Below are 144,179 nucleotides of genomic sequence, written 5' to 3' on the forward strand. Positions count from 1 at the left end.
ATACAGAGCGTGGATGGATATATTTCTATAGCCTTTAAGATAGGTCTAGGGGTCATGTCACAGTGCAGGACTACTGTGCATGGGGTGTCAGTGTGATGACCTTGCCTTTGCTAATAAGGAGATCTTCTCAGGATCTCCTTAGAGATTCACTACTCCTGTCACTTCCAATAGTCTGACTTGCTGATGGATTAGCACAACCATGCCAACAAGAACCAGATGAATTACTGGATTCCTGTGCTACCTTGCGACGGACAAAACTGCACAATGCTCTAGTTTTTTTAAAGCTCTAGTAAGGACAGAGAGGAGTTTATTATAGGGCCGTATCCATATCCTGTTTCTGGCCCCTGGTCTAAATTAAGGGCTTTGTTCTCTTTTAAAATGCTCCTTATCTTGAGTGGCTGACTGATCTGCAAACAGAACAGCACCATTACGGCAGTTTAGGCAGTATGACCCCCTAAGAGACTTTGATCTTCATGAATAATACGTAGCTTTTTAATGCTGCAGTGAACTATAGTTTAGCAGATCTAACCAAGAGAAACACACTTTGTAATGATATAAAGTATAAATAATGATTACATTATAGCTTTCTCATGATCTCAGTACATGCGTGACTGTGTATGTTTGTGAGAATGTGTGGGTGTGTGTATGTGTGTGTGTGTGCTTTATGCATGATTTGCAGACTCTATTCTATAAAGCTGACTTAGTCCCCTGATCCAGAACCCCTGTGTACATTTGGGAGATTTGCCCCCTTTTAACTCAAACAATGCCAATGTCTACCCATTCTGGAACAGTAGGGGAGGCAGCTCAAATGACCATGTAAATTCTATTCCCTAATGAGATTTTTTGGAACGCAGGGGTCATTTCCCCCAGCTGTGTTCTGAAAAATATTTTACCTGATGAAATATGTTACTTGAACAGAAAAACAATGAAGAGTTAGAGGCAATGCATTTGCTCTGGTGCATACAATGTAATATCAGTGTAATGGAGCGCTCTGAAAATAAAGATCTCTTTAGGAAACGCATGTCTTGAAAAAAGTCTCAATTGAACTTTGGTAACCACTAACAAGTTTTATGTTGACATAAAAATGATTTCATGGTTTACTGACCTCTGTCTCTCTTTTTTTAAATTCACTGTAATTGCTGTAAACACCAGACTCAACCACATTAGCACGATTCCCCATGTGAAAGTCATAAATCACTGTGTTGTTTACTCACAAGTCATGCCTCAAAGATTACTTTTATTTGATAGCTTTTTCTTAGCTTTTTTCTTAGTTTCTAGTGGCGTATGTTTGAAGTGAATATTTTTATTATTCATTTTACCCTGTTTTAAGAACAGCAAAGCAGAACAAAAAGTGTTTTTATACCAAACAAGAACCATTTATATTCATACCTATTGCAGAGCACCCTCCTTTACACATTCAAGAGCATTTTAGAGATTGTATTGCTCACTCAAAATTTTAAAATGTCCAGAGCACCTCAAGTTTCAATCTTAAACCTTAAACTTTATTATGACCCACACTTTCATTAACACTGAAAATGGCAATTATCATTGGCATTCTGTCAAATATGTAAGACCTTATATCTTAAAAAATACAACCAAAATGATCTATGTAGAACAATATACCCCCACCAGTCATATTCTGTATCAAAGACTCTTACTCCTGGGGTCTTTGGCCTGAAGGGTTGGATCTACTTTCTGACAGCTCACTACTCTGGGGTATATTAGTTTTGAAGTGACAAACAGCATATTACTGTTTGAGCAGAAGCCAAGCAGTTCATTCCCCATAGCACGGAATTGCCTGGCTCAGGATGATGCTCAACACAGTGGCTGTGGGCTGATGGAGTGCATGAAATGTTTGCTCTATAACTTGGCTTTTTTTTTTTTCATTTTCCCCTTGTTTTTTGTTTCTTCTGGCAGATGATGGGGGGCTTGTCATGCCAAAATAAAAGGGTGGAAAGTTTAAGAGGGAGCCAGACAGGATGCGCTGGTTTTCCGTTCAGGCCATGGATACCCGGCAGCTGGCCAGATGAAGAGTGAGAAGCTGACGAGAACAATTCTGGGGAGCAATTTATTATCACGGTGGATACTGTCATCCAGAATGCAGCATTTTCCTTTGTAATTATAAGGTGCAGTAACACAGAAACCTGATGGTAGATGACCTTTTGCAAAATATTTATATATTTATAATTAATAAAATGACAACTGCTATTTATAAAAAAAAAGTCTCCCAAACGTCAGCATCTCTTGGTGCCTTTTTTTATGACTCTGAAATGTCCTGGTGTATAGATCCCTGTCCCATAAATCTCCATGGCCCCTATCTATGATGAACAGATCATTACTAAAAGTGCTTGACCTGCATCATGTGTACCCTTGCCTCTGAATCATTCTCTTCTTTTCTTATAGTACGCTGATCAGTACTCTGAAATACAAAGGCAATATGGAGCTCTAGAAAGCACATGGCCATCAATTTGCGCCACATTCAACACCACCCTCACCCACCTCCACCCACCCCCTGGACTGAGGACAGGTGGGCTGCATGGATGCAATGAGGTAAAGAGATAGACTTTCACCTCAATGGCCCAGGCTTGTAAATAACAGACAGACTGCAGTGACTCAAGGGTGGAGGGCTTGTCACTCTGGCCACATAAATCACAGCTACGCTATTTTAGAGGGAAGTTACTGTAAAAGGCTGGGAATTGATCTAGGTGTATGACACATATATAACACGCACAGTTAGATTTAATTGACCTTAAAAAAAGACTGATCATAAAACATTTTTTGGAGGAGTGCTTGATGTTTGAGACAACTTTAACTTGGAGAGAGTCTGTACTAGAGTGATTTCTTTCCCTGTTTTATAGCATGTGACAATGTTTTGGTGACATTTTAATGACAGGACAGCATGATTGATAATTGGTACAGTGCTAGTTATATGCTTTGCAACCTGGAATGGTCACATCACGCCTTTAAATTTATTGTTGCCATGTGGGACGTGCTGCAGTAAATGTGTCATTTACTCAGCTACCACAGAGACACTGAAAAGCTCAGTTTACCTGTTTGGCAGTTAAATGTTATTTTTATCTTTAAGTCTCGGATGATCAATAGCAGCTAAAATACATTTAATATGGAGTGAATGTAGGAGGATGGGCTCCTTCTTGAGTCTTGGTCCTCTCAAGATTTCTTACTTAATTCTGCCCAGGGAGTTTTTCCTTGTCACTGTTGCCACTGGCTTGCTCATTAGATATCTGGACCCAAACATTTGGACCCCTACTTATAAAAAGTACTGTATAAATAAATGTCACTTGACTAATTAGCAGTAACCCAAATTTACAGTCTGGTAAATGTAATAAAGAGGTACAATTTTGGGACTATTGCAATAGCAGGCTGAGTCTGCTAATAAAAAAGAGGCTCATTATAATAGAAATATAGGGAGATTTCAATCAATTAAACTCTTCTTTTGGCAGAATGGTAAGCCAGGTATGAAACTGAACTGAAAGATCTGAATTCCACATACCGGTCATGTGCCTAATTTTTGGAATTTGCTGTTCCGAAGACATCAGAAGTTGGAATGATTTCTCAAAGAGATGCTAAGTTTAGCCAGTCTCAAGCCTCATGTCACCATTTCAAGTCTACATGATTTAAGCCCAGCTGCTGACCTGATTGTTCTTGGGTATCCTTTCTAATGCAATTTGCGATATCACATAAGTTCTGTCATTAACCCCATCATAATGTAGAGTTGTACAATGCCACACACTTAAAAACTGGTATGTTTTTACTGAAGGAATAATACAACTACCAGCCTATCCAACAAAGCGACTGCCAAGGAACATTTACACCAACCCATATTTTTGAATGAAGTTGCCAAACAACAATATTGCAAGACAAGTTTTAAAGATGTTCACAAGGATTTATCAAAGTCTAAAGTGACACGCTAGTTCTCTTTAAAACATGCAAATAGAAGAGAGAGAACAGGTCTAACATGCTTAGAGCCAACCCCTGCCCCATGACCAGACCCCATGACCAGACAAAAACCTATGTCTGAGTGCTGACTTTTTGGGGAATTAAGTCATGTATACCCGCTATCAGAATAATGCAAATTTCCATGACTTTTTACCATAAGTACAAATAGCACTGTAGATTTAGTCTAAAAAGCAAGCAACCAACAAACAAAGTTTCAGCAATAAAAGCAACCCTTTTATTGTTGCTTTCAGCATCCCTTGATATAGCCAGTGTTTTCTTGCTGGACAGGAATGTGCCAACATTGGTGACTGGTGTGTCTGTGAATGCAACCTGCTCATCTGTGACTTGTGAGGGTGTCAGACATATTAGCACGACAGATAAGCACTGTAAAAGGCAATGTGGCATGGCACAAGATAAGAGTGCGTTCAGATACCTTGGCTACAGCCCTTATCAGGAGGAAGTGCACAGTAATTGTGTCACATGATAGAAGCACTGCAAAAGGTGGAACTAAGGATTAAATGCCTTTAACTTTAGCTTTTGGTCCACAAATAACAATGACATCATTGTAGTTGATAAGTAATAGTACCTCTTGTGAACGAAAGATAAAGATATTGTGCTGCTTAACATGGACAGGGATAACATAAACATAAACGGAAACTAAAATGGCCAAAATGATGAACTTTTGAATTGCACAAAATGTTGACCAGCTTCTTCCATTTCATCCAGCCACTGTTTTGGTAAAATAAGAGTTAAATCATATTATATATTTATATGGACAATTTAAAGATCAGTGATGTGTGAGGACAAAGTGAAAACTGGCTATAAAGACTCTACCAAAAGTTGACATAATCTTTTATACAAAGTTAAAATGTTTGTCATTACAGCCATATGGGATTTTAGTAGAAGAACTAGTTTTACATCTTTTTAAAAACACTTTTTCATGAAGGGAAATGCTTATGCAGATGACTCTTACATCCCTTTATTTGGATGACATCATCTCTCTGGGATGGGCTCTGGATCTTCCCCTTGTTCATTAATGCTAATGAACATTATGATTAGTTCTTTTCATTATACTGAGCTTTATAAGTAGTTTAGAGCAATGTGTACCATGGCCTGCAATCACTTAAAGTTCTAGTAAGCTAATTTCAAGTTGCCTTTGAGGAAAATTTGCATTTCACTACTTGACAGTCTTGATTCACACTTAAGCATCCCTGCAATCAGACTTGCCCTTGTTTGTCTGACTGCATCACTACAATGGCCATTAGTCAGTCAGCACTGAACTAAAAAACTAATCTATTCAGTCTAGAACAGTCTGATTAGCATAGCTAATATTACTATATAACCAATTATAACCAAAGTTTGTACACAGTATCTTCATAAACATGCTCATCAAAAGACTCCATTTGACTGCAAAACCCAGCTTTCAAGTGGTTTGAATCCAGCTTCTTTAACAGGTGGTATATTAAATGTCTCTAGTGACTAGGGGTTTTACTCAGGGTTCAGTAGTAGGACTCTCATTCAAATGTATGTATTATTCCATATGTACATCAGCTATCAAGTGGGATATAATTTAATTAAGGAGACAATTTAATTTAACATTTCATTTTTTTCCAACGGGGACTGTGAGAAATGTAATCCCATTCCTAATATCAATCCTATTTTTGCCTATTAGGATAAAACATAAATGCATATTAAAATTTTTATGCTGGAATTTGTGCATTAGAGCAGGGGAATGACTAAACTAGTATCTAGGAGATCTAAATACCTCTATCCCTAGATGTTTGCTTGTACAAAGTTTTGGTTATGTTAGTGACCCAATATTTCTGAAGTTTTAGGCAGAAGGTACCTTTATTATGATATAGATCATGGTCAGGCTTAATTTCTTATCTTACTTACTGAAACTGGAATATGTAGTGTAGTATAATGTCATAGGTCTCACATTTGTGAAGTTTCTTTGATGTGATAAATGTTTTATATTTCTAAGACATTTATGAAACTTTTTGGCCATCTGTTTTTAAATGCCTATCTGATCCCTTGTAGTCCTTGCTACAAACGCATCAAAATCAGTAATGTCTGATATCAGTGAAACCAGTAATACTGGACATGTTGCGAAAAGAAAAGACTAAGTGCAGGCATTTTTCACACTTGTCAAAAATGGCCCTTGAATTGGCCAAGATTTTTATTTGTTAAAGTAAATAACAATACTAAGGAAACATTAGGCTTCCAGAACATCAGTTAGACCAGACATCCCAGGGAAAAGGAGACTGCATTTAAAAAAAAAAAAAAAACCATTCCCAAAGGGTAGAAGCAGTATGCCAGATCTAATAATTTTAAACTAATGGAGGGCATGCAAGCAAAACCTAATTTCATGCTGCTCAGGAATAGAGGAACAAACATGGCTATTTCCAGCAGCCACATTTATCTGGAATAAAATACAGCCTGTCCACATGGATGTTTATTAGGGAAAAAGTTTAATTTTAGCATCAAAAGAAATAAAAAATGTGGAAATTCCTTTCGGCTATCAACAAGTTCTTGAGGATTCATGCCAAAGATTGTTGGACTAGAGCACAGGGAGAAGGAGCCAACATCTCTCAGGAAAAGTATTAGCACTCTACATTTCATGCAGTCTCTCCACAGTAATGTGAACAATGCAGTGTCACTGAGTTTCTCATCTGGAACTTATTAAAAATGCACAGATGTTACTAAGAAAGAGAAAAACATGGATAGATTAACCAATGAAAACAAATGTTTGCTGGTTCTAAAGACTTAAATTACATTTCAATTGGAGTCCTTATTTCTTTGAATGTTTGAGGAAACCTTCCAGTAAAACTAAACATGGTGAGGCTTTTTGTCTGTTACTAGTATTACTAGTTCCAGTCAATTCAATTAGTCAATGACAATTTTATAAGCTTTAAAAAAATGACTGTTTACAAATAAATTTCCTTAAATAGGTTCTGAAAAGACTTCTAGGGAATCTGATATAGGGGATCTGATGCTGACCTTTTCACAGTTATTTGCCAAATTGTAATGTGTTCATAAATGTCTCAATTTTGCACAACCATTCATGGTGTAGAGAGAATTCTACATATCAGAATAATATGTTTTTTGTCAGTTTATGGAAAAATGGTTTCACAATTTGGTCAGTTTATGGAAAAATGGTTCATGACTTCATGCTACTTGGTAAAGTGAGCATAAGAATGTCACAGCCAAAAAAACGTAACACTGTTAATCTATTATACAACCACCTATTTAAAAAATGTCGTTTCTGAAACAATTGTTGAAACAATTATAAGTAGAATTTTGAAGAGTATATTATTAAAAATACAAGTATAGGAGGACAATAGAAAAGTACTACAACACATTTAACTAGGGGAAGGGGATTTGTGCATGATATTTTACATGCTTTTCACATCCACCAGGGGCAAAATTGGAAGGATGTTAATTTGAAAGTCTTTTCCTTGGTTTAATCTAAACTCACTTCTTACTTCTGTCATCTACTGATACTCTTAAAAATCTGGTCAGAAACATTTTTCCAAGTAGAATCAAACATAACGAGCTTTCCAAGAAAACCCTTATCGTTAAAGTCACATTAAATGTTTTCATCAAACCTTTTGATATTCCACAAAAAATTGTATAAATCTGTAATTACATTCCATCTGAATTCTTATCTGCATGGTCTCCAAGGACACGGCTGTTATGTAATTTTAAGACAATGCTACAATTAAACCTAACCATCAAAAGTATGCTCAGAAGGTTCATGAATGTCATAAAAGTTAGCCTTTGTTAATGCGTCACCAGTCTTTTCCTGAAATAGACACCAGTCATTTCCTGAAATTCATTTTGGCTCCATCCAATTATGACAAAAGCTGAGCAGCACTGAAAACAATTTGACTAGCCAAGCAGCTTTTTTGGGTGCAGGTCAGGAATGTAGCCCACAGACAACAGATGGAGGGGGGGGGGGGGGTTAATTTACAGAATGTTTCATGGCCTTCAAAAATAATGTTCTGAGTGTTTATAAGAACAGGTGCTTTAGAGAAGATTCTAGAATATGATGTTTTCCAGTTACTCTGAGCCAGCAATAATGCATTGGTGTTCATTGGTGGAAACAAGTTTCACAGTACAAATATACAAGCTATTATAATAGGTAATTTGGCAAGATCTGTAACAATTTTAGGAAGAAAGATAAAAACTAATGAAAAAATACCCCCAAACACAAACTACCTGTGACATTTTAACACAAGAGTGAGATGTGAGTGGTGGAAAATATGGAAGCTCATTATTAAGAAAAACAGCATACAAAAAGGCTTAAAAAGAGTCCAAAAATAACATGGTAGTATAAAGCAGCGGCTTGACCATAGGCAGAACCATCTATAATGCAAAATGCTGGAGTTTGTGCTGCAGTCTGTGATATTTAAATAAGAGAAAATAAAGTGCAAACAGGTGAACGTTATAATTAATAAGTGGGAGAATGAAAGCGGGGACGTGGCTGAGGACAGTGATTGATTCAGGGGTGTGCGTTCCTGGCTGGGCAGCATGCAAGGCATGACACTAACAAATAGAAAGTTTAAACATGAATCATCAGTACCACATTTACAAAATAACTATTCATTTACCAGTCATAAAGCTTTAGATTATATATAATGTCATGCGGTAAGACACCGCTTAATAGATAAATATTGCTGCTGTCATGCAAATGACAAGCAGAGCATAGATACTAAACATGCAACCATTTCCCTCCACTGAAGTTACTTGGGATTTGTGGTGTGATGTTGTCTTTCAGCATCCTTTATAACCAAAAGGCATTGGAAAAGCAGATAAAATCACTATAAAGCCTCCAGTTTCCATAGCAACTTTAACACCATCTGTGGAGAGGTAGGATGAATCAGTAGCTCTTTTAAAAGCCTTTGAGCACAAACTGCCGAACTGTTCTCATAGATTTGTTTGCATGGTTACATTTTACATTCAGTATTTGAGTAGATCAGAGGAGAGAGAGAGAGAACGAGAGAGAGAAAATGGGAGAAAAAAATGGAATCATATTAAAATAAATTTGGCAGGAATGAGGATTACACTGACTGGACAAAGTCTAAGTGCCTGCAGTTAAACTCCCTGAAACAGTCCTGCAAACTGACCTCTGATCCTCTTGTTAACCTTCTGAAAAAATATATCTCATTACATATTAAAATGTGTTATTAGTCACACAAACCTATATTGTTAAGAAAATATAATGTATAATATTCCTTATTATATATTATATTTTCCAGTAAATATTACAGTTGTCAGTTGAAGTGATCAAACAAATTGTTTATTACAAATACACAATACTGTGCTAGTCATGTGGAATTATATAACTGAAAGCAGTAAATTACCAGGAGTTACTTTTAACTGTCATTAAATTAGTCCTGCCTATGAAAGCAGCAACTACACTAGATGCAGTCAAACCACAAACCAAATAAAAAATTAGTCATTTAAGTTTTAATGCACTGCTTTAAAATTTTTAAGAAACTTCTGAACATTCATTTACATGTCTGGTACCCTATAAGGTACTCTATAAAGGCCCTTCAATTCACACCTCGTCTATCCAGTAAAACACTTGTGGAATGCTGTGGGACTGCTTGACATGCCCTTAGTAACTTTTTGGCTCAACAGTGGAAAAGAGGCTTTAGCTCAACATGCCTGTATGCTGATGCATGTATAGACAAGTAAAAGCCAGAGCAGATAAAAGCAGGTAAAAGCAGGCTGGTAAATCTGCAAGATCTGGCCTTCAACAAACACTGAGGAGTGGATTGAGTTCTGAGGTACATTATAGGCTGTGGTGTCTCTGAATATGCTGTAAGTGTGTTTACAGTAACCCTGCATGTATCCACTGCAACTGTCTCTGCATTTACAATCTGTAATCCTAATCATTTAGATGACAGATTGGAGAGAATCTCTCACAGTCTTCTGGGACATAATTCTGGCACACAAATGGATGGTTATAATTGGTTCACTGAATGTCTTTAAGATGCCTAACTTCAGGAGAGTAGATTTTTGCCAGGCTAACATAACATTATGCATCCTAGCTGGTTCCATACTTTTTAAAAATTACACAACCCCCCCCCCCCCCCAAACAATAAAACAATGCATTTAGAATATCTGTTTAATGACACAAACACTGTAATCACACAAATGAATTCTAAGATTACAGTTGAAACCCAATCTTATAGAAGCTAGTCTATTTGGGAACACGAGTAAAACCACATCCACCCAGCCATCGCTGGCACTTACAGTGTGAGCGTCAGTGCAGTTAAGGATTGACTGATTGGCATGTTTGGAACATTACACTCTTTGCCTTTGAAACTTGATCATAGTATGCACGTACATCCTAAGATATCTTTATCTCCACTCATACACGCATAGGTCAGGCCACCACGTCACTCTCAATGACACTTTGCCAGCTACTTTTGGATCTACTGCACCAGTGACTCTCACCAATAAACTGTGCATCCTGCAGGGCTCACCAAGCTATATTAGAGGTGATCTACTTTGAAGAGGCAGATCGAAAAATGAATGTGCCCTTTGGTTTGGTTGTTATTCTGTGTCACTGTGCATCATGAATGAAGGATATGTTACAGAAAATTTAATTAGCCAGAACTTTGAGAATTGAACACATGATCATCTCATGATACAACTATGCTAATGTTAAACTGTTTTAACTCAGTCTAGGGTCTGAATTGCTGAAGGAATTAATAATGGGTTAATAATGGATTATACAGGAATAAATGGGATGAGTGTAGGAGCATTGAGGTAAATGTAAATAGCATATATTATCAATAAAAAGTGATTTTTACAGTTACATTTACACTTACATTTATGGTATTTGGCAGATGCTCTTATCCTGAATGACTTACAAAAGTGCTTTGTAATTTACTCATAGAATGCATTCAAGCTAGTACAGTAGGTTAGAGTCCAAGATACCCTTGAACTAGAATGCTGTTGAAATACAGGGATCAGTACTGATGCCTAGAAGTGAAAAACAAATAAGCTCTATAAAAGACAACAATAAGTGCAAAAAACAATATCCTACAAGAAGTAATAGTTTCAGTTATTCAACATAGGTGCAGGATCAGTGGTCATTAAAATATTCCACAAATAGATGGCTCTTCAGTCTGTGTTTGAAGACTGCAAGGGACTTTGTCTGGAGAGCCAGTAGAAGTTTGTTCCACCATCTGGGAGCCAGGACAGAGAGTAGTCTCAATTCTTCTGTTCCATGAGACTTGAAGCAAGGTTCAAAGTACTCAAGGTACAGCTTTGGCTTTGACCATTGACATCATGTATGGATGGGCTGGTCCATTTTTGGCTTTGTAGGCAAGCATCAAGGTTTTAAATCTGATGCAGGCAACTACTGGAAGCCAAAGAAGGGAGTGCAGCAGTGGAGTGACATGTGAACTTCAGAAGATTGGAGACCAGTTGTACTGCTACATTCTGCAGAGGTCTGATGGCTTTTTGAAGAAGACCAGCAAGTAACAAGTTGCAGTATTCTAGCTTTGAGATTACAAGAGACGGCACATGTATCTGTGCAGCTGCACAAGTACTAGTACCTTTACAATATTTACATGTGGGTCTCAACTTGATGTCCAACCAAGGCCAAAAAAAGAAGCAAAACCACAAAACCTGTTAAAAACTAACTAAACCTGATTTGCTTCAACAATCAAAAACAAACAAACAGAAAAACACACTACCACACATACACACTACCACTCCCAGACTAACACAAAAATAAACACAAATCCATTCGTAAACACCAGGCATCCAAATCCAAAAAGAAGGTGGAATTCAGAACAATTCAAAACAACTAGAAAATTAGGCAAATGAGAGTACACAATAATTTGAAATGAATCAAGAACTCCTTTATTTCAGCAACAGAAATGTGTTTGAAAAGAAGGGAGGGATACTGATGCATAGTTTGAACCGGTTCCACTTAATAACACTGTTAGAGGACTACACTTTGCTCGGAACCTGTAGTACAGCACAGGATCTGGTGTACACTATGCTCAGGACCTGGAGAACAATATGGTCAGGGCCTGGGTGTGAAATGAATCAAACAATAATAAAAAAAAAAATCTAGGTCAAAAACCTCAAAATGTGGCATTCATATGTGGCATTTCCTGTTGTGAACTGTAGTCAAGCCACCCATAACACAGAACAGAGGATTCTTTGCTGTTGAGTCTTTGTAGAGTAATTGATGAGTGATTATGTATACAGATATTAGGAGATGTAGTAGGCTGAGATTTCAAATTTGCTTACCCATGCAAAGAATTATTCAGGCACCCTCGCCCCAACTTGTGCTGTGGAAAAACACTATCGCTGTTTCTCATCTCATTTAAATTTGGTGGACAGCTCAGCATGCCACAACTAGATTTTCATACCAAATCATTGACCTTTGTGTTAAGGATTGTTTCAACAGAGAACCTCTAGAAAAAATAACTTCCCACAAACTATTGAAAATGTACAAAGTTCTTGAGATCTGACAATTTGCTTTTTTTCAGCAAAGTGGAGCTTTAGTAAAACCCTAACACTAAGAGTAAGATAACTTATTCACACTGGATGAATACAAGTGGAAAATGAAAATATAGATTACATGGAGTGAGTGAACTGTACATGTAAGTACTGTTTATGCACTTATATGATCTTGCTGCTCTTTACCTCAGCAGTATGATTGCTAGGACCCTCATAGGCCCTCAGATCTGTTGATAAAAAACACGTTGGTGTTTCCCAAAACCCCACTAAAGGGGGCTGAGGCTGCATTGTACTGCCATGGCCCCAAATTGGAACTCTTTTCCAGACAACTGAAGGGCTCTTCATGATCTAAAAACAATCAAAAAGTAAGTTAAGGTTTTTTATTCTGGAAGGCCTTTAATTAGACTGCTCTGCTTTTATTGCATCTTAACGGGACGTTAAGATGTGATGTAATGATTATATGCATTTTTAAATAATTGTGTACCCATAAAATCTCCATCTCTCTGGCTGACCATCTGAAGCATGTAAGGTACTATGAATACCACAATAACTATTCACAACTATAAACACATCTAATCTTTGGTTGAGTGGCAAAGATTCCCCTCCCATCTCTGACAATTTCTTTCTTAATTTTGAAATCAATTTGGCATCAGTAAACTGAAGTGCAGCACAGTAACCCAGATCATCTCAGGTGCCACCAAAGTTGCTTTATCTGGTCCCTGCATAACTCTGATTGCTGAGGTTGTTTGTGGATCTAGGTTCATTTAGCTAAAGCTTGGAAAAGCATTAAACAACCCCTATGAGGTGTTAAAAGGGATGAAAATGATTTTACGGTCTACAGGTTAACAGTCTGGAATCTGAAGTGTCTTATAAAGATGTAAATGCAATTTATAACATGTGTTTGTGAATGAAACTTGTTCTAGGTGATTATGATTCAGGTTCAGTTGTAGCAGATGGAAATCCACTAATGAACCCTTACAGGGGCAATCTACATTTAGTTTTAAATCACTAATGGCAACAAAAACAAGGGAACGTTTTGTCACTTGCAAATATTCATAAGTCATAAATGTACTATATGCATCCAAATCAAGCAGGCAACATTACAAATCGAACATCATTTGCATCAAATAAAATCTGCAAATAAAATCTGTACCATTCTGGAGATTGTTATGTTAAAAGATGAATGACTATAAGAGGTTCAGTCCAACCACTGGAAAAGGAAAAGGCCAGAGTAGATAAAATATTTTACTATACTTTAATGAGGAATTCTTCTTCAAGCACTCAGTGGAGACAAGACCCACAGCTATGTGAATGTCTGCTCATTAGATTCAGCGGTTGAGGGTTTACCTTAAGAAGCAAGAAACATGAAGGAAAACATGAAGAAGACATTATTCTCTTATTCTGGTTCTTCTGACATTCACACCCTGGCAGAATATACAGAAGTTAGGGAAAAAGCTTAAATATTGTTAGGTGAATGGGTCTTTGAATATCTCACTTTCTGATTGGCTGAATATCTAATAATCTTCATCTTCTGATTTTGTAATAGTAGGTCTGCACATGTACTGTGGAACTCATAACTACTACCTCCATAGAATTTCCCTATAATTTCAGATAATTATTGCATTTCTCTCCCTCTATGAAGGAAAGGTGAGGTTTGGATTGTATTTCAAAATGGCACAAAAAACACATTCCTTGAAGAAAAGGAATGTCACTGCAACTGTATCTCAATGCATGCAAAACTCCAAAGCAGAAATAATCCAGTCTGTGCTGTGCGTTTAGTGGTGGTGTGATTGGTGGTGCGATAAAAGCACATGCTTGATGGTAGAGCCATATCAAGTGTGTACTGCATATCAATAAGTCTGCTCTGATGTATTTCATTTGGCACTTTTAGCTTCCATACTAACTCACCATAGCTCACAATTTTTGAGCAACTCACTGGCAACTTGCCACACTAACAATGATCTCTAAAAGTGCTATACCATGGTTACGTCCTTCCAGATGAAAATTCAAAGACTGGCTGCATTGTTTCTAGTGAGGGTGGGGCCTGCACACTCTGTCAAATGCTGCTTACATAAATGAGTGACTCAACAATGTTTTATAAGCAAATTAAGTAGTTTGGTCATGTGTCAGATTTATGAAATGCAGTGACAGAGATAACTTTTATTTTGAAGCTTCTTGTTTTAAGAAAGAGTAAAGTTGGAACTTTTGAAATAATTTTAAAAATGAATCTGTCTTTTAATAATGTGTATAAAACAATGACCAAACCTGGTGATGTAATGATCTACCTGGATATTTTGCTAACAGTTTTTAATTGTACTATCTCAACGTATTCCTGGAATTTATCAAGGAGAGTTTAAATAATACTTTGTTATGAATTGTAGATAACAAAGTGACTTTTTAGAAATATTCATAGGGATTTATAAGTAAAAATGTTTTATGTGAAGTACACTCAAATATGGAGAGTATAGCCATGTTTCCATGTTTCCCATGGAGAGTATAGCCTTCCACTAAAAATATTTGCTTGTTTGTTTGTTTATTTATTCACATTAGAGTTTACTTTAGTGTATTTGCATGTTAGTGTTGTGAACTGTGCACACCACATAATGTGATAAGAGTTGTTAACAGCTTTCATTGAGTTGGTGTTTTTCAGGAAACCATAGTCTGAACTGTTTTTCAGAAGTTCCTGTCACATGGCTTGCTCTTTGACTGCCCTGTAAGTAGCTTCACTATTATTTGAGTGATTTGAGTTTTGTTCAAAGAAAGGCAGATTCTTGTGTAGTCGTGTCTCCAGTAGCACTTTAAAAAATCAATAGGCATTTTTTTTATAACTGAAGAAAGGGGAGTTAGGAAAACAATTCATAGGGCAAATTCTTAACTTCCTTTTTTGAGTTCCTCTTTTGCTGTGGAAAAATACTGACATGCTAAATAAAATAGAGAATCATCCAAATTATTCAGGACATGCCTTGTCTACACACCATGTGACTATTAACACACTATCATGTTTCATTTGTTGTTTGTTACTGTGCATGATGAGGCTTAGATCACATTATCATATCATATTTACAGCCAGTATTCTTTCAGCAAATCAAAAGTCAACAGCAAACCACTATGAGCTATGAGTGGTTTCTAAGTTTCCTAGAAGCAGCCAGCAAACACAGACAATAATGTCATGTTACATTTATATCTGGTGACCAGGAATTCAGGGAAGCAGGAAGAACTCCTGGAAAAAAATACTTGACAGTAGCCCAAGTCTTTCAATGTTTTCAGTTTAGACTGAAACCATTTGCCAAAAGAACTGTGAGACAGCAGAAGAAGCATAACTCTGATTATGCCTTTTAATAACTCAGCTCAGATCAGTTGGTACCTGATGAAAAAAATCAGAAGCCATATGGTGTTTTATAGTGAAATTCTCAAACATTTAAAAAGTTAAGCATTTAACAGAAATGAGCAAAGGTTTTAGGCTGTAATGATTGCGGGCCTCTCATTAAGATAGCATTAAATCAATGTCAGGTCAAGAAATGTAGGGCACAGAAATAGCCAAAAACATATGTGATTCATTATTACGTTCCTTTTATCAAGAGATGCTTATAAATGTAAATGCTTTAGTTTATAACATATGCTCTGTGATGCAGTGAGAGACTACCTGGTTGGAGGGTGTGTGTAGAAGGTCACCATATACTGCTATAGAAGAAAAAACATCCTTGAAGAACCCGTCCTTGTCTTATATCTGGCAGATCCACCGAACTGTTTGAAAATGAAACTTGAAATTGATCTAATTTGTGAACATTTACAAAGAGACCAACTTGTAGCATCCAGTGGTGGTTAGTCTGCCTATGAAACAAAGTCAATCAAGGTCAAGCTCTGCTGATAAACATTGAAGAAACACATGACAAAATGAAAGCTTGAATCCAAATAAGTATCTACTTTGTGTTTCTCTACACTTTGGGGTGATGGGGGGTGGGTGCATGTAAACATTAGTAATTTCAAGCAATTAATAGGATCTTCTATCTGATGCACATGTATGATAAATGGCAAAAGTGTATGACATATGGAATGACTGGGATCCATACAGATTTCTGTTTTCAATAATTACATGCTTGCGTGTAATTAAAGTTACTGACCCAAAGCTGGAAGCATGAAGTTTCTTGGCAATTCTTCCACTGAAATATTCAGCATCTCCTAACAAAATAGCTTTATACATTCATAGATTCAAATAATAATGGTAATGTTTTTAAACATTTGTGTGTGCATAATTTCACAGTAAGGACAATAACAGGCCAATTGAATTGTTATTCAATTGTATACAATTCAGAAACAAATCCCAAACTAATACAGTCATGATAGCCTTTCTCGCTCTGTCTCTTTCTCTCTGCTGCTTGTATAAAGTCAATGTAACAGAGCATATTACAGTGTTTCTTTCTGCTTGGTCTTATAGTTCAATTCATAGCTCAAAAGCAATGGCAAAAGTAGAGAAACATCTTTGTCTTGAAATATGCCTACCCATGGAATTTGTGTTTATGGCTTTTAAACAAGTCATTTCTCTATAGGTACAGATGACACCATCATATAAAGGTTATGTTATGGCTTTGGGCAGAATCCTGATAGCCAAAGATAATAGCCCTGGTCTAATCTTAGCAACTAAAATATATGAAAACAGGTTGGTGGATGTGTGAACATGAGTTTAATATTAGCTATGATGAGGAGTTTCTGAGGTTAATGTTTGCAATTTATTAATGTTTAGGAGAAAAGATCACTAAGGAGACATGCTCTTAGTACATGTTTGCTTTTATTTCTTGACGTTCCATATAAAGTTAGGTTATTGGTGCATGCATGTATTTTAAGATGATTCGGGTAATCAGACTTTGGCCATGAACCATGTGTTTACCTAAGATAAATGACTAATGTTTCTGGTCATAAAATATGGTTTAGTGTGTGGCCTTGTTCCATAATTACACATAATTATAATTTTAGTTCTATAGTTGCATTATTTTTAAATTCCACAATATGGATTTATATTCACACATGCTTATAAATCTAAAACATGTCACCAGCATTATTTTTTCTTTGTTGTTTATCTAACTTTCAATTACATTCAGTAATGCAACCAATTCTCGGCATCAATTGCATCATCTCACATGTTTTTTCTTCCTATAATTTTTATAATTGCTATTATAATTACTTGAATACTCGTTGTAATAAAATATTTGACCTGATAAAATAGTTTCTCTTAGTGGTTAACCTGCCACATTTGAAATTGTCAAAGGACATTCGCTATAATACCAAAATGAAATGTGATGTGAAAATGATTATGAATATGACACAATAGATAAAATAATGTTTACTTTAAAAAATAAAATGCTTTAAAACATACGTGCACTTTTTAATACGACTTCTCGGCGGATTGAGTGCAACGATTGAGCGCGTGCGCGCCAGCATGCGCGGAGAGAATGAAAGCGAAATGAAAGAAAGAAGGAACCTGCCTCTTTAAGAAGACGCTCTCTCTCCTGTTGCTGGGGAGGCAGGCCGGTGTTTTTCCACTCATGCTGATATCTAATGCGCTTCCATTTTAAGACACAAAGGTCAGAAAGAAAATCTTATAAATTAAATTTACCGGGTCAGTTTTTGTTTAACGTCCCGGCGACGCACAATAGACAAGAGACAAGACACTTCTAAAGGAGTAAAAGAAAAAAACAAAAAAACAGCTGAGGTAAGATTATACTGACAAATTTATACTTTATATATATATATATATATATATATATATATATATATATATATATATATATATATAATTTTATATAATTATATATATATATATATATATATATATATATATATATATATATATATATATATATATATATATATATATATAAGCTTTTTGTATATTCTTCATATTGATAGTTTTCTCAACTGTAAGTTTGACTTACGATTCAGGAAGCGACGTTATTTCAAGCTTGTCTGTGTTGTGTCGGTTTACATTTTTTACTTAACCCACTTTTCCGGTGTTTGGTATCATCAAAGAGCTTCACACATTTGCTTGACAATAATCAATATTCATAGTGACAGAGATATTCATTGCGTTCCTTTTTTCTTTTTCTTTTATAGGACGCCTGTTTAAGTCACATCCTTTCAGAGTCAATGAACTATGTGTATTTTAGTGTTTATCGTGTCAGGGGCATATTTTGTTTGATGCTGCCTAGAACGCTAAAGCTTTTCAGTTACTATTAATTGACGGAACAAAGTCGCAAGTACGTTTTGTGCGTGTACACGCAGTTGCGCGCTACCTGATTTCGGGTGCAAATAAGGTCATGCATTGGTTTTTATGTTAATAAACTGGAACCTACCGTTGTAAAGAGTAAACAGTAATACTGTAATTCTGGGTAACAGGCACAATATCAGGAAAGAGGCTGTTAAAAAGACCTTCAAAATGAAAAGTGACAAAATAGTGCGGCAAAGTTGAACAACGGCTACCGTTTGAACGTAAAGTACCTATTCTTATTAAAGAGGCTAGGGCGATACCATTATTCTTTATTATGACCAAGTTTACTGCGTTGTGGAAAGATGCGCACTTAACACGCTGCTAGAGCCTTTGTGCATCGTTTGAACGTTCTCCCACGGACAACTTCCTGTTTCTGTTGCTGCTGAGCGTTAAATACTAACGATGCTTACTACGCTGAGCGTTAAATACTAACGATGAACCTACTTTCTATTGATGTTTTAGCAAGTTGCCTTCAATAGCATTTTAATAGGATCTTTACGATGAAGGGAAATAAATGCATGTAACATTTTAGAAGTTTTGGCAGAAACTGGCGCGATGCACGATGTTTCTATGCCTTTTCTCTGACTCTGCGTATACCTATATTCTAAGCTACAGCACACATTCGTCTCCACATGGTTAATTAGTGAGATGCTTGGATCCGTGCCTTGTCACTGCACTTTCCGTATCCAACGGATTCGTTGGACCTGTAGCAAGACTTGTATCCCAGTCAGATGAATGTGACATTAATTTATATTGGGGATGGGTTGGGCAAGTCCTGAGCTTGTTTAGGCTGTTAACAGTAAGATTAAAAATTAAAGCCAATTCATCTTGTGTGCTTCTTTCCCAGTGCCAGAGTCACAGCAATAGGCTTTAGAATAATTATTGGCAGACACTTTATTTCTCTCAGCCTGTATGAAATAAAACTGCAGCTTACTAAAATACTGAACTTATATGTTCCTTTTTTTGTGTAAACAATAACATCTTACACATTCCAGGTTATTGCATGTGAGGAAGCATTCATAAAAGCAGAACAGCAATGTGAGAGAGTTTAAAAAGTGCTGTGTCTTGAACAGTTACATACACCTCAATAGGAGAGCTTTCAGACATCCCAGCTTTGTTTATCTTAACCGATGTCTTGAAAGACTTTCCAGTATAGCCACACAAAGGCATAGAGCTGTTTAACTAGGACTAATGTGTCTCAGAAGTCACAATGAAAATATGACTTGTATGCAGGCATAGTTAGCTTACTTCCTAAACTGTTCCACCACTCAAGCAAAGCACCCACCATGGTTGAGCCAGCTACCTCCCCCTTCCCCTCTTGAATACTTGTTTTTTCCTCCACTTGTTTTTGTATTTCTTCCTTTCTTTGGCCCGAATGAGTCAAATCCCAAAGTGTTAACTGTCTAGGTCCACTCCCCCAGATCCCCTCCTTTCTTCTGCCCTCAAAGCAATTTAAGGGTTGCCCCTCTGTCCAACTGAGTGGCAAGAACTCCACAGCAGTGCTTTTGGATGCATTCAAAGCCGGACCATCTAGCATCTTCTGACTCTTTGTCTTCCCTAGGGGATTGGGTTGACTGCGACAGGTAATTGCTGAAATTGTGTCTAGTCCTTAGGTGATGGAGGCTTGTATTACTTTTTGGAAAGTTTCTGGTTTCATCTGGTTCACCACATGTAACAATGTTCTGGCACACCAATTTTTATATTTGGTGTAATGATCAGTTCATAAGATGCATGCCTTATTGTTGCCCACAGGAAACAGGTGAGATATTACAGCCCTTTTGCTTAGGCTTGATTTTGTTGGGGGAAACAGTAGTGTTGTACCTGTGGTCTCACCATGGAAAAATACTTAATTCACATCCAGAACAAGTGAGAAGAGCAAGTGAAGTGACATGAAGTAGCTCATTTGCTATTTTGGTTATAATTTAACTGATTCCTTGTGTGTTAAAATACTCTTTCTGATTGCACAAGGCACTGTCATGCTCATGTGACTGATAAACTTAGGGGTTTATTGGCAAAGAAAGGATTCATGGAGATTGTAATTTTGGTTCACTACAATTTGCATGTGTGTACCCTTGAAGCACCTGAGTGGGCGTCTGCTGGCAAAACTACTTTATCTTTTGCTTTATATGTATTTTATAGGTGCCTTGTGTCCACTGGGTTGGGTTTAACAAATTATTAACTAGTACTACTAACCAAGTTTCTTATATTTTGTTTTTTAAAAAAATTTTGTTTGAGAAAGAAATGTAATGGGAATCCAAATATAAGAATAGAGATTCTTATACAAAGATTCTGTCTTTACTGTGACTCTGGATCATTGTCCTCTAATCCCAGAAGATTTAGTCAGTTGTCAAAATTGGTCCATTTTGTGTCATTGGCCTGTTTACATTATCATTAGCCTTTGATTTGATGGTCTAAACTGGAGCAGGGTACGGAAGCTGGACAAAGGCCACTGGACTTTACCCAAGCACATTAACTGGCCCAGATCATGCCCTTCTGCCAGGGTCCTTGTCAGATCTGCACATTGCCCAGGCTTCATTCCTCCTTAAGTGTAAACCGTGAACTTGTAGACAACGCTCAGGAGCATGCGAGTGGTGGTGTAGTGGAATGTAATGTAACGGGGGGCAGGGTGTGAAAATTGAATGTGAGCACGCTCAGGAAATGTGCACGGTTTTAGAATAGCGCTTATGCAACAAGTCCCAGAGGCTCACGTGGACATCAACCCGAGGTCTCCCTTGGTTGCTGGGCCACAGTACGACACTGGTGCACATGCCTTTTTACTGTGTGACTATGTCCTCCACGGATTAGGAAAAGCCCGAAAACAGGCAATAGGCAATGAGGCGGAGCAAAGAGGAAAAGGGGGGGCGGGGGGCTGTTGAGACTGGACACGTTAGTCGCTTCGTTGACCTACTGCATTGGAGGAGCAAATTGCTTCTAATTAGGGACTTCCTGGGGTGCCCTGCAAAGCAATATGGTGCTTCCTGCTTCCTGAAGGGGGAGCAGTACAGCAGCTTGTTGGGCAACATGTTTTGGAGGAAACCCGAGATATTTGATCAAATGACTTTGTGCAACTTGACTTCCTTGCTGGTCACACTATTTTTTAGATGTACTTTTTAAATATTTTTACAATGTCCAACAGTAGGCTACAGCACTGTGGTTGTTTTCAACAGCATGCCAGTGTTTGTGTTTCTTTTTTCTGAAGGAAGAAGCTGGCCTCGGCCATACAATGTTCTTTTTGTTACTTGCCACTGTTTGCCCTATGCAAATACACTGGTCCTTGCCAGTGCTCTGCTGCTGGACGGCTTTGCACTCACATTTATTTTGCTAGCCTTGAAACTTGTCATACTAAACCATGTCATACTAAATCTAAAATTAGCCCATATTTATGTTAATTATTTATTACAATAACTACATTTTTGTGCACTAAAATTCTCAAACATAGAAATGTATGAATGAAGCAATGGGCCATATATAGAATTCAAATCATTCAAGTGGTAGCAACACACTGTCCTTAGATTACCGTTCACAAATGCTTAGCCAAGCTGACCAGTGTTATTGGAAAGGCTATTAAAAGATGTGGGATGACAACAGGGGGCTGAAATGGATAGCGTTCCAGGGAAATGAAACAGAGGTGAGGATCACTGTCCCTGGCCGCTCCCCCGGCCCCTCCCACAGCCGCTCCTTGGCTCGGCCCTACACTCATGTTTGGCACACCCACGCCTCGGATTACCGTGAGTGGCCCCAGCCCATGGGAAAGCACGTAGTTGCATACAGCCTACTCATGCTCTTTGGGGAGTGGAAATTTACTGTCTGCCTTCGATGTCATCCCCTGTTCCAAAGCTGAACCCAATCTGCTGATTGCATGTAATTGTTTTAGCCGGTGGGTGGGGCTGGGGTTTGCATGCATGTGACAGACATTGGCTTTGCTGCCAATCTTGGCTCACTCTGAACTGCAAGGCCATTTATGCAGGCGTGCCTGAGGCATGGTGACAGCACTGAAAGCAACACATGCCAAGCTAGCAGAGGCATGAAGGAAAGTGTGTGAAGCAGGGGAACGTCCTGGGTGGTTACGTGGGAGCAAATGATTTAAGCTTTTAATATGACTTAATTTTAGATTTAATTTTATTCTGAGTTAAATTAGTGTAGTCAGAATTAATGTAAGTGCACACTGAGCTAGAATGTTAAGCGAGATAAGAATTGTGAGCAATACCTGTGTTTTTCTCATACTATAAAAAATTTCTCTCTTAAAAGAAACCTGCCAAGTAGGTTTCTCTGTCAATACAGAGTAATGAGCAAAAACATACAACACCAGAACTAAATGATTTCACTTGCTTATGTAATGTAATGTAATGTATTTGAGAGGTAATGTATTTGCTAAGCCTTTCAATTACTCCATTTGGACATTCAAGGGCATGAGTGCCTTTTAGAAGTTCAGTGCATAACATCTGTTCTGCGACTCAGTATGTGGTTAGTAACCTGTTCTGTATGCAACATGCAAAATGTTATCTTGCCATGCATATCAGAGCTCTATTTAGTAAACAGGCAGTGTTTTGTCTGATAGCAGGCTTTTTCCACTTAGATTTGACAGCTGTTTAAACGTTTAGTCCTCATTGGTGACTGGTGGAGGATATTCCTCACAATGAATGTGAAATGAAGCATTACCAGATGAAAAAGGGAGACTAACTTATACATCAAAGGAAACGGTGTCTGGTGTGCAGCTATATATCAAATTCAGCTCCCTGGCAAGGGGTCATTGTGATTCCATTCCCTGTGGCTTGTGAGGTGTTGGACGATTAAGTATGCAGGCTGGCTCTCCACATTGTCTGCCGGTATGGGGATTGACCCACCTTCCACTGTTGTATCTTTCTACTTTCACTATACTTGCTTTCTCCCCTGTCACTTTGAAGGAGATGACATAGACACCTAAAACCTACACAACCCCCCTGTCCCACAAACACACAGACAAACACACACTCTTTTTTGCATGTATCCAAGGAAAAGAATTGAAGGTCAGGCATGTTCAAACTAAGCTATAAAGTGTTTAAAAGAGCCTTCTTGCAGTGGGGCTGTAGTTTGTTCTATACAAGCCAAGTTGAAAGGGAGCCGGGCTGAGGGGCGCCAGAGTATTTCAGACATCTCTATCTGGATCCCTGGGGCTCCTGTTGAGCTGCACTGTGGCATGCTTGGCCCCCGCTCTGAAACTGGACACCCGGAGTCTGTAATAACAGTTCCCTCTTTGAATAGGGTCTTGACACACAGACGCTATGTTAATTAAAGAGACGGAGCGTTGAACACACAGCCTGAATCAGGATTCTCTCTGTTGTTGTACAATGTCTTCTCACATAGTCGCATGGAGAGAGTGAAAAACTGCAGCTGTGACTGTAACCTGGATGCGCAATCCATTCTTGATCTGGCTGCAAGATCTCAATGATGCAATCTGACGTTCATGTGTTACAAACTCAACATGTGACTTCTGCATGAGCTCAGCAGTAACCAACCTTATCAGTGTGCACCTGTATAGGCTTCCCCATTCTTCCGTCTGCACCCAGAATCTTTCACTGTGTTTGGTTCTCACCCCAACAGCATGGCCCAAAAAGAGAAGCTCCAGTGTCTGAAGGACTTCCACAAGGACACCCTGAAGCCGTCCCCAGGCAAGAGCCCTGGCACCCGACCTGAGGACGAGGCAGAGGGCAAGCACCCGCAGAGAGAGAAATGGGCAAGCAAGCTCGACTTCCTCCTGTCCGTGGCTGGCGGTTTCGTTGGTTTAGGGAATGTATGGCGCTTCCCATACCTTTGCTATAAGAATGGTGGAGGCAAGTAGACTTTCAAATATTTTGCATCAGAAGTAGGAAATCAAAGCATTTAGAACCTCAAAACAAGAAATTATTATTAAATAAATGTTTATTGTTATGCTTACAATATAGTGGCATCTGCTTTAATAGATCTTGCCACAAAGTATGGTGTTATGTTTAACCTACCTGATAAATAATTAATGGTAAATCCAAATTCAAGGTTAAATACATTTGAATCATGCAGTAGCTTTGGGGATCAGATACATTAGCACCACTTGAAAAGGCTTTATGTCAGCCATTTGAGCTCAAGCCCATATATGGACAAGCACACTTGCTTTGATTATGCAGAGAAGAAGCAAAGAAAAAGAGGATGTGAACCAATATTTCAGTTCACATGGGTAATGTTGGTTCACAGGGATTATAGTCAGTCATTGTTCATATAGTTAATGGAATTTAATAATTTGTGGAATTAAATAAAGGTATCAGGGTGTGCCTTGTTTTCTTTGTGTCTAGGTGCCTTTCTTATCCCTTACTTCATCTTTCTGTTTGGCGGAGGCCTGCCTGTGTTTTTCCTGGAGGTTGCACTGGGTCAGTTCACCTCTGAGGGGGGAATCACTTGCTGGGATAAAATTAGCCCTATCTTTAGTGGTAAGTGTCAAACATGACCGAAACTGCACTACACAAAGTTTGATTATATCTAACAGGACATGCTCTTGAACTTGTTCCTTTACAGGAAGCTTGCTTTCAGGATTGTAAATGTGACATGGAAAATTGGAAGTGAGTAAGGTCCCATCCCAACAGAAAATTTTATTACTTTTCAGATAATAACGGATTAAACAATACAATAATCATATCCTTACTTTTTCCCTCTGAAACTATGTCATGTAGGAAATATCTTTTGAACACACACACACACACACACACACACACACACACACACACACACACACACACACACACACACACACACACACACACAAAAAAAACCCCAAAAAAGAAACAGGCAAGAAATCCAAGCTCTAAATCATTTTTAATACAGAGAAAGTACCAGAGGATTCAGGCAGCACTGCAAATATGATAATCTTATCATTTTATGACATTTACAATGCTAAAATATTGCTTAGTTCCTAGTCGCACCGGTTAAAGGCCTCTGTAAGTCACATGCCCCACATGGAATGTTCTCTCATGTCTCTGCAATCACATTGTGCTGGCTTCTCTGTGTAATCTCTGCTTTAGAGAAGAATTTTGGCTCTGCAACTATAATCTGGTGAAATGTGATTTCCTAAATGCCCAAGTCCAATACTGCTGTTTCTGACCGCTTGCCTGGTCGAACACGTGCAATCAAGTCCACTCACACACCCTCTTTACCAGGCCCTGAGACATATGTGTTTAGTGTACAGAGGGTTCTATGTTGCCATGGCATCAGAGCATCAAAACATGAAAGGGATGACTAGCAATGAGGTCGAGCATGGGAAGGAGAAGCCTTTGGACCAAGAGCGCATGTGCTGAGCAGCACAAAACAGGCTGAGGCTCTGTTACTTCCTGGCTGGCACTTTTTCTTTTCCTCCTCTCTTACTGTCAGACTGTGGCATCTTACTAAGCTGTGGGCCAGAAATCCTCTTTATAAGGCAAAGCGGGTCATGGTGTGCATCGATGTCAGCAAGCTGTTAATTCTGGCCCCTCTGCTTCCCGCTTAGTGGAAGTTTCATTTTTGGTCTGCCGAGTTGCAGAAGTGTTGCTCCTTGTTTGTTTGCCCAGTGATTTTCCATGTGTATAATAGGCCAACAAAGAAGGCAATGATACAGTGTGTGAAAATGTAAAGATATATTTCCCAGCATTACACATGAAAAGATCTATTCAATTTGCATTATTTTTTGCAGTTTTTCCAATGTGATGTTCACCTTTGACACTTTTACTAACAAAATCCTAGCTTTACTACATAAGATTTTAGTCAGATATGTTTTCATCTTAGAACAAACTAGTGCACAATGCAGGGTTATAAATGATTCTTGTTCTTCATTCATATGTTTACTTTGTACCTGATACATTTTTTGTTGTTCACTGGAGCAAAACCTTTTAACTAGGGGAAGCTTTTTGCTAGAAAATTATGCACATAAAAAGGCAATGTTTTTTTTCTCAGGGAAGAGTTTTTTTGACTCCTATAAAGAACATCTGCCTCAGTTCATCACTAGCATGCCGTTAATGAATCTCTCATAAACTGCTGATGTTGCATCCCTTTCCATGCAGGTATCGGCTATGCTTCCATTGTGATCGTTTCTTTGCTGAACATCTACTACATCGTGATCCTGGCCTGGGGCTTGTACTACTTATTCCAGTGCTTTCGGCCTGAGCTTCCCTGGGCAAGCTGCAACAACCCATGGAACACTGCTAATTGCGTTGAGGACACACACCGCAAGAACAAGACCATCTGGGCAGCTATCAATGCTACCAACTTCACCTCGCCAGTCACCGAGTTCTGGGAGTACGTGTCTGAATGCTAGACTCATGTTCTTTTGTGTTTTTAACTTTTCCTTTATAGTTTTGTTTGTAGTTTTTTCAATGCTGGGAGTGGAGGAAAGCACACACCTAAAATTCAGTGCTAATTGATTACCTCATAGTTGAAAATCCTGAAACACCAAGATTTTCTTGCTATTTGTATACTGTTCTTGTATGCTGTACTACAGTGTAGAACATGATAATGCATATATCCTCACTAACCTTTGGCAACTACACATTTATAACCATGCAGTTCCTTGCCTTCACTGAGTGTCTTATAATGGCTGGGTTTGCCTGGCTGGGTCAGCAGGCTGGTTCAAGTCATCTTGTGTAAATAGATTATATGATAAAATGGTCAGAACAGGACTGGCAGGAACGGGTGCTGTGGTCATAAACTAGCCTCATCCACTCTGATCTGTCTGCCTGGTTGTTTTGATTCGTACTTAAACATCCATTCAAACATATCCTCTTCTGTGGGCCACTTGGTGGTTGTTGCTTGCATGATGTTTGTTTTATATTGAGAGAAGGCTCTCACATTCTCACATGTCCCCATCCGACCCCCACCCACAGACGCAATGTCCTCAGCATCTCTGACAGCATAGAGGATGTTGGCCCTATCAAATGGGAACTGGCTCTGTGTCTCCTCGCTGTATGGATCATCTGTTTCTTTTGCATCTGGAAAGGTGTGAAGTCCACAGGAAAGGTGAGTTTTGGCACAACTGAAGTTAGGCTAAGTTTCATCTTGTGATGGATATTTTAACAAATTACCTCTCATTCAAAGGTACATGGTGAGAAATAAGGGTTGTTTGCTAATCTGGTTCTCTAAAAAAGTAGCATGGTACTTAAGGCAACATTTAGCTTCGTTTAGCTGCTCTTACCTACTGTGGAGAGCTCTTTTACTCAAAGTTGTCAACACAAACATAAACCACACCCCATGATTAATACCTACGATAGTGACAGCGCACTTGTTTCTGGTAAATAGAGTAACCACAGAGAGACAGCACAGTCAATCTAAACCTGCTTTGTGTGGGGGCTTAAATTACTCATTATTGATTGCTGTGCTTGGGTGTGCATTTCTTCCCAAGCACAGACTTGTAAATATTGCAGAGACTCCTGCTAACAAAATGTCACCTTAATTTCCTCTCTACCCAGAACATGAAGAGGCATGTTGCTTTAAAAGTTATTGTTTGCCTAAGGATGATTTTGCCTTCTTACTCCCAGCCCTAATATACATAATATATTGTAGCATTGGCATAGAAACAGTCTGTGAATACCATTTTCAATGCAACAAATACACTTTTATTGAGCCGACATGCAACAGAAAAGACTAAAGACTAGCAGGGAGAGCGTGGTGGGTAGTTAACTAAAAAACAGACATATGAGGAGGGTGACACTCTAAAAATGCTAATTCAACTCGAGGAGACAGACTAAATTAATTAAAAAAATAATTTACAGGTTGCAGGGAGGTGCATGGCATTCTAGGAGTCCTTACCGTGCTCCTCCCTGCTCATCTTTGTGGCCTGAGATAAAGCAATATACCTGTAGCACCATGATCCACACTACGATTTGGCACTCTGGCTCTTTGAACTGCGTTATGCCCTTATTGCTGGTGGCTCTGTCTGCAGTGAACTCGCCATTCACCCCGGGAAATCACATTGCACATCGCATAGCCAGTGGAGGACAGTAAATTCATGCTCAGCTTCCTTGAACCCCTATAACCCAGTCCCCTTTACTGTTAGCCAGCGGTGCAGCTATAGTGGCAACCCCGTATATGAAACACTGGTGGTATGACGCCAAACCCATTTGGCTCAGGAACTCACAGACATCCTGCCATGGAAGCCACCACCGCACTGCGTCCACCTTGTTTGGGCTTATTTCCACTGTGGCTCCACTCATAATGTGCCCAAGGAAGCTCATGCACTGCTGAAGGAGACCGTCTTATTACCTTGAATACTTGTTCCAAGTTTGCGAGTGTTCTGTCGTAGTTGGGCACATGGACCAGCATGTTGTCTAGACAACCATTGTACTGATCTTTGGAGACACCAGTGAGCACTCTCTTCATCAAATATTCAAATGTGGCCGGCGTGTTACAAAGTCTGAAAGCCATAACTTTGAAATGCCATACTCTGATGCCAAACGTGAACACCATCTTCTCTATGGCATCTGGATTGAGTGCTACTTACCAATACCCGCTCCTCAGATGCAGTAAGCTTAACCACGCTGAGCCAATTTGATTTAGAGTGCCCCAGCGCTGCCCAGGGGCCGTTTGACGGCTCAATGAGCAGCTGCTCACTCTCTCACTTTCTGCTCTGCACCCTTTCTTTTAGCCAGTAGAAGATATTGTCAATGAAGCTGAATAGGTTCAACATTGACAGTGAGTCCAACTCGCTCTGCTACAACAGTTTTCAGCTTTCTCTGTCTCTGATACTGATGAGAGTGTTGTTATTGTGTACTGCCCATGGCCCTTGGGGATCCACCAACCAGCACTGCTGCAGAGTATTCAGCTCCTCCAGCATTGGAAGGTTTCGCCTATGAAAAACCATAGTACCTTAGATTCTACAGTGTACATCATCCCCAGAGTCCTACCAACTGACTCTGATGCTGTGTGTTGACCTCCTCTCAAGAGGCAGAAGTTTCCCCCACTGAAATTGAAGGCCACACTGTTAGGGAGCCCCTGCCCTGCCATTAGCTGCTGCAGACAGTCTCATATGCCCCATCTTTAAGCCCAGGGTTTCCTTCTTGAGCTTGAACACAGCCCTGGCTGCCACAAGAAATCTAAGCCAAACATGCACGTGTCCTGTAAAGATGCAATTCATGCACTTGACTTATATCCCCCTCCCTACACAATCAGGAGCTGTTTCTTCCCCCTTGTGTTGACACAGCTGCTGGTGACAGATTTGAGCTGGATGGTCATCACTTCTCAGCAATCCAGTGTGCCATTCGTGTCGTGAGGGAGCACACATGGCTGTAGCAGCAACACAGAGGAACCTGTGTCAATGAGGGTTGAGAACTCGCTACACTTTATCCACAGTTTGTGGCAGCAGCTGATCTTCCTGGCTGTAGCATTGATGCTGAAGGTTGTCTTTCCTGAAGGTTCCATCACCACTCGCTCAGGAGCCACTCAGCAATTCACCTATTCCCTGAGCTCCTCGATCACATAACCCAGTGTATCACTGTAGCTCCCATCTCTTCAGGAGCATCTGCTGGACTAATAGCGATGCTGGTACCTGCACAAAGCATCTCTGGAGGGCTGTGGCCAATGCTGGTAGATTGTTATACTGCTCTAGTGGCATAACCATGAGTACCTGTAGTGGTTTGCCCTCCAATGCCAGACACAACTGTGTCATGGTGACAGCTACTCTCCAGCAATGATGCTGAGCAACAGCAACTGTGCAGAGTACGTTGCATGGACTCTGTATTGCTGGATATCACATGAAACCCACTGTCTCCTTCACCAGTATTCCCAGCTAGCCACCTGGATGGATCTGTCCTGGAGGTGGCAGGCATAATGCTCAGTACCCTGTACCACGAGGTACTCATACTATCTTCTTCATCACCGCCTTCAAATTTGAAGATAACCTCAAGCTCAGTGGTGACATACCACTTCAGTGACATCATTGGTGGAGAAGAACATCAGGGGAATGCCACTGTCAATGCCATAGTCATAACAGCAACAGGAAAGACTGAAGACTAACATGGAGAGTTGGGGGTAGATAAATGAAAAGACAGACTATACGGGGATGGTTACACTAAAAATGCTTATTAAACTAAGTAGGCAGACTTAACTAAGTAAATGCATATACTCACAAATCAACATTTTTAAAAACAACATTATGCATTAATTTTACAACTACAGGCTGTGGGGAGATGTACAGCATCCTGGGAATCCTTGCTGTGCTCCTCCCCACTCTCTCATTCTCTGGTCAGTGGTTCGCCAGCACTGTATTGTTTTCCCCCTTTTAAATGAGTTGATGTAAACAGATGTAATCTGTGTAAGATTAAATTATGTGATATGTTTATGCAATATGAATTATGTGAAGTTATGTTAGGTTTTCAAATGTGGTTGGAAAGCAAATAAGTCTTACAAATTTTTATAACTGATACAGCAAAGGTATTTTATGTAATTAACCCCCTATTCCTGGCATTGTGGAGCATTTCATATCAACTGTATTTAAAGTTTGAATATTTACAAAAAATAGTATAAAACAAGACAACTGGTTACAGAATTGAACCACTGTGTTATTAGAATGTTTTTTTATAAATTCTCTGGCAGGTTTGTCACAAGCAAAAAGATTTGAATTTAATCTGTGTTTCCATCCTGTCTCCCATCAGGTTGTGTACATCACAGCAACCTTCCCATTTGTCATGCTAATTGTCCTCCTTGTCCGGGGTGTCACTCTTCCTGGAGCAGCCGAGGGCATCAAGTTCTATCTGTATCCAAATGTCACTCGCCTTGAAGATCCCGAGGTAATTCCTTATGCCTGCATGTATATATTATATATGTATAATACTTTATATTTTTTGGTCAACTTTATATACCAGTACTTTCACTATTCACTCGTGGACCACCAAGAGAATTAACTAATTCTTCAGTTTGGGGTGCTACTCACACTGGACATGTAATCGCAGTTTGCTGTCATGATCTCCTGTTGGAAACACATGAAGCTATGCATGTAACCTTTGCTAGACAGTCAACAAGCAAGTCAAGTGTTATTATGTATAATGGCACTTCAAAATTACTTCAAGAGTTTTAAAGTTCTTGCTAAAGTCCACCATTTTTGGGCACCAAAGGAGCCTACTCCCTCCCTTCAATCTCTCAGGTCTATCAACTCTCAAAAGTCCCTCCCTTAGCTTAGCAAAATGAGTGAAAAGCCAGGAAGAATCACCCCCTTTTACTGATGTTTCCAGACTGGTTAATATAACTTGTATTTACAGACTGGTTAACATAACTTACATTTACATTTACAGCATTTATCAGATGCTCCAGATCCAGTGCGCCAAAAGTGCTTTGTCATTTACACATAGAATGCATCCTAGCCAGTAGAGTAAGTTAGAGTCCAATATACCAATGATCTAGAATACTGTAGAAATACAAAGATTACTGCTGATGCAGAATGGGCCCACAAGGCCCGAGTCCTGAAGGAAATTTTAGTGATATATGACAGTAGCATGGCCTTTTAATTCCCACACCTATGAGCTAATTATGTAATATATTTTGTTCTGATACCTTTAAGAACTGTCCTATGTTGTCAAAATTTGTGAAAGGCTCCCATTTGTACTGGAATTTGATGAAGTTTTGAAAGATGATATCCACCTAATTTGGCACATATTGACCATTTGATCATTGAACAGTAAGTCATAGATTTTAAGTAAATCATAATGCTTGGAAGGCAGTAACATTTTTAACATTCTATTTGCGAAAGTGGCTTTTTAAACTCTTAATTGTGTCCACCTTGCAAACACTAAAAGCTTCATGATTTAAAAGCTGATAAAAGCAGGCCAGTCACAGTTAAAACTCAGAACGTAATCATAGTTTTGTTCCATACATGTGCCTACATTTTTATGCTGATGCAACTCATTGCTGAATTCTTTTTCTGAATTCTGTCCATTTGAAATGCAAGGCTTGTGATTGTATGCAAAGTAGATAATTGTACACCGTAGAGTCTCCTGATGGGGGAGCTGGCAGTCAACATCACTCCAGTCAACACTTGGCAGTCAACATCACTCCATCATTACATGCATGTCTGAAAATGTCTGTGCTGATGTGACCTACTTTTCCTGATTTCTGTCCATTTAAGTATTTAAACAAGGCCTGTGATTAAATGCAAAGTCGGTTTTTGTGTGCTGTAGGGCCTTTCGATGTCCCGATGTAATTGTAAAGTTATTAGGACTCCCATGAAGAATCATTTGAATCCAATGTTATGTTCCTAAGTGAAAATATAAAAGAGATACTTGATTTTCTTGAATAGCATCCCGAGTGGTCAATTGTTTTGAAACTTTACAGAACTACAGAGAATTTTTAAGGATTCATAGTATTTAAGTTTTAATGTGATAGGTCAATTTTATGCCTGTGAAATGCCTTCTGAAAGCTTGCTTATTATAGTTCGATGATGCAGAATGCAAAGTTTTAGCTTGATCTGATGTTGTGATTTTGAGCTGTATATTTCTAGCTTTTATAGCACTTTATATTTATTACTTACATTTTCCAGAATTAGCAGTCTATCTTGGAATTCTGTGTTTAAAAAATATGCAGTTTCATTTAAACTGGATGAAGCGTTCATGAATTTTAACTGTTTATGCAAAATATGCTAACTTCTTGAAGGATTCATTTGTGTATGTTGGCCATATTGTTTTAACATTTCAAGGCTTTTGATAATTATTGAGGTTCAGACTTGTGAATATTTTGACACCAAGATTGTGAGTGAAGTTGAAAAGCCTAGGACTAGTTTGAAAAGGAGGTTTTGCATATTACGCAAATTATCAAAAGATTTTTGAATTTGGGTGGAGCATAATGTTCTAAGGACATTTTTTGTTTGGTTTGAGCAAAGGAATGCACTGGAAGAGGATTTTTATCTATTTCATTATTGGCTCATCATGTGAGATGACAAGGACTTGCCCTGCATTAATTGCTGAAAAAATAATGAGCCAGTTAATGTTCAGCCTTACCATCCCTCCCTTCTGTGTAGGTTTGGATCGATGCAGGGACACAGATTTTCTTTTCCTATGCCATTTGTCTGGGTGCGATGACATCACTTGGAAGTTACAACAAGTACAAATACAACTGCTACAGGTGAGCGTCCAGGCCGGCGGGGACTGGGAGGCATGGAATTAGTCCAGTCAACAGGCAAAAAAAGTGGGGACCTAGGTTCCTTGTGTGTAAATTAACAAGCTCCATGACATATGTGTGACATAGGGACTGTTTGCTGCTGGGAGGCCTGAACAGCGCTACCAGTTTTGTGTCTGGCTTCGCAATATTTTCCGTCCTGGGCTTCATGGCACAAGAGCAAGGGGTGGACATTGCTGATGTGGCAGAGTCAGGTACGAGGGTAAAAGTAGTAGTGATGGTGGGCACTGCTACTTCAAAAACAACAAAAAACCTCAAATGAGTCAGTCAATCCTGTAGAAAACCGACGACAAAAATCGGAGACACCGTTATTAAAAATCGCCAGTACATTTTTTCATGAAAGGCAGCTTTGAAATTTGGAATTTTCAGCAATCAAACATTCCTCAACAAGACAAATACGTTACGAAATGAACCATCAGAAGATACAGGATACGTATCTAAATGGTACGTATTTAAATGGGATACGTCGTCCGGGAGCAATTTTCACTCTGGTTGGATTCATCAGAAAAACTATGGAAATATATTGAGAGAATTTGCATGGAGACACTCGGAAAACTGAGGTCTTTTGATTGGATCTTGTCCATTCTACAAATGATGAAGAGTCTACAGTTAGTCTGACACAGCTCTGTGAGAACTGCTCAAGCACGTTTCTGCAGATATCGAGGGCGAAACTTACCAAGAACATCTTGTGCCAAGTTCATAAACGCAATGAAAAAATACATTTACATTTCCAATCCTGGGCTGTTATATGCATATATTGCATTTTATTTTATTTCTCCAACAGCTTTTTGTAATCTTTGGCTGATGTTCTGGGCAGATTCTAATGGTTCTTTCCCTCTGCATCCTGTAGACCATATTGGACAATTATCAAGATCTTTAATGATCAAGATCTTCATTCCACATGCTCTCTCCATTTAAATTTACAATGCTTGTATTTCCTTCTCTGGTTGACATTTCACTAGTAGGCTATCAAGGTGAAGAACTATTTGGCGGATTGATTGAGTTTGAGCTTTTTCATTGGTCAGTTCACTGGTGATGCTGATTCTGACTTTGTTCTGAGGAGACTGGCACCAGAAAACAGTAAAATCTTTATCAGTTTGTTATGCAACATTATTTTTACTGCTCAGCAGAAGAACATGATTAATGCAATGTTTAGTCTACAAAAAGAGTTTTGTTATAGGATTGTGCTGAAAATGTAATTTAAAGAAACAAGAATGGTAAGCTGTACTCAGAGTTTGTTTTATAAGGTCTTTGTGAGATGACAAGGACTTGCCCTGCATTAACTGCAGAAACCTGACACTGAGGAAACTGTGTTTTGTACCTGGGCATGTTATGTGATTTGGCTGGCTGGTTTTTGGTGATATATTTCTTGGCTAAATGGTGCTGTGTTTTTGCTGTTCTTCTGTTTCTCAGTGGTTTTGGAATGCAAAGTTTGCAATGATTTTGCAACAATTTGTTAACAATTTTTTTTAACTGTGGCAATTTGTTAACTGTGTTTCAGGTTAATCTCTGTTGGTAGTGGTGATATCTGTGTGGAATTTCTGACTAATAGTGTTATATTGAAAGAAATACAGGTGTCTAAGAATATTTAGTGTCTTCTGAAGCAGAGGTTCTTATCTCCAGCCCTGGAGACACACATGCTAACGTTTACCAGCACACCTGATCCAGCTCATCTGCTCATGATCAAACCTGAATCATGCGTACTGGAGCACAGAAACCTCAAAACTGCAGAGTGGTGGGTCAACAGTACTGGAGTTAGGAACCTGTCTTCTGAGCTCATGAACTTGTTTATTAGGGTTTTTTCCCAAAAGAAGTGGAATAAGGTTAATGCCATTGTCATTGTCAGTCATTTGCTTGGCACATTCGCTCCAGCACCTAGGACCTGTTCGCACGATTGTTCTTTATATCTCGATTTGGTCTGTGCCGCTGTGCGCAAACTGGCAGCATGGATCAAAATGTGCATATGATGAGCTTTGCTAATTGCCCTTCCCCCACCTCCCTTCCCCCTCTCTGTTCTCTACCCTCTTAGGTCCTGGCTTGGCCTTCATTGCATACCCCAAAGCTGTGTCGATGATGCCACTGCCTACGTTTTGGGCCGTTCTCTTCTTCATTATGCTCCTGCTACTGGGTCTCGACAGTCAGGTGAGTGTGGCATTGATAGCCAGGATGCTGAACAAGGTTTTACAGGTACCATATGGGAGGAGATGATGCGTTCAGAAACTGTCTATTACTATGTACTATTACATGTGATATATTCTAGCTGGTTTACAAACACTGTCTGTACTTATAAATAATAAAGAAAATGTATTTTATTAATAGTGCTAATAAGTAAAGGCCAAATTTAAATTTGTGGTAGAAATTGAATAGGTCTGTGATTTGCTTCTGGTTTCTAATTACCAAAAATATGGTGATTAAAATGAAATTTTAAAGGACCATTTCACTTTTATGTTTGTTCAGTTATCAAAGGCCACTTTCTATCTATACCATCTCAAATAATGTGCAAACAGTAGATCACAATGAAGTAAACTGCAGTAGTCCTTCAATGACACAACAGCACAGCTTGTACTCTCCTCCCTTATGAGCTTTCTTTCTTATTAAGACTCACCAGGACTCCTGATGTAGATGATCATGAGTTGCTGCACTGAGAAAGAATTGGAGAATGACTTGGAAGTATGGTTTATAATAGCAGGGAGAATCCATGTTTTATTTAACCTCAAGTTTGGAGGGGATAAAGTTTGGGAAACCCTGGTACAATCGAGCACCAGCTTTCAGACTGCTGGGTAGGGGAGTGATGGTTTAGAAAGTAAACACAACAAGGATAGAATTGCGGTAGTTTTGATGACCACACTGGGCTGAGCAGCATGTAAGAAGCAAAATATTCTCTACATATTAGACAATAAAATATATGTAGACTCTGCCAATAAAAATATCTTTTTGTAGGGGAGGGGATATTTGGTTATCCCATAAAACACATGAAATCCAGTGATATTCATGTCATAGTCATTTTGAGATTTAGTCTATCAAAGACAATTGTTAGATCAGCAGATCTAAAAAAAGACAAGCAAGTTTGGCCACAGTTGTGGTGTGAAAATGGTCTGTAGAATCATCAGTCTTGCAGACTGATTTATTTCCAGGAGGTTTTTCTTTATTTGTAAAGGTAACTGTCTGCCCAATGCTTTGAAGGAAATGTGGAGAGGATTTCATGTTAGTGAGGCATTTACCACTGAAGAAAGGAATTGCCCAGTGTCAGTGGCAATTGTGAGCTGGATTGGATTTGAAATGTCTGAACTGCCTCAGTGAGTGTTTTGAAGCTATTAGTTCAATTAGATCGATAATTGATGGGACTGAGAGGGTGGATGGGTGCTGATTACGTAAAAGAAGAAACATAGTGAATATTTTGCAAGGGGGTAGAGAGGAATCTGGCTCCCTAGAATGGAAAGAGTTGAACTTGCAAAAATAGTTTGTTCTGTTCTGACGTTATGTTGCAAACTTTCTCATGCTGCTGTGACCGTTACTAATTAAAACATCAGAGGGTCAATGTTGTTTTAGAACATTATTGCTTGTTTCAGATTGTCTGTAGTTAGTTCCGTCTTGGGTTCCATCACTTCTGCTTTAAAAGGCCTTGAACTCATGCCAGCATGGCAGGATCACATGCACTAGAAATCCTGGAGTCAGTTATTCCCATTAGCTTTCATAAGATAATTTAATGCTAATTTTAACAAGGTCTTAAGTACATTAAGCTGTGCTGAAGCTTGACTGGTCAAAGTCAATAAATTAACACTTTCATATGACAAGTATATGATTAATTGTTTTAAGGGAGGACATCACACCACCAAAAAGAAGACATATGGGAGACAGGGATATGATACAACAACACAAAATTAAAATCATAACCTATATCAAGCTAGCTAACAGAGCGGATCAACTTCTTCTAGAAATGTATAATATATATTAATGTTTGTCTCACCAAACTTGCCACCTATTTGTAATATTTGCAGTCTGGCATAGTGTACAGAAAGCATGAAATTCATCTTTCCTGCTCTTTGAAAGGAAAGGAAGCGCTGTCCACTGAGAACTGAATTTGTTTTTCTTTTTGGTATTTTCACACTGATGCAAACAACCTGACAATCATTTAGAGTGTGGACTTTCTGTGTTTAGCTGGTAGGTGAGGTACAAGGTGTAAAATCTGTTAAACCAATGAAATCCAAGGTATTTGCTTTGACATGACTCACTGCCTCACTAAAATAATATTGATCAATGGAAAGCAAATAGCAGTTAATTCCAGAATGATGACAAATAGGTGTTCTGCTGGGCAGAGCACAGAGAGCTGAAAAACAGGACTGTCTGGCCTAAAACCAGATATCTGGCCTCTATATCCTTAGCCAGCCTAAGTGATGTAAGTGCAAACATGAAATATGTCATGCTTTGATGAAACTGGATTTACTTAGGTACTTCAGTGCCATAGAGCTACTTTAGTATTGTTTGTGCCAGCTTTGTGAGAGAAATATGAAGTATAATTTTGGAACACAAACCATTACTGTCCATTCCATCAAACATAAACAACCAAATTTACAGACATATTTGTGACATGAGAGGAAATGGAAAAAAATTACAAACACTTTGTTGGCAACTGTTCAGTTCTTGTGTCAGCTGGGGTCTTATACTATTGCATTTCACTGTCCCGGTGAAATAGTACACGGTGCTTAGTCAATGTGCTTACTAGCCCAGTGAGGCTACTGGGGAGGGCGTGGTGCTAGACTAGTAAAATTGAATCTGGCTTTCCGAAGTGGATTTAGCACATCTGCAGTGGATTGGCTCAAGCAAAGAAATCCATTTACATTGCAAAACATGTACAGTTTAACCGAATACAAAGCGAATGAAATGAAGACACTTTATTAGCTTTTGCCTGCTTTGGTTAGGTGTACAGTTCTTCAGTGTAACAAAGTCTCTTTTTTAGCATTTAAAATTCCATTAGCTGAAGTATTTTACTAGCCTCACTACTTCAGATAACATGCCAAATCTACAAACAATAACTATGAAATAACTTCACACAATGCTATTTTGATGTATGCACTCCTGCAGTTTGTTGAAGTGGAAGGACAGATCACATCGCTGGTGGATCTGTATCCATCCTTCCTACGGAAGGGTTACCATCGAGAAATCTTTATAGCTATAATATGCTTTGTGAGCTACCTGCTGGGACTTACCATGGTCACTAAGGTAAGTTATAGAATGAAAACGTTTGCACACATGTTCCTTTTTTGTGGCTCAATGTATATATATTGTTTGTGAGACAGCATTTTTGTGAGATACAACAAACCCCCCCAACACACACACACACACACGCACGCACACACACACACACACACACACACACACACACACACACACACACACACACACACACACACACACACACACAAACACCTGTGAGAGAACAATTCTGTTCACTGAATTATTCAAAAAATTCCATAAGAATAATACTGTTTTCAAATGTAAGGGGCAAGTACAGAAAAAAAACAATTTGGGTCGAATTCCCCTTTAAAATGTAGAAACTCTCCATTACCTGGGTGGTGCTCAACCCATATGGGTAAGTCAAATGGATTCATTTACATAAAATGGACCTGGTCTGCTACAAATAGACCAGTATAGCCCTACAAATAGATATTTTGCAGGCAAAAATAGCTTCAGCTCTGTGTCCTTATTTTCCCCTGACCCTCATCTCTCCCACAAAGTCTTTTTATGGCTCTGCTGTCCTGCTTTGTGTGGAGAGATTCCCAGAGAGGAGTCATGTTGCTATACTAGGAGATCCAGCTGGGACAGAGAGTGTTTCACACAACTCTGATTTTTTCCAGTCCTCCTCTAGATGACCACTGAGCCCCCAAGGCAGTGACAAACAGGACTGTGTGCTTTAGGACAACGTCATTTTTTGCCGAACTGTGGCTTATTTTTCCTCTGTGGCATTGTATCTCATATAATCACAAGCACCAAACAAAATGCAACATGATACAACAGGGTGAACTTGACATTTTGCACATGAAAAAAGTCAAGTTTCCGTGCCCTCCTTCTCTGAGATTGTAGTCTTACATTGTCTATGCTCTTGCAATTTGGAAGCCTGGACATGCATTGAAGGCCTCTGTTTTCGTTCTTTTTTCATTTCTTTTTGTTCCCCAGGGTGGCATGTATGTGTTTCAACTCTTTGACTACTATGCAGCCAGTGGCGTGTGTCTTTTGTGGGTTGCATTCTTTGAATGTATTGCTGTAGCCTGGGTTTATGGTAAGTTCAACAAGTGACAGAATATCTGTAATGTTTGCACCATTTACTTCTGTAAATGAGAATTCCTTGTTAACTTACATTAAGTTTTAATCCAGTAACAAAAAGCATTTGGTTTTGGATTAGCACATTGTTAGAAAAATATTAGTCAGTCTTTCTAGTGTTTTTTTCTCTCAGATGTTCTGTGTCAGAATGTAGCACTCCCTTTGTTGTAATTTATTGTGTTTAGATTGTGTAGTTTCATAGTGCCACATGCAGGCAGTATTATAAAGAATGTTCCTTAAAAATTACATTGATGCATGTAAAGACATGCATTATGAAATAGTTTGGGTGTCTTTACTAAATTTGCATGACTGCAACACCATAGACTACATCTGCATGCTAAATGGGCCATGTACACACTGCACAACGTTATCTCTCATTCTGAACTTTGACACTGCCAGTAGCATTCAGTTCATGTACACAGTTGCTCTGAATCATTTCATTGTGCTTCTATCCGAGTGTCACGGCAATGCCAGTTACATAATATGCCTAAACAGACCCTCTTCCTCCTTTTAGGCGCTGATAATTTCTATGATGCGATTGAGGACATGATTGGCTACAGACCAAATTTCTGGATGAAGTGGTGCTGGACTACAATCACACCTCTTCTTTGTGTGGTGGGATTTATTTATTTTTGTTCTTGCTTTTCATTACACTTAAAGAGACAGGAAATACAAGCCATCAACAAATCCTTGGTATTCCATATTAGCCCTGGAATACTTACACAATGCATAAAACAAATGACAAATGTAAATGCATCAGAATACATCTGAGGCACTTTCAGCTCTGACCATCTCCTACTCCCCTGCTCCACGCAACCACAGTGCTATTGTGGTTTTCCGCTATGGATTTGCCGCACAAATCCGACTCTGGGTTTGTGGCAGTGCTGAGCTCCAAATGGAGTCACCATCTGCCGACTTGCTGGGGTGAATGGGAGGCTGAGAAACAGCTGAGGATTAGTTTCCATGAAAGCAAGACCGAACTTCCTCCCTTTTAAAAGAATGCTATGTACAGTAAGAAAGAGCAAACCATTTGTTCATCCAAACCCCTTTCATCTTTAAAGGTCAGAATGGCCCTTTATCTGCTGTAAAGGGTAAACTGTTCTCCTCCTCCATGGCAGGCTGGTTAAGCATCTTGGAATTTGATTTTCTGGGTGGTCACTGAGTCTCTTTGGACTTTTTATGCTCTGTTTCTTGTCTCTTATATATATGTTGTGTTTCCATAATGTTCTGAGTGTTTTTAAAGATTTTCCATGGCACTCATGTGATAGTTAAGCACTTCTTGCTGACACAGAACGAGCAAGAATTGTACACATTCACATTTACACTGGTCTTGTCTAAATATCACTCAGTCAGTCAAAGAAGCATCATTTGAAAGATAACCATACTGAGTACATTGTTGATGTGACCAGTAACATATTTTGAAAACAATAACAATATAGTTTTGGCTTGGTTGGCTGAGGTTTGGTATTATGTACTTTTCTTTTCTCCAGGGGTGTTTCATCTTCTCTTTGGTGAAATACAAGCCTTTGACATACAACAAAATCTATGAGTACCCAGAATGGTCCATTGGAGTTGGGTGGACACTTGCCCTTGCTTCCATGACTTGCATACCTATGGTGATGGTGATAAAGATTATCCAGTCTGAAGGACCCCTCATTGAGGTATGTGACCATGTCATAAAGTAATACACTGGAAGCAAATACACGCAAACACAATATGTCTGTTCACCTTGTTGTCTTTTAAATCTGTGGTAAAGACAAAATATTTTGATTGCTAAGCTTTAATTATTAGCAATAGTGTTGATATAAGCTGAGCTTTGTTCTTTTAAATTGGGGAGTCTGCCTGGAATAACCATCATGATTGTGTTGTACCAAGGGTCTCAGAATTTTCATTTATCGAACAAAATCATTCCACTTTTCTGTCCATCCCATTTACCCAGGACATGTCTCTTCTCTTTCTTGCCCTTTTGACCTTTTGTTCTTACTTAAACCATCGCTATAATTTTATCGTGGGAACTTCTGACCAAACTCTCAATGCTATATCCCCAAGTACAAGCTGTAACTTTGCAAATTCTTTTCACACTTCATAAATCACTATTGTTAAGCGATTTAATCTTCTACTAACTACTAGCTGACCCCTGCCCTCACTTCCTTCCTCCAGAGGATTAAAGCAGTGGCAGCCCCAGTGCGGGGAGGGGCAAGTTCTTGCCCCCAGGAGCTCCGCCCCAAGATCTCTGACCTGGAACGTCCCCTGGACCCCAATGGGAACAATGGCTTGATGAAACCCAATCACACTGTTCTAGAAACCATCATGTGAGCACTCTCTATGAGAGATTTAAATACCTGCTTTCCATTATATATATATATATATATATATATATATATATATATATATATGAAAAACACACACACACACATTATATATATGTATATATGTATCTATATATATGTATGTATGTATGTATGTATGTATCTATCTATCTATCTATCTATCTATCTATCTATCTATCTATCTATCTATCTATCTATCTATCTATATATATATATATATATATGTATATGTGTATAGGTGTATATGTGTGTGTGTGTGTATATATATATATATATATATATATATATATATATATATATATATATATATATATATATATATATACATACATACATACACACACACACACACACACACACACACACACACACACACACACACACACTCACTCAGTAAATTTTTACATAGTCATAGTAGGACCAGGTTTACATATCTACATATCTGCACTAGGAGTTCTTTTTTTTATATACAGAGGAAGTTACTTGTTTTTTTAAACTGTCTCTGTTTGTAATATTTTTCTATCATGTTATATTATTTTTATCGATGCTGTAATTAGAGGCTTGATTTACATACACCAGTATCTCATAAATCTTTCATGTTATTTTCCCCTTTTTAATAAAAATGGAGGCATTTCAGTGACATACGTTTCTGTTGGAGTGGGTGGACAACAGGCAATAAGGGCCATGTAAATGAAAATTATATAGGTTTATAGTATTTAAAAAGTAATATGAATCTACTCAGAGAAAATGGCACTCTCTCCTCATAGTAATTATTATTATTATTATTATTATTATTATTATTAATAATATTATTGTTGGTTTGTTTGTTTTTTGACTTTGGACATGACCTTGTGTGGTAAGATTACTTCATGCACCTCTCCATATTTCTATCAGCTGCACTGACACCAAGCCCAAGCATTCAAACTAGCTGGGATTTTAAACTCAAGCATTACATCAGAGGACACTAGCACTCTCTTTTCTGTTGCAAGTTTAACACACTGAAACTGCCACAGCACTTAATGCATTGAGTCAGCATCAATGCATTTTAACAGCTGATGTTGCAAGTGACTTTCAAAGCACAAATGGTCACACTAATTCTTACCATCACTTATGCCTGATGAATTATCTAGAGGGAGTTTGAGGAACCACTATAAATTAACTTTAGGTACTAGTTAATTTAGCATTACTTTGTGACATCCAAGCTGTCCAACAAGTATTCTGTCTGCTCAAGCAGATCTGATTGCCCCGTATCTGCAGGTCAGACGATCTTTTAATGTATTTAATTAAACAGATCCAGAATCACCCACTTTTCAGCACTCCCCATATATCCATCAATCATGCACAGTCAATTCATAAGCAGCTTCATTAGGATATATTATCAACATATCAACTATTAATACATGCTTCCCTAGGCGTTAGATACTTTCTGATCCTTGAGTTTTAAAATGTAAATTCGCTCTCCTTTCAAATATAATATTATATATTTTATTTTATTTGATCAAATTTGATGTTTTCATTTCATTCTTTTTACACAGTTATTACATTTGCCTTTTGTATTAAAAATATTAAGAATGTATTTAAATTCTGTCAGCAATTATTAACATTTTTTGAATGGTCAGAATCTCACTTATGACTGTTAATCAGAAGAAAAGCTTACTGCAAGTTGTGATGTGCAATACTATGTAGACTCATATGCATTGTTCTAGTCTTTTTAAAAGATGGTACTTTAAAACAATCAAATATGGATTATTTTAATAATATAACACAAAACAGGCACATTAAGGTCCAATTTAATATAATATAACTTACCTGGATAAACTCCAAAAACATTTAAAATTTAGTGCATGTGATTACTGTGACAACTTACCTGATTTGCTATTTTTAAACTAGATGCAAAACAATCATTTCCCATCACTGTGTTGATCGAATTATTTCTGATTGTCAGACTTGACCTCAAAGTTACATAATGAAACACTTTAGGCAAATGACATGAACATTGGCTCATTAATAGTGTCAAGAGAATTCATTCAAACCTTAAAAACCCACTAGAATGATACTTCAATGTTCCTTCTTCAAAAGGCTTAATTACAAGAGAATGATACCTTCTGCAAATATTGAAGGCCTCTTTTCTTCTGCAATACCAAGGTACAGAGACTATAAAGCCAAGGGTATGAATATAAAGCAGACCCGACCCACAGGAACAGAGACTTGTATGATTTCTCGATCTTGCAATTTTATATAGCATTTTTTTGTGCCTAGAGCTTTTAATAATCACACAGGACTTACTTAAATTAAAAAAATTAGATATACTTTCAGAAATTTCTAAAATTCCTGAAAATAACATGTAAGCAAAAAATGTATTTTTGAAAAGATTATGTAGTAGCTAAAAAAACCTTTTCATTTCTTAATAAACTTCTTTTTGAAGAAGGTTTCTGCTGAATATTTCCAATGTTGTTAACCAAGGCTCAGTATGTTTCTCAAGGTGATTAAAGTGCCGTAAGCCTGCGGTACCCATGGCTGACTTGGACACTGACTATTAGGTCTCTAAAGTAACCTAACAGCTGGTTTCACGCCAGGGTAATTTTAACAGACATGGCTTTTTATAATAGGCCTCGCGACGAAACAAGCAGACCTGCCAGGTTAGGCCAGTTTGAAACTGGGCACAAACAAAATAGCCGAGGATAATGTACACACGTATATTATTGATGATTGGAAATCTGCCCAAGCAGCAGAGCAAAGACTGTTTATGCCTGGCAGCTGGGTCTTCTTGTAGGTTATTAAAAGAAGAAACAGACAGTACCCAAGGGATGGGAAATCTGGAGAGTGTGCAAGTCATCCACTAAAACATGGAAATATTCACAAAAATTCCCTGGGAACCTTTTAAAGGAACAGTGATTCCTTTCTCAGCACACACATGATTCTTGATGAGATTCCCATAGGAGATTATATACTTTCCATGCCTAATGTTGATGCTATAAATATCTTATTTGTCTAGTACAAGCCCACAGAAATGATTACTGTCCTCTTGTCCTGTACCTTTCCATAAGGCATAAAATATTCCTAAACTTGCACTGAAAATATGTTGACGATCCTCTACTAAATGTATGCATAGCCCCTATCTACTGCAGTCTAATTTAAGGCTCTATAGAGTGGGTTTAGCCTCATCATATAGCAATAATGCTTTATTGAAAACCTATATTGTAAACCTTTTGTTCTCCTCTAGGCCTAAAATGTAAAAAGTGACCTAAAACTGTATAAAAAGCTCTGTAAAGAAAACATCAGAATAGACACATTTAATATACAAAATTAAACGCATCTAATAAACAGTACTAAACTTATCAATACCCCCTAAAGTACTTTGTAATACCTTCTCAGCCTCAGATTGTATATAGCTGATCACTTCACTTGATTTATTTGGTCAGACAGTATAAGACCTGTCAATGTATCAGAACGAGTTTGATTCGTGCACAAACAGATGCATAAAATATGTGAACATAGATAGGCTTCAAAAACTCAAAATACCTACAATAGCATTCTTGGCTTCAGTGTTTGGTGAAATGAGCATAATTCTTCCTTCTCCCACACCTGTAGAAATGGACCCTTTTACAATATTTATTGTTTGTGCTTTCTTTATGTTTTCTGTAACTATTTACAATACATATTTGACTATTTATAGTGGAAACTGTATTTTAGTGAATGCTTTGTTATAATATATTTGTAATTTAGCAATTTTATGAGGTAAAAATTAATTAAAAATATAATGAAAAGATTTTATGTACAGCCTTGTTTTCAATTGATTTTCCTCCAGTGGTCTATATCTGACCCAGGCAATGTTTTTTTTAAATTAACTATGTTTACAAGGGATTACATTTAGTAACAAGATCAGATTAAAAAAAAGAAACACACTGTTTATCAGATAAAGATGACTGTTTGAACTTTGACAATGGGAAATTAGTGGAAAACAGAACACAAACAGATAATACAAAAGCCCTGCAGAAAATATGGTGAAATGTTAACTGCAACCTAGTCATTTGAACAGAAGTAACACTGACACCATGAGAGTGGTGATGAACATAAGTACCAACAGAATTATTCACTTACAATAAAGGTTTGTTTTAAACAGGTACTGCAGTGGTCAGTTTTCAAAAGTATATATTTGACAAATGTGAAATGCCATTTGAAAATGAACTTTAAGGAAAGTGGAAAATGTCTTGTTATAATGGCTGCCAGCTTGGTGTGCACACTGTTCACAGCAGGACCCTTGCTGTTCTAGCTTGACACTGCATGAGAGCACTGAATCTTGGAGTTAATACTGCAGCATGGAGTTAGCACTGAAATCTTCAGCTGCCACTGGCTTGTCCTCATTAATTTTCTTTAAAATAGAAGCTTGACGCAAATGACTTCAATGCTTCAATGCCATATACTGGCCTGCTTTGATGAACATAGTTTGTGGGGGTGGGGTGCATGTTTTCCATTTTTTGGACAAATGGACACACTGAATGTTTAATATAGAGGTCCTTAAAACAAAAATATTCCTTTGTCAAATGTGGATCATTCAGATATTTCCTGTTATGCTCAATTGTTATATCACTCTTATTAAAGATGACTGATTTTTTTTTTAAACAACTTAAAGATGAAAGCTACCAGCGGAAGTAACAGATAATAAGAAACATCAACAATGTTCATGTAATCTGTGCCAGCACCTTTCTTTGCATGCCTCATATGTCATTGATTCTGGTGAGTAGATTATTTTAGACCACCCTGTTATCCTGGAACCTTCTCACTTGGAACCTTTGTAAATGTCTTTGACATCACAGTCAGCCAAACCTTCTTGGCCAATTTGGACCTGAAAAGTATGCAGGAAAAATATATTTTTCTCCTTTTGTTGATAATTTGACTTCATAGTAAATTTTTTGGTTGGCAGACAGGAACAGTATTAGTACTGCCAGCAACATGCTTTCCCTTTTCATGTGAATATGAGGTAAAATCTTTTCCTGTTATGCAAATGGAGTATTTTTCCGCTCACCCTCATCATCAGGTCATGATCCGGGTGGGGAACTGCTCATAACAACTATGACTAGCTTTGAACAGTGAATCATACAGATAATGTAACTGTGTGATGGACAGCTTACCATCTTTCCTTGCTTTCGCCTTCCTGCGTGATGATGATTACGGAATGCACGTCACACAGTGGTTCCAAATCAGCTATTCCAAATTCAGGTGTGACACGCTCGTGATGCCATGAGCGACTGCACCTCACACGCCATCTGATTTGGCTCGGCCACGTGTTGTGGGAGGATAGAGAGCGCTAATAGATGTGACATGGCAGGGAGCAAAACAATCAGACCAGCTCACAGACATGTTCAGGCAGTCAGGACCAAATAAAAATGGGCCGTAGAGCAGTGGTGTGATACTTCCCTGTAGAATTAGATATAAGCTGGCCTTGTCCATCTCTAAGCTCCATAAAGTCATGATGAAAGAGGAAAATGCTGAAATCATCTGCGGATAGAGCTACAGATAATGTATGGGTGAGCAAATCAGCTAAATATGTACTTCAATACTTTTATGAAATGCACACTGGAACTACCTATGATCTTCAACTGTAGCACAACTCAATTGCTTTCCCTTAAGTAAGAGCTTGGATAATTCTATCACCAGCATAATTGGTGCTTAAACTACGTTCACTAAGAGATCATTAATTCCTTTAAAAAACATTGCATTGTTTACTTCCTCTTTTGAATATAGCCTTAAAATGACAGATTTCATTAGTTTCACTGAATTTCAGTTGCCAGGCATTTATACACAAGAAGGTTAGATATCAAGGTAAATAATGTTAACTGTCTAGTGAGTAGCAACACATATCTAACCATCTATCTAACTATATCTAACATATCTGTACTGTTACTAGAGATTTGGGTTAATGCACAGAACAATTTTTCCCAAATCTGATCTAACTCTAGAATTCTGCAAAGTATTAGATACAAAAAATATACATAAATGTACTGCAGTATTACAAACAGTCCTTGTAAACATGGGCTCTGACTAAAAGTATTCAAATATTTCCCACCTATTATAATCACTCAATAGTTTGTTCAAGTATTTATGCTACAAATGTTGATAATTTTAGTAAAATGAGGTGGATTAACTGGTTATTATTGAAAGATAAAATAACTCATTAATACATTTTTATACTTTATTAATTTTTTTTCCCTTTATAAAAGGGTCACCAGCACAGTCTTTCATTGATATAGAATATCAATGTAGGTGTGCAAACAAAGCAAAATAAACACAATTTTCGGCTCTTTCACTGTGCTTAGATTGCAGTCAAGGATACCATGAGGTGAGAGTGTCATATAAAAATACTATACAGAGAATAGAACTTTAATATTACACTTTAAAAATACACAATATCAATGCATACATTATTTCATGTTTAAAATGCATAGGGATGAACACAATTAGAGCTTCATAAAGCTTTTGTAAAATTTCCAAAGCCCAAACTGGGCTTGGATATTGCGTCTATAAAAGTTCAACTTTTCTTTTGTACTTTTTGTTATGTTTTGTTATATATACGGCACACTCAGTACATACATGGAATACTGTCATGAAAAGAGAGAAAAGGTCAAATCCTTGTCCATTGTCTGGATACTGTCTCAGTCTTAGCAAAAAAACTGGACTGCATGAACTGGACTTTTGACCTGATTCCCCTGCAGTGTCAACATATAGCTGAAACCTTGCTCAGTTCAAAGTACTTTACATACAAAAAAGAAGAGCCCATGCTCATTGGTCTTGATTTTGTTCCACTGACAACTTTAGTAGCCCCTTAAAGGTTATACACAAACGGGGGAAAACGGGAAATGAAAGAAGAGCGAAACAAAATTAAAAAAAAGCTTTGGGAGGGAGTTTTGGGGAGATTCCAAGTGCGACAGTTCTGAACAGAGCGGTAGATTGTTCTGGCATGAGTTCCCGAATGCTCTGAGAACAACGAGTGCTTTCTGTTTTATTACAAATGAATCTTGCTTGTGCTTTCCAACACTGGGTTTAAGACTGCGGGGCAAGGAAATAAAATCCACCTAATCCACAGATAATTATGAAGCAAGTTTTCTGGCAGGGACACAACCATACAAAAGGCCCAGAAAGTGCTCAGAGAAGCTGTGGAAGAGAGGGCGGGGCCTGAGAGCACAGGCCAATAAGCAACATCTTAAAAAAAAAACAACAACAAGAAAAAAATAAAAACAAGATGGAATAAAAAACATCACAGCTGTATTGTGGCTTACTGAATCTTATTGCCAGCAGCCAAGATGCATTGCCAGACTCCAGTAGGCTGTGCCTATTTTCAGAGATCGTTGTGCAGATTCAAGAGCTTTACCTGGTGTGATCCTACAAATGAAATGATTTTGAAATATGCATCGACTTATGTCTTATCTTGCATAAGAATTATCTTTCATATGCCTAATACTCACACATATCTCCAGGACACAAATAGAGTGAGCATATGTTTAATCACTGATATCCTTTGCCCTCATTTATTTAACGTTTCAATATCTATTTATTTAATTCTCACGATCATTGTGTCCATTGGAAAAGTGTTGTAGGAACAAGTTTGTGGTCACTACATTTCACGGTTTAATATTCTTTGCTTTAACAAACATTTAATACTTATTTACAGCTTCTTGGTTAATACTAGTCATGAGTTAAACCAATCAAACTGGAAGTCAAGATATTCCTCTTTTGCCAGAGCTGGCCCTGAGTTAAGGCCAAATGCCAGGTGTCTCTATGCTAGTAGGCTTTTCAGGAAGGTGAGCCGAAAATAACCTGAATGGAAACATTTGCAATATTTGGCGGGCTTCAGCAGCCAAATGATGGCTTGGGTGCAAAGCCTGCTGTAAAAGGGAGAAATGTGCCCTTGAGGGTCATATGCACATGAAGAGTGGTGGAGACACCATGCTGGTACAGTGTTTCACTGTTGGGAGAGAAATGATAAAAGACAGGGGCAGACAGAGCCATGACAATATGCACTGTCAAATGCCTATACAAGAGCTGTAGCATCAAGCCTAGGAGTCTGTGAGTGTGTGTGAGTGAGAGAGAGAAAGCGAGAGAGAGAGAGAGAGAGAGAGAGAGACAGCGCAAGGTTCTTATTTCTGTTTTCCTTATACCATGTCATCGCTGAGGCTATAAGAAATGAAAGTGCTTCATGCAAAGTAAGTGCATTAAAACCAGAAGAAAAGAGTACTGTATTTGTTCCTGCCATTTCACACTGCTGCTTGAGCAAGTGTGCAGGGCTGGAGCTGGGAGAAATGAATTTGTCTACTGGTGCAAACACAACACGGCTTTGTCACCTCCACCAAATAAAGGAATCGAAATTCTTTTTGATTACATTATGTGGACTTGAAAGCTTCTAAAGTCTTTGTTGAGAAATCAAACAGCAACTTTGTTACTTTTAGTTTTGGCCTGCAAGCATGAAAACAGCAGGCAGTCGTCTTGTGCATTGTTCTTGTCCACCCTTTTTTCCTGTGAATGTGAATGCGCACGTGTGTGTGTGTGTGTGCCTGTGTGCCTGTGTGTGTGTGTGTGTGTGTGTGTGTGTGTGTATGTGTGACTGAATGTCCCCACAAGATTAGTAATATCTGACATTATTTACCTTGTGGGGACCTCTCTTGTGGTCCCCATGGTACACTGAAATTGGTCGTTTCATTTGAAAAACTAAACGCCAAATGACAGAGCCAAGCTATAGTAATCATTGTCAATAGAAAGTCCCTACAAGGATAGTAAACAAGACTGTGCGTGCGTGCGTGCGTGAGAGAGAGAGAGTGTGTGTGTGTGTGTGTGTGGTGTGAGAGAGAGAGAGAGAGAGAGAGAGAGCGAGTGGGAGAGAGAAGGAGAGAGAGGGAGGGAATTGGAGAGTGTTTGTGATCAAGCATGTGTCTGCTGGTTTTAGGGTTGGGTCAGACTGTGCACTTACCCAACAATTTTTTTTCATTCTTGCCCAACCAAGCAGAGTGGAAAAATACAAGTGTTAAATGAAAACGTCATAGATACTTTGTTCTCTTTTCTGAAAGGGAACAGACATAACCAAAAAGGCAAACAAATGTCAACACCCTTCACAATGTGGTAAAAAAAAAAAAAGGATTTAAAAGGGATCTGCATCCAGGCTCTATTCTCTTGATTTACACTGCTGAACAACAGCAGCTATTTCTGTAAAAAACAGACGACTCCAGAAGTATCAGACTGGGTTAAGTTCCTTTTTCACACTTCTTCTTGTATTGTTTTTCAGTGATCAAAGCCCACCGTCCTTTGAGAATGCTGGCTCAAGTCCTTGCTTATGTTTTACTGAAAACAGAAGCCTTGTTGATTGTATTTGTTGATCACACATCGGCCACAGTCCAAGATATCGCAGTGCTCTGATGTTTTCGTGCTGTGACCTTCAGAGGTGTGGGGAAATCCTAGCTGTCATGCGTGTACTATCACAAATCCATAGTGCTGGTCATGTGTTCACGAATGTGGGTGACAGGGGTGGCGGGAGAAAAGTCACGGAGCTGACCCAAACTTGGCTGACCGGCGGTGGGCTGAGCTAACGGGTTTCTGCTAATGACAAGCTCCAGTTTGTCCCCGGCTTCAGTCAGGAGAGGCACAGCCAAACAGCAGTCAAAGTCTCGTGTCCGCACATGATTGACCTGGCAAGGCGACAGGCAAAAGTTACACATTACACAGTCATCCTCATAACACGTAACATACATCACTGTAGATAACACATCACCTAAACCAGTATAACTGACAAAGGCTACAGCTGTTGTCTTTAAGTAGAGTCATTAAAGGAATCAATGAAATAATCAGATGAGAAATTTATAATATACTGTATATGCCAGTGCCCGGCCTGTGGTCTGCTGAGCACAACCTATTAATTTGTGAAAAAAAAAAAAAAAAGCTTACACAAATATCCTAGTTTTGACTGAATGTCTACTATGGGACTGATTTTACTAAGTGTATTTATAGCTTTTTCTCACTTCACAGAATAAAGTCCAACCTTATATTGTTAAGATTTTATTAAAAGTGACTGAGGCCTAATCTGAACCAGTCCTCTTGTACTGTGGATGTGAGAACAAATACAGTTGTAATGAGGATCACAGAGTTAACAGAGGCCCTCAGAAGTAAGGTAGAAGTGGCAGTTTCTCTGCCTGTGCTTGGATTGCTAATAACGCTGAGCAACCACTTGACTGCGCCAACAAGGACAATATGTTCATTATCTCCTACAGTACAAAAACACAACTTTATTGCTTAGACCTTGTACGTGTAAATTTGTAGTCTACAGCTTAATCTGCTGCAACGCACAATTTATATTAGGCATCCACTATCCCTTTATTAATGGACTATAGGACTGCTGATAGGTGGATAATTGTAGTGGTGTGCCACTATATGACCCAAAAGTGACAATGACAAATGTTAAAAACCCAGCAACATTGCTGTGCCTGATAAAACTGCACCAGCTCCACCCCTAATCCATGATACTACCATATCAGTGTCACTCCTGTGTTGAGAATGTTCTACCCCCCACAACCATTGGCAGTAGTCCTGTGATCAGAAACTCTGCAGAGATTAACACAACAGAGGAGGGATGAAAACTGTGCGGATGCGGTACTGACGAGCTACAGACGGACTAGTCTGTACTATTTAAAAAAAATGTACCTATATGACAAGTGTACCTAGTCAAATGGCCTGTGAATATAAGCACATGATGGGTGTTTCTAAGTAAGTATTTAGTAAAGGTTGAAGTTTAGACTTTGAAAAGAGTCCCAGCAAAACAGGTTTTCACTTGTTGGGGCTACAGTAAGAAAAAAGAACCTTTCCTTATTGCTACCTGTCCATGAACTGGTTTTTAGGTAGCTCTGTCAGGGAGGCGTGAGCAGCATTGCTGGTACCTGAAGGATCCTGTCATACGGTCTGAGGCCTGCACGCTCTGCTGGGCCCTCAGGCCTGATCATGTTTACATACACGCCTTTCTCCAAGAATCCATCTGATACGCTGAAGCCAAAGTCGTCCCTCTCTGGGTCCTTCATTACAGTCACCTGAGGAAGACAGGTGTGCTGCTATAGCAAGTTTACTAAACAACAAAGTGAACAAAGCCTCTAACCCTTATGACTAGAGGCCGCAATAAGTTTAAGATACTGATTGTTCATAAACTCGTATATAGTATTCACCTAAAAGACACATTAGACATATTAAAAATTAGGCAGGCTTTCCATACAGATCCAGTCAATTAATGACTATGTGAGTGGAAAACATGTCTCAGATTCCCAATATAAAATAAATTTTTATTCTAGTTAAAATGCATTTCAGTGCCATGTTTCAGAACATTATATAGTAGCTAACTAAGTATCAAAATGATCCTGTTTATTGCACACAACTGTTTAGAACTTTCCTAGTTGTCAAATGAAGGAGAAATTTCTCAAGTAGCTAACAAAGTATCTGCATGGCCATAAAACTAGGCAGTCAGTAAGAGCTGACAATCACCTCATCATAACCTTTCTGAATATCATCAGATAACAGATATTAAACACCTCCATCATACAGAAAAAAATATTAACATGAAGGGAATGTGAACCAACTAAACACAACTGGCAAAAAAACTGGGTGTACTACAAATGTTAGCGTCACGTGCGCTCTTTTCACTTATAAGGGTTTCAGCTGTGTAAACTGCAGTCGACCACTAGAGGGCATGACAGACAATTATGACTTCACTTTTCAACTGCTGTCATGCCATCCACTCATGTATATTATCATTAGATCCAGTACTGTAAATTTGACTGTCAGGATTCCCACATGAGGATCTCATGTTGACTGACCTTGTGTAGCTCCAGTGGGGTGGGTGACAGGATCTCTCGCATCTCCTCCTTGATCCGCCGTGACTCCCAGGTCTTCTCCGACATGCGCAGAGTGCCCTTGCTCTTAGCCTCGGCGTGCAGGTGGGCGCTCTTCCTCAACGGGCTTGCGGCGGGCTGGCCAACAGCTTCACCGTGGCACCTCCCTCCCTCCAATCCCAAACTCAGAGCACTGCCTGTCATTATGGAGGCCTGAGCAACAGGACATGGGCAGCCTTCATAAATTGCTGTTTGCTGGACAATCAGGTTAGTGACTCTCAACAGGGAGCTTCTTGTGGGTCCAACTAGTTGTCTAACAATTATCAAATCAGATGCAGAAACACATACACAATATGGATTTGATAGCTTTTGAAAAGCTCAATTTAAGTTTGTTTCTTTGTACATTGCCCACTGTTCTACTATTGTCCACATGTGGCTTTCAGACTGAGCACAATGCCTTTGATCAGCTCTGATCCTGTTTACCGGTTTTTTTGTAGCCCCATATCAAAACATCGTCTCCATGCACCGATGTACACACAACCCTTTATTTACCCACATATTCTGATGATAATAGAAGTGTGCTTTCTGACATTCTGGACTGAACTTTCTGCCAGTAAAGCTCTCTTTCTAAAGTCCTGTAAGGTTTGTCTTCCTTTTCTTTCTGGTTTTTCAAACCATGACCTTTATTAAATTTACTTTAATACATCTGGCAAAGCTGAACTCACATGTGGTGCATATGGGCTCTTGTCTGGTTGTCCGAATAACAAATGTAATTTTATGTTCAACTTATCAGGCCAGTGTCAATTAGAGAATGTGAATGCTATTATCCAGGGCCTTCTGCTACAGGACTAATGCCTGAAACCCCTTTAAAACTTTCCAAGTATAAAAAAATGTATGCCCCCTTGGGAATCCAAATGCAATATTTGAAAAATATCCCACCTACAGGGACGACCAATACATGCTAGTCTTGGGTAAATAACAGCGTATGAGAGGGGTTCTATGACCCGGCCACGTGCTTTTCTTATCACATGAGCTCTAGTGTTAGCTCTGCCTAAGAAAACACAACAATGTTATTTATAAAGTTTGATAACAAAATGTAGTGGAACAAGAGATCTGAGAGGTCATTAGGACCTAGAGAAAAAGAGTGCTGATCTCAGGTCAGTTTACACCACATATGACCTTAGGATTAAGGATGTGGGGGATCAGGGAGTTGAATCCAGACATTGTGTAGTGCACTTTTGCTGTGTCATACTTGGAAAGTTTGGAAATCCAGGGAGTTGTAAGAATCCATTTCCTGCAATTGGCATGGCATCGCAAGTTTCATGATTTGACACTGACTTATTTCTTACTTGAGCCTCAGCTTGGGCTTATGAGATCCACAGTGTGACTAGGAAGATTTCAAGTGAATTTTATATATATGTTCTGCCATTCTGTAAATAGGCAAATAAGTAATTGATTGTTTCTTCAACATTAAATCTGATCAAACTATTCAGTTCTTGGCTTTGCAAATGAAACAAATTATTATAGTAAATCTAAGTCTCTCTCTTGCTTCAAAATATCTTAATTTATTTATGTATGCCCTATTTTTACTCCAATATGTCTTAACATAAATTACTTGCTTGTGAGGCATAATGACTTAGACTCACCTTGGACATGAGATGGGTTGAACTTGGACTTCAGAGTAAGTGACTTTACTATAATGTTACCAAATGACTGATAGTGACAGAGTTGATGTTAATTGTGCCACTTAAATAAATGAGTAAACAGCTTAATCTGCTATGTTAATTCAACTGTGTTTGAGTATAGATCTGGACCACAGTCAGGCTTGTAAGAATTAACAATCAATATTATTGTTACTGTTATACATTTGCATGTGAATTTAGAAACAGTGTTTGTTTCTTTAAGTATTGTATCAAATATGCCCGTTTCATAATCCTATATATAAATATATATATCATATACATGTTTTTGGATAGTTCAGTGTACTTACTAGTTATCTTACTGATAAAATAACCTGCACTGTTTTGAAAATAACTGAGCTAAGTTTTCAGTGGACATGTTCGGCCTGCTTATTTATTTATTTCTTTTTAAAGGGCAGGTGATGTCTGAATTTGTGGAGGAACATAAATATGTATGTTTAGTTTTTAGTCATAAATGTAACCCTTGTAACATAACCCTTCAGAATGAAACATCATTCTCTCATTTGGTATGGCTGGCACTGCGAACATCTGGGATGGGCCATGCGAGTGTGAATGGATGAGCTCATCACTTGACACTTTACCTCGATCTCGCGGAGGAGCTCGGACTGACCACATGTCTCCAGGTCCTCCAGGGCTTGGCACCAAAAGCTGTCCTCATGATCCAGAATGAGGCCATCAGTGGGCACCTGTCTGGAGTATCTGTGGCACAAAGCGCAACCGGAAAACCTTAAGGATGGGTTTGGGCCGAGGTGCCTACAGGACCGCCGCTGGCATGGCTGGCAGGACCACAGAACATACATAGACTGGGTAGAGCGAGGGGAGAAGCTTCAGGCCGAGGCCCCATAGTCCTGTACAGCCCATAAGACTGATCTTGCTTTCACAATAATATCCCAGACTATGCTGGGAAATATTTACACTTACATTTATGGCATTTACATGACACTTTTATCCAAAGCAACTTACAATTGTGACCGAATACAGTTTGAGCAGTTGAGGGTTAAGGGCCTTGCTCAAGGGCCCAACAGTGGTAACTTGGCAGTGGTGAGGACTGAACTGGCAACCTTCTGATTACTAGTTGAGTACCTTAACGACTGTCTGAATATCAACTCAGACCCTTGTATGGGGCTCAAATTTATAAGCGCATGATGTTTTCAGCAGGTTTCAGAAATAGATTTGCATGTTAAAAAAGAGGAAGACAGAAGGAAACACAGAAAAATGGAGAGCAGTAAAAGAAAATGTCGTGTTATGAAAGGGCAAAAAAGATGGTCACTTCCACCAACTCCAGCTTCTACCAGTTAACTAGAACCTTCCATATACACTGATTATCTGCATAGCAGAAAGTTAGACAGAGAATGATGGGTTATATTTTAATTCTGCAGAATCTGAGCCAAGACAAAACAATACTACTCCAAAGTACAAGTTTATATAAAAAGTCATGTGAAAAATTGTCTTGCCATTAAATGAACAAAATGAATTTGCAATATATGATGATGATTAGGCAGGGTGTCATTTAAGAATGTTGAAGTCAGAGTTGGATACTTTATACTTTATATTGCTATAGGGTCTCCAATAAATCACCTTTTGAGTGATTGAGATGCAACTGTGTGCTCTAAATGGCATCATGCTTCTTGCTGAAGAACCATGTCAATGACAAAAATAAAGACAGAAACCTGAAAGCAATGGCTTTCTGCTGCTTAACAGTGTGTCACACAGCGTATCAACACACTTAATAATCTGGCTGTCTATAATAGATTTATTCTGGTTCATACTTCCTGCTTTAGTGGCACTGACCATTGTTTGGTCCACAAGTTAACAGATGACAGCATCAGACAATAGATGGAAATACTAGAATGAACTCAGAACTTTTTGGAAGCTTGTGGTTCATGTCCTAATTCTGTTACGACACACATCTAGTGAAGAAACAATGGAATACCCAATTGTCTCCAAAACTGGGGGAGTGATGCCTCATAAAACAGTGATCACTGCATGGTTCTTCCTTTATAGATGTAAACGTTCTCGATGTAAACATGACGATGTGCACTTTGCCTTCTCAGTCATTGTTTCATTCCAAATCCAGTGTGCTGAGTACAGAGGGAAAACGCAGCAGCAAACTGTTACTTGCAGAAAGTCCCATGTGATGACAGATAACCTCTCCAGCCACAACAGCTGGCAAAGAGGTGAAAAGGCAAACACCGTGTGCTCATCACAAGTGCAACAAGTGTGAACCTGATATGTATCGGTGATGCGAGTACTTTATTAGTGCACGCCGCAACTTCAATCAACATCTGTGGTTTGGCAAGGAAAGGTGGGGCAACAGGGGGAACAGGGTGGAGAATAGAGCTTCTGAGCTTTGTTCTTGTAGAGATTTAATTTGTTAATCATTGCCTTACATAAAGTCAGTAAGTGTTAAGAACCTGCATGTTCATGGTCAGGTTTACATTACGTGTGCAATGGCTATTGTGACATATGGAATACTAGAGATTTTTGTAAAAGAGTAACACCTGGTATATTGTGAAAAAGAGATAGTTTGAAAACTTTATTTAAACCTTCTCTTTAAGGCCGCTGATTTGATTGCGTCATTTCTTTTAGAATAGACTTAGATGGTGCTATATTAATTCACTGCCACTTCTCCAATGCAGTTTCCCCCAGTGCTGGAAAAGTGGAATAGCTACACAAGACAGCTTGGCTATAACTAGCGTTATAATTCAAAAGGGTTAACTTTAGCCTTTTAAAATTTTGGAAGTACTTCAAGTACAGCATGCTACTGGGAAAGAAATACCATTAGTTGCTTAGTTACATGCAACTCAGCTAGTTTCATAGTCTCCCTTGTTTGCTCTTTTAATTCATGTTACAACATCACATAAACTTCCATTTGAAAATGCTGTTCATCCCTGTTGGCTGTTGGAAGTTGCCATGGGAACTAAAAAATCTTGACATTGTGAGGAAGAAAAATCCGCTACACTATGTGAATACTTACCCTGCGGGTTTGTCCCAGTCATCCTCGCTGCAGCTTCCATCACTGAACGTGTAGTTCTTATGACGCACGGGTGGCGGTGTGCTGTTGTGCTGCTTGGCACTACGCCACTCGTGCGGATGTAAGGCAATGCCCACTGTCTGTTGGACATAGGCTCCTACTGGGGAAGTGGGGAGTTAAATCAGCAAGATTGGAGAAGTTGTGGGGGAAAAGGTGTGTGTGTGTGTGTGTTTGTGTGTGTGTGTGTGTGTGTGTGTGTGCCTGGGCTCTGAAACAGAAATATCACATTTTATGGCTATAGGTAATGCATGTAATGGCTGTGGTTTATATGAATGGAAAGAAAGACATTGATTTGAGTGGTTTAAGTGTATATGTGTGCTTGTGTGTTCTGTGTGTGTGGGATGTATGTATAATTTATGGAAAATTAATTTCTCCACAATGTTAAAAGCACAAGAAAATTCTGACAATATGATTTTGTTCATCCCCATAAGGAAAGAAGATTTCTAATAGAAAATGAAGCTTTTATGTATAAAGCTGAGAATGTTAAAGGGGATCTATTATGTTCATTTTCAATGTTCAGAATTTTAATTTTAGGGTCTACTAGAAGAGATTTACATCCGTCAGTGTTCCAAAAACACTTTTTCTCACATTATACATCTCTATTCACCCTTTGTCTGAAACACTGTTAGAAATTCTGTGTTTTTAAGCCTCATTCTCCTGACAAGCCCACTCTGTTCTGATTGGTGAACCTCCAGAACCTACACTGTTGCATTACCGCTTGTAGTCATAAATCCACCTACACACTTGAACACAGTTTTTTGAAGTGCTCGGCACGCAGTAAAATTATTGGAACAGAGGGAAGAGAGGTAAAAATTTATTTCAACCATCTTGGTGGCTCTGCTTTTGCAGAGCATACAAAGCAAAGGAGATTTCCCCTCATAATGCCGAACGAGCCATTTTCTCGACATGGCTATAAAACTGAACAATCGCTTCCTGCTATGCAATGTGCTTGCTGGTAGGCAGGTATTATGGGAAGCGTTATGTGTTATCTTGCAACAAAGAAAATGGCTGAAAATCCAATAAGGTGATTCAGGCAGCTGAGAAAACTAGCTTCTTTGGGAGAGAGTAACTGACTCTGGCATAGGCTTTGGGCTTTGTTAATTTGCAGACCGTTTACATGTTATAAAAGAGAAGGGGAGAAACAGAAAAAAGCATAACAGGTCCCCTTTAAGTGATTTATTCTCGGAGTCAAGCTTAGTTCGAGTTGTAGCTGCAACAATATGTAAATACAGTAATACCCTATCAGGACTGTCATAAGAGGGTGTGGGAGTTATGAGGGGATGTGGAAGGGAGTGGAAACAGGGGCAGGGTGAGCTCACCTTGACTACCATAGCCAGCATCAGTACCGGAGCCATCCCAAGAGTCCATGGCAGAGTCCACACTGGGAATGGTGGTTGAATACATCTCAGACAGCTTACTGGTCTTCTGTGAATCTGTCATTTCCAAGTCTTCATTATCGCTGAGGTCATTATCGACATCGCTATTTTTCTTTTTGTCCTCCACTAGAGAGAAAAAATTCACAATTTTATGTATATTGTATACTACTTGTATATTGCTTTATATTAAGAATATATTCCACACAGATGGCATCAGAGAAAGCATGTGGATCTTCATCTCAGCCAGACTATGACATTTAGTGTCTTGTATTATCTATGATTTGACCTTAACATGGATATACTTATAGGCATGCAAACCAGTGTGACAATGTAAACAATCTAAGCCTTTATTCTTTACATTTGCTACAAGACATTGATACTATTTAATGCAAACCAAAGCTCTAAGTTAGGAGATTAAGTCACCCTATTTTCCTTCAGAGTTTGACACGTACAGCACTGATAACTTGTTATCATGAGCATTTCTGTTACATAATGGTGCAGTAAAACAAATCAGTTTTCAGAATATGGTGACATATGAAATCTGTTTTGTTGCTGCAAATGCTCAACATGTTTTAGAGAACTGTGATATTTGTACTGTAAAATGTGATGTAAAAATGCATCTTTATCAACAAATTTAATCAACAAATTTAAAAATAATTAAAGTAATACCCCAGTAATATTTATACATAGTCAATTAAATTACACATATTGGCTATGAATATATAGCTCATCAGTCCATTAAGAAAATTTAGTTCTTTGTATATCATTGAACTGAGAAAACATTTAGTCTTGATGCACCTATCTATCTGCAATCAGTTTAAGAGACTCCAGTTTGAGCTGGAAGACCAGACCCTCAGTGCGCCAATATTTTAGTCTACATTTTATGTCATGCACGGTATACTTTTCAGTGATTTTTAAACTTCGTTTTTAGTTGTTGCTCTGTAAAAATTAAACAAGACTCTGTAAATGAGGTAAAAAAAAAAATCTGTAGGTTTAAACTTACTGTCCATCTGCTTCTTGATTTTCAGGGTGACAGTCTCACCAGCCATTTGCAATAAGTGGATGGCTTCACTAAGCCGTTTTCCTTTCAGGCTGACTAGGTTGATAGCCAGGATTCGATCTCCAACATGAATAGCCCCAGTTCTGTGAATCAGTGAGACATACTATGTCTAAATCTACATTACATTGTCCACACATTCAATACATTATGCGGGCATGGTCACATAAAGAGCTGCAGTCCATTCGTGTTGATTATTCATTTCACTCTGTGTCTGATAAAGCTAATGTCAGGATTTTGGCACAATATGTTAAAGACCATTCATTAAACATTGGAAAAAGAAAGATATAAAAAAGAGAGGCATTACCACTTATTAGAATTATAAACTCAGTTACACTTGAGTGTGAGATGGCCTATTGTGACGAGGAGGTTAATCAGGATGTGGGGACAAGTCGCAGCAACAAGAACATGTTTGTTTAGAACATATAACACACAACATAGCACGCAGGCTATTGGGTTTAAACACAGACACCACAAACACGTAATCGATAGACCTTTATACACATATACTAACGACAAATTGAGGAGCAGGTTGGAGACACAGCGAGGGCGTGGCCACATTGCCGAACACACACACACACACACGCGCGCGTTCAGGGGGGGAGGGGCCGTACCGTGACACCTACGCCATCACTCATTCAATTATCCAGAAATCCATAACATACTTTCTAATTACATTACAATACATCATGCTAGTCCTTAAAACATGCTAGTCCATTTTTGATTGCAATAAAAACATCCTGTGTTCGATTGGTGTGTGCGTGTGTGTCCCATTCCTGATCCAGTTCCAGATTCCAGTACAGTACAGTTTCATGTTTGCAGCAAATCAGGAGACAAGACCCTACATTGCCCTGAGGAGTAAGAAAAAGAGAAAGAAGCTAGAAAGAGGAAAGCGCTGATATTTGTGTGAGATGTTTGTTAGTAGTTTTTGATATTTGACTTAGTGCATGACCTTGCTTCCAGTTTTGACTTTGCCCTGATAATTTGTTTTTGACAATGTATATTTGTATATATTCCACTTTGTTCCTTTTGTTGTGTATTCACTAGTAAGTAGGCAGTGGCTGTCAATTTATTTTGGGGTGTGGGTTTGACCTGTGTTTTCTACTTAGGGAGTAAGTGTAGTTTTATTTTTCTTTTGTCTGTTTAAGTTTAGTGAGTGTATTTTGGTTTCTAGTGTGGGTTTGTTTGTTATTTTGGCCTGGGTCACTCCTGACATTATAGTTCAGTGTCACACTGTCTCTTATATATCACACTGTCTGTTGTACAATACACTGGCTATCATTGAACTACTTTTGTCTGTTGCAATCTGATTTTATTTCCAGTATGCACTTGTTTAGCCATTTTCCTCACACCTTCTGTTACGACCTGGAGCCTAGACAAGGTTGTAACACATCATAAAAGGAATGATAAGTTTGACCATATGCATGCAAGCAGAAAGCACGCATATAAACAGGCTCTAGAATGCCAGCTGTGAAGATGAGAGACCGGTGGCACAATAGTGGAGACCTAATAAACCTGGTAAACATTTTAATCTTCCAGGACTGTAACTATCTTTGGTCCTGCTCTAGGTCTCTTCATCTTATTTACTGTCTTTACCTCTGAGATCAAAGGAGAACCTTGCCTGGCATTATAAGGACTTTATAGATGCTATAAGAAGGGCTATAAAACATGGCTTGAGGACAAGTGCACGTAGGCACCTTTCAGGAAGTGTGGCCGGCCACATGATCTTGGGGGGAGGGATGGAGCAATTTGAAGTGGGTGTAGCAGTTAAATAGCGTAATTGGCCAATCTGGACCACGCAGGGCTCACCTTTCAGCCAGGCCTCTCTTGGTGAGGCCTGAGATGACGATAGGGTCAAAGGGCTCCTCAGTGCCTGAGATGGTGATGCCCAAGGGGCCTCCATAGCGCTTCAACTCCACTGTGTAGATAATGGAGCCCGATGTCTCCTGTTCATCTGCAGGCAGGAGGGTGCGAGGGAATTAACCCTAGTGTCCTTATGTTTATTTTACAGACATTCAGAGCTATGACATTCAAATGTTCAAGCAGGTGGTCTTTTTGCTCACACTTCTCACACTTCCTTTATGGCTGCTTAAATGGGAACTGTTAGACTCTACAGCACAACATCAAGTTTCAGAGAGTGACAGGAAAGGTCAAGGTAGTTCAAATGTAAACTGAGGCTAGTCACTGGATAGCAGATATTATCAAGAGTGCAGAAACACGTTTCATCCCGTTTCAACCACATGTCGGATTGAGTAGGATTGCAACTCAAATGATTCATAACATTGCAATTGCTAAATTGCACATATTGTAATTGTGTGTGTTTTTTTTTAAAACCGTGGAGTTGAGCAATGCTTATAAGATAAAGAAAAACAAAAGTACCAATGAATTATACTTCAATGACAACTTTAAAAGATTTTTCAGTATGTAAAGCTACATAAGGAGGTTCAGATATATTTAAAACTAATGGCACAACTTCCTACCTAGTAATATCAGTAAGATAATCCCAGATTTTTATAGCTGTAGGAATGAGATATTATTACTATTATTATTACTATTATTAGATATGAATAATGTGAATTTCCTCAGCATTTAAATTCTTTTTGGTTGAGACTTGGCCTCATTCAGGAGATCCAAGCAAAAGTCATTTTTACATTAAATGATGAAATCTAGATAGCTAGTAATCTGTTTTGACTGAAGAATAATGAAAATGATTGAAAATTGTTTAAGAAAATATTAAGAATTAAGAAGATATATGGAAATTACTTATAGGTGCTTGATATGAATCTCAGCTTAACCAATCCACTTCCTTGAATAAGGTACAATTAACAATATGCCTAAATTCCAAGAAGAAACTGCAGCTAATGCAGCTCCCTTTTAGAACTGTCAATGATGTACGTGGATAATGCACACATTGTGCAAGAATAAAAGAGAAAAATGATTAATTTTCATTGAATGAGCTTGTCTGTCCCTGGTGGTAGACTCCAGAACTGGACATTATTATAATAATAATGAACTCGACATGGTTCACAAATGGTTTGTATTCTTTAAATCATTGTTTAAAATCATAGCAGAGATACCTATACACATGACTTCAAGCTTTTGCAATCTAATTCCAGCCTGATTCACATTTAGAAAAAAACAAACAAAACACAACATATATTCAACATGAAAATGGGGAAGCTCCAAAATAGAGGCATGAGAACAGTAAGAAGAAAGGGCTAATGTGTATATTCAAAAAAGCATGTTTACCCCTGTTAGCTGCCAGTCGATCAAAGAAGCCTCTTGGTGGAAGAACAAAAATCAAAAGCTACACGGGCGGTATTGTTTTTTTTATGTTCGTTCAATTTCAGGTCTGATTGAGCCTGATTGACCTCATTCATCCTTTACCAAACAATGATGTAACTCATGGCAAGGCTGAAGCAATGACCTTGTTTTTAACCATTCTGTCTTTGTGCAAATAACAATGTCTGGTGTGTTTCACAGCTAGCTTTGCTTCTCATGTGAGAGTAGCTTTATTGGAAATTTTCAAGGAACTGGTCCTAGCAATCCCCACTGGGGAATGAGTGATGACTTGATTTCAGATACTTGTATGTCCTATGTCCTTTAGCATGTTCTGGCAAGCATGATAGTTGGTGTCATGCATTCATCATCTGGCAAAGAGCATCCTTGACATTCATCTTTGACTTGTCAAAGACTAAGGAAGAATACTTATTTAAAATGCAGTTTAGATATAGAGCCTGTGATGTTTAGAGAAGAATGCATCTTGACAGTCTTATAAACACATCTTATGCATCTTCATAACTGATTTGGAAATACACAAATGGACACGCACAGTGCACATGTGTGCACATGCATATGCAGAGGTATACACTGAAACACTCCAGCATGTGCAAGCATGTGCGCACACACACACACACACACACACACACACACACACACACACATATGCACACGCATATACACATGCCCCCCCCACCCCCCAACACTAACTCACCGGAGTTGTCCTCGTCCTTACGGATCTTGAGCTTCACCAGGTCTTCGCTCTGCCGAAGGATCTGCATGGCATCTTCCATTGAGCAGTCCTCCAGACGAATGTTATCTATAGCCAGCAGCTTGTCTCCTGGCTCCAGCGTCCCTGTTCTTAATAGAGAAAACACACACCATTTAAATGCACCACACAGCAAGGCCATGAATCTGCCTCACGCTGAACCTTTAATCATTCATGCTGCAAATTTACTTACAATGCATTAACATCATTGGTTTTCACATTTGTGATCTAATACACAGCAATAATAAAAGCAATAACTGTAATGAATGCTTATTTATTTTATAAATCATTTGAGTTTGTTCTCACACATTTATAATCTATATTTAATCTAGTCAGTTGGAGTAATTCTACATTCAGTTTTCTGATACTTAAAAGCATATGAGCAGATGAGGAAAATGATTATACTTCCATTATAAGTTCCAGATGAAGAGGGATCTGTTCTAAACTACAAGACCAGTCCTTGTCAGTATAAGCTTGATACAAACCACATATTTAGAACCCCCCCTTTATTAATAAAGGTATTTTTGTTTTGGAGCTTGTAGCATTGGTCCTACCTGTGAGCCATGCTTCCTTTCTTTATGTCGGATATGATCAGAGGTTCACCTGGCTTTTTACTGGCTGTTGGAAGCAAGAAGGTGCATCAGCAACAAGTTTACATTCCCACCCACCCACTCACAGACACACAGAAACAACAGTATGAGAAAAACTGGAACTAAATTAGACTTTGTTAGGGGAAAAAAACCATAAGAGAATCATTAGTAAAAACAACATGCACTGAAAATAGATTTGCTTTGACTATGATACAAATTACAGAGTTACATTCAAGGGATGAAGAAGGCACTCAAAACCAAGGGCGCCCTCTGAGGGCTGTGTATGGAACTGTGTGCAATAACAGTTCCTCAAGCATTTAAAGGTGCTCAACGAAAAGGAAAAGGCTGAACGGTGTAATTGGGATAAGGTTACAGAGGTGGTTTGCATGGCTACATGTCAAAATGGGAGGGTATTTGTGGGTCACCGGCAGTGTCACACACACTGGTTAATGGATGTTCAGCTCAGGCTAGGGGACTCTAGTCATGCGGACTAGGGCTCTTATTCAGTCAAACTAGCCTGTCAAAGAGCACAAGATTGCACTTCAATTGAAAAGATTAAACCACTAATAATAAATTATACATTTATAATTAAAAAACTCCAAAACTGGTGTGTCCCTGCACGGATACATAGAACCCCATCAGCTCAAATCAACAGCATTTAGTCCTATTACTCCTTTTTTAAGAATGTAGCAAAAAAAAAAAAAAATAATAATAAAAATAAATATATAGACATATATATATTTTTACTTTGAAGTTGTCTTATGTGGTATTATTTTCTGTTGTAGTGGATGAGAATGTTAGTCATACAGCAGGCAAAGCAAGATGTGTAATAGAGACAGAAAAAAAAATCAAAAAATGATTAATTCAGTAATAAAAATATGTAGTTGCAACTGATGAAAGCAACAATGAATGGAACAAAGTGTGAAATGAAGAATAAATAAATAAAATAATATGTTTACCACTGACCACTTTGTGTCACTACTTCCACAATAAGAGTCTTCCCAGATCTACAGTCAGAGAGGGAGGATGCTATTGTAGATACATGGCATTCGGTCTTACCACTGATAGTGATGCCAAGCTCAACTCCTTTCTTCTTAGGCAGCTTCACGTGGAAAGTACCACTGCTTGGCACTACAGACTCTAGTGAAAAGAGGTTTGAAGACATGGTAGACTTTATCACTGTAAAAAATGTTTTAAGAGAATTCATCATACATGACTTTTAATTAGGGTGTTATTAAACCATAGAACAGGTCTTGTTTTTTTGTTTTTTTTTCCAGGGTGGGTTTTAAAAAGCCATGTAAACTCGATATTTAGCTTTAACAAACCTGCTACATCAAATTCAATCTCAAGTGTGACCTTATTGGTCAGAGCAGCGTCACGAAGCAGCTGATTGGCCTCCTCGAGGGTTCCATCCTCTGTGGGAATTCCATTGATTGACAAAAGCCGGTCCCCCACCTGTAACAACCCGCACCTGCCAAAGGAACAACGTCGAGCATTATTGGCCAAAGTGCAATGCACTCAAGTACTTGAAATATCCAACTAAAAGATACTGAGACAGGTCCCAGGTGCTGAGACCTTGCATAGCATAATATATTTCCCATATTTTTGCCAGCATGCATTTTAGGGCAAAAAGAAAGACAGGCAGTTGATGAGCAAATCTGCAGAAATAGAAAGAAAATGTATTTGAAAGGCTGAGAGTGACATACGTCTGTCGCAGCTGAGAGGCCATGAGAATGCACGAGGGGAAGTCCTTTGCGACAGAGGCGCTATCGACTTGGCTAATGACACTTAGCAACGTGCACCACACTATAGATTGCAGTGGATGACAGAATATGTGCAACATTTAACCATAATGTAACAGAAATTAGGACATTGTGAGCTCTGTGACTTCTGCATTCCAAAAATATATGTGATCACACATACGAGTAACAAACATCATTCAACTAACATATTCCTGCATATGTTCATTAGATATGATTGATGAAGTATGAGTCAGTCTTGACTTATGTTGAGAGAGTGTACCAGTGTCTGAAACCAGAACCCGAACAAATGTCCTGTGCAAGCCTTTGTCGGCTTTTAGAGAGGCTGCAGTAGTTTTGGGGCACTATGTTAGACCACCATGTGTGGCAGGCTTACCCCACAGGAAAGCCAGGGAACTTTAAACTGCAGGGCATGCATATGGCTGTGGAAAGAAATGTTTTGTGAGGTTAAACTCTAAATATGTATTGTCACGAAACTATTCTAAAATTAGACCATGTATTAATGTTTAAAAGACATCTAAGGTAGAGGCCTATAGAGGAAAAAAAATAGTGGAAGTAAAACACTGAATGAGATACACTCATGGAAAGTACAAGTCAGCCAGTCAGTTGAGTCTTGAGGTTCAGCCTGCTACCGTCTAGGAGGCGCCACATCGGTTCCTGTACTCTCAGAGCATTGAAGAGCAAGAGTATTGATCTAGGGTCAGGTTCCTCTTCACTCTGTGATGATGTTAGCCTCAGCAAAGCTCACTTCAATCCTTTAAAAACTCCAGTCCAGACCTGCAGTCCATTAGACTGCATCTGCTTTAGCAGTAAGTCGGTATATAAAGCTCTCTGTAGAGTCAGCTCTCAGAAAATTCAGGATTGTGATGGGAGCTAAAGATGGGTCTATAAAAAGGAACTTTAGAGGTTTCAAGCAAGCTTTAAAACATAAGAAGATTGTTTTGCACATTTGGGAGTGGAGTCAGTCAGTCAGTTAAGGTTTTAATAAGTAAAAGGAAATAGAGACTATATGGTACACTGACATGCTAGAGAAATTTCTGATGTAATTTTACTATTCTCAAGTTAGATGTCAACTCAGTAAAGGAAAGTCTCAGTCATACCAGTTGCATACTTGCCAAAAGTTGAAGAAGAGATTTTAAATAAGACCTAAAATTGGTGGTGATATTGCTGGTGCTGTTGTTGGTGCAAAGACACCCACTAGGACATGGGACATTGGCTTTATAATAAGCGTGAATATTAAAATTAAAAATACAAACAAAATGCTTATAGTAAAGTAAGCGAACATTAGAATGATGTTAGTATGTCACCTTATACTGGTTGAAGTCTGGCCCATACCTCCACATCCACTGCATGCATGTTACGTTAAATCAGACATCACCAAGTAATTGAGGTGCTTTGAAAAAACCTCCTCCAGTAAAGACAAGGTAGAAGTAAATTAGAGGTCATGTATTTTGGTGACTTTGGGAAAAGGAATCGAATCTCTCCCTAACTGCATAGACAAAATTGGCCTTTATATCTGAGAGTTATGTCAAAGCAAAAAACAAAAACCAACAGTTGCAGAGAGCTTCTCCAGAAAACTGCCTGTCAGACCTGAAACATACAGGACACTAGAAACATACAGAAAAACAAACAAAACTGATGGAGAACCCAATTGTTTCTAACGAGACCTGAAACTATAACCTACTGATGGCCTGATGAGCTTCCCTGCCCCACGCGATGCAAGCCTGACACACAGCCTGAGCAACCCTTTTCAAGATGAAACCCCAACCTGAAATTGCACTGATAAGAGGGGAAATTCTTCCCATGAGCTCTGACCCAGATTCTGAAATGAAGTCAACTCACATTTGGTCTGATGAGTCCTGGATAACTTCCCTGTAAAGTACAGAGACTGTAGATACTGTTGTGCACCCCCACCCCCACCCATGCCAGCTTCTCAGGGCATCTTTCAGTATAATTTTCATATAATCACAGAATAAATGGATTTGAATCACAATTCAGGACGTGGAGGGCAAGCAGGAGATGAGATGCAGTGAGGAGCGGCTAATGCAGAGTGGGGGATGAAATGGTGACAGAACACTGCTTACATATGGGGAGGTTCTTTAAGTAGTGTGTAGACACTCACCAAGCTCTGAGAAATATATACATGCCATGAGGGGAGGTGTGTGTGTGTTTTGGAGTGTGTGTGTGTGTGTGTGTGAGCATGTGTGTGTTTGTGTGTGTGCGCATCTGGGAGCAGATTACAAAAGCCTACTTTGGAAGCTACATCAGCACCCATGCATACTCTGTGATCTGATCAAAGGCAGGAACAAGGCGCTAACATAAAAGAGATAAATGTGACTGCAGGTGAATCACCCAATCAATCCTGCTTAAACAGCCCACATCTTCAGAAGAACATTAGTACCATGAACACAAATGCACATACTCTTCCATTGCACATTATTAGTAAGTTCTCAATGGCCTAGCATTATACCCAGTAAGAACACATTTGATATAGCTGTAAAAAATCCCATTAATAGTTTATACAAAACAACACAACCATATGTGTTGTGTAATAACCTCCTTTTAACATACTGTTTTCCAATAATTCTTGCCATTTGATTGTCATTATGACTAGTCCTCTAAGAGAATAATGAGAACTATGATTGTTAATTGTGTGTCAGCATTTTACACTATTAATTGGTTAATAGTGGTTACTTAGTGGTTAGTTAGCTGGGGACAACCATCCTGACCTACAAACACTTAAGATTTTAGGAAAAACCTGAATCTAAGACAAGTCAAGCACACAATCTGGGTCTTTAGGATCATCCAAGTTTTGAAACAGATGCGTTATAACAAAGGTTCGGATCAGAACTCGGCAGTGTCAGTTCCCCAGAATTAGTGTGTAAATTAGTGTGTCACTCACTTTTCTGCCGAGCTGTCGGGCTCTATAAAACGGATGACTGGGGGTGTGGAGAGGGTCTCAGTAGCAAATATTCCCCCTTGCAACTGAACTCCGAAGCCATTAAGAGGATCTCCTCTTAGGGTGACCTCACTGGAATCTGTATGCACTATCTGGCCTCCTGGTCCCACTGAACTGGAGGCGAGAGATGCTGCTGAAGAAGGAGAAATACCACTTCTGGTAAGTGACGTTGAAGCCACTGAACCTGGTAAGTACAACTGAGCCAACTGGGAAATAAAAGTTCAGTATTGGTAAGCACTCCAAATTAATATTTCCACTGGTGATAAACATTTATTTCATGTTATTTTACAGTGACAGATAGCTTTGAATAAGCATACTGGAAATCTAGCCAAAAATGATTCCATAGGGGAGAGTACATGTATCCCATTATAAATGTATGGAAAGTTCACGAGAACTGTGAGAACGACTGAAGCAGAGTCCTCTATGCAAAGCAAAATTGGATCATATTAAAGTGGTCGAAGATAGTTCTGTCTTCTCATAACTTCAGATCATCTGCAGCATTCCTTTGCCAGAAAGCTGAGATTTTGAAGTTTCAGCCTACCACACTAAAAATCTACACACAAACACACAGCTTATGAATGCCATTTAGACATTTGTATGCTATGAGTTTGTATGTTTGTATGCATACTGTGAGATCACACAAACACACACACACACACACACACACACACACACACACCTAGACACACACACAGAACCACTCACATCCCCCCACCCCCCAACCCCCCATGCGCACACACCTACACACACACACACCCAGTGGCTTACAAGAGCTCTTATGATCTTTTTTCCTCTGTCTCCTCTTGAGCAGGGAGTTGCGAGGGCTCATGGGATGGCTCATGCGGGGTAGAGTGTTCGAAGACGGGTTGCTTGTGCCTGACGTCGCCGTGGAGCCCGGAGAGAAATTACTGGAGACTAGAGCTAGTAATAGAGACACAGAGAAACACACACACACACACAGGGCTATAGACTGTAGTTTCTTGTTCTACCAAAGTGAAATCAGGTTTTTTTTCTAACATTTTGCTTCTCTACTTTTAACTTCACATTGCACAAGTTGTTTTCTATTTCTCTCTCAAATAGTTAAAAAAATTAATTAGATTTACTTTAACCGTAACATTCCCACAGGACACAAGGATTTTTTAGCTGTCTTAGAAAGCCAGAAATGTTTGGAAGTAGAATACATGCTCACCACTCACTTAATTAGAAGCATTCATTAGAAACACCTTGGATGCATACAGTTTGTGTCTATGTCCGATTGGATAGCAGTTTATTTTAGCCTTCAACAGCTTGTCACTTTCTTACAACAGGCCTGGCATGGGATGTTTTTAGGTGGAAGACCATACCCGGTCATCAAAAAAACAAACAAACAAACAAAAACACCCAGACCCCTTTAGTAGTCATCTGATCAGGGGGCTTGAGGGTGGGCTTAAGGGTAGCTGAAATGTATGCAGAGCAACAGATGGCCTACAGTCTGTCATCATACATCTATAAAATTCACTTGATAAGAGGATGTTAATTAGGTGTACTTAATGTGCACCTTAGGTGTACCTAAGTGAACTTTGGGTGTAAGGTGGGTGTTCCTAATAAAAAAGGATTGTAGGTGTAACTGAATTTCTTGTATGCTTATTGGCTTCCTTATGTGCCAAGACTGTTTTGTAACAATGTCAAAAAAGCCTAATAAAGCAGTTTGTGGCCAGATTATTTTACAATTGTCTTCCAATTTTTTTGGTTCTAGACAGTGGATTCAGACTTTCTTTGGTTCTAGATAGGATTTATACTATTATCCTCTACCATATATGAACTTCATTACCAATTTAACAGCTTTTCAATTACCCCATAGCCTCCAGAATGGGCAGCTGAGAGACAGAAAAAGACAAAAGGTGGTGGTACAGTGGTTTCTTTGGATTAGTGTCAATTATGGCGGATTGCCGCACTGCACAACTCGGGGATTCATCCCACTCAAAAATGACTAACCTAATCCAGCAGATAATTTTCACACTCAGGTTGAATCAAGTGTGTGCAAGCAGAGAACACCAAATGAATGAAAATATATGTGCAGTGCATACAGCTCCCTGCACTGAGTCTGGAAACATCTGCTCTAGGCTAAAGAACAGGTCCAGTTACATTTTCAGCAAGGCTGAGTGGCAGAATGATTTGCTCTGCATCATTTCTGCTGTCTATTATGGCTGGATCAATAAGATGTCAGAGATGCTTGTATTTACATTTACAGTAGTCATGAGTGCTGGAGGGGTTGCTGCAGGTGGTGGTCCAGGTGGAGTTCTTACAGTGACTAGAGTGGCAATAGTTCACACAGGGGTCCCAAGAATGAGAGTGGTCACTCTTCTGGACTTTCACTGTACAAACCAACACATGCGTGCGCACACCCCCCCCCCCCCCACACACACACACACAAACAAACAAACAAACAAAAACCATAACATCACTCTCATATGTGCCTCAACATGCTCAGCTCCTCATCCATGCTGTACATGCTATAACTGCTGCTATGGCAAACTAACATTACACATTATTTGCAGACATACCAAAAACATATGTATTTGAGAGGTTAAATATTCCCTATACAGACAAACCCAGTCCCACTGAGTTCTTGAATCATTCATTGTGTTGTAAATATCATATTTGGTAATCATTATATAATGATTTTCGAGATTTTCAAAAAACAAGTACAAGTTGAGGTGACCCATTTAAATAATACCGCCCCACCAAACACCCCCCAAGGGTTATTTCCCAGGTTGTCCAGAATGTACAGTGTTCTGCACAGAGATGCTACAGCATGGTCATGCTGCTTAGCTTTGTATATATTCCCACCATTAATAATCCTCACAGAGTTTAAATCCTTCATTTGGAGTCCCGGAGGTCTGCTTAATTCACATTTGAATGATCATCTGCATTCAAATACATTGGCCTGGAAAATAAATGTACTTCCATAACAATGAGGAAGTCCATTTGGAATGGTTTACTGAAATTCTATCTGCTAGTGGCAAGATGAATAACTGTGTGGGTTTTGTGTGTGTGTGTGTGTGTGTGTGTGTGTGTGTGTGTGTGTGTGTGTGTGTGTGTGTTTGTGTGTGTGTGTGTTTGCAAACTATGCTTCTATTCATTGCACTGTGCTGCAGCATCTTCTATAACAATCTTCCAAAACAATCTATGCTAGACATACACAACAATACAGTAAAAAGATGCCTACAGTTTGCTAACAGGGAACACGGAAATAATGACTTCTATGTACTACATCGATACTTCACTGACTTCTACATCTACAACCTGGCAATACTGATGGAATGTGACCAACCAATACTCCATGGATTTCACATCAAAAAAGTTTGGATTTAACTGAGCTTCTCTTACAAAAAAAAGTTGCTGTAAGCCAACGTTACTATTTGAAGTGATGCAGGGTGGGAGTGATGACTGAGGGTGCAGGTGATCATCACTTCTACTTCAGCCTCGTACATCATGTTTGTTGAACGATCTGACAGGTGCTAGCTAACTCTCAGCTTCTGTCTCGGGATGAGCAAAAACCTAAGAAGCTTTGAAACATCCTGTGACGTGTGTGAGTGTGCGTGTAAGTATGTGTGTGTGTGTGTGTTTGTGAGCACATTAAGGCATTTAATAAGAGCCACACACTCACATCATATAAGAACATTTAAAGGCACCACTAATCTCGCACCCAAAAACTAGAATCAATCATAAACTGCAAAAAATCTGGGAAGGTAAAACCAACATGCCACTGCAGGAGGTCTACAAGCACAAAGGTCAGCAAGGTCAGTGCTGCCATCTTTACAGATGAATTCCAAGGAGACAGCTTGTGCTCTTTGATCTGCAAATCCAGCTGTGGCAAATCCCGCCTCCATCAAGGATTATCTTAAGCTCGTCCGCCTCATCTCTCCAGGAAACACACCTCGATGTGGGAGTGGATGCAAAACTAAGACAGCAATGACTGCCAGGCACATGGCCCATACTTTGGAGTTTAAATGCATTAAGAAGATAACAATGCTGGCCTTAAGAAGCTACTTCAGTGCACCGTAAACAGGATTCAAAACTAAGAGGAGAGAAACATTTAGGTCTGAACTGCTGACAAATTTTTCAGAAGAGACATGTTAAAATTGCACAAAAAGTATCCTGTCATAGTGTTGTTTGCATTTTTAGATGTATGCAACAAATGCAAGCTAGCACTTGACTCAACAACACTTTTTTTAAAGCTGTCCAAGAGTTTCATAAACTCACAAGGCAGTTCCCATCAGGAATAGCAAGTCATTAAACTTGGCATACCATTCCATATGTTACATTTACATATGCCTCATCTTCATATTTTTCATGCCCAAGATATTTAAAAGAAAATGAGATCAAACTTTCATGTGGTGAGGGCCTCTCCCCCCCAGGTCGAGTTTCCACTGTAACTTCAAAGCAAGCCTCACTGCTCGGTGTCATTTCTTCATTAAAGCCTCACTGGAAGCCACAGTGCACTCGCAAATGCAGCTTTTCAATACCTGCATCCTTGCATCCACCCTCATACCGCTGCCCACAGGGAGTTGACCCACTTACTGCCCACGGGCACACATTAGTGGCATGAAACATGTTTTGCTAGAAGCAAATGATTGTCTGAACAAATCTGTCCAACAGCCCAAGAAAAGGTGGTGGTGAGAGGATAAACCCTATAAACTCAAGAGCTCATCCCCGGCACAGTGATGCATGGCTTGTGTGTGAGGGCATTCTCCCGTGAGGAGGGGGCTTTCTCTAATCTGCCGTGAGGCACAGTGGCACATAGGAGGCGTTGTTGAGCAGGGTGGGAGTTGCGAGGCATGTGTAGGATGAAAGTGTGGAGCATCTGGGGTTTGTGGGTTTGAAAAGATGCTTCCCTGATGGCAGGAAGACTACGAAGAACATCAAAGGGGATTTTACACCCTTTGCGTTCTTGTACCCTGAAGAATTCATTCATTTTTACTGGGTACTTGTCCTCAAATCACTTTCTAAAGACGTTTGTTATTAGGGACATTTACTAAATTGGTGAAACATAAAGGAAGCATCTCCAGCTATCAAAGCATTAAAGAACAAATTCTTCTGCAGCACAGAAACATTCCCAAGGCTAAGCATGAGCTCCAAATATGGTAAATGAAATAAGTCCATTAATCCACTGTGCTATGGAGTATTAAACATCTGTCCATCAAATGTTCCCATGTATAAATATGGCACAAAACCCCCACAAGAGCCGGAGCTGAGTATCTGTGTGTGATTTCTAGGGTGAGTGGGTCTCCATGATTAAATCTGGCCTGTAGTCCAAAGCTCACGGGGCGGCATTAAGCAGGAAGAGGGTCTAATTAAACGAGATGACACCAGATAAGATGACATAGCAGGCTACTTGTGCATGTTTGTGTGTGTGTGTGTGTGTATGTGTGTGTGTGTGTGTGTGTGTGTGTGTGTGTGTGTGTGTGTGTGTGCATGGGCTACAAGTCTTTGCTTCCAGTGTTCTCATTTGGACTCAATCTGTGTACTCCTGTGAGAGTGGAATATAAAATTCATGATATGATAATAAATAAGAAAGTGTTGTGGCCTAGTTTACACCACTCACTAGTTCAGAAGATTAAAGTAGCCATATCCTACATTTTTCTTTTATAGTATGTTTTTCCTTGATGTCCACTTAGAATGTTTGTGTGGTTTTATATTCCAACAATTCACAGTCATTTTTACATGACTATTATTTAGCCTATTTTTATCCCTTAGAATTGAACAGGCTGTTTCTGTTACTGTGCCTTTAAGACAGATATAGGATAAATGAGCTAAATTGATGTAGGCTGAATAGCTGGAGATATGTAAATGAGTTTGTTCTCGTGACATCAGAGAAACAGTGATTTCCAAATGGACTTAAATTTCCTATATAACTGTATGGACTTGGGGAATGAATGGTGTATTTTGAAAATCTGACAATATTTACATATTAAAAATTCATTATTTCAATAAGTGAGGGAAATTCATTATTTAGGCTCATCAGCATTGATTTAGTCTATAACTGCTAAATACTGCTTGAGATCCATCGGTGTTATAAACCTGATATTTTTTCAAGGAGAAAAGAGGAAAATAGTTTTCAAGGTAATGCAGATTAATGCACAGCTCATGTTATGCAGCACATTAATATAGCTGGCTAGCAAGAAAAAGCAAAAGTACACTAGACTAGAAATGCCACGTCTTATCTAAAAAGTATGTTTTGCACAAGCATAACACTGTACCATGGTCTCACTTGACACTACACTTCTACAAACGAGGAAGCCTTAAAGTTAATAGCAAACCAAAATACAATTAATTTATTTAGTCTGAACAGGAGAGGCTGTGGAATGTGGACGCAAACTGGCTCTTGCAAAGTCCCACTGACCTGACTCATGCCGCCAAAAAGCCGCCGCAGCCTCCCTTCAAGACCACTGTTATGGAACACTACATCTTCACTGTGGCATTAAAAGCGAACCATCAGATGCTTGATCAGAGATTTCCCAATAGGGGCAAGCTGAAAAAACAGTTCTGAAGACCCTTTTCTAACTTATTAGTAGTTCTCCCCTGAGGGACAGCAATCATGGATGATAAATGGCTCTATCATTAAATTCAAACCCATGACTCTATTCCATTAATTTGCTCTGACACACCGATGCGGTGCCAGGCAAGTCAATAAGCCTGATGTCCATCAGAAGCATCGCTCTCGAATGCGGCTGATCATTCCAGGTTTTATCTGGCTATTATCAAATAATAGGCTTTATTTCTATGTGCTCGCTATGCTAATAAGCTAATAAGCTCTCCCCACCAGTGTCCTGGGTTTTGCTGGGGAGACGCATTTGATGGGCAGGCAGGATCTCAAGCTTGGCCACGTCTGAGGTGCTGGCAAGCAGCTGGGTGGCTTCTAGGACAGAGCAGTGTTCTGTACTGGTGCCATCAATGAAGAGGATGTGGTCGCCCACGTGCAGAGCTCCCAACCTGCACAAGCACATGGAGGAAGCACTGTAACTGACTCATTGCTGTAAGGCACATAATAAAGACCTTATTGGTGATTAAAGAACTGCAGGTGTGTACATGCACTAAACAGTAATCTTGTTCATTAAAGTGGTTGGAAATCATTACTGTCTATGATGAAGACTGCGTTAAGATATCACTGCTGCAATAACCACAGAGCCAGAAGCCTAAAAGCTATGGTGGTGTGAAGGGTGCACTGTTGAGGTGTGTGTCAGGTGGTTACCTGTCTACCACGCTGGCGGCTTTGATCTTGTCGATGATGATGACCTGCTTGTTCCTGTGTGTGGCAGTGGTCAACGTGATGCCCAGACTCGCTCCAGGTGACTTGGCTATCTCTACCAGCAAAGGGCCAGAGACATTTGATACAGAATCTGAAAAAAATAAATCAGAGCCATGTTACGGGTCAGAAAAGAGATGCAGTGACCTGTACATAGCATGAAAGTTGCTTGCAGATACTAAACAGTTCACATACTGGCTAACAAGGACAACAAGTAGCATGCATGTTTTTGTTAAGAAAATCCTACAGTTCAAAAATGTACTTCCATAACAATGAGGAAGTCTGAACTGTTGCTTAAACGAATGCAATACCGAATTATGGATTAACACATTAGTGAAAGCATGATAAAGAACAGTAGAACAATAATAGAATAATGATGGGGGAGGGCAAAACCTCCTCTCTGACCACCTAGTCTGTGGGTAATGCCCAAATGATGGGTCAGGGGAGGGAGGCACTCTCTACCCTGTCTTCATGTGTCTGGGTTTGGGTACAGGTGTAAGTAAAAAATTCCCTGCTGTAGTTGGGGACTTGAGGTCAGTAACCTACTGATCAGCCAGATGGAGCAGGCACTGTTGGCATGTGAGAGGGGCAGTTAGAAAGACGGGCTGAGCTCTCTGAGGAGAGGCGGCGTGTGGTGCCACTTCTGATGTACTCAAATTGCCTCCCAAATTTTCTTCTAACATTATGAGATTTAGCAGTACATAACATGATATTGATAGGATAAACCAGGGATCGAAATGTCACTGATAAATCAAGCACTTCAGTTTGAGAGAAATGTGCTATATTTTCACTTCATGTGTGAAAACGTGTCCCAGTCTTGTAGCCCCGGAATCATACCTTATGTTGCCATCATCCAAAGCATTTATAAATAAATTATAAATTCTGTGCTTTCAGGATTCATTAAACCAAATGGCCATGTTCTGAAGTCCGTAGTGGGCATTTCTTTGCAAAACATCCTTTGAGTCCATGTATGCATATGCTGTAACACTTACATTTGTTTAAATATAACATACAGCCTCTCACTTATAGCATATTGTATCGGTTTGCAGAAATTACAATAAATAACATTCTTAGCAAAATACATATATATCCCATAACATTAAAAAAATCCATATCTACTTTTAACTACACGATGTGTTCTACTAAAGAGAGGTGGATTTTGGGCTAATGCTCTGGCTCGTGCAGGAGAGGAAGGCGCAGGGTCATTATGCGGGTGTAACAGCTCCACTCACCCATAATGGACACGTCATACTCAATCTGAAAGAGAGCCTCCTGACCGCACTGGGCCAGCACGCTGAGGGCTTCACTGTGGGTGGCGCTGTGTAAGGGCACACCATCCACGTTTAGGAGCCGGTCCCCTGCCTTCAGTGTGCCCTCCCTGCACAAACAGGGTGAGACATGGGGGTGGAGGGGTGAGGGAGTTATGGTCATGTGCTTCACTAATCAATGGTACATGCCAATACACGCTGATGAGGCTATTTTTCCATTTGTAGTACATTTTATATGATATGTTTTGAGCCATGTCTTTTATCCCTAACTTTGGTTGATGCCGATGTGTTAAATGTGCTCTATAAATCAAATGTACTTACATACTAACACACCAGGCAGTGTAGTGTAGTGAATAGTGAGTACTTGTCATTGTCTCATGTTTGCAACTCTCACAATGTTTGTGGTACACCGTGTGTACAACTTCTGTTCCTTTAAAGGGAAGCCTAGCGCCCATAAGTGAAAGCTATTTTTCTACATTTCATAAAAAAAAGCTAGGGTTCACATGAGGTATTCCAATGGAAATTCAAGATCTAAGACATGAGATGACTAGAGGGAAATACATGATCTTAAACTTATGAACAGGTCATATGTTTTCACATGCACACACTAATAATGTTCTGAAGTCCATCTTTTGTAAACTGCTGTGCATTGTTGGGTCACTGGCTACACTGACAGGATGAAAGAGAACACGCAGTGCTGCCATAACAACACAGACCAGATGACTAGAAGGCTCTAGCTCGATTGTTTGTGCAGTACATCCTTGACCGCCACCCCTCCTGGATATGTGATGTTTACACTTCAAAGTTGGGGAGCCCCTGCAGGCGATGCGCCAATGTTTTATAAAATACCAGAACCAGAATGACAACTCATACCAGCAGCTCAGAGAGGTACCGTGTGACGGAAGAGGTGAAAATGGGAAAAAACACATTTGGCTCTGCTCTTTGCAACCTGTCGTGGGGCGTTTGATTATTAGCAACCCGCAGTGCCCTGGAACGAACACTGACATGTCTGTGCTGCTTCAAGATGCAGTGTGTTCAGTTATTCCTTCTGCACTTGCCACAGACGGCAGAAATTTCTCTCTTTCTCTCTCAGCTTCAGGATACATCCTCCGTGCTGATTAGATATATCCTGATCAAGTTTTTTTGCCCCATCCAGATTATTTATTTAAGACTAAGTATCTGCTCATATCAGTCCTATACTGATATATGTATATTCCTAGACAATGCTATTGCAGAGTACACAGAAGTACATTAAAGGTAGAAAAATTCAATAAAAAAAAGTTCCACTCCTTGACACTGAGCCCGGCAAATAAGCAGTGTCTCCAAGCTGATGAATGGAGCATGTGGCGATGGTGGCTCAAACATGTTAACACGTTAACATGTTTATGGATTTAAAAGATCTGTATTTAAAAAGTGTCAGAAAAAAATTGACCTAACAGGCAAGAAAGGAAGCAAACAAATCAAGTCAAATTTATTTATAAAGCACTTTTTAAAACAGATGTGGTCACAAAGCAGCTTTACAAATGTCCGAGTCCAAGCCCTATTGAGCAAACCAAGGCTGACAGTGGCAAGGAAAAACTCCCTAGAGCATGAGGAAGAAACCTTGAGAGGAAATAGGACTCAAAGTGGGGGGCCCATTCTCCTCTGGCCAACAACGGTCACCACAATAGTAACAACAAACACTGTAGTACTGCTTGGTGGTTTCAAATGGATCCAAACTTTGAAGAATACTGACATAAAATGTTTTTCCTGTTTCCTAAAAGTGCTGTTTTGTAATGGATGTTAAATGTGTCTGAATCATTTAATTGGCACAATTTTTAAGAGAGAGCGTAATTATATTACCCAGGCAATACTAGTTTTTTTTTAAATGGTTTTTTACATGTAATGTATAGCTACAGCTAGGCAGCACAAAATGGTCGTTGGATTTGAAAAGTATAGTTTCAAAATGTTTATAAAAGCATTAAACTACTGTATACTAATAATGATAAAAAGATAAAAATAACAAAAACAAAATCATTTTTCAGGCGTACCTGTCAGAAGGGCCTCCGGGTCGTACATATGTAACCACTAATGGCCGAGTTTTGTGCCAGTCTTCATGAGAACCTCCTAGATATAACATATAAAGCAAAACAGGAATGACAGTAAATTTCGCAGTATTCAGAAAAATTGTCCCTATTCCACTTCTTAGTTAAGAAATGTCCCTGAATTAATACAGGCTTATGCCTAAATAAATAATAAACACTGGTGCAGCGTTTGTTTTATTTAGATCAAAATTAGCAAAACCAGACACTGAAAATAAAAATTGGGGAGCAAAGCACATGTACTCACCCCGCAAGACAAAGCCAAAGCTGTTGCCTTCTTTGTGCAAACATATCTCGATTGTCTTAGATATAACACCTGAGGTACTGTCTGGGGCTACAGAAAAAACAAAACAAAACAGGAAACCAGTAAGCGTGAAAACGCCAGCACCGTGTCATTTATCAAATCACCACGTTGTGCTAGTCCAGCAGCCATCCTGGCAGACATTTCAGTAAATAGATTCACACATAAAACTGTCACACTGGAGAAGGTCAGCCAAAAGCACAAAACTAATAAAGTGGCCAGTATGTCTGCCAGACTCATGACAGACCAGGGAGTGTGCTTACACAATCACCATCATGTTAACACAAACTGCAAGGGCAAAAAAGGCAGAGTGCAAGGTTGGCTTATGACACGTCTTTCATATTCAATGCCACATGCATGGCTGATCTTTGAGCTTACATTCTAGAAGGTATTGCATTACTGAACCCAGTAAAAAGCCATAAAATATAGGTTAAAACTATTTTTTAAAATCAAAACGTCATATGTATAGTACCAGGAATTGCAGGAGACATTATTGCTATACTGTGAAGTATATACTATGCATGCATATTCAAATATTTGGGACATGCTTCTCTCCTGATATGCACACCACTCAATTTTTGCACAAATAAAATGCACGTCCTCCGAATATGACTGACTGATCGATGGACGGACGGACGGAGGGAGTGAGGAACTGACTGACTGACTGACTGTAGTGAAGTGCAAAAAGCTTCCAGAGAAATAGGATGCTTTGGACAGAGGTCTTTCTTCAGCTGTGCAAGCAAAATGCTTCTGCATTTATATGAGGTGGATCTTGTATATATTAGATGTTTGTATATAAATAGATGTTTAAAAGTTCCCAGAGTGTATATCAGTTATTTTTCTTTGAGTTTCTTTACTTCATTGCAGCCATGGCAACAATTGGCAATGCAAACAGACAAAAATATAGGCCTATATATGCAATTAGTGAATACAATGATCCCAGGAGCACAATGTTTTTGATGCTTGATATATATAGACATATGTGTATGTATATATGTATATATGGACTCAGCCCATACAGATGACACTCCACAAATGTCAATGGGGTAACCGGAGCACCTGCATCAAAGTAGACATGCCATGTGACGGTACTCAACTCCGTACCAGCTGGGGGCAGCTCATACTCCACTTCCAGGACCACACGCTCGCCCACATTCTTCAGCAGGCTGATGATCTCATCATGGCGCAACTTGGTCAGGTTGATGCCGTTCACAGACTTTATGTAGTCCCCCACATTCAGCTGGTCACTCCTGGACCACAGATGGTGCAGGATTCAGGTTAGGTGATACAGCATCGGGTGAAACTGCAGCGAATTATCATAATCCAACTTTAGAAAGGGATGGACTAAACCTCTGGGGTATATTCAGGGATGGAAAATGGGGATGAAAAATGATGGCAGTTCAATTCTCAAAAGGTGGTACTGCATAAATTAAAGTATATTTTCAAAGGGCCATGTTTTATCTGTTCCAGAGATTACATAACTAACATTGTCAGCATTTAATATTCAAATTCAACCTTTAATTAACATGCCATTAAGACAATTCCTTAATTTTTACCTTCTTAATTCACCACAACTATACAGTGGTTGTTTATCAGGACACATACTTTAATTCTCATCTGAATTGTTAGTCATTTGTCCAGGGTAAGAATACTTTATCTGCTACTGAACACACATATATAGTAAACATATGCTCATTTAGACGCTAATAAGCTAAACAACCACTGATTGCTCTCAGTGGCCTTTGTGTCTGTGTGACCCAGCACCGTGATGCCTGATATTCATGTGTTCTCGCTAGCTGTGCCTCACCTTCTTTGCTCCAGCTGCAGAGAGTTGTAGAACACCATTGAGGGCAAGACTACATAACATGCCAGACACATGCAGCTTGAATATTTCTTGACTATCTTGCATAGGTAGTAGAAAATGAGAAGCGGGAAAAACCATGAACTAACTGAACGTCTGTGCATAGATAAAGTACATTTGTGTGTACCCTATACATTAAAGCCCCCGACTAAATGGTTCACTTCTCAGATAAGAAGATACACAGGACTTCAGTTAGATGGGACTACAATGTCTGCTGTGGTATGTTTCAGCATTGGCAATTAGCACTGGTAGAAGAAGTAACGGCAGAGTCAATAATTACTCAATTAAAGTACTGAAGTACTTAATTAAAAAGTATGGTGGTGTCTGCTGCTGAACCTTAGAGTACTGGCCTGTGGGAAAACAGCAGAGCATGGATAGGGATCCTAGAATGCCATGCGCCTTTAGTTTAATTTGAATGCTAAATTTGTTTGTTAATTAGTTGAATTGTGTAGTCTGGCGTGTTGTGTCGTGCCTTTTTCTTTTTGGTCTACATAGAGATTAGGAACGTGTTTTACTTTTGGTTACCCCATTTTCTCTACCGAGCTCTCTGCTGTTGTTGGTGACATTTCTTTAATGAATGGCATGTTCAATGAAAGGGAAGATGGGAAAGGGCATTTGGTGATTCTTCTTCTCTGCCCAATGCTACAGTATTTTGCTTAAAAAACTACTCTTGAAATGTACCTGAAAGTAAAAGGGAATATGAAATCTAAAGTATATACTGCTCATAATGTTCCCTCATTTTTGAGGATTAAATTACTTCATAAACATATGAAATGGTGTGATGTTTTTCTATTTAAAAATTAAATTAAAATTAGTATAATTCTGAAAGTTGAAAGTTAAAATATACACAGATGCGCAATCAAGTCTAACAATTTGAGCTCTATCTGAATGGTAGCAACTACCAAGTCGTTGGTATCGCACTGACTAGCTTCCCAAGCACTGATGAATCATGGGTTTCTATCATCTGTTCAGATTAATTATACCATGTAAGTTAAGGGACCATGAAAGTGCTTAAAAGACAATAAAAGTAAACTGACAGTGAACAAGGATTTGTACACTGCCTTGTGTTTGTGTTGGTTGCACTTATATATAATTTATCTATTAATCCTTTTTTATAAAACTTGTTCTCTTACTGTTCTGTCTCTGGGGCTAATTACTCATTCTTAGCCAGGATTTTGTTTCATAAATCCCTTGTAGCACTGCAAACGCTGCTGTAAACAATATCACTCAGAATTCGCTCTCATATTCTGTTGAACACAAACAAATCTGTGCTTTTAGATGCCTACATTGCTCACCTTTACAGAGGATGTTGAGTTGGTGATTTTCCATGTTTTCCCCCAAAATGCAAATGCTCAACACACATTTTCATCTCCTCCTGAACAGACCTTAATATTCTTTTGGCTTTCTACCCCAGTGAGATGTCAAGTGATTCTGGTTATCATCCTCTGATTTGCTGATGTGTTCTGACTTGTCTGACTGCAGCTATAGCAGGGCACAACGGGAAGACAAGGTGTGTGCGTTTGTGTTTGTGTGCATATGTGTGCGCCTAAGTGTGTGTATGGGTGTGTGCGTGCATGTGCGTGTATGTATGTGGGTGTGCATGTCCACCCCTCACCTGGCTGCCAAGCCACCCGGTCGCAGGTTGGAGACGCGAGGCTTTCCATCCTTGTCTGTTCCTCCTGAGATGGTGAGGCCCAGAGTGCTACCCTCCTTCTTGATAAGCTCCACCAGTGTCACCCCCCTCAGCTCTTCTGTCCAGAAACACATGCGCCGCACACACGGCCAGGCCCCAGGAAGGGCTCTCAGCAGCTCGAAAACACCACCCATGCTCCATAATCAGACAGCCTGCCATGGGTTATTTTGCAGGCCCCACCACACCTTTAAGCCAAAATGTAAACTTTGCACATTTCCTAATTCATGTTTCAACACGGAGGAGACATGATGTGTGTCAGTTTTATATGAGGTTTTGGCTGTTATGGCTTAATCTGTACCATGTTCAGTGGCTAAAGCAAAGCAAATCCACTCTCCTCCATTGGACATATAATCAGTTCTCTTCAAAGCTCCATCAGCTTATAAGAGGTCTAAAAGAGATGACACATATTGTTAGAGAATCTAGGAGTGATTGCTCAACTGCCTGTGTTTTAATATGAACAGACTGTCTCTTGCGACGTGACACAGGATTCAAAGAGAAAATGACAAAAACAAAACAAAACACAGAAGTAGTTTCCATCCAACACTGGCACACTCTCCAGGAAAGAAATTATGGCAAGCCATTTGTTATTACTAACTTTTTCTGGAGTAGTAACTCTGGAGTAGTAACTCAAATGAACTCAAATTGGTAAGAAATTCTCAGACATTGCATGCACTAGGCTTATCATCCAAAAAGTAAATCAAATTACTACAGATGTGGTTGCAAATGTTCCACAAAGTTAATAAGACTTACTTCCAGGATCCCAAACTTTTACAAATGTTAAAAAGTACATTAGCAAGAAATGCAGATAAGAACAGCAGACATTTCCCCAAAAACTTTTCAGACAGAAGCAGCCTCCTTAAAAAGTCTGGTGTGTGTACAAGCAATCATGGTCTTGCCAAATTACAGGTATTGACATGTAATGGGGGAATGTATGCAATGGACAATCAGTACCAAATAACAAGGAGAATAATGTTAATAAATAGTAGTAAATCTCTGTGAAAAGTATGACATTATTCACAGTTCAAATCTAGAAAACAAAACAAGCTGTGCAAAATATTTAATGACGTGCAAAGCACTAGTAATAACAATAAAAGCTAATTAACTTAAACCAACAGAGGCAATAAATCTAACAACCCATGTACTTAAAAGCTCATTTTCTTCTAAATGGACACCCAGTGTTTCTGCACGCGCTAAGCCATAGACTCTAATTCCTTCATTTTCATTTGAGAGCAATGAATGCAATGCAGCTGATAAAATTCCAGACAATGGCAGGTTGTTTCCTGGGGATTGAGACAATTCTAGCTATAGTCTAGAATAGCACCTTGGGTATTTATTCATTCTATAAACCGCTTCCTAAACCAAGCTTGTTAAGTATTTGTCATGCCAACATAAGTACAAGCCTGCATTTAGGCAAGACTCCAATTCCCAGGAGCCCTCATGCGCTCCGACTTCCACGTCACAGGTACACCTGCACACATCACCTTCACACCTCCCAATCACAGAGACACCATTCACCTTCCTCTGAATACACCTTCCTCTGAACACGCCACATCTGTAACCACTTTCCCCGCACATGAATAAACCCAATTTGCCCACAGATTCATGTTAGTTGTCAGTGTTTTCACTATGCCTCTCTCACTTTCTAAACCTGGTATTTTTTTCACAGTTGTTACATTGTTCAGGACCTTCTCTCTGGTGGTTTTGTTATTTTGTTTTTGCTAGACTTTCTCATTTATGTTCTTGTTTTAAAGGGATTTTTGATTTGGACTCATGCTTTGCCTGTGATTCCACTGAGATGTCATGGTATGCATTCATTTCACAAAGCTTTAATCATTACACATCACATTTGGCCCAAACTCAAAGCTGAGGTGAGACATTTCAGACAGATGAGGTATGCTTATCATTTAAGCTCTAGCTAAAAGTGATTATGCCTAATTTTCCATTAAATATTAATTTGTGCCAAACATGCTAAATATGTTTAATGTGCTCAAATGTATTTAATTCATTGTTACTTTTCAAACAAAAATGGTTGGTAGTTATGTGTATGTGTGTATCTCTGTGTGTGTGTGCGCATGTGTGTTGGTGCACGCACGCACGCATGTATGTCCACCAGCCAAATAATATACAGTCAGCACTGTTCCTGCTGTCAGAAACTAATCAGTGATGAATGGGGTCCACATATGCTTTTTTTAAATACTGCATTGTCTAGGATTAAAGTTAGAGAAAAGCTTCTTTAAGTAGCTCTTAGGGGAATCTGCAGAAGTGAGTTTAAATTATTTGTCACTGTCAGGCGTATTCCAAAAGAAAGGAAGCATGGATGGATAGACTTAAACCAGTTAAAATGCTCACGTATTGGCAATATAGAGGTTGGGCTTGAGGAACTTGATGTACTCTATAAAGACAACACCAATAACCAAAAAAAGCTTTCATTTTCAGAAACTTATTATATAAATGTGTATTGCAGTCATCATCAAAAGCAAAGCATATCTACTCTGGTTTGAAAATTCATTATCGTTTAGTGTCAAATATAAGTGTCTTAAGTTAATGCAATTAGCTAAAGATGGGAATCTGCATCTCCTTGAAATACTCCCCCTTCTGTTAAAAGCACAAAAGACAGAAGTTGGCTGTGGCACTTCAAACTGGTGCGATGACACTGTGTTTCAAGAGGCCGCGGGATAGACCTCAGGAAGGCCGCCAGCAGCGCGCACTAAAGCCCCAAGCTCTCTAGCTCAAGCAAGCAACTAAACCGTCCTGGCAGGAAGTGCGCAGACATCCCCACCGGGCTGCAGATAAACACATTCTATAACATCAAACAAGGGAGGAGGGAGCGGGGTAGCGCTGGGTCTCTCCAGGGTGGAATTCAGCTTTTGTGTGGGCGTGAGAGTGAGGGATAGAGAGAGAGAGAGAGAGAGAGAGAGAGAGAGAGAGAGAGAGAGAGAGAGAGAGAGAGGAATAAAGAGAGGCTTTGAGTGTACCTGGGATACTCTGTCTTCTGGAGGTGAGGGAATTGTCAGGTCCTGTTGACTCCTTGTTCCCTTTAGAGTAAGGGCCATCATCTGCAGAGAGAAGAGACACATGACTCTTACAAACCCATCACAGAGCCCTCAGACACAGGGAACTGCATTAGAAAGAAGGGAGGTAAAAGTGTATGAGGATATGAGTTGGTGTGAAGGCCTGTGATGTCACAATAAATACCACCACAAAGGAAGCTTATTCCTGGGACTGTGCTGTACTGTCTAAATTGGAATTACAAAATCCAACAACAACAACAACAATGACAGCAACAACAAGAAACTTTTAGAAAATAATCTGACAGTTTGCATTTTATGTTTGTAACCCCTTTTATATAGTATACTGCTTTTTTCCCCTCAACATCCAAATGCTAATGTGTTTAAAATGACTCCTTGAACACTGCACTGTTTTATTAATTAGAGATTAACAAAAGTTTGTAACCCATGTAAAAACATTTCCCACAAACACATCTGTGTTATAGGACTGCAGGGTTGTGGTGCCATTAAGACGAGTGTCTGTGAGGGCTCTTCTCATTCTGAAATTGAGTGTGCCACAGATTTAGCCTCTTTTTTTTTAACCTGTAATTAATTTTAAAAAGTGTTAAAAATTAATACTTCCTTTGTATGCTGTACACCTGTCATTAATAATAGTTTCCTTGGCACTTACAGCTAAGGACTTAGCTTTTCCTAACGCCTATGGGACACCATTAAGGAATTGCAAATAAAGTAAGAACAGTAATGAATTCAGACATGAGAATACGTGAACATTCTAGTGAGTTTGTTAGGCCTTGATAATTTGCTGAGTTATTGACACGTTTGTGTGTGTGTGTGTGTGTGTGTACTTTACTACAGTTTTACATATTAGTGCTCGGGTGGTCACGTGACTTCGGCGGCACCTGAACTATTGATCGTAACACGGTGAGCCTGCGGCGAGTTGAAAAGGTGCCTGTCGACACAGGCGGTGTTCAGATAGCATCGGCCACCTGCACCGGCTCCCGCCTGTGACAAAAACATGGCTGGTGCTGAGCGATATGATCGTTTGCTGTTCACTCCTCTCGGTACATCATGGGACAGATATAAAGTATGCAGCTGTAGCAGAAAGATCAGATCAGACCTCGAGAAGGGAAATGGTCAAAAATGTGTGACGGAAGGAATGATACTGCCGATATTACACTGTCATAGCTGGTGAATCTGATGTTGTGAATAAGCTTTTTTGTTATGACTTTCCATTGTTCCCAGTGCAGTCTACTCTGACATTTACCTCTATGCCTTGAACCACAGTAAAACAATACTTGCTAAAGCAAAAGTTACATACTGTAGTTTATATGGGTTGCTCCATATTTACATCATACAGTATATTAGGATGCATACCTGAACAGAACAGAGGATTTTATTTCTTCAAGTTGTTCAAACATTTTTGCTCCCTTTCAGAGCACGACACGCATCAAAACGCATTATAATTAGGCTTCCCTCCTGAGACATGTTACGGCTAATGTAATGGTTATCCTACTGACAGTGACGCATTGTGCAGCCCACTGGGCCTGTAAGATGCAATACCCTCAAAAAAGGAAAACTGTAGAAATAAATAATATAAAAGAAATCCTCTGGAAACATTCAAGGCCAGACACGAACGAACAAAACGCACAGCACTTTGCCAATGTCACACAAAGCCAATGTCGTGGTAAAGAGCGGATACAGGCAACAGAAGGACGAAGTATTCCACAAGTGCAAATTTACGAAACGATTGTAGCGTCTGCAAAGGTTATTGCCGACACGGCTCGACGGTCAGATTAGACACCAGCGTTAGCGAATTTCAGTCTGCCTGCCGGACCCGCGGAGGTTCTGCCGCATCAGCCCTTGTCGTGAAGACCAGCTTCCTGCTAATCTGCCTGCTCGACGGCTTTAGAAATCCCCCCAACTCACAGATCAAAGGAGATGATTTAACCGTGACGCGCACCGAAGTCGCTAAAAGCCGAATAATCTGGTTTTTGTTGGGTTGCAGAAGAGAAGTATAAATCTCAACTTTGTCTCACGAACGGTAAAGTAGGCGAGAAAGAACACGACAACAAACTGGCCTCTTACTGAATATACTGATATGCTGCATACAGAAAGAGTTTTTTTTCTTCTTTTTCCCCCCTGAATTCTCACGCTTGTACAGTCTATTCTTTAAACGTGTATGTACGTCTTCTAACCTGAAGCCTTCTTATGAACATACAAAACCTTCAGTTTCTTAACAGCTTAATCGATGTGCTGATTGGTATCAAGTTTTTTTTGTTTGTTTTTTTTGTTTTTGTTTTTACTCAGTATATCTGAAGAAAAAAAGGAACCACAGTTAATCAGCATTGCAATATGCTAACCGATGAACTGTTATTGCTAAACACTTTCTACTATGGAGGTCCTGCCTTCACAGACTGGTTGCATTTTCAGTTGGCTGCCTGCTGTGTTGTTGTTCCATTAAGAGTTTTGTGTGTGTGTGTGTTTTAAGTTATCAGGTTAAGCAAATGGCACTAATTAGTCTAGTCAGTACATGAAGGCAAGGGAGCTGGGGAGTCAGAGAGGATGTGCTTTCTTGTTATTTAGACTCGACATTTCCTCGTTAATTACTCCATATTATCAACAGTGAGCAGCTAGAGAGCTAGCACCAGACAAAAAGGCTGTGCCCTAGGTGATGTATAGGAGACGTTCAAAGAAAGCAAACACACAACCACATGCGAAAACACACTTAAAACTGCTCAGGCACAACATGCAATACTCGAACCAGAAGTATACACATGGCTGCACATGACATTTATAAAAAAAACCACAAGCTTTATTTACATGTTCATGTCATAAAAATCTGTCACATAACTCTTTCTTAGTATTTCGTCCTCTAGAAGGTTCAGTTAAAGGCTTTAAAAGACCACCAAACCACTGATAAACATCCATAGTCATTACAGAAATCCCCAGCTCCTGCTAGGTAACCTGCTGCTTTAAAGGCTGCTTTTATCTGACACTTAGATGCGGCTAAGTACTGCAATTAGGCAGCATGATGGTCCAAGATCCCCTCTGTTTGACAAAGTGGGAATGATGGGAGTGAAGGTTCTCTAAAATATCTAAACATGTACCCCCTCCCCTGTCTGCCCCCACCTCAGATGCATGCATGGCCCTGTTGTAGCCAGTGGGACAGTCCGCACACGAGATCAAAGCTCATCAGTGCAGCAAGATGCTGGAAACGGCAGTGCCGTCTTTTCCCATGAACTGTGTGACTATGTATTAGTGTTACATTGGCCCAAAGCTCCTGAAGGACCCCTGTGGCAGGGGAGATTAATTTGAAAAACTGAAGGAATGAGTTTACTGTACTTGAGCTCTTGGCTGGGTGTCAGGTTGAGGAAAGAACAAACCAGGTTCATCACTTTTCTGACATTCCTAATGAACTTAATATTTGAGGCTGGATCCATTTATCAGTAACGCAGACTTGGTATTATGTGACAAGAACCACTTACTTTCATACTATTTCCTCTGTTTGGAGATTTTTTGACAGGCAAAATCAATCTTGTTCTTGGCAGCCTGCTTAATTGTGAAGTTAATCGTGTTGCCAGCTTCTCTTCTCCCCATCAGTTTGGAGAACACAACACCTTGATGCCATGCACGATGCCATGTGATGAGTTCTAAACTCATCACACTAATAATATTACAAGTTACATCTGAGCATTAAGCTTTATGAGTTTGCAACTCATAGGCGCACAGCTGTGGCTGTTAAAAATGCATCTGATGAGCCCTGGCCCAAGTGAACTAGCTGTATTTCACAGCCATCAGACAAATCACCATTGCCATGACAACAGGGTGAGGTAAGGTGTGTGTAGCCTTGCTTGAGATGGCTTGTGTTCTGAAGTTCTGCAGTCCCTACATGCCTCCCAGCCTATCCCCCAAGCCCCCACCATCTAAGTAAAGGTTGTAAGATCACTGAACCTGGATCAGCTAGAAGATTCAAGGAATGAGCCAAGATGCCTTTGGAAGAGCAGCCTCTGTGATATATGCAAGGTTTTTATCTCAAAGAGCGATGTGAGGCGTACACACGCAGCCTAACTGAGCACAAACAAATTCTAGCATGCTGACCTCTGCCCCGCTGCACCAGCCTCACTACCGATGGAGGCCACAATGTGATCCAAGCTTGAGGCTGACACCATGTTTCAACGTGAGGTTACACAAGTGAAGTAACAACCTGCCAAGAGGATAGAACACAGTCTGAGACAGGTACGAAGGAGAGACCACTTGCCCATGCTGCGCTGATATTAGCTCATTACTTTCCCCACAAACGGCCAACAACCTCTGTGGCCTGGGGAAGTTATGTGACACGGAAACAATGTGGGCAAGCAATCAATAAAGCTTGTAATGAATTAAAGTGTTTTGACGGCAAGCATTAATCGGTAAGGGACGATGGCTCCCGGTGACACAGAGCAAATGCTTATAAAGAGGGAAAGAAGATATTTGGAGAGGGGAGATGGTATGTAGGAATATGGGAGGCAGTGTTATTTCAGTCATGGGTCATCTGTCTCCACAGTGTTATGGAGTTACTGCTATACAGAATAACTACTCCAGGGCCTTGAGTAAATGGAATGCCAGATCTGCTGCCAATCACAGGGTTCTCCTGATGAACATTTGGTGAAAAAACACAGGCTACTTAAAAAGAGTGGTAGTTCTGTGAGGGACTGAACATTGACAGAATGGGTGCTCTTGGCCCAAGACCCAAGCTAGTTTATCATCAAGACCCAAGCTACTTTATCATCCCTGCAAGACACACATTCCAAACAAAGGCGAAAATCAATTACAAACAGGACTGTATTGTTTGAAAGAATCCGTTAAAATGCTGGAACCATTTTAGGCTTTCCCCTCTTTTTCAGTCCGTATTATCCCTCACCACGGTACCAAAGCAATTTGCTGCAAAATATGCAGTGATTATGGGCATTATTGTAAGAGTAAGACTTCAAAAAAGCATGTAATTATACCAAGTGCACTTTCACTCACTACCCTGCTGAATAACAGGGTAAAAAAAGGAAAGCAGCATCTAAAAAACAAGCGGCAATTAGTGTAATAAGTAGTTCCAAATTGCTAGCTGTGTAAAATGTGAGATTAGTCAGGCAAGACATAAAGGGAGGATGCTTCACTTGGCTGTGCTGTGCAGGGGGTCTAACCTCTGCACGTGGGAGGCAGAGAAAGCTGGTTAAAATGGCTGGTTGTTCATCTTATCAGGACATATTCAAAAGATAGATCATTCATTTTTTAACAATTTAGTGGTAAGTAAGGAGGAGTGGAATAAACGATTAGCAATGATTACTGTTGAAAAGTATAAAAACAACACACATGGACATATATATACTGATTCCCTTTAAGAAATTCCAGGATGTTGGTATCTCAATAAAGCGTGATGCATTTAGAGGCCTGATCACTGGAGTTGGCTTATTTTACCTACCTATCTAACCTAAGTGGCCCTTAAAGCTATTGTGATGACTTCCCATTTAATTAGTGCTGACCTGCAAAGAGACCTAATTAAAACTTATGCTGAAATGAGACCATCTATCATTACCCTCGATGTTACCTGATTTGTTTTCACATGATCTGTTATCAAGGGAAAGAAGAATCTGTTGGAGAGCACACAGAAATGCAAGACTAACAGATTGGTGTGCTTGTTAATTGTACCAGACCAGGTCAACCCATGATGGCAGTTTTGGCTCCATAAAATGTTTATTGCCATTATAATAGTTTCATGCAGGACTGTATAAGCATGCAAATCTTACAAATGGACATAAGGCACACAATGTGTGTTGGTGTAGAGCAACATCTCAGAGGTATATATGAAGGGAGAGAAGATGAGACAGGTGTGTACACATGTTTGTGTGTCTGAGCGTGAGAGCGAGCAGTGGAATGCATTACAGGAAGCACAAAAAGGAAAAGAATACAGATTCAGTTACAGATAGCTATGTTAGTTTAATAATAACTACATATATAGTATTAGTTATTAGTGTTATAGGCTTAAATAATTTGTTATAACATGGAATATTACTGTTGAACTACACTAGGCAGCTCAGGTAACACATGAAACATATTTATTAACGTTTTTTTTTCCTCTGCTTTCTCATCTTTCTCTACAAAAATCTCTAAGGCTTTGCTTCATGCACACACATACACAGAACAACACACACAAACTCAAACACGCATGCGCACACCTGCACGCATATGTGCACACACACTTAGGCAACACACACATACACGCACATACGCACACACACACACACACACACATACACACACAACCTATCCATGCCTCTCTCCCCCATGGGGAGAACATTAGACAGAGCGTTGTAGCATGACTCCTGCTTCTGTTCCTCACAGATGCTGCACAGACTCTTGAATCCCTCCCCAGAGCTGAGGAAGATCACTCGATCTCTGACAACAAAGCAAAGAGCACTCTTAATATTTTAACACGATCTGGCTTAACTTCTAAGATGGGTATCACTGATGCCACATTGGGTATTCCCTTACATGCAAAATAAAACTTTATCAATACAATAATCAATAGATTACTAGATCAGGGCTTGGTTTACAAAATGCATTGTAGTATTGAATCTCTGCAGTGTGAGGACAGTCTGACCAATCTGACCTAACAATTTCTCCAGTTCTCCTTATCGGTTAAGATCCAACTAAAGCTTTGTATTTATGAGACTCACCCTATTTGCGGTGCAAAAATAGATCATCAGGCATATTTGATGTACTTTGTGTGACACAAGCCAATGCAATGAAAAAAAGAAAGCCTAACCGTATAACATGATTTTACTTCATGAGAAACCGATTAACCTGTTTTAAAACTCACCATAACACTTACAAAGTAAGAGACAGAAGCACTGTCTACCATCAAGATGTAACTGCATGTAGCTAATCTAAGGAAAGGAAATGTTTCAGTTTAAATTATCAATTTTTTATAATGAAAAGAAAATCCACAGTTGACTTGATATAATTTAGGTATTGTTAGAACACAACATCAATTAACGTCATATCAATCACTGATTTATTTATTTATTTACTTTGGGGGGGGGCGGGGGTCAGTCACACTTGTAGAGCTATACATATGTTTAAATGTTATCAACTGAAACATCAGCTATGATGCATATGGAGTAAGTGCAGCATACTAACCACATGGCACAGGTATTTGTGATGATGGGAAAGCAATAAAGAAGTGGACAGGTCTAGTCCACACACGTGTTCCTACACCAGACCTCCTTACAAACCACTTGAGCCTTAATAACAATCTTAATTCTGCCTACAGCAACTCCCTCAGCTGCAGTCCTTCAAGTTATTGAAAACAATAAAGATCACCTCCTAAAGCAGCACATGAGACAACAACGCAATATTTGTTACAATGATCCACAGGACAAGTGATGAGCCTTATCTGATTACATTCACATGCCAGACGTGTTTACTCAGGGATATTGTCTAGTGCTGGTCACGTAAAATGACCTGTGATCGCACAGCATGAAAGAGAAATGAAGACACTAAAGATATGACAGCAAAGTTCAACGCTCACCCAAGGTGTTCTTCACTTCCTTACGGATTCCACACAACATGTTGCCCTGTGCCGCTTACACACGCACACGCGATATCACACGAGGGGGACCGATTCAAAGCTCAGCGTGGTGCGAGAAGTGGAACCCCTCTGCTTGGCCACTCACCGAGTGGCTGCGTCTGCGTAGGCATGCGCGAGCGCACGCGCCTTTCACCTACGGTCTCTGTACCTCTGTTGACTGAGAAAAATTAAACACTCGCCTTCTTACACAATGCAGCCCATTTCAGTCCCATTTCAAAAAGGATTACTCGGGCTGTAGCCGGACGGATATTACCTACTTGTAGATAAGTCAATTTGTAGAAAATCTTACTGAGTGTTCTTACTGAGTGATAAATCTTGTGATACTGTGTCCAGGTCTGGCTATTGAGATTAAGCCTGAATACCAAGCATTTCAGGGGAATTCCTTTCTGCCACTGTTCACTGGTCAAAATGTGCCTCTTTGAGTCGGTTGAAAAATCAAAGAAAACTGGTACAAGTGCTATGGCAGAACTGCAAGGCTTTTTTTCCACTCGAGAGAAAAGAGAGAATTTGCATTTGTCAACTTTCCCTTGTGCATATATCTCTGGTCTCCACAGCCTTAAATCATCCCAATGCTCACACACACTTCCATACTCACATGCACACTCACACACACGCGCATACTCACATGCACACGCACGCACACGCACACACGCACACACACACACAGGCACACACATACACGCACACACACACACACACATGCACACACAGGCACACACACACGCGCGCGCGCACACACACACTTGTATTCTAGAGAGAATCTCACACTCTCGCCTGTTTGACTGGAACAGGTTGGATTAAGCAGTGCTTCCCTCTGAGAGGAGCTGTAGTCTGTCACCCTGCAGCCCCTCTCTCTCTCAATTCTTTCCCTCTCTCCTTCCTCCAGTCTGTTTTATGCCCCACTGTCAGACTCTCTTTCTCCGAGCCTTGGCTTCTGTGAGATTGATGTCATCAGTGGAAGATAAGCATTTTGGCCTCTTAAGCAGTGTACCAAGAGTAGCACATTCATAAATCTTTCAGAGCTTCAGAATAGCAATTTGCAGAAGTCTGTAGGCACCAAAACTGTCTGTTCAGTGGCATCCATTTCCTTTTTCACTGTTTACACCTAGAGAGTTCTGTGCTACTTGACAGTAGTCCAAGTTTTTTTTTTTATCTCAGACGATTGGGTGATTTAACAGTAATGCAGGATTAAAACTGCATCGTGCTTCACCATGTACTCTGGTGAATATCTGGCAAGAATAAAATGCAATTTTTGTGTCTGATTAACATTTTAACTTTCAAGTAAGAGTCTGTATACATGATTCAGATTACCTTCTATCTATCAAAGAGCTGAATGGAAAGCAGACCGGGGTATAGAAGGATAAATCGACCAAGTATATTAAAATAAAATCATAAAAAATATCTGATCAATTTAAGCGCCTCCCCACATAGCTATGGTGATGACTGATGTTTCTGAGTCTTTTCATGGCTTGTAACGGTTTTTATGCAAATTAATAGTGATGCAAATTCTTAGCCAAATCACTTTGAAGTTCTAGGGCTAGCCTTCCAGGACTGCAAAGAAGAACGTAAGAAAAAGAGCAATTAAAATAGAAAAAGCATTTGCTTTTGGAGTCTTATTAGCATAGCATGGTGCTTTGGAAAAGAAAAGCACAGTTTAAAGGATAAAGTGTCAGCAAAATAAGCAATATGCAAAACCCACCTTTCTTATATGCCCCTAAATATCTAAGTAACTGCTTGTGTTTTCGTAACAGTAAATAGTCAAATGGTAAAACAGTAAATCAGAAAATATATGGTTTAATGAAAAATTTTAGAAATATATGGACAGCCTCCCAAGAAATACCAGCATCTGACCAGTGCATGGCAAGTAGAACCTTCAGAATGGGCTCATTTGATGTCCTCCAAGGGTAGGTACGCTCCCCTCCAACCCAGCTTGAAGTACCAGCAAAGACCTCAAAATGAAAACAAATCACTAAAAGACTCCCTTGCTCCCATAGCCATGTGAAATAAAAAAGAGCCATTGAATCACTCCCTTACCAACTGCTATTATACAACTTAACACAATGGAGCCAAATAAATAAATTCATTCATTCATTCATTCATTCATTTGAAGTTATTTGGCTTTTGTTTCTATTTATTATTTTTCCAACAAGGTAAACCTTCAGCTTTGGAAAAGTTCTCTGCCTCATCTAACATGAACTGAGTAGGCAGGTGAAACGGAATATGGTTAACAAGGAGCTGAGAGGAACTCTGTTCCACGCTCTTCACACCACATGTGCCACTTGTCGAATTTAATGGGCCTTGAGGAAGAAGAGAAGGCCCTTCTTTCCTGGATGCTGGACAACCAGCCCTAATAAGATGAAAAGGTTGTGCTAAGCTTCTTTAATTTGTAAATTATTGAGGCCTCTAAAAGCCTTAGATATTCTTTTATATCCTTGTCCTGGTCTATGCTTTGCCAGATTGCTTGCAGACCCAGCTCTTTTGTAGATCCAGGTGTGAGCCTTTTCAAACTATGGCCAATCGATTCAAAATTCAAGAGGTGACCTCCAGCTGTGTTCTAGACACATGTCAAAGATAATTAAAGTAAACAGAATGCACCTGACTACAATCTGGAGTGCCATAGCAAAGGGTCGGAATACATATGTGAGTAAGATATTTTTGATTTTAACCTAATTATTTTAAGAACTCCCTAATAACTAGTGGCCACATAGTCATTATGAGTAAGTGTAGATTAGTAAAATGGCAATTATATACATTCAAAATGAAATCTACAAGACAATAAAGTGTAGAATAAGTAAAAGGGTCTGAATACTTTCTGAATCCACTGGACCTTGGTGAAGATATTATATTCCTTATGAACCATCGGTGGTGGAGTTACTCGCTGTCATACAGTGGAGTCAAAAGATCCACCTATTCAATAGGTACCTGAATAATCTAAAGATGCTTCAAAGCATCTCTAAAGGTACTTCCTTAGGCTACATAGCAATAACAAAGACCTTACAACAATTGCAATCAGGCAAGGATTTACTGCTTGTGAGTCTACAGGTCATACAGTAATCACATACAGAACTAAGGCTTCACACAGTTCAGTCACATACATAACTATGGTTTCACAGACTTCAATCACATACACGGGTATTTCAAACAGTACATGTGACTGATGACCGTCAAAAATCCTGCTCAGGAGTAGATTCAATGAAATCTGAGAGGAATTATTAAACAAGACAGGCCAAGTGCAAATATAAACTTCCTACAAGTGCCTGGTTATGTTTAATTTAAGTGCTTTTCAAGGCACCAACAGACAACTGACGGTCACATGATTTTGAAATTCAAGATACAAAATAAAGTGCAGTGAATCCTTTTGTGATTAGTGGAGTACAGGTTTTAGGCAAGTGAAGTAAGAAAAAAAACAGGGCTACAGGAATCCATGATGCAATGTGAACTGCCTATGCAGAGAAAGGGAGACAGATAGAGAGAAAAAGAGACTGTGTGTGTATATTAGATCAGCTCAAAAGGAAGAGGAAGATCAATACAAGTTTATTGTGCATGGACAGCTCTATCACTTACATATCAACACAAATCAGCCCTTAAAGGAATCTACCACTAAATATCTCCGATAACCCAAGGCATCATCCCACTACAGATCAATAGTGATGTCCTGTGTTTTTGCTGATGCATTTATTACCTAATTCTTCTCTTCCATATTAGCTGAAAAACAACCAAAAAAAGAAAAGAAAGAAAAAACATGGACATTTTACATGGAGATTTTAAAGAAGCATAATTTTAGAGATCATCCTTTGACTATCACAGTTTTGTATTCTTTGGTTCTCTAGTGAGAAGGCAATTATGCAGAGAAAATGTGTAAGATATCTGTCGATCCAGTGTGTACTCCCCCAATGGCACACACACACACACACACACACACACACACACACAGGTAGTCAGTCAGACTCAAATTATAAGTGGTGGTCAAACAAACCAAGCCTTTCCATTAATCACAAAAACTTGAAGGAATGTGTAATGCTGTGAGAGATAACTGTTATAAATATCATACAGGACCTCATTGATCAAACATTCACCAGAATTTGTGCCCAGTATGACAGTATGGCATATTTCTTATGAGTAGAACATTTCAGCCTCCATCCTTAACCACCTCCCCTCAAGAGACAGGAAGATACTCCTCAAGAATGCACTAGCACCCTTGTGGTGGACTTAACTTTAGCTCCCTGTTGTACAGTGGAGTCAAATGATCCACCTCTTCAAGAGGCACCTGAATAATCTCAAGATGCTTCAAGGCACTTGATTAATCACTTCTCCTGGACTTCTCCTGCACTAATTTATTTATATAAACAAAACCTTATAAAAGGAGGAACCTTAAAAAAGGTTCCTCCTTGTTAATGTTAATTTTCCTTGTGTATATTTTCTATGACAAGATTCTAGCTGAATTGTATTCTTAGGCACTCGGCTAGCGTTCTGGAAAAAGGATTACATCCATTAAGATGATTTTTTTTAAATTTTCTAAATTTCTACGAACAACAGTGCCTGCTAAGTGTAACATACTTCATAACCAAAAAGCAGAATTACAAAGCATGTCTATACAATGATGACAGCTGGGCACACACAGAGACAGTTCAAATGTGACTACTGCAGTTCACCCAGTCAATCATCTCTATCCAACAGATCATGCCTTCCTAACCAACTTCCCCTGAATACTAACTCTGTCTATCTCCTCATTTACCTCTCTGTATTTGTGAAGTATATTTGTGAAGTATTGCTTTTGGTGAACTCTCTCAGCATTATCTGGTTATTCTACAGTTTTTTGGATCTTTGCTCTATTTTCCCCTCTATGCTCTTTTTTTGATAATGTTTTTGTAATGTTTTTGTACCTTTTGTAATGGTTTTGTACCTTTTGTTCCATGTCCTCCTGTTTTTTTAGACAACTGCCTTTTCTCTGACTGCCAGTTGCTGGACTGTGTGGGGGGGTTTTTGTGCTCTATCTGGAATTTAAGCTATACCTTGCATTTGGATCCTCCCCTCTACTGTTCTGTCATGATACAATTCCTTCAAAGATCAGACACCTTCAGGACAGCAAGAGCAGGAAACAGTGAATCTTGGCACACAGCTATAGTAGAATATGACAAATGGATCTTTGTAAATGGAACAGATGACAGCATGCTAAGGCAGAACTTGTTGCGACTAAGTTTTCAGCAAACCTGGCACACTACTGCAAACGGCATAATGCAGGCAGACCATGACTTTGATTCACTGTAAAACTGCGGACCATAATTAATTATTGATCTCTGGTCTTTATCTCTTAGTTAATAATAAAAGAGACATAAAAACACTGCAATGCTGGGCATTTATTAATTTAGACATTGCCAGAACATTGGCAACCTGAGTACCTCCAGTGGAACATGCAAGGTATGCTAATGGGATGGTGTGTGATTAACAGTCAAGCCTAAATAAAAAAGAAAAAAAGAAATTAAATTTGTCAGGCTAAGGGTAACCCCTCACTCGAATTGCACAAGACATTAATCAGCCTACATTATCGCAGTGCCTCAGCCAGGGGAATGTGTCACACAGGTCCCTGATGACACCAAGCAGCTATGACAGGCCTAACCACCTGCCAAATGCTCCGTCTGGATTTAAAGTAAAAGCATCCAGACAATACTAAGCAACAGCTATAATGAACACTGACTATCTTCAACTTTTCAGCTTGTAAAAGGATCCATACAAAAATGACATAATTGACAAAGATATGTTGAAATCGTCTAATTCTCCTAATTAAAACTGACTTGGCTATCCTCTTTTCTACAGTTTGCTTTTCCAAAACATCAGATGAAAATGCATTATTTTAATGTTTCACTAGACAACAACTATGGATTACTCTGCAAAGTACCAAAGAAGTAAGACTGTATGTGTTTTGTAATGGGATGTAACCCATATGTAGGAAGTAGGTTTTATTCCCCCATAAACTAGTTCAGAGATCCAGAAGTAGATGATCTCATACAGCTACAGCAATATACATTCACGTATTCCAAATTAATCACAGCAACACTGCACCTGACAGGATTGTACTGTCTGTCATAGAACAATGCTGCATGGTCCCAGAGAGAGAGAGAGAGAGAGAGAGAGAGAGAGAGAGAGAGAGAGAGAGAGAGAGAGAAAAACAAAACATTAAATCAAATGTACTAATGATGTGGCCTCTGTATCCTATAGCAACGACAGCCACTTAAATGATGAGTGCCCTTACTCAGTCACTCCAGCTGCATAACAATAAGAGCATTAATTGCCAGAGAACTGGCTGCATTAGCCTAATCACTAGCTTTAGATAAAAGAGAAAGGAAATCTCTGAGGAAAAAGTGATGCATCTGGATCTCCAGACAAAGTCAATTGGAGCATAGGGTGCCTCTCACTCATGTCAGTGACTGATTATGTACTATTGATAAAGTAAATCAATAGGTTGTAACCTTTATTACAACCATTGATCTTGGAACAATAAAGTGGCAGTTCCCAATGTGGATTATTCACTATTGAGGCCTTCTCCCAGAAACCTACCCTTAGGGCACTAAATGAAGAATACACAGCCATGGCTCTAAATGGTTGGTGTATGAAAACCAGCTATTTTGGGTCAAATTGGCTAATGAAGCAAAACTCTAGGTAATCAGCAGGCTGAAGAACAAGTATTATTATGACTTTGCATGTAAACTACTGTTAATTGGCCTGATAAGTCCTCAGTTGTAGCTTGTAACTTTCAAACTAGAATGAATTAACCAAAAAATAACATGAAAACAGGTCATAGAACCACACCAAGACATTCTGGAATTTAAGGCAAAACGGCACCAGTGTTTCACTGCAGCCAGAGAGGCTTTTTTTTTTTTTTTTTTTTTTATAGCTTTCAAGAGTTATTTTGTATTCTGGTGGTGGTCGGTAACAGTCACTAAACAACAATTACTAAACAGATGTCCAGATATCTTAGTGTGTGTGTGTGTGTGTGTGTGTGTGTGTGTGTGTGTGTGTGTGTCACACACACACACACACACACACACATATGTATATATATAACCAAATTTGTCCTAATAATTGAAATTAAGCTAATTTTTTCGTGAAATACCATAAACAGTTCACTCTGTCTATGTTTCATATGATCATAAAACTAGCAGTTCTGATCTACCACATGCCACCATAACATGAACAGTCCTCTCCAAAAGGTTGCAGACCCTCTATTGAGCAGAACGGTGAGACATGCACCACATGCAGTCAGTTAAGTCATTCACGATGCAAACTCACTGGGAAAAAGCTGTAAGAAAAAGCTTTTAGCCCTATACACAAATACATTTAATTGTTTAATAGAAATTAGGTCACTGACATTAGCCCTAAGATAAAAAAAAAATAATCAGGCATGCTATTAATTAAAACGGAAATCAATAACCACTTTACACAATGATTCAATAAATTTTTAAGGGGCTATTTTTTTCATTTTCTCAGTATGTGGCTAATGAAAAAGACAGCATAAGCATAAAAGATTTGATGACATTTTACCATTTAACAGAAATGTGAGTACCTTTAAGTATCCTCCTCAGGATTGCCTGTAGGAATAGCATTCTCCTTTTCCTGTTCCAGTATTCCCTGATATTCTGTGGCAAACTTGTTCTTCGTCTAGCGTGCTACGTCCATTGGCTTGTTAAGGACATACTTTGTGCTGTCTTGCTCAGAATGCTACTGATACTTTTTTGAGGTGTTAGGGAACTTCAAATTCTCAAAGCATTGCTCTGTGATATGATATCACAGCCATGTCTTAGACCCTAAGATGTTAGATTTTATTCTCTGTTTTTTTTGTTTTTGTTTTTTTTATGGTAGAACTACTGCCCATTTCTGCAGCAATCATTAGCAGTTAATATCTGTAATATTATGTAAAGTCTCTCTCTCTCTCTCTCTCTCTCTCTCTCTCTCTCTCTCTCTCTCTCTCTCTCTCTCTCTCTCTCTCTCTCTCTCTCTCTCTCTCTCTGTGTGCGGTTAATAAATGCAAAATGTATGCTCAAAGCCTTCGGCACTTCTGTTGCCCTAGTTACCCCCCTCCTTGCCACATTCTCTAAACAACTGCTACACTCTCCCAACTTTCTCCCTTCCATGGGTTTTCTCATAGAACATGTCTCTATACATAAATTGCAGTTGTAATCAGTAACAATACTGCAGTGTGATCAAAACAAAGATGTGCATGAAGTTAGTGTTCTGAAAAGTCACTAGCAGTACACAATGGGGAGGCTTTTTTTTTTGTTTTGTTTTGTTTTTTTTACAATGAAAGCTAAATAAAAAAATAGTCCAATGAAAAATAGTGTATTACATTACAACTGTTAAGAGGAATCCATAAGACTATAGAATGCCATGGCCCAGCAGTTATGAGAGAACCAGAGCTGGAGAACAGAGCTGGTACACCAAAGTTCTGACATCAAAATGAGGTGTTTTGTTGGCTCTGCAAATTGGTGCAAGTCTTTGCAGTTCTGTGGGCAATGCAATTACTGTATGTGAACCCTGGAGGTTTATAAACAGACAGTTTATATACTGAAGATTTTCTTCATTCAATCGTCTGAACTCTTACTAAGTCACTGAAGGTCTCTGACTATGGATTATGTACTATATCTGTATGATACATGTATCTAAATTGATCAAATATATTTTACTCAAATAGGTGAGGAAAAATGGCTAAATTGGAAATCCTCTAAACTCAAGGCAGCTTAATAACACTGTTTAATGGATCTTCTTTGTAGTATCGCACCAGGCAGTGAATGTGCTTCTTGATTTCTTACTGTTCTTTAAGCACATAAAAGAGCAGAAGGGCTTTGCCTCTATGCATGTCTCTTTATGCAAATGTTATATGTCAAAAATACTCCAATCAATCTCCTGCATTCTGACTAAGTGTCTTCCACCCTCTAGTGCATTATGCATGAGTGCATTGGCCTCTGTTGCTATAATTGGCCTCTGTTGCTATTTGAAATGAACAACATGGTTCAACAGAGCCAATAGTTCAAGAAAATCTAGAGATTTCTTCATTTTATGATACAAAAGAGCAATATTCAACAACATATGATCCCTTGTTTCAATGTGTCTCCAGCTCACTCTTCTAACTTTTATAGTATTGAGGGATGAAGGGTTTTATGTATTTTGTGGATGTGACATCAATTATTCAAAAGATCATTGGGCATAGTACAGCACAGAAAGGGCAAGACTGTGCTGATAGTTACCAACACAAACAGTTTAATCAATTATGCAATAAATAACATTACTGACATTACTGACTGAAGGTGAAGTCATGGATTTTATATGGAAATAATACCTTCAGTTACTCATTAATATGTATGAGTTAATTATTTCTGCAAGTCATGCAACCTGATTTGGGAACTACTTCGGTTATCTTACCATTCTGACCTCTGATTAAGGAAAGCACTACAAAACTCAGTTCTAAGCAGAACCTCAAATATCTTATCTTTGCAATGCATGCAGGGATATGCTTTGTCCTATACATAAATCACATAACACAAGCACATAAAAACAGTACATTTTAACATAATAAACAGTCCTTTTTAATGTATAGGGCCTTTCCGTTCAGGCTCAGCATTCATGCATCATCTTGCCCCACTGAACTGCTCCCCATTCATAGAGGCTGACAGTCTTATTTGTCTGTTAATGTGCACATCTTTTATTTTTCCTCTGCTCATAAAGTTGATCATATTTAACGTGGGGCAGGCATTAACTGTCTCCGAATACATTCATTCTCTGCTGCTCAGCATTGTGTCCTCCACATTGCAAACTTATGCTGATGGGCCAGGCCAAAGTTTAGCAGTGGTTTTCATGAGGTATCTTAAAGTCTAGATTTAAATGAAGAGACGTCACAAAGTACAAGGACTGTAGATTATGTTTAACTACATCTACATTACAGCTATTACTGCTCAGTTCTTGTTTTTCTGTTCTCAGTTCTTGCACATGCACTTTCAGAAAAATGACCATGTCATGGCATGGCTCACCTTCAAGCATGAACAGCAATTGTAAGACTGTCCAAAATTTGAAATTGCATAATGAATGGCATGCAAGGGGTTGAACTTAGATGATCTTAGACCAGCTCTACTGATCCATTTCCCAAGGTTACTCATTTCATAAGAGTTCCTGGTCCTAATGTTCTCTGGTTGTTATCTGTGTCCTGGTTTATGAGTATAGTTTCGCCTTTGATTACTCTGCTTGTGGTTTTGAACTGTCTGCCCATTTTGACCTTCTCATAAAAACCCTAATGAAACCACACTACACTCACTGCTTCTAACAATGTACCTCAAAAAGCACCATATTTCAAGGTAAATTCAAAGCAGGAAAATCTATTTACATGATATATTAAATTGTACCAGCAGGACATTCTCAGGGGCCCAACAGTAACAACTTGGCGGTGGTGGGGCTTGAATTGGAAACCTTCCGGTTACTAGTCAAGTACACTGAGCTACCAGTACCCCAGGAAATCTGACATTTCTACCTCTGTGGCTAAAACATGATTCATGTCATCAGAGCAATCACTGCTGGTGCAGGTGTTTGGTGATGACACACAGGATCCCAAGGATACAGAACCTTCACAATTATTTCTGCAGCATTCACTTTGTCCAGTGATGATTTCACACAGTTCTATCAACTTACATGTAAAATAAGTGCAGCTGTGACTTAAATCTGTGTAAAGTAGGTTTAATATAGTAAAAAACTAAAACAACAGTAGTACAGGAAACATTTCTGAAAAGTACTTCTCAAAATATGAACATATTTACACACACTCTTGAGCCATAATCAATGACAAAAAATAGTAATAAGAAATACAGTGCCAGTATTACTGGCAAAAGAACAAGCACTAATGAGAAATATATTGGATGATGTCATTTTTAAACAAGTACTAACAGTCTTTGTATGTTTGCATCATGACCTTCCACTACTATGGAATATAAAACCAGACTAAAATGAAAAACTTGAGAAAACTTTAGGCTGCTATGAAAAAAACCAGAGATTCTACTTTTATAAGATGATATTAACAGTTAATAGGCCATGAAGTAAAAATGAATTTCCTGAAACAATCTAAAGTCATTTGAAGTCACATATAAAATTCTGGCTCCTGCTTTATGACTGTAAATCTGTTTACATTGACAATCTATTAATCTTTTTTGTATAATCTAGGGTTAGTATTAATATTTGCAGAATTCAGAAAAAAAATTTTTTTTAGAGAAACATATAGCAAAATTGATGTAAAAGTGTATATGCTAAGTCTGATCATAGTGAAAATGCATATGGTACCTGTCGGCTGGCAAAGGTAAGCAAGAGTCTTTCCCTAAGAGGATGAAAACAGAAAAAGTTGCACCAATGAAAAAAGGTGCTATAATCCTATACGTGTGCATAGACACACATGTACATCACACACACATGTACATCACACACATACACACACACACACACACACACACACACACACACAATTTATTCAGAAGACGTACAGTTGTATGTCTTCTTGGATACATCTCTACATGTTTTGCACAACTGGATTTGGGCATTTGGGCAGTTTATCCCATTCTTCACGGATGACCCACTCACACTCCATTTGATGGTAAGCATCTGTGAACAGCCATCTTTTGGTCTCTCCACAGGTGTTTGATGGGATTTAAATCTGGACTTTGGCTGAGCCACCCAAGGACATTCAGATCCTTGGCCCCAGCCAATCCACTGTCATTTTGACTGTAGGCTTCACATCCCTGTCATGCTGAACAGTGAACTGTTGCCCCATTCTGAGTTTGTGTGCACTCTGGAGAAGGTTTTCAACAAGGATGTTGTATTTGGCTGCATTCCTCCATCCCTCAATTGTTACCAGTCTTCCTGTCCCTGCTGCTGAGAAGCCTCCCCCTGACCGGCATAACGATGCCACTGTGCTTAACTATAGGGATGGTAGTAGCCAGGTGATGTGTGGTGCCTGTTGATCACCAGAAACACAGCTTGGTGTTCTGTTCAAAGAATTCAGTATTTGTCTCACTGGACCAGAGAAACGTTTTCCACATGTTGCCAAGGCCTTTACATGCAAACTGCAAATGCCTTCCATCTTGCCACTTTGCCATAAAGGCATAATTTATGGAGTGTTGCAAAGATGGTTGTCTATCCAATAGGATCTCTCATCTCTGCATGGACTTTCGGAGTTCTTTTTGAGTGATCGTTACATTCTTTCTTACCTCCCTAACCAGTCTCTAAGTCCTTGTCTGGCTGCCGGTAGGAAGATGTAAGATTGTGCTAAGCCTCTTCCTTCTCAAAATTATTGAGGCCACTGTGGTCCTGGGAGCAGTTAATGCTTTAGATTGTTTTATATATTTACCCTCATCTGTACCTTTGCCACAATTTGATCACAGAGACCCACACTCAGTTCTTCATAGACTTCGTGGCTTGGTTTTTGTCCTGACAAAAACCCAGACCCAGATGTGTGCCATTCCAAACTATGTCCAATCACAAGAGGTGGAGTTCTAGATACATGTCAAAGGTAATTAAAGCAAACAGGATGCACCTGACTACAATCTGGAGTGCTGCAAAATTTTTAATTAATTTTTAAAACTCCAGTTTTCACTCCATCATTATAGGCCATTAAGTGTGGACTGATCTGTAAAAACTGATCTTTAAAAATAAAATTCACAACACAATAAAGTGCATCAATTCTAATCCAATAAGATGGAATACAAAACCCAAAAAAATAGAAAGATATTCTAAAAATTATATGCTATATTTGTGTGTGTGTGTGTGTGTGTGTGTGTATATATATATATATATATATATATATATATATATATATATATATATATATATACATATATATACGCAAAACGTGTCTGTATATATATGTGTGTGTATGTGTGTGTGTGTGTATATATATATATATACACACACACACACACACACACACACACTCACAAAACATGTGAGCACAAACACACACACACAGTTGTACGCTACACTTTAATTTCAGTAAAGTGGCTGTTAAGTGATTCTTGTAGCTCTCTTACTGTGTCGTTCTTGCATCTCCCCCCATTTGGCCTTGTGAAGGCCCTTGGCTAATGCTAATCTTTGAGAAGAAGCATTCTGAAGGAGAAACGATCAGCCAGCTTAACTAATGACCCACAGTACAGAACTAAACTTCCAGGAGCTCATGGACCAGGGGCTTGCCTAAACTGTTGGGTTACGAAATCATATTCCTTAGAGATTTTGGCTGTCGAATCCCTTGGTTATGTCTGCTCAGTTAAACACAGTAATGCCACAACCAACCCCTGCTCCTTGAGAACCTGCTACATGACAGTTCATTACAACACACTGCATAAGCTCATACATGACCTGAGTATAGCTATAGGTTATACAGTAATACAGTTATGGCCCCTGTCATAGCTGCTCCCAGCAGAACTAGCAGTCCCTGACATCCACACACTGCTCTGTGCTCCACAGGCAATAAGCCAGCATCCCCCGTAATGACTAGATGAGGTCAGCAGGATATGAGTTTAAATGAGCCACTGAAACATAAGACCTATATTATATTATAGAGGACTGGTGAGGATTGTCATTTATGGTGACCTTTACGATGTAGGCAGTCCTAATAAATCCCATGTATGTCTCCTTTAAAAAATCACTACTAAAAATTTGAAAAGCATCCTCCAGTCAAACCAGGTGGGACATGCAATACTAACAAAATATGTGCTGGATTGTCAGAGAATATCAGTGACCAAAGTATTGGGCATAATATTTCCACTGTGAATGCAGTAAAGTGGCACCTTGAAGACGGGAGTTCCCTCACATTGACGATGTATATGACAGCCTCACAGCCTCACATATGCCAGCCAAATGCCACATTAATAAGCCCCCCCCCCCCCCAAAAGTCTGATATGAAGTCAGATAAATCTGAGCTGTGCCAAATGAAGCTGTGCCTAACTGTTGCTAGGAAGGTCCTCACAAAGTATTAATAGCAATGGAAGTGGGGAATCCACATAATCTACACAGTAAGGTCCATATTTCTCCCAACATTTTGAAACACCCCCCAATGCCACATGCACAGCTCAAACAGATACAGCTTCACACAGAGCAGCGGAGGCGTGTGTTCTTCCCCCCTGCCAGCGTAATCTTACATTTGACATCACAGAGGGAAAGACTTCTTAATGCTAGGTCTTGGCAATGACCAAAATGGTTTAAAACAAGAAGGTAATTTGAAAAAAAGGCAGGACCAAACAAATATTCAGGAGTCATTGCACCCCTCAGTGCTTCCAGAGAGAAGCAAGCATTACTACTTATGCCATTCGGAATTGGTGCCTCTAAGGTCATCAGGTTTGCATTAGTTGTGTCAAGCACATCCACCCCCAATGGGATCAAAAATTTAGCAGCTTGCGACTGGGCTGACAACCTACTGATGGTTCGGCAGCTCAAACGGGGAAAGCTGCCTTTGATCAGGACCATCATGCCACCCCCCTCCATCCCTGTTTCAATCATGAACTGCTGTGGGGCCTTCTCTGACTCTCGACAGAGATTGGAGCAGGCTGGCCTTTACCCTGTTGGCTGATACATCCATGCTTACAGATCAGGGGTGGATCTAGGGAGGGCAGGGCTCTGAGGCCTCAAGTCCAGTGTAATGAACATCAAGGTAAATGTTCACCAGCCAGTGAATAAGATGCAACTATCTTGTGAATACACTCCCTGGCTACTTTATATCATACAATTTACAGAAGGTAGGTGCTTCATATTTCCAGCATTTAGCAGATGCTTTTATACAGAGCAGATTACATATTTAGCAATATGACAGTATCTGTGCTCCCTGGGGCTTGACCACATGTCCTCAGTGTCAATACCACCCCATACTATACTGATTTACCAGGTGAACTACAGAAGCTATTTTAGAGAGGGTTGCTGGTGAATGCATACCTGCTTAAGCAGTACCTACAAAGCAATACCTGCAAAGTAACATTGTATGATGCAATGAAGACGATCTGTGGCTCATATGCTTCTTAAATAGGCTCAAAATCTGTCTGATTGGCTAATTCGCTACGTCTTTAATTAGATAATTCATTTTAGCCTTACTGGTAACATAGCTTGAGAACATATACTGCCGTTGCGTCCACAGATATTTTGGTTGCCAAGAGATATAGTCATGTGACACCTCCTACACACATTTTCTCTTTATTTGTGATTGCATAATCATATTGCTTAATTTATATTACTTAATATTCTGTTGTAACAGGTCAACATGCATGAGTTTAAAGAAGCACACAGAAAACAGGCATATTTTGTGAACCAAACAAGGCAGAGAATATTAGAACATATTAAGTGAACATATTAATTACCATATAAGTAAAAAATGAAGGGATAATATATGCAGGAGGTATGGCACAAAGCCTAAGATCAGTTTTCAGATCACATACACTTTGTGCAATTAATTTAATTGCTTTGAGGTAATGCAAATATTTGCCTTTGACAATTAAAAAATAAAAATATGAACCAAAAATGGAAATACAGTTTCAAGCCAAATTTTAATAAAATGCAATATTATGAACCTGAATTATAACACACACATTTAGCAAGCTGAAGATCACTCACAAGGGTGGTTATTTGCATCCAAGGGACATTGTGTGAGCAGGGTCTTTTGCATCAATGATAAACTGATTATATAATATAATAATTTATATTTAAAATCACCTCTTTCTCTTAATGTATGTAACAGCCTAAGGCTTTCTGACATACCTCCTGCATATATTACCCTTTCATTTTGTACTTATATGGTAATTAATATGTTCACCTAATATGTTCTAACATTGTCTTGTTTGGTTCACAAAATATGCCTGTTTCCTATGTGCTTCTTAAACTCATGCCTGTTGACCTGTTACAACAGAATATTAAGTAATATAAACAGAAATATAACAGCCTTGACATAATATCAGTTTGTTTGTAAAACCCATAAGTCAAATGTGTACCAAAACCATAAAGACTTATATAAAGACCAGTATTTCATGGACAACACAAACATTGTACTTACACTTGACATGTCACAGAAAAAAAACAAGCTATCATAACATTGTTATCCAGTTGCCAAATTATATACTGCAACTAAAGCTGCTGTTGGTATGAATGAAGTGCATGCCGCAAAGAGGACTTTACTCGAACCACCTGTGCCTGAGGCTTTGGGTGTCATAATTTGAGAATCTGAAGATGGGAGAATGAAGCGGAGTCATAAATATTGTATGCCTGCCACTAATCAGTAGAGGGCACTCAGACTGCACGGCACTGTCCCGGAAGGAACATGGGCAGAGGCAGCAGAGCTGCACTAACCTCGCCAACATTATAAATATTTCACAGCAAGGATTTGATATGTATATGTGAGGCAGGAGAGGTAGGGCAGAGCACACTAGGTGCCAATAGTGGAAATAGCCCCGGCAGCTAATTAGGTATGGTGTCCAATTTTTGATGAGACAATATGAGGTGAAAATGTGCATTAAAGAAATTATGACAAGAAGTGCTGCTTTTTTAATGTCAAAGCAGCCAAAGAGATGATAATATCACTACACCCAGGTCTGATAGTCTTTCTGCAGAATCTCCTCATCAAATGCACTTGAAAGTCACACCTGTGATGTACATGACAGCTCAGTGTGGGATTGTTATTAATTTGGTGGTCAAAGAGCTTTTTTATGGCCAGAGACTTAATCATGTGAGACAGAGATGACATTGGGAAGCCTGTTGTTTTCTTGGCATGTTTATAGCTGCTGATGCATGGACATCTTAGCTGACTTTCAGGGGCTAGTATGAAGCAAAGGATCTGAGGCGTACCACATTTACGTTTTAAACATTTGGCATATGCTGTTATCCAGAGTAACTTAAACATGTGTGCTCCCTGAGAATCAGACCCATGACCTTGGCATTACCTTGCACTAGCACCTCTAAGCACTGAGCTACAGCCTTCTAAGCATTCTCTAACCTCTAAGCTCTGCATGCCTGGCTACTTTAACAAATAGACTCCAGAAAAAGTACAAGTATCAAAAATGGGGAGCTGTCATGTCTTTAAAATAAAGAAGTAAAATTGATGAGCACAGCAAATGTGTCCATATCCAAGTCCTGAACCCTACTCACCCACTCAGCCCATCGTAAACACTTAGTCACAGCCATTAACATCACTCTTAAGACAGGAGATATTATTCTAGGAGTTTTTTATGATATGGTATTCAAAATACCCATGATGGGCTATAATGGTAAATGGGGAAACATAGGGCTGACTTAAATCACTTGAAACTCAAATATCACCAACTCAGAGTCTAAGCATCTGAGAATTTGAACTCTCTAACCTCACCCATTTGATCACATGCAGATAGGGTGGGTCTAATGCTCATACTAGACCTGAGCTGGGGTTGCACTCATTCACCCTTGGCTTTAACCACCTGAACAGAGTCCAATCCATAGCCTGCATAGGGTGTGATGGAGGTGTGAAAGAGCCACCCACAGCTGCATGGCTCTGTGCCAAGATGCCGTAACGTGGGACGCCATGGCTCCGTCTTCTCAGATCCAAGGAGGTAGGCGGCACAGAGCGTGATTGGCTCCCAACGGTGGTAGAGCCCCTGGAGAGGAGCCAAACGGAGCAGTACAAGGGAGGGAATTTAATGGAGATGGAAGAAGGTTAAAAAGATCAAAATCAACACATCATATCATGGACTATCAAACAATATGTTGAAGTAGTACTTTCAAACAGATGGCCGAATGAAGGTAACATGAGAAAAATGCTCATGAATGAAATGATAATGATGAAAATAATAAGAATAAGAAATTGCAGATGTGTTGTATCTTTTCATTAATCAATCATTCTTTTCATTAATTAATAATTACTAATTACAAACATATTTATTATATTATTTATATGCATATTTATTTATAGTACTATATTAATATTTATTATGTTCAACACCAAATATTTCCCTTGGACAGCTAGTACAAAGAATAAAAGTCAAGTTCCTTGTGTTAGGAGTGTTGACATGTAACATGACATGAGTTTGGTCTGGTGGTCAGAGCTCCTGTCAGACCTGGGTTGGGTTCAAGCCCCAGGTAAGGTGGCAGCATTCAGCCTTTGTTGCACATGTCATCAGTGCTGTGATGGTGGCAAGGCTGTTGGGAGTGTTCCACTGCTTGATGAACCCACCCCTGCTGTGAGGAGATGGTGAAGCCCAGTGTGAGGACCCCTGCTGGGGGGCATGGGTGTGGCCCTGATGGAAAGGGCAGGGACATATGGAAACCATCATGTTCAGCGGCACTCCCTGGGGGTGAAGGCATTGTGATGGAGACTCTCACTGTCCGAAGGAGAGGATGCTGTGACGTAGAGTGTCACTTAGGAAGGTAAAATGGTAGGGTGGCTGCCTTCAACCATTGTTATACTTTCAAATAATGCTGATTCAGATTCTTAAACAGGAACCACACTGGCAGTGTATTACAGTTTGACTTGTGCTGAAATCATACAGCTTTACTCAACAACCGCAATCATACTTTAATCTGCAGAAAACGGCCAGGATGAAGTATCCATTTCATGTGGACTATATAAAAATATTTAACTGAATTACATGGCAGACAAGGTTACATATTAGATAAGCCTGTAAAGGAAAGCATTTAGAGTGTCACCATATATTTCAAACACTTATTAATTGAATCATTATTACTGCTTAAAAGCGGTAGGGGCTGTTTAGAACCCAGTTTGGGTACAAGTCCTCCCCCAGTACTGTGCAGACTGCTTCTGGTTTTCTTCACAGACACAGCTTGCGCTCTCAAATATTATATGGAAATACATTTCAATGCCAAAACTTGGACGAGCAACCTTAACTCATCAGAGCAGCTGATACCCTACAACCTCCTCCTCTTTAGCATCTGTACCAAGGACCTTTTGTTTCAATAGACTTTTTTTTTAACCCAAGAAATGTGTAGGGGAGAGTTCCTGGCCTTTAGTAAAATCATCTGACTGCACTAAATGCAAACACTGCTTTGCATTCAATTAATTTTGTGCTTTGCCGTTCCCAGAATAAAAATACCCTAATCCCCTCGCTCATGCTTTAAACTATCCAGCTGCGGCTGCGATCAATTATGATAAATGTCCCAATTAATTAGGAATTTCACAGATCCTGTGCTGTTTTCACATTTATAAAATAACACAGGCAGAAACTTGTTCAAACTTGCTGATGTTCTAACACTAACTATTTCCTTATTTTTCAAGATCAACATCTTGTTTGAGAACTACCACTACACCACAGCATTTCAGTGGGAATGAAGTCAGGAAGGAACCACTCTGAAATAACATACAGAATTCCTTCTTGAGCCTCATGTCTTGGGCTTTTGCCATGCTACTTGAGAAAACCTCTTTTAAGATCGTTTTTGAGATCACAGACAGACACCCTGACAATCTGTGTAATTATTTAATAAGGTTTGGAATTCCTTCTCTGAATCATACCCTGAAACAGCCCAAGTAAGCCATTAGTATTTCCTCCATCACGCTTTGAAGATGGCATGAGGTTTAGACACTGAGTGGTATTCAGTGTTTAAAATGCAGTATGCACAAATATAATGCTGTGTATAATTATACATTTTTGTTTCTCGTTTACCTACAGAACATCCAGTAGCTCCAGTTCTGATCATCCAGATAGAACATCTTAGATGGCCATGAGTAAACTTGTAATAGACAAGAATGGTTTCTGGAGAGCAGTGGTTTCCTCTGTGGTATTGTTCTACTGAAAATCACTGTTGTTCAGGACATTTCTTATGGTAGGCTCACACACATAGATGTTATGAAATTAGTATGGCATAACTGCAGATCCTTTACTGTCACCCTGTGGATCTTTTGAAGTTTATACGTGCACTGAGTTTTATGAGACACCTAGTTTTAGGCAGAGTAGACAGTATGATGTATTTCTTTTATTTGAAAACTATCTGCCTATCTTTAGAAATCCTTTTGCAACCCCTTCCAGTCTTATGAGCTCCAACAACCTTTCTTTTAGAGTCTTTTAAAAATCAGGATACATTGCACTTTATTGCATATATTGCTACAGAATCCTGCTACGCCAGATTCTGTACGCCAGAAAAATATATGTTTTATATGGCAGTGCAGGTGAAATCAACACCTAAATTGATTGGACCACATACTCTACAATTACCCTCTTTAAAAATGTTATTTTTTCCCATTGGTTCAAAAATGTTATCCACTTTTGTTAAATACACTGTATTTGTTAAATATGCTCGAGGAAGACCAGATTACATTTTACAAGCCATTCATGCAAAAATACAGTTATTTCAAAAGGGTTCACAAACGTCTTGGAAAATGATTAATTTTGAATGGTGGGTGGATTTACATGCTGTACATTGCCAGTATAAGAAATGTTTTGCATTATATGAAGTTATACCGAGTAAGTAGGAGAATACTTAAGACTATGACTGGCATTTTTCTGATGTCAGGAAAACAGGTAAGGTGTTGTTGAATATGATAAATGCAATGAAAGCTGGTAAATATAGATATAGCACCAAAAATACACAAATAAAACATTTAAAAAAACGTTTTTGAGCTTGTTTGAGCCACATCTGTTTATGCAATCATATATTAAAAGGTCAAATAAAAGGTCAAATGCTGAAACAAAAATACACCCATTTTCATCTCTGAAGCTTTAGAATATTATTTTGAGTAAATGTACTATGTTGTTATGTTGTGGTATAAATTTGCAAATAAATGTACTATAAAGGTTCAGTTTCAACCAATGAGGTATTAAAATCATGATAAGTACTGTATATGGCATTTCAGGAAAGATTTTAATTATTGCAATATCAGTTTAAACCCATATTGTTCAGTCTTTGCACATAGTGGAGATAGACTGAGTTTCTTGCTCTGTACTGCTCTAAAAATGATTCCGATCAGACAGTGCGTGTCTCATATTACAAGCCGCTGCTTTCACACGTTTTCCTATACTTCACTAAAAGTCTTGGTTAGAAAGTTGTGTGTGAATAACCTTAAAGTAACTCTCGGGACCACCTAATTGTTCGATACATTCTAAAACTCTGACTACATCTTTAGATGCCTTAATTAGTATGTTTTACAGTGGAATTACAAGAATTAGTCAGTGTCAGCCTACTTAACCTATTACATTTATATGTGCCAATAAAACAGGTCTACCATAAAAACCAACTCCAGTCAATTCCGGGATAATTAATGAACATTCTGGAGTCTGTTTAAACAAGTTAGCACATCCAATATAAGGGCATATAAAAAGAAGAAATTGATACTGGAATTATCCGAACTGGGGCTCTGAAAAAGCCCATGGAAGCATACACCTTCCTGACTTTCTGACCCTTTCGGGACTTTACTGTTCACCTGTCTTTGAACACTCCTTTGCGTTCAGTGCCAGCTTGGAGGCACCCGAATGCAGCCACATAAAGTGTGCTCAGGAGCAGTGGGAATAATAAAGTCATAACTCTTTTTTGTTGTTGTTAGGCCTTGTTAATTCAGAAGTCAATTTAAGGGCAAAGAGCTTTGTTTAAAACAGCAACAATATACCTGCTGCACTTTTCTTCCAATTACTTTCAATTCAGTTAATCCTTGATCATGCCTTATGCAATAGGATATAAATATGTATTAATAACTTTGCTGCACTAAGTGTAGGATTTGCTGATTTGGATGGGTTCCAGGCTTACTAGTTAGTAGGTATGTGCTCACCCCAGCCAACATCTATTGTCATGTATAAATGAGCAGGGAATTGCCTTAGATATAAACTTTGTGCAACAGTGATGTGACCCGGGGTGGGTTGGGCTGGGGGGGGGGGGTGGAGGTTGGAGGATGGGGTTTGAACTTTATGACTGGAACCTGTTCATATATAGAGATTGATGTTGCACATTATTAGTTTGATAGGGCTATAAACACTAAAAGCAGTTTATGAAAGAGATGCCCTCAGTGCGCTCAGAACTGCTCTTGGACAAGGACAGTTGACCAAATACTATAAGTGCATGTCATTGTAAGCATGCAGGCAGATGGCCAGCTCGAAAAAATGCAATATTAGAAATTTTACATCCACAAATGCTTAACAACACAGTGCTGAAAGAAAACAAACTGATCAAAGTTCATGCCTTCTGATTTAGACAACTGCCCACTGTGAGATCTAATAATAAAATGGTCTTTGTACAGGTACTAAACAACATATGTGCCAATGTAAAAAAATAGCTTCCTAATACAATAGTGTCATATATTTACATTATTGCAGTATACAATATACGTTGTTTAGGTTTTGGAACATAAGGGCAACACTGCCGTATACGCCAGTATACACAAATGGGCCCACAGCTCTAACTAAACAGTGCATTCACAGAGTTTACACAAGCTAGTTGCTGCAGCAGAAGCATCTCTTCCATTAGAGGTGTTTCACTAGGGCTGGAGAGTAAGTGGGAAGAACTTACTGCTTAGGGGGATGAAAGGAAGGCAGTAGTCCAGGATGTGAGTCTTAAACAGCAGAACATTTGGGTCCTCTTCCCTTGTTAGACCTTGCTGAAGAAATAACAATACCTATAGCATTTAAAAATAACTGCTACAACAAACATACCTTTTCCTTCACGACATAAAAACATGAAGGAATAAGAAAATAAACTTTCTAGCCAAGAGGAAAATATACTTATTACCCTTATTTGCAAGTTAATGAAATTATCGTGTCTCAGCATGGGGAGATAAGAGCATCTGATTAGTAAAGTGGCGTACTATAGCGTTCCAGGAAAGCAATTTCAGTGTTTAAGTAATCTGTACAATCAAGAAGGCGAAGAATTAGCTTCTAATGTCTCTGCGATTGGAGCAAACAATTTCAAGCCAAATACTAACAATGAAAGAGGAGGAAAGGTTTTTAGAAAGCTCCTAAAGTAAATGATAAATTAGCTTTACATTTCAGTACTTTGTTTTGTTAGCAAAGCCTCATATAATCAAGTCTAACAACGGGACAAAAATGATACCAGCATTTGTTTTCTTTGACAATCCACAATTAGCAGAGGACCTGGGGTGTGGGAAAAAAACAACTGACACTGTGACATGAAAGCCTCATGAGGAAGACTGGGTCCCTGAAGACACTTGCTGGTCATAAGATGCAAGACATAAATCACATGCAATAACCATCTCTAGACAAAAAGCTTCACTGTTTGTATGAAAGAGAGGCTTATGGTTTGTATCAGTCAGCCACTATGCTGTGTTTCCCATTTCCCTGAAGAGATGCAACGCATAAGCATGTATATACTCACCTTGGACACATGGGACTGCACGATGAGTGGTGATTTTTCTAAGTCACTCAAAAGTAGGCGTGCTGAGGATAGTGCTCTTTTCATCTTGCTTTTCTTATTCTTTTACTTGATTACTGATAGAAGGCTCAAACAAGACAACATAATATGGTGAATTTGTGGGCTTGAATAGTAATTTGGTCATGGGTCCTCACATCACTGACAGGCTGTTACTTCTTTCTTTGATGTGGGGTCTCTTGTGGTGAAACAAATGCACAGTACGAGAGGCTATATCATTAAAACAATTTTGCAGAAGTATACAAATGTCAGTTATACAACTAAATTATTCTACAGCACAATTTATTGCCACCATAGCCAAAGTAAATGAAAGCATATGGTACAGGGCTTTCTGGCAGTTCTGTATTGAATGGACTGGGAGGCTGAGTTTCAATCTGAATCCCTAGAGCAGTCAGTCCAATCTCAGCCTGAGCATCAAGCTCACACAACCCACCTCCCCGAATGAAAGCCCAATAATAGTCTCACAGCTGATAAATCCTTTCTGAATAAACTCCTTTAAGGCCTGTTAAGGGACCAAGCTGGAGTCTTCTTAGAAGAGTGAGGCGGAATAAAGAAATGTCTTTTCTGATTGTGATATCCAGTTAAGGCATGGGCTTCAAACATAAGCTTCCCAGATTTGATATTAAATCCATCTATGTTTTGAAACAGTAAGCTGATTTCAGTAACTTCAGTCCAGTGACTTCCGCTTCTCAAAAGTCTGCATTGCCTGCAACCATTAATCATATCTTCACCTCACACTTTATGCACCACCTGGGTTCTGGCAGACTGTGCCATTTACTGCTGGATCTGTACCAAGACAACAGAGATGAAACTGTGTTGTGCAAGTGGCAAAGCGCTTTTGTCCATTATATGAAAAATATGAAAGGGTCCAGGGTGAACACTTGTGCAAAAATAAACAGCTTGAGATAGGAACATATCACTGAGGTAAAGCTGTATGTTGTAGAAATAGCTTAAGCAAATCATGGGATGGGAAGTGGTGATGGTGGGGGAGGGAGTGTTGTTAAGAAAACTTCCTATTAACACACACACAACCCTTAGCTGTCAAGACGTTTCTGAACAAATGATGAACTAAACCCTAATTTCTGATTTTTCTAATTGCATGTTTGAAGTCCATGAATTATGTCTTGAGGAAGTAGCAAATTCCTTAAGTTCCATAGCGAGTTTCATAGCAAGACTTGGCATCATAGCATCTATTAATCCATGTATGTTGAGCATTAAGACTCAGATTAAATAAAAATCTATTGTAAATTGCTTGTGTTATCTCAAAATGAGTTCCATACAGCCATTTCTAAAATGAATTTTAAGGCTATGTCCAATCATGCAAAACTGCCCCTGAGAAGCCTAAGTGAGTTCTAATTCTCTCTTAATAAAAACAATTAAAAGCAATGCCTACCATGAATGCTTTACTTTAAAGTGTCAAGGAATTGTATCGCTCACCACTGTAGATGTGTTAAGAGCATACGATCTTAGCATCTGGAAAGCTGAAGTCAGTGGACCTCTGCATGATGAGCATGGCACTGTTGCAACTACAGTTCGAAACTCCTTCTTTCACTGAGTCAACAGCCCTGAACTTGGCACAGACAGCTACCTACTCCTCTCAGTGTTATTGATTTTTTTTGCCAGGCAGCTTAGGCTGAGAGATGTTCTCTGGGTAAAAATAGTTTTTATGGTACACTTGATTTAGAACTCATTGGCTGTACGTGCCTCAGCTAGCTTCTGCCCACCCAAACTCAATCCTTGGCCCAGCTTTGAGTTGATCATTTGCCACATTGCAATATGGGGAAAAAAAAGGAAAGACAAGGTTTTACATTCTGATATGCCTTGGTTTTAAGTTCTGTGAGCTAAAAACATGTGCAAAGACATCAAATTGTTTTATGTTGTCTCTAAAATTGCCCACCAAAAGCCAAAAAAAAAAAAGGCCTCTTAATTGAGCTTTAAAAATATCACCTGGTGCTAAAAATGTTAAGCAGGCACCAATCATATCTAATAGAGCTAAGAGATTTTTCTGCAAGGTTGCACAATCAAACAGTACCCAAAGACATTTGCCAAGTACCAAGTTTCATTTAAACCATCATGAAAATAAATCAAGTAGATGAGAGTTGACATCTATGACGTTCAACTTTCTGACTACCTTGCTGAATCCTCAGGAAAAAACCTCTACTGCACATTTCATGTCATAAACCCACTGCCATCTGACAGGCAGAACTCAGAATGTCCCAAGCACCACACACCAAGCAGAATTCCAATATGCGGAAACAGAATAGATGCAAGACACTAACAAAAGACAACCACAAGACAAAATGTGCAAGCATGCACACAGGCGTAAATATAAACATGAACACGCACACTTTTCCAAAGCACCTACATGGAGCTTTAAAAAGTATGACCCACTATCCCACCCCCATCTCCACGTGCACTCAGACACGCCCCCTCCTCCCCACCCCAAACACAAAATCCTGGGTCAAAGCGGCGCATACCCTTGATCCTGCGTTTGATGACCCCCAGTCGGCACTTGAGCGAAACAGAAAACATATCCACCTCTGGCCGTCTCCTGTTCTCCTCAGCAGCTCATAGCTGGAGGTTAAAAAAAGGAATACAGCAAGCGAGGGAGGGGGGAGAACAGCTTCAGAGTGCTCCGGAGCAAGTCACATGGCACACTCAGGAGCAGCCCGCCTCTCCATAAAAACAAACAAACAAACAAACAAACAAACAACGCCTAAGAGAAGAAACGAGGATGCACAGTCGCTCTCCCACACTAAGCTCTTTCGCATGTCAAGTCTCCAAAAGTTGCGGTGCTCTAAGACGAGGTGGCATCAGTCGGAAGGGGAGAGCAAAGAGAAAGAAAGAGAGCGAGGAGAAGGAGGAGGAGGAGGAGGAGGAGGAGGAGGAGAGAGAGAGATAGAGAATAAAGGTAGAGTACTCCTGCTTAAGGACAGCTTATCGTTTGAGGGTGCCTTGTCATTTCTTTCGATCGGTGCGGGAATGCTAATCAATATTTATAAACCTCCCTCATTTAGAGGCTGAGACAGCTGCACTCTACCTTTACTCGCTCGCTCCCTCTCTCTCTCTCTCTCTCTCTCTCTCTCTCTCTCTCTCTCTCTCTCCCTGCACACACTCCCACACGGAGTGCAACGTTTTAAAATCTGCAATGAAATTCAATGGAATTACATTTATACTGGAAACCCAGCTATAGGGTGACAGTATTATTAATGCCAGTGAGGACTGCTTCTCTATGGATTCCCTGTTTTAATACCTACAGTAGGAATTCATGCAAACTCATTTAATACTAAATGTATTAAAAACAGGCAATCCAGAGGTTCTTGCTGTAATTAATAACTGTGATTAATAGCTAGGTTCCAAAGAGCCATGCTGTGATTACTAGTTGCTGGATTAAAACAGTGTTTCATACAAACCCAAATATATCCTACTGAAACTTGTGCTACAGTTGTACAGATGTAAGCTGGGATCAAGTTGACCAACACCCAGGATTGCCAGGCTGGTAGAAAGCTGCAGTCTGATCCCATGCAGGTTTTAGAATTCTAATGAATGAGTAGGATTTTGATGGATTTCATAGATCTTAAATCAGAATAGCTGTGCCTTTTAAACCTGTAGCAGCTGTGCCTCCAATCATCTGCAGCCTTCCTATACTTATATCTGTGAGATCTTACGGAGAACACAACAGGACATGGCATACAAATAAAATGATATTAGATATCTATAATATGATCTAGAAAGAAGCAAACTTTCTTTTGTGTGCCATACTTCAAGCATTTAAACCATCAAAAATGATACTGAAGCTGTCCTCACTGAATTTCAAGAACCAAACTTGGACTGTTATATCTACTCCTTTACCTGCCTACTTCATCTCATAGGGTCATGGCACCTTTTAAACACTAAGCTCTCAGAAGCAAACAGAGAGATGTCCATGGCCCATAAACTGCTGCACATGTAACTACAAGAAGCACTGCATTTCACATCCACAATGATGGCACTCCAATGCACTCACATGTTGAATGAACAGTTTAAATAATATTAATGTCATTGGTAATTTAATTAAGCAAAAATAACCAAACATGTAAAGATCAGGTTTAAGCAAAATTCAGATGTGGTATGTTAATAATGTACGCCATTTAATTAATATTAACTCAAAATTAAGCATAAATTAGATCTCAGAAATCAAAATGCAGTTATATATAATGGAATGGAAGACAATGTAAGGAATGAAATGAATGTGACTGAAAAATATTGATTTTAGGTAATCGCTGATAAAAGCATTTGTGTACATCAAAGACTTTTTTAAACAGTGCCTAATAGGCAGCTTATATGCACCTTCATATTAAAATTTCACCATGCTACTGTGGGTGCCACAATTATAATTACTATTTGATGCAATAGTGGTTTGATGTTGTACTCAGTTTAGAGGAGGGATAACGAGGGCAATGGCATGGGAAAATCAACCTAATTTCAACACTCCGGCGAGTGAGTTTAACTAAACACAGCTGCACAGTTGCTTCACGATAACCACTTCAAGCAGCAGAAGTATGCATAAAATGTGGCAGTAACACTGACGCTAATCTACACAAGAGTGTTTTTTAGTTACTGGAAAGTGCTGCAGCTTTACAGGACACAGGCCTTCTTGTGCTTGTTAAACCACATTTCATATCCATATCTCCCATGCTGTCTGTTCCTGGGGCAGCACGAAAACACATCAAACCACAAACAAAAATTTGCACTAGTTACAAGAATCGAAGGCCTGCACCACTGATCATACACACATCAAATTAACTGTTTTGGCCACAATAACTAGCTGAATCTGGGAGTTCGCAAGCTATGCATGCAATGGAGTAGTATTTCAGGTACATAATAAAGCATGATTAAGGTGTAAAAATATAAATAAACTAATCAAACATGCTCCATACGAGACATTCATGCAAGTTACAGGCATCCGTATGGCTTGGCACTGACTGTTATAGAATAATTATAACATTACAAATATTTACCATGTTCATGTTTGTTATAATCTTGCACTGCATAAAAAAGGACAGCATGAACTGAAGAGATGGAGGAGCCTGTCGCTTGCCAAGATTCATTTAATTTTACCATCTACCAATCCAATAATATACCTATGAAATGAATGTGTTAATAACTTGATAACTAAGGTCAGGTGTGTTGAGAGCAGGGGATAAACTAAAATATACTATACTGGGGTAATGGGAAGCAAGAATAACTTGATTCGGCTCATTTATTTATTTGTTTGGTTGGTTGTTTGTTCATGAACAAAACCTAGGTTACATCAAATACATGTGAGGAAACAATCACTGACAGCACCTCTCTCAACAGTATCACCACCAAGCCTTATCCTGATTCAGCAGCACCACGATTGGCCCCTAGCTATAAGCTCCTCCTATTTTCACCCCTGTGTGAAAGGTTCAGCTCTGCACAAGGGGGCACAGCAATTCTCCTTACAATCCATGATTAAGCTGCACCTGATTCACTTTGCACCATTTCACTCCTGCCGAAAGCAATTTCTAGCCAGAGCCTGAATTACACCCCTAGCAAAAAAAAAAAAAAAACCATACTAGATGAAGTCATGTACACTTCAATCCCAGTGTCAATCGATAGCCATGTTTCTCCAGTTGGTGTGAGACTGAGGGCAAACACTGACCACAGAGGTCACGTGATTAATCTGAAAAACCATGACTTGCAAGGACATTTGCAAGGTGGAAATCAATGGAAGACTTCATATGTCAATTGTTGGAAAACTAATTAATATATGAGTAGTTTTGCTTAGCTAAAAGAATGAAATCCAGTTATTAGTACAATTATTAGGAATTGCTCTAGAACTACAATTATAATTACAGTTGCTCTAGAGTGTGATACATGGGCCTCATTTCATACTGAATTCCAGATTCCTTCATGCTAGTTAGTGTACATCTAAAAAACATTAATTCCTATTTTTTTATCTACACAAGTCTACACAGAGTACAAGGAGCTGATTTTAATCACCATTTCTCATTTCTCAAGTAATGATTTCATTAAGACCTCATGCATATCCATATCAGCCATGAGCATAGGGACTGCGGTATATGTGGTAATTAATTTTTAAAAAGTATTTCACACCTAAAACAAATTAAATATTCTATTTTACTTGAAACAGGCAGTATAAGTGAATAGGCAGAATAATCTATTTTAACCAGAAGAACAACACTGACATTGCAATGATTAGCTTTCACTGATGCTTTTGTTCAGTTAATGCAATTTATTGTCTTTCTGAACCTCGTATCAACATAGTGTTCACACCTTGTGAATCCATATACAAATATTTATAAAAAAACAGGAGCTCTACAAGTAAATGTTCAAGTAAACTGGCTAACATTACAAGGGGAGTGGTTTAGAATGGAGTAGACCTGTGAAGGGGTTGTTAGAGGGAGAGGACTGGTAATTGTCCTGACTGTTCACACCTGCTCCTTGATCCTTTGCCATCTATTTCTCTGTAGTTGCACAGTGAGTTGCTAGAGACAAGAACTGTTTGGAGTGCCTGTACTGAAACCGCAAGGTGCCTGTAAACTACATGGAGTGCCTTGATTTTATGTAGCTGGTAAATTTTGAGTTACAGAAATCTGGATTCCCAAAATAACAGCAGTAAAAAATACATTATATTTTCTTATATCAAGGCGTGTCCTGGAATGTTCCAGTTGACATCTGTTACACTGCAATACTTACCACCTTTTAAGATGAAGGCCACCCTGAAACAAACTTTCTGTTGAAATATCACTGATGCTTATCGTATACATCATATTTCCATGAGCATGAGCTTTCCTTGGAAAAGAGGACTGGCAAATATATTTGGACTTCCATGGAAACATAAGCTGGTATTCTCCTTGTTTTTAACAGAATGGAATTCAGCTCTAAGATCTTGGTTTGGATTACACTTCATGCATAAGCTCAAAATGCAAGCTTGCCACCCACTCGAAACAGACATAGTTAAATCTAGGCCAGTTGGGGAATAACTGCGTACAAATCACAAATCTAGTTAATTATTCCATGCAGCATAAAAGCAGCTGATAGAAAATTAAAGATGTAGTAGTAAAAAGCCTCTTAGGACTTTTGTCTTCATTGCTCCCTCCCCTCTCTCTTTCTTTGATATGGTAAAGATACTCAGTACATATGACAAGCCCACCTGGCTGAGGTCAGTGCTCCTGGTTCCTCAGAGTGAGGAGAAGGAAAGTTCTGCATCAAACCCTGCCTCGGTGCAGGGGCTATCAGCTGTCACGGTTAATGGAGAAAGTCTGTCGGGTAATGATAGGCCCAGGTGAGCACCACAGATTCAGTCACAGGAAACACTGATATTGATCTGTGATGGGCAGAAGTGAGCCTGATTACACAGGACCAGGGGAATCGGAGAGAAAATTACAAAGTTCCTTCCTTATTTATTTGCTGGCCTTGGGCCAATTTCTGCTAGTTTTATATATATATATATATATATATATATATATATATATATATATATATATATATATATATATATATATATATATATTTATTTATTTATTTTTAAAGCTATTACTTGAGAAAATTAGGGCAAATGTTTTCATGAATGTATTCAATACACCTATGTGACATACATAGGTATAATGAATACATTTTCTGGATTTTGCTATATAGAGGTGTTTCTCAACTCAGTCCTCCAGATCCAACACGAGTGCACATATTTGCTGTAACATAGCTCAGCTTGCCTGAATAATGACATTAACCCTCTTGACTTCAGATTTATTCTTTGCTGTTGGAATTAGGCCTAATACATATTTCTGTATATATAGTATCATATATTTTATTTGAATATACTCTATAAATTATTATATTTTAGATAGTATTACAACATGCTTTCTCATATTGCTGGCAATATTATAGGCTTCAGAGGTTTACAAACACTTAATTCCTGGTACAGGAATATAGGATATTTTTGGGCTATAGAACACTGCAGCTGCTGGCAGCACCTAGGGTAGGTCAAGATACTTTGAACATAGATGAACAGTAACAGCTCCATGTAGCTAGTACATTTACATCTATTTCAAATATAGCTGGAAGACTCCACAAGTATAATTTTATATTAATTATATTTTTAAAAAAAGGTTATTTGTACTTGTTTGTATTGCCATATAAATCTATTTTTACAATATCCATATGCATAATATACATATGCTTAGCTGGGGCTTACAAAGAAGAACATTAATAAATTATTTCATGTCCATTTTCTTTTCAACAGAAGCCAACATTTCATTAGTATGCAAAGATTAACTGTTACATTATAATTTGGCTCAACATGTTGTTTACATCTTGGGCAAGATTTTTCTTCAAAATGACCAGTCATGTTTTTTCCTCATACATTTTAGCTTAGTTCGTTGTTCATGCTAGTTTAATGAGAGTAGATTTCAGTTCATAATGATAGGATTAGAAATATTTATAAGACTTTGGCACTGATTCATTATGCACAGTTGTATTCTGCTAGAAGTCTAGCTGGTGTGCAAATTGTTAGGGTACCCCAAATATCAGTATGCCAGTATTCAGCATACTAGAATTTGATTCATGATTTAAGGCTAAGAACACACACAAGAGAATTATTCTGAGGTGACTAGGAGTGATGGAGCTAAGAACAGCAAGAGAGAACTGGCACTGCAAAAGAGGAAGCCTCAATCAGGAGATGTTCAGAGCACAAACAATGCATGGGCAAATCCTCAAAAGCACAGAGTTGAAAAGGAAGAGTCCCATGAGAAGATTCTTTGCCCAAGACTTTTTCAGAGACATGGAGAAGAAATGCACCCAAAGAAAGCTGTCAGTCTCTCTCACAATGCTAGGCACAATCCACTGCCAGTGACAAAAGGTGATTTCTACAATACCGGATGTGGACACCTCAGTGTAATGAAAAGGAATGAAATTAGGAAAGGTAGCTAGTTTATTTTATGAAGTTTTGGGAAAAGTTAATAAAGATGCAACACAAGACCTTTTTTGCTTTAGGATTATATGACTGATTTGCTGTAAATTTAAACTTCTAAATAGAAAATTAAAGTTATACTTGTAAACCATCTAAACTGAAGTAGAATAGAAAGCATGTACTATAAAAACTGTAACTAAAACAAACTTTAAATGTCAAACACCTCAATTTAGAGACACCCAACCACCACAATAAAGCAGAAATATTTGGACCGTGTACCATCTCTCATTACACCAAAGCCTCCAAGCTTTACCTAATGGCCATCATTGCCCAGAGGCCAGAGAAAATCTCAATGGCAAATTGAGCACAAATATAGGTTATTTCATATGGTCACGCTTCCTTATCTTTTGAGAGGGTATGTTTTGTTGTCAAACATCAAGAATCTTACAACACAGTTGCACAATATATACTGGTGCGCCTGTGCAGGTGTGTCTGTCCGAGTTATCCATCACACTTTGGGTGTATATCAGCTATGACATAATAACTGCTACATTACATTTACATTACATTTATTTATTAAAGTTTGACAAGGCACAGTACACCAACATAAAATAGTTTTTGAACAGAGAAACCTGAACTACATTTAAAATCATAAGCAAAACTGAATTAAGAAAATAAAGCAAAAAATAAATAGACAATTTTAAAAGCAATTTATGAGCACAAGGAATAAAAGACCATTCATGTCTTTTGGTTCTGCTCATGGGTACTACATTTTCCCAGTGTCAATGAAGAAAGTATGTAGATGTTGAAGCTGCAGGCAGAATGCCATACAGAGGAAATCAACTATCCTTCAGTATGTTCCTCTCTAACACCTCAGAGTTTTTTTGTTAGCCCACTCCAAACTGGGCTAGCATACTCAAGGATTGGATGACGGTCAGGTATATCTGTTTTAAAACATCACGTGGAAGGCCAGTTCTTTGGCAACGCTGAGGCATTACCAGAGGGAGTCACTTAACAACAACTAAAGACCGAATGAAAGCGGGAATGAGTGTTATATGAACAGGCTATTTACTCAATTTAATAAGACTGTAATACCAAACCAGATATGACAGTAGTGTGGTTGGAACAGTAAGGGATAAGATGTATTCACAAATAGACAAAATAATGGATCCTTGGTATTGTCCTTGAGACCAAATAGTTAATGTGGGCATCCCAGGATAAAGAAATTATATTTGAACTCCAAGCATATTAAAGGTGGAAACTCTAGTGATGTTTTGCCTAGAACGTACTGGAGATGGAGGAGAGGGCATGTTGTCCTCTCTCCTGGCACTGATTACCATATCCATGGTCTTCATTCCATTCATTGTCAGTGAAAACTCCTGTCCTCATTCCGCCACAGAATCCAAGGCTTTCTGAGTCAGGCTCAGTAGAGAGCCCATCGGGAGCTCTGTGATTGTAAGGTCATCTGCATATTTCACAGGTAACAGAAGAAGGCAGGTGTGAATACAGGTTCTTGATAGAAATGTCTAAGAGCAATGGAGCAATAGCCTTCTGGTATTGCACAGGATGCAGATATGCAATAACCTCACTGCTAGTTGAGGTGCTAGTGTAATTTAGTGTAATTTTGGTAACTGCATGACCAGACGATTAAATTCTCTTTGAACATTAGCGCACACAAATAACCGAATGTTAAAGTATTTTTTATTGTTTTTCACTACATTTGCTTACAGCATTAGCAGCTAAAGAGAGAACAGCATATGTTGGGCAAAGTTTAAACCCACTGTAATTGTAACCAACTGCCAAAATATTACTTATCTCTAAATTTTACCAATCTATAATTTTACCAATATTACATGCATATTACATCTCTGCTAGAAGCAGTCATTCTGAAGAGGGCAGACATTCAAGTCTGTGACACCATGTGCCATTCTGACAGTGTCTTCTTAAATTATTTTGAAAATAGCTTGCACCAACTTACCATGGTGCTGTCACAAAATATACATAGAAGGAAAACTCTATTGGCTTTACCACCTAGATCACCACAGAACCATTGCAATTGAGTGTAACCTACTCTCTAGAGTATACAACAAAGGAACCTATATAAAATCTTGGTGATGAGAATGTATGACCCTGTTTGGCGGAAATTTATACAGTACTATAAGTCTCCCTCTGTACAAACAGTTAAATAAATAAGGCACTGTCTCTGAATCTAAAGCTTTCTAGAATTAGCTTGTTAGTATAAGCATGTATAATTTTCATAGTAGCATTAACTCAAATCCCTGACTCTTAATTTACAGGACCTACTGTGGAGTTGATTTAGACAGTACCTTTTCATTTCTCAGTTAAATTTGCCCTATCAGCCCTAGATGTGCCATCAGCCTAACCAGGTCTTCCTCTGATGTTCATTTGCCTCCATGAGTATGTATAGTCATGAATCAATGATGGCTTTACAAGTTCTATTGATAAGTTTTACCAAATAGGCAGGTATCCTCGATTTGTATTGCTTTAGCCATTCACAATGGGAACATTTCCATCCATCTATTACTATAGACAATACTGACCAAGACGTATTCCTTTTTTCTTGGACTTGGCCCCTTGAGAGTCACAGAACCCACCACAGGATTACACTGTAACAAGCCAGACAACTTGGAGATGTTTTTAGTTCTGGCAGTTTTTGCAGTCCATGCAGTAGGCCCACACATCCCTTCTGATTGACACCAGTATGCCACCTCCAGCAGGTGCATGAATGTCTGCATTTGTCCCAGATGTCAACTTAATGGGATATCATATGCATATTGTAGAAACGCTCTTCGGTACTGCATGGGAACTACCACGTATAAGATTTATTCTTACTTTTCGCCTGTGTGTAGACAGACATAGAATGATTACATAAATAATTAGACAGGAGACAATGTGTGCAACAGTGAAAATACAATGCCTTACAAAACTCATTGTACATAGTAACTACAACAAATGAAGTGTGCATATGGTGTTACCATTCAGTGACATTCATTATGTTCATGTATGTAGAGAGTCCCGCAATTAAGCAAAATGCAATATATATGTATTATTGGAGGTGCATAGCACTTCAGTGTAGGTGATGTAGGGGTAAATGTAGGGTTACTAGTCAGGTGGATGAATGTGTAGCATGTGCAGTCATGAGCTGATTGGTGATGTGGGTGTGACCCCTTTGACAGCTTGTAGAAAGCACTTTGACAAGGTAGATTGGGTATAGGGTAGGGTTGACTGTTCTTGAATCTGGTGGTTCTGGCTCAAATGTTTTAGTACCTCTCTGACCAATGTCAGAGAGTGGAATGGGAAGTGAATGAGATGTGTAGGGTCTGAGGTGATGCTAGTGGCTTTCCTCAAACATCTTGTGTAGGTGGTAGACCAGTTGCGGTGATCGACTGAGTGGTTTTCACCACCTTCTGCAGATACCAGATGCAGCTGGTCAGAATTCTCTCTACAACAGACCTGTACAAGTTGCAGAGTCGCTGGTGTGGCAGGATGACTCTCCTCAGCCTCCATAGGTAGTGAAGGTGGCATTCTGCTTTTTTGGCTTTTCTGACATGTTGACTGACCAGGTGAGATCCTCAGCTATGTAAACGCCAATGAATTTAAAGCTGCGTACTCTCTCCATAGTGATTCCCCTATGCCCAAAATCTCCTTGATTTTGCTGACATTAAGAGAGAGTCGTTATATGTGAGCCCCTCTGTAAGGAATTTTTAACTAATTTCTGTATACTTCCTCATTGTTGATGTCCAGAATTATGTTAGATGTCTCTTGTATTCAATGTTGAAGTCAAATGCGGACCCACCAAGACAATCTGTAAGATTGCTTTGGATAATAGAGCACCTAAAATACTTCTGGATGTAAATTTCCTGTATAGGTGTAAAGCTTCCTGTATGTAAAACTGCTTTGTGACAATTTGTGTTGTAAAAAGTGCTATATAAATGATTTGACTTAGATTTTGGTGATCGACTGAGCAAGTTTCACCATCCGCTGCAGATGCAGCTGGTCAGAATGCTGCATATCTTTAATGGGTGTAAAACACTGTCCTTTCAGATATACCCTACACTTCTTGACCATCCATACTGCAGCCAAACATCTTTCTCTGTGGTGGAAGTTTTTCTCTTCTTTAGTAGGAGCCTGGAAGCAAAAGCAATAACATGTTCCTGTCCCTTTACCTCCTGTATTAGCACCGCACCAAGCCCCTGATCACTGGCACTGGTTTGAATTTAAAATGGCTTTAAAAATCTGGAGGGGTCAAATATGATGTAATTGTTTGATGTCACAGAGTGTCATTTAAAAATAAGTAAATATGCTCACACTAAACATCTGTGAGCAGGTAGCATGGATTTAAGGTTTTCTTTGTGTAACCCACTTGTTCTGTCTGCTGGTTGTGATACTGTGTTGTGTACTGGCGGTGTTAAAATCACGAGGCAGGAGCCAGTATTGGGTCTCTGATCCTTTACTGTGATGACATATAAACATTGCTTTGATTCACGTGTGTTTGAACATACCTACATAACTGCTCCAAATGTGCCCACACACACAAACTGCATAAGATACAGTATAATTATTTTATTTACATCTTTAATTAAAATATTTAATTGTTCTGGTGAAATTCATAAGACAAACATTCATAAATTTATGTTAACCTGTTACATTTGCCCTTCTCTAAAAAGAAAAAAAAAGGGGTTCTAAATCTGACCATAGTGTTATATTCCATTCTGCTAGATTCCACCATGTTCTAGGCATTTAGGGCATGACATGTTAACAATGGGAAGAAGTGGTTTCCAAATGGTAATTCTTTCACATATCACCTTGAATATAAATGTAACGCAACGTTTTGGTAAGCAGTGTATAGTGAGATGTACAGTCACTGTTATTGTGTTGTTCACTGCATTTTGCCTTTCTCCCTGTTTGTCCCTCAATAACTCTCACCCACTCTTCTGCATTCATGAAGCGTTTTCTTCATGTTTCATGTGGGCACGCATGCACACGCACACACACACACACGTGCACACACACACGCGCACACACACGCAGTCCAAAAATTTGCATTTTCCTTTTTCTTCATTCTGTCTGCCTCTGCTTCATCCACTTCTGCTCCTCATCCATTCCTCCCATTTGTCCCACACTGCATTCAGATCCCACACCCACTGACGCAATGCTACGCAACAACAATTAAACATCAAACCCTCGCTTCTACCAGCACACACACGCATACACACACACACTGCCCCTTCAAAAAAATTGATAAATTCACCACACAGAATCAACCAATCACAAGATTAAGTACAGAAGTGACAAGAGGAGAGAGGAAAACAATTGTCCTTATTTTCCACATCATCCCATTTTTATCAGCAGGACTTACTCAGTTCTCTGACGAATGTCGAACATTAAAGAAGGGATCATTTGTGTATAAAAGCCTGATGACATAAGCTATGAATCATAGATGTGAGCTTCTAGCTCTGCTGTACATTTCCTGCAGGATTTAATGTTACACACAATGGAAACGCCTTTTGGGAAAAAGTAATGTATCCGGTGATCTGAAATGGTACTTACCCACAAAGGCATTTCTAAAAAGGAATGTCACAGCAAATCCATAAATCACATAGAAGGTTGCTGTTATCATCCTATACAACATTTGCCTTTTTTTTTTTTTTTTTAAACAAAACTACTATAATTGAATGTGGTGGCATCTGTTACCCAGCACAGATTATAAAGATTAAAAAAATAAGAAAGAGTGTGAAGGAAGGGGGAAAAGGGGATTACATGAATGGAAACAGCAGCTGCCTCTGCGACAGAGTGCTGAGGTTATGCATTCTTGGCAGTCAGAAATTCTGTTCTGCCAGAACTGCTGATGAGCATGAGGTGGTCTACATAATGACACAACTGTCTGGATATGGGGATAAGGCTATGCTAAATAAGAATGATTATCATATTTAACATTCCACTGATGCACCCCCCCCCCCCCCCAGCACCCCATTTAAAATAAGGCTATTTGTACTGTGGACTTGGTACTGTCAAGGCACAATGTACAGTGCAATCCAGACATCTTTTGGATGCCACATAAGGTAGCTCTGACACTGTATGCCAACCAGAGCGTCCTTAGAGAGTTCCAGATGTTTATTGCAAAGACACTTTTATTGTCACAATAGGTATATTAAACAAAAGCACTGTGATGTAGGCATAAGACACAAGGTGTACTAAGACCTAATATATTGCATCAGAGATGTGACTGGTCTTGGTAACTGACAAGGTTTTCTGAACTTTCAATTAATTTTTTGGAACTCAACCAAATGTGCATATCGGACGTAAAAAGTCATGCTTTCAAGTGACAAATTACTGACAGCTGATGTATTTGTAATATATTCTCAAAAATGTTTTTGAGATGCAAATCATACAGAATGTCTGCTTTTGAAAGGCCTGTGAAATCAGTGCAATGCTATACCTCAAGTCAGTTTATAACAGGAAAAGAAGGAAAATCTTGTTGACTCAAAACTTATAATATACTTATAATGAAAACCTACAGGCAGTTGTTGAAGAAGGCTTACAACACCTACACTTGGGGTTTCAAGTGTGTTTTGAGTCCACACATTTTCCTATCCTTTTCCATTCAAAATTAAAAATTACTGTCTGTGGTAACTGACCATATGCTACAGAAGTGGTAGACAAAGATTAGGTTGAAAAATTGAATATTCCCTTAATGTTCTTGAACACTGCTCCGATGTGACGTCATTAAGAAACAAATGGAGAAAAATCAACAGCAGATGCGCAACATCACACATGTATTTCACACAACATCATAGAGGGAATGTTGAAGTGGAAATGTGACAATATTGTTGCTCTGTGCTAAATCAATTAAAATGCGAAAACATCATGTGGCCTTATCAAAATAATAGGCCTCCCGTGGCTATGCAAACATAACTCTCACCTGCTGTGGTCCAAGAACCACATCCTCGCGTGGGTGCCCTCTTGTGGTAAGCAGTACCTCCCTAACAGGACAGTGCTTCTTCAGTCTACCTCAATCGAGAGCCCGGAGGTTGACGGGGACCTCATCATCCCCCAGGAGTACCACGACCTGGCTGAGGTGTTCAGTCCGGTGAAGGCTACGCAGCCGCAGCCACAGCCCCACCCATCAGGAGTGGGACTGCGCCATAAACCTCAAGGAGGGATCCATACCTCCTAGGAGGTACCTACCCTCTCTCCCAGGAGGAAACCAGGGCCATGGAACAGTACATAAGGGAGGCCATGGCACAGGGGTACATGTGCCTCTCCACTTCTCCACCGTTGGCAGGCGTATTCTTTGTCAAAAAGAAGGACGGAGGGTTGAGGCCATGTGTGGACTACCGGGGACTTAAAGAACTACTGGTTAAGTACCCTTATCCCTTCCCCCTGGTTCCTGCAGCATTTGAGCAGTTGAGGTTGGCCTGGTATTTCACTAGGTTAGACCTGCGCAGTTCCTACAACCTCATTAGGATCAGGAAAGGGGATGAATGGAAGACCGACTTTATCACATCTTCCGGTCACTATGAGTGCCTGGTCCTGCTGTATGGTTTGGCTACAGCCCCCTTAATATTCCAGGCGTACATTAATGAGGTCTTAAGGGAGTTCCTAGGTAAATCAGTCCTTGCGTATATCGATGACATCCTGATCTATTGGAGAATAACCAAACAGCTAAGGTGTGGTGAGGTGGCAGAGAGTGCGTTCGCGGACCTGAAGACCGCTTTCTCCACTGTTCCCGTGTTGCAACAACCCGACCCGGAGAGACCCTTTATTGTAGTGGCAGATGCCCCAGATGTGGGAGTAGGAATTGTGCTGTCCCAAGCAAGAGGGGAGGATGGTAAGCTAGGTCCCATGCTTACTTTTCATGGAAGCTGAGCCTGTCTGAGCAGAACTACGGTGTGGGGGACAGAGAACTCCTGCCGATGAAACTCGCGTTGGAGGAGTGGAGGCATTGGCTGGAGGGAGCAAGACATCCCTTCACCATCATCAACGGTCACAAGAAAATACAGTACCTCCAAACCATAAAAAAGTTGAACTCTAGGCAGGTGCGGTGGTCTCTTTTCTTCTCCAGGTTTGCCTTTCATGCCACGTACAGGCCAGGAGAGAAAAACGTGAGGGCGGTCGCGCTCTCCTGGCGACATCATGCTGAGGCCCAGTATTCCAGTTAAGAACCAATGCTCCCTCCCTCATGTTTCTTGACCGCGGTGACCTGGGACATCAACCGCAGAACAGAGGCCGCAAACCCGCATCCCCAGCGTCCACCCAACCGGCTGTATGTCCCGCTTAGACATCGTGGGGACCTTATCACCTGGCCACACACATCTGTGGGGACAGGACATCCAGGATCGATGCGAACCATGCAAGTGTTGAGTGCAAAATACTGTTGCCCTGCCATGCACAGGGATGTCATCAGGTATATGTGTCCTTGTGCACCGACTGCGCCCCCGCAGCAAGACCCTGCGCACTCCTCCTGCCAGTCAGCTAATCCCCCTCTCCACTCCTTTAGCAACCTTGGTCCCACATCTTAATAGATTTTGTCACAGACCTTCCTGCTTCTGAGGGGAACACAACCATTTTGGTGATCATGGATTACTTTTACAAAATGGTTAGGTTCATCCCGCTAAAAGGCATACCCACAGCCTTGGAGACAGCAGACTTGCTCTTCCGCAATGTCTTCAGACAGTTTGGCTTGTCCAAGGATATTGTCTCAGACAGGGAGGCTCAGTTCACCTCAAGACTGTGGAAGGAACTGCTTGCAAAACTGAATATTACCGTAAGTCTGACGTCTGGTTACCATCCCCAGGCGAATGGCCAAGTGGAGAGGGTAAACCAGGAATTGGGCAAGTTCCTTCATCTGTACTGCCAGTGACATCCAGAGACCTGGAGTGTATACCTAGCATGGGCCAAATACACACAAAACTCTCTGTGTCATGCTGGAACAAGGCTAATACCATTTGAATGTGTTTTAGGTTCCAGCCCCCCCTCTATCCCTGGAACCCAATGGCATCAGACTAACCGTCTGTCAAGCAGTGGTGCAGACACAGCGAGCAAGTTTGCGGGGAGACTCACAGGAGACTGCGCTCCGCCATCGCGGCCTACAAAAGAAGCTCGGACCAAAAGCAGGGAGTGATTTCCCAGTTCGAGCTGGGACAGAGAGTGTGGGTCACCACCAAGGATGGCCGGGGCGGGCCCTTCGGGCAAACTGCAGACCAAATATGAGGGTCCATGTACCATAAAAAATCAGGTGAATGAGGTGACCTACAGGTTGGGCCTGCCGGAACATAGCCGGGCCTCCAGGGCCTTCCACGTGTCTGCCCTGAAGCCCGTGGTGGAGGGTCCCCTCTTGGAGGAGGGGAGCCCCTTGAGAGCTCCACCCCCGCCACTGGAGATTGGGTGCGGGGGATACAGGGTGAGGGCCTTGCTAGACTCTCAGAGAAGGACCTCGGGGTTGCAGTACCTGGTGGACTGGGAGGGGTACGGGCCCGAGGAGCATTGCTGGGTGCTGGCCTCAAGGTGTTGGACCCTGACATCATTGGCTCCTTCCACCGGGAGCACTCACTGAAACCTGCTCCCTGTGGGCATCCCAGCAGGAGGAACATGTCCATTCGCTGGGAGCACCACAGTAAACACCTACCCTGCTCCCAATCACCAGCCTACTAACCGTGTGCACCTGTCCCTTGTTTCTCCCTTGCACTATTTCAACCCGCAGATCAGCAGGGACGGTGCTGCGCATCAGCGGATGACCTGTTAGGGAACCAACACGGAGAACCACGACAAGCACTTACCTTTTGTTTCATTTTTGTTGCTGTGCGCTAGTGCCTTTAGTTATGGAAAATAAAGATCACCTTCTAGCAACCACATCTCTTGCTCCCTCTGTGCTGTCAGCGTCACAGAATGCGCAGCCATCAGGGAGCCTGGTGAGCAGCCCTGACTGGGCTAACCTGCTAGCTGTTCAAATGGCGGCACTAGAACAGCAATGGCAGGAGATTGGAGAAATACGCTCCATGGTTCAGAACCTCAGGCAATGCATGAATAGTATCACTGCGAACCTTGAGAACCGACAGACAACTTCCACCACCAGGCCAATCCCAGAGGGGGTAAGGTGTCTTATCGCCACCCCTGAGGACTTTGGGGGAGATACAGAGAGCTGCAAGGGGTTCATGGTGCAGTGCAAACTGTACTTTGGGCATCGGCCCCTCCTGCCTGATCATGCCTAGTGGCATTCGTGATGTCCCAATTGATAGGGAGAGCTCGTGCCTGGGGCGCCGCTTTGGTTCATATGAGAACTCAAGGCTATATTCCATCACCCTCTACGGGGAGGATCTGCGGGCAATCCCTGCTTAGGCTAAGGCAGGGGTTGCATGCGGCAGCTGATTATGCTACGGAGCTCAGAACACTGGCGGCAGGATCTTGATGGAATGAACCAGCGCTGATAATGAGGCAGTCCACCTAGCCATTACTTACAACCGTCTGTTGAAGGAGAAACATCGAGGTTTTTCCCGAGGCCTGTCGGGTTCAGAGACCATGGTGACAACAGAGACCTTGAAAGAGCCCATGCAACTGAGCGGGGCCAGGATGACTCACCAGTGCAGAAAGCAGAAAAAAGGAAATGACCCAGTGAGTTTCTCCTCAGCCCTTTCAATGTTTCAAGTGCCAAAGTGTCGCACAAGGGTCGCTTTGTTTTCTTGGCAGCATTAGTGGACTCTGGGGAGGTGGGGAACACAATGCATGGTATAAAGGCAATTCCTGTGCCCTCCCCCTTGAGTATAAAGGCACTGGAGGGGGGCCTGGTTAAGTACCCTTATCCCTTCCCCCTGGTTCCTGCAGCATTTGAGCAGTTGAGGTTGGCCCGGTATTTCACTAGGTTAGACCTGCGCAGTTCCTACAACCTCATTAGGATCAGGAAAGGGGATGAATGGAAGACCGACTTTATCACATCTTCCGGTCACTATGAGTGCCTGGTCCTGCTGTATGGTTTGGCTACAGCCCCCTTAATATTCCAGGCGTACATTAATGAGGTCTTAAGGGAGTTCCTAGGTAGATCAGTCCTTGTGTATATCGATGGCATCCTGATCTATTCCACCTCCTTCAACCAACATGTGTGTGACGTTCACCCTGTTCTCTGTACCCTTTTGAAGAACCAGCTTTACTGTAAACTAGAAAAGTGCAAATTTCATTGCAGAGAGGTGAACTTTTTAGGGTACATCATAAGGAAGGGTAGCGTAAGCATGCAACCTGGCAAGGTGGAAGCCTGGACAGGCTGGCCAAGACCCGGATGTGCCGGGAGTTGCAGTGCTTCTTGGGATTTGCCAACTTCTGCAGGTGCTTCATAAAATCTTTTAGCACCCTAGCCAGGCCCCTCACGGATTTGCTTAGGAGAATAACCAAACAGCTAAGGTGTGGTGAGGTGGCAGAGAGTGCGTTCGCGGACCTGAAGACCGCTTTCTCCACTGTTCCCGTGTTGCAACAACCCGACCCGGAGAGACCCTTTATTGTAGTGGCAGACGCCCCAGATGTGGGAGTAGGAACTGTGCTGTCCCAAGCAAGAGGGGAGGATGGTAAGCTAGGTCCCATGCTTACTTTTCATGGAAGCTGAGCCTGTCTGAGCAGAACTACGGTGTGGGGGACAGAGAACTCCTGCCGATGAAACTCGCGTTGGAGGAGTGGAGGCATTGGCTGGAGGGAGCAAGACATCCCTTCACCATCATCAACGGTCACAAGAAAATACAGTACCTCCAAACCATAAAAAAGTTGAACTCTAGGCAGGTGCGGTGGTCTCTTTTCTTCTCCAGGTTTGCCTTTCGTGCCACGTACAGGCCAGGAGAGAAAAACGTGAGGGCGGTCGCGCTCTCCTGGCGACATCATCCTGAGGCCCAGTATTCCAGTTAAGAACCAATGCTCCCTCCCTCATGTTTCTTGACCGCGGTGACCTGTGACATCAACCGCAAAACAGAGGCCGCAAACCCGCATCCCCAGCGTCCACCCAACCGGCTGTATGTCCCGCTTAGACATCGTGGGGACCTTATCACCTGGCCATACACATCTGTGGGGACAGGACATCCAGGATCGACGCGCACCACGCAAGTGTTGAGTGCAAAATACTGTTGCCCTGCCATGCACAGGGACGTCATCAGGTATATGTGTCCTTGTGCACCGACTGCACCCCCGCAGCAAGACCCTGCGCACTCCTCCTGCCAGTCAGCTACTCCCCCTCTCCACTCCTTTAGCAACCTTGGTCCCACATCTCAATAGATTTTGTCACAGACCTGCCCGCTTCTGAGGGGAACACAACCATTTTGGTGATCATAGATTACTTTTCCAAAATGGTTAGGTTCATCCCACTAAAAGGCATACCCACAGCCTTGGAGACAGCGGACTTGCTCTTCCGCAATGTCTTCAGACAGTTTGGCTTGTCCAAGGATATTGTCTCAGACAGGGGGGCTCAGTTCACCTCAAGACTGTGGAAGGAACTGCTTGCAAAACTGAATATTACCGTAAGTCTGACGTCTGGTTACCATCCCCAGGCCAATGGCCAAGTGGAGAGGGTAAACCAGGAATTGGGCAAGTTCCTTTGTCTGTACTGCCAGTGACATCCAGAGACCTGGAGTGTATACCTAGCATGGGCCAAATACACACAAAACTCTCTGTGTCATGCTGGAACAAGGCTAATACCATTTGAATGTGTTTTAGGTTCCAGCCCCCCCTCTATCCCTGGAACCCAACGGCATCAGACCAGCCGTCTGTCAAGCAGTGGTGCACACACAGCGAGCAAGTTTGCGGGGAGACTCACAGGAGACTGTGCTCTGCCATCGCGGCCTACAAAAGAAGCTCGGACCAAAAGCAGGGAGTGATTTCCCAGTTCGAGCTGGGACAGAGAGTGTGGGTCACCACCAAGGATGGCCGGGGCGGGCCCTTCGGGCAAACTGCAGACCAAATATGAGGGTCCATGTACCATAACAAATCAGGTGAATGAGGTGACCTACAGGTTGGGCCTGCTGGAACATAGCCGGGCCTCCAGGGCCTTCCATGTGTCTGCCCTGAAGCCCGTGGTGGAGGGTCCCCTCTTGGAGGAGGGGAGCCCCTTGAGAGCTCCACCCCCGCCACTGGAGATTGGGGGTGAGCCAGCCTACAGGGTGAGGGCCTTGCTAGACTCTCGGAGAAGGACATTGGGGTTGCAGTACCTGGTGGACTGGGAGGGGTACGGGCCCAAGGAGCATTGCTGGGTGCCGGCCTCCTAGGTGTTGGACCCTGACATCATTGGCTCCTTCCACCGGGAGCACTCGCTGAAACCTGCTCCCTGTGGGCATCCCAGCAGGAGGAACATGTCCATTCGCTGGGAGCACCACAGTAAACACCTACCCTGCTCCCAATCACCAGCCTACTAACCGTGTGCACCTGTCCCTTGTTTCTCCCTTGCACTATTTCAACCCGCAGATCAGCAGGGACGGTGCTGCACATCAGCGGATGACCTGTTAGGGAACCAACACGGAGAACCACGACAAGCACTTACTTTTTGTTGCTGTGCGCTAGTGCCTTTAGTTATGGAAAATAAAGATCACCTTCTAGCAACCACGCCTCTTGCTCCCTCTGTGCTGCCAGTGTTACAGTTTGTAGGTATTCGTTTTGGCATTCAGATATTTGTATATTGGGGGGTGGGTGTGCTGAATGTAGGCTTTCAATAAAGGCAAACTGCAAAATACATTTTGTCAGCACATTCTTGTTTGTACTATATTTGTATTAAATTGTACTATATTTGTACTTTTAACTGCACTATTAAAATGTGTAAATTCACCTCATGTGCCTGACATCCTGCTCACTCACACCATTGCATTTATGTTCACATTGGCTGCAGTAAAGGGAATGCCTAGCTTATCTTAGCTCAGCCATTTTGGCACTCTTTAAATTAAACTGACAAGACAAAGGCAGTATGGGTGTAACTTGATTATGAATTTGTGCTGACGTAACAAACTATTAGGGAAAAGTGAAGCCACCAGAAGTGGTCAATCCATCATACTGGTATGCCAAACAGCTTTACATTTTTTTACACTATCTTATTGGGAAAATGGCACACTGCGTGTGCAGCTTTTCTCAAGGTATTTAGCTAAACCATCAACAAGCGGTTGTTTAATTATGACTTTTAAAATATATATCATTAATGTATTTGTGCTTTTTTTTTTTAAAAAAATCACCAACTGTTCTGCTGCTGTCTAGGCAGTTCTAACGGTTGGCATTAAAATGTTATATTTTAAGTGAAAATTCGTATTCAAGCTAAAATTACTGATTGCACATAGTAAAACAAATGTCTTTCATCAAAGTCATTCAGACAACTAGCTAGCTAGCTAGCAATAGGGATAAACATGAAAGCATATTTTTTGTGTTTTCAACCAAATATTAAATATATTAATAAAATGAATCACGCTGCTAAGCTAATTAAATAACTTTGTAGTTTGTCATATGTATAAGGCAGTTTTGTTTTGTTTTTGTTAATTGGAGGATTGGGTGAGTGATTTTGCAGAAAACAATTGGATCGTTAACATACTAATTATCACTCACGCTTATTATTATGAATTATTCCCAATGTGACAGGGCAGTGGCTTTAAAATTATTCTGTTAATAGCAAACCAAAAAAAATTCTATTATAGATCAGTGGTCTAGCCACAAAATGTTTCTCCTCTAGAACAGCCAGAGTTGTGCTTAGCATTCATCAAGGGTTACATATACACCGGCAGTAATTAAGCGCACGCTTAACCTATTTAAATAGTCTTTCAATTTCTGTTTTTAGTAATGTTTTCCTAGGAGAACCAAAAAGAGTCAATCAATCATTTGACCAAGACATATGGCTACTTTTATCACCAAGCATCACGTTTTTGTTTCACAGTGAATACGGCTAACATTATATCAGCACATTTAGCTAGTTAGCTAAGGCTGTGAGCCAACAGCATTATAACAATAAAAGTTCAGCAACAGTAAAATATAACAGTATCATGTTCACTAGCAGTGTCAATTGCTCCCCTCCCTGACGTCGCACTTCCCACAGCCACGCCACTATGTTTATTTACTTCCTGGTTTTGGTTTCTTTTGGATCCACCCCCTAGTTAGCTCTATTACTCGTTATTGCCTTCACCTGTATCTTGTATCCGGTATCTAGTCCTCATTAGTCATTGTACCCCGTCAGTCTTCACGAAGTCTTGTCATCTTATGGTACGTTTCTGAGCAGTTTGTTATCATGGCTGTTTCTCTGGTTAATTGGATTTCTTAATGTTCTTTTGGATTACCCTGTTTGCTTGTTCTCTGTCCGTTTGGTTTGCCTTGCTGACTGATTTTCTGGATTTACAATCTTTGCTTACCTGTGTTCTCTATTAAACTGCATTCACCATATTGAACTCAACTTCATCTCTGTTAGTGTTCAGAATGTTACAAACAGGAAAAAAAAGTAATTTATTTGAAAAATTTACCAATCTCTAAATTAGCTGCTTTGCTTGTCCCTCAATTACTGGAAATGTGTAAAATATCCATCTCATGCTCCTTTTTTATCAGAAGAAAGCTTGTATGTCCATGTCATCTACCTGCTGCCTTTAGGCTTAGTTGGGTTGGAGGGGAGTCTAAGGGGATGGGGTCATCGAGCCCTGTCAGTAGTGCTAAAGCGCACTGCTGTGATAAACTTGAGATGGAAAAAAATCTTTTGGGGCTGGCACTGAAACGTTCAAGATTTATGCCATGAATGACCCCCCTAACAACCCAGGTTTTTCATTTATTTAAATATACTTATCTGTGGTAACTGTCAGAAAACTGTCAGAGTATTATACAGCTAGGCCTACTGTTATGGCTAATAGAAGTATTGTTGTTATAACAGGAATCTACCCAGCGAAGCTCTGGATATTTGCTGTTGAT

At 39.7% G+C, this 144,179-nt stretch overlaps 2 protein-coding genes across 8 annotated transcripts; one reads left to right on the forward strand and one right to left on the reverse strand.

The window, feature by feature from the left end:
• The first annotated feature begins 17,956 nt into the window (after positions 1-17,956).
• Positions 17,957-42,542, forward strand: slc6a6b (solute carrier family 6 member 6b). Of its 3 annotated transcripts, none has more exons than XM_035520136.1 (14): positions 17,957-18,160; positions 24,296-24,525; positions 25,018-25,152; positions 26,752-26,986; positions 27,571-27,703; positions 31,333-31,467; positions 33,687-33,790; positions 33,914-34,038; positions 35,874-35,986; positions 38,927-39,064; positions 40,019-40,121; positions 40,677-40,777; positions 41,653-41,823; positions 42,323-42,540. In XM_035520136.1, the coding sequence occupies exons 2-14, from the start codon at positions 24,297-24,299 to the stop codon at positions 42,476-42,478; spliced, it is 1,878 nt and encodes a 625-aa protein (XP_035376029.1). In that variant the 5' UTR covers positions 17,957-18,160; position 24,296; the 3' UTR covers positions 42,479-42,540. The 3 variants fall into 3 exon arrangements, with proteins under 3 accessions (XP_035376029.1, XP_035376030.1, XP_026875993.2); XM_027020192.2 differs by lacking the exon at positions 17,957-18,160 and adding an exon at positions 20,196-20,298 and having other exon boundaries at positions 42,323-42,542; XM_035520137.1 differs by lacking the exons at positions 17,957-18,160; positions 33,914-34,038; positions 40,019-40,121; ... (1 more) ...; positions 41,653-41,823; positions 42,323-42,540 and adding an exon at positions 20,195-20,298 and having other exon boundaries at positions 38,927-39,013.
• An 8,795-nt stretch (positions 42,543-51,337) lies between these two features.
• On the reverse strand, positions 51,338-103,627 carry grip2b (glutamate receptor interacting protein 2b). 5 transcript variants are annotated; one of them, XM_027020209.2, is made up of 24 exons: positions 103,554-103,627; positions 88,339-88,419; positions 85,286-85,418; positions 82,914-83,059; positions 81,756-81,842; positions 81,458-81,533; positions 79,392-79,537; positions 78,106-78,253; positions 77,677-77,846; positions 73,094-73,225; positions 71,640-71,792; positions 70,815-71,004; positions 67,478-67,623; positions 67,212-67,292; positions 66,117-66,180; positions 65,509-65,654; positions 63,324-63,468; positions 61,461-61,600; positions 60,401-60,583; positions 59,025-59,178; positions 56,629-56,746; positions 54,333-54,560; positions 53,409-53,555; positions 51,338-52,166 (listed from the first exon to the last, which is right to left on the reverse strand). In XM_027020209.2, the coding sequence occupies exons 1-24, from the start codon at positions 103,591-103,593 to the stop codon at positions 51,957-51,959; spliced, it is 3,264 nt and encodes a 1,087-aa protein (XP_026876010.2). In that variant the 5' UTR covers positions 103,594-103,627; the 3' UTR covers positions 51,338-51,956. The 5 variants fall into 5 exon arrangements, with proteins under 5 accessions (XP_026876010.2, XP_026876009.2, XP_026876008.2 ...); XM_027020208.2 differs by having other exon boundaries at positions 59,025-59,181; XM_027020207.2 differs by having other exon boundaries at positions 85,286-85,421.
• Between the last annotated feature and the right edge of the window lie 40,552 nt (positions 103,628-144,179).

The sequence above is a fragment of the Electrophorus electricus genome, chromosome 20 (assembly GCF_013358815.1).
Source record: "Electrophorus electricus isolate fEleEle1 chromosome 20, fEleEle1.pri, whole genome shotgun sequence".
In the NCBI taxonomy this organism is placed as follows: domain Eukaryota; kingdom Metazoa; phylum Chordata; class Actinopteri; order Gymnotiformes; family Gymnotidae; genus Electrophorus; species Electrophorus electricus.

Coding starts and splice junctions, on each gene's coding strand:
- slc6a6b (XM_027020192.2), top strand. CDS start 20,225: ATGCATTCAAAGCCGGACCATCTAGCATCTTCTGACTCTTTGTCTTCC. Junction 33,791..33,913: donor TACAAATACAACTGCTACAG/GTGAGCGTCCAG, acceptor TGTGTGACATAG/GGACTGTTTGCTGCTGGGAG. Junction 39,065..40,018: donor GACTTACCATGGTCACTAAG/GTAAGTTATAGA, acceptor TTTGTTCCCCAG/GGTGGCATGTATGTGTTTCA.
- grip2b (XM_027020206.2), bottom strand. CDS start 103,593: ATGCTATTCCTACAGGCAATCCTGAGGAGGATACTTAAAG. Junction 67,624..70,814: donor CCCGACAGCTCGGCAGAAAA/GTGAGTGACACA, acceptor TTCCTTTGGCAG/GTGCGGGTTGTTACAGGTGG. Junction 66,181..67,211: donor GCTTGGCATCACTATCAGTG/GTAAGACCGAAT, acceptor TGCTTCCAACAG/CCAGTAAAAAGCCAGGTGAA.